Consider the following 144,179-nt stretch of genomic DNA (forward strand, 5'->3'; position numbering starts at 1 on the left):
ATTAGGGAAACTGATCTATAGTTTTCTTTTTCTGCTGTTACTCTCTGACATTTAGGTATCAAAAATCTGTGTTATACAATGCATTTGGTAGGACTTTTATATTTTTGATAGTTCATGTAATATTAGCATCTTTCAAAGTTCTTTCAATGTTTTGTAGAATTCACTTTTAATACTTCTGATCCTTGGGATTTTTTCTTAGACAACACCTTTCCACCTTATAATTGTGAAGGTACCTAGATAGGAACCTAGATACCTTGTGACTCCAAATGTTCCTTTCCTAACTAGGAACTACGCCCCAGTATTGGATAATAGGCAATTGTGTTGCTTAATGTAGCCAAGTCCTATCCCCAGTGCTAGCCCTGTAATCTCTTTCTAACCAGGAGTTCAATATCTTTTAGTGTTTCTAGGCACGGAGCAAATCTGGTCTCTCTGCTTCAGATGTTTATGTTTATGCTTCTCCTGCTTCTGTCTGCAAAAATCCATAGTTGGTGTCACTTGCACAGCATTGTCCTCCAAGCCAACCCTATCCCCAATGTTTAAGACCTCTCTTTCAGTCCTCCTAAACTGACTCATTCTAACTTCTTGTTTAGTATGCCCCATAGAATTTGACAAAATTTTTAAAGATCAAGGGGAGTTTTGAGAAAACTCAACAAACATCATTTTGGCTTTGTCTTTCTATCTCAAAGATATAAAAGTCCTCTCCTGGTTATATAGAACTGATCATTCTCACATGAAATGAGCAGAGCTTGCCAGCCCTAGCCAAAGTCAGAGTGCATGAAAGATCTCTACCCCTGCTTTTCACCCTATTTTACCTCAAACTGCAAGTAAATTTACCTGGGGAGCCATTTTTCTTAAAGGGATTTAACCTGTCTGAAATTGAAGAAGATAACAGCAGTCACAGAACACCCTCCGGGTCTTTTATATTGTCTCTCCTTATCCATCATTAAGGTTCTGCTTTTCTTTGATCCCGACTGACCTCTTTTTTGTCTTGGTATAATTTTATTATTTTCATTGTTTTTACTGTATTAAGATTGCCCTTAGACAATTTCTAGGGCTGAAAGATTGCCTTTAGCAGTTGAAGATTGCCTTTCCTGAACTCTCTTTACCTTTTCAAACAGATTTTAGTGTCCCTAGATTGGTTTCAGTATTTTAAGGAACTCTGATAATAGGATTGAAATTGTATCATTTTAGTTACTTTATTGCTTGAAGATTGCCATTAGTACTGTAAAATAATGAGTTCATATATGTTCAATGGACTTATTCATTTCAACACACATTTATCAAGCACCTGATGGGTGGAAGGTGACTTGCTAAATGAGAAGAAGAGACAAATGGGATGAACACAAAGGCCCCTGCCCTCAACTAGCTAACTATCTTATGGGGGGAGGGGCCTGGAGGATGAGGAGTGGGGAGATTTGTACATAAAAATCTAGTATACAGATTAGAATATAGAATTCATGTTTGCCTTAGGAAGGCCAAAGAAAATGACATGAGGTAATCAAGAATGAAGACTTCCATCATTTTTATCTAGGAAGAGATAACTTTCTTGAAGGAAACTAATGAATGAGTAAGTTAATGAGTGAATAAATAATTATTTATACTGATACACACACAAATAGATGAATATGTAAATAAGTGAACCAATAAATACATAACTAAATGGATAGGGGTGTGTGTGTATGTGTGTGAGTGTGCATGCACACATGTGTTTGTGTGTGTGTGAGAGATAGAGAGATAAAGAGATGGATGGATGTAAGGGTCACATATATTGGCATATTAGCTATGGGAATTGAGTGGACAAATGTACTGAACTGAGCTAAGAAAGTGGAGGAAGGAAAGAGATAGAAGGAATTAAATTTACATTCTACTCTATCCCAGGTACCATGCATTACCTTAATAATATTATCTCATTTGTTCCTCACAACAACCCTATAGGGTAGGTGCTCTTATTCTCATTTTACCATTTAGAAAACTGAGGTAAAGCAAGTTGCCTTGGTTTACACAGCTGGTAAATGTTTAAGGTTGAATTTCAACTCTGATCTTCCTTACTACGCAGCCCAGAATTCTATCTAGTATGTACCTACCTTCCTCACTGGGCAGAACATGATGGAGAATAGTAAGTATTCAAGTTCTCTCTTGATTATAGACTAAGTGAAAGAGGTTAGAGTCAAATAAGTGTGGGAAAGATAGATTGGCAGCACATTTAGTAACACAATGCAGTTTTCACTGTCTCTTACTTTCCTGGGTAAAGAAAACAATAAGGGACTATGGTAATAAGGTACTCTAATCAAATGACATGTATCTAGGTCTGTAACATTTGCTAGCTCTTCAAGTCAAATATCTCATTTGATCCTCACTTGAGGTCTGTAATTTTGGTAACAATGTCAATACTATTAATCCTATGTTCCAGATCAGAATAATAATGCTCAGAAAGGTGAAGTTAAATGTCTCAGATCCCATAGGGAGCAAATGGAAGTAGGAACAGAACTCTAGTCTTTGTACTCCAAGGCCTATAATCTTTTATCAGTTTGTCCAATGTACCTGGAATGCCTTCCCTCATCCTCAGCCTCATGGTCCTTCCCAACATTAAGAAATCCCTTAAGTACCATATTCTCCATGAAATCTCTGTTGATCTTAGCAACAACCCTAACTTCTAAACTATCATGGATGTGTTTACAGAAGCTAAATATGTTTGTCTGTCCCTTCCCTCATGTCTGTATCTGTAGTCCTCTCTACAGCATTATTTCAAGCTTGATTATGTTTTCACTAATCAATACATTGACTTCCATTCTTCTGGGAAGAATTTTTCTTTCAAATGTGTCTTCATATAAAGAGATTTTTCATGAGTTTGAGGGGCACTTTTTTTCTCTATGGTAGCTGTGAAGAGTGATATCCACAGTCCATGCAAAACATGTTCTAATTATGGCCTAAGTGGTTTCTACACTTGGCCATCAACTCCCTATCTTTATATTTCCTTGAAAAGCCATATCTTATTATTGTAATTAACTATTCCAAAGTGTTCTATGATTTCATTAATCTTGGAATCCTTCTGCCAATTCTTATCAGAACCCATCTGTGAAAGTCTATCCTATGTGACTCTGGTTCAGATTTTCACATGAATTTAGTAAAGGGAATTCAATTAATACTGAGAGCCTTCTTTGCTTTCTCTTGCCACTTAAATGCTAATGATACACACAAGCTGTCCAGCAGCCATCCCACTTTAATATATATCCAGATTATCTTCTTTTTTATCATTAATTTTTACAACACCTTTTATTCCAGTTCTCCTTTATTTTTTTTAATTTTAAAACAACTTTGAGATATCATCTCATACCTAGATTGCTTAAAATAATAAATAGGACCTGATCACCACAAGGTGATGTAGACAAAACACCTGACTGACTAAATTTTTGACTTCATAGCTGGATATTTTGGTGATTTAAGTCAGTTGAGAAGATTTCTATGTTAGAGGAAGATTTAGGAAATTGCAAGCATTATTTTTATTTTATTTTCATCTAAGAACATCTTATTTAATATGATATCAACATATTTAAAAAAAAAAAAAACTTTTCATTCCAAAGAGGAAGAGGCTGGTGTGAGGCATTAACACTCCATTTCATTTTGAGATGTTTTCTTCTATCTGGGAAAGAGGGAATGGCTTTAAGTTGTTCACAGAGGATTTTAAGACAGATTGAAGATAGCACTGGACCATGGCAAGAACCATGGACTACTAGTAGAAAATTCTGGGTCTTCAGTTCTGCCACAAACTTTTTTCTTTTACATGACCTTAGATAAATCACTTCCCTTCTCTGAAATTTACTTTTATTATCTGAAAAATAAGTCACTTGGCCTAAATGATACATGAACTCAAATACAGTTTCGATATTTTGTGTTATATAAAGAACTTATTGCTTACTTATGAGAAATACGTAGGCTTCTATTTAAAATCATGGTAACCTTTTCCTCTGAGGTTTTTCTAAAATGGACAGATGGAAGGTTTTTTGGAATATTTTAAAGACAATCTTTCATTCAGTTAAAGAAATGAGTTAACTGACAAATCAGGCATCAAGAAGGAGTAAAATAGTGAACATGGAATAGGCCAATGGCTTCAAATGGAAATAGAAACCATAAGACTGTAGTAAGGATCCCTATGGGCCCACATATTGGCTTAGAAAATCACATATTACCATTGCCAATGTTCTATTATAGTTTCATTTATTTCGTTAAAAATGTCCAAATTGGTGTTACACCTGGGAGGGTGGCCAGTCCTACATCAGAAACTGATGTAGTAATCCATAATTTCTTCATTCCAAACCTAGATCCACTCAACAAAACATTTAATTGAAGTGCATTCATTCATTCATTCACTCATTAATTTTTTAATAGGTTTTAAATATTTTTGAGTAGCAGTGTTTTGTGTTAGACATTCAGGAATATGCAAATAAATATAAGTTGACTCTTTCTCTCATGAAATGGGAGTCCATACACCATACTACTTCAAGACAGTGTGCTCTAATAAAGGGAAGTGAGATGTGATAGTCAACACTACTTTATAAAATGATGAATGGGAACTTAGATACAGAAAATAGGAAAGATAGTCTGACCAAGTGAGGGCACCGAAGATAAGCTATGTTTATTTCCTAAAATTAATTTTGGTTTGTTTGGACTGAACTTTTTATTTAGGCAGCTGGGTGGTGAATTGGATAGTGTAAAGGGTCTAAAATCAAACAAGCCTGAGGTCAAATCTAGCTTCAGCCACTCACTAGCTGGGTGATCCTGACCAAATCACTTAACCTCTGTCTTCCTCAATTTCATCAACTATAAAATGGAGATAATAGTAGTACTTAACTCCCAGAACTGTTGTGAAAATCAAATGAGATAATATTTAACTTGTAAAGTTTATAGCACATGGTAGACACATGATGAATGCTTATTTCTTTTCATATTGTGTTTCACATAATAAAAATAGTATATTACCTGGCCCCCAAAATTATAATTAGTTTTTGAAGTACTATGACAAAATATGATGAATGTGTTCCTTAGCATTTTATTTTTTGCAATATTATATTGCTGCTTCTCAACACAAGTCCTCCTCCAATGCCTCATGATTTTTTTTATTTGTTTGTATGTGTGTATGTTTGTTTTGTTCTCTTTTGTTATGCTAGGTTCACAACAGTTACCCTACCAAAGTTTAAATACTTGCAAATCCTGACTATAGGTAGCTCTCATTAGGAACCTGGTTAGTGTGAAATATTGAAAGTCTTAGGATCATAAATTCAGAACTGGAAGGGATATTAGAGGCCATCTATTCCAATGGTCTTACTTTACAGATGAGGAAAGAATTGAAATATAGAATAGTTATGTGACATGTGCAATGACAAATAAATTGTTGGCAATAGACTCAGGGATTTGATCCCAAGTCCCTGGATTCAAAATACAGTATTATTTCTACTTCATCATTTTCTGCCTTCAAATATGAACCTAGTGATGCACTGCTTGTATATTTGTATTTCAAGATACATGTAACTAATTCAATGATACTCATGACCAGATAGTCTACAGGGTTAATGTTTTGCAGTGACAGAAATTTTCAGCAACTGTTTATTCAAGATGCTAAGAGGCTGCATTTAAATGTCATTGGAGTGAATACTTCTGTGATATCTATGAAGCCCTGATTTAGATATGAATATAACCTTAAATTTCATTTATTCAAACCTCTCATTTTACAGATGAAGAAACCAAGGACTAGAGAGTATATATGACTTGTCCAAAGTCACAAAGGTAGTAAGTGGCAGAGCAAATTGACCCCTCTATTACTCCTGCTCTCTCACTAATCTCCAATTCCTCTCTTTCCACTAGCAGATTTCATATTATCAACAAACATGCCTAGATCTCCCATTCATCCTCTAAAAAATGAATTTGAACTGGAGTCTGTGTTCCCTTTTTGGCTAAATTCCTTCAGGAGGTTGTTTAAAATTGGTGCCTCCATTCACTCTCATGTCTTTCATTTTTACGTTTCTGCCGTCTGGATTCCAGCCCCATCATTTAACTAAACTTCTTTCTTCAAAACTATGAATAGATATCTCTTAACTGCCATATCTCATGCCTTTTACTCAATTCTTTTCCTTGACTTCTTCGCAGGCTTCGACACTGTTGATCACTGTCCTCACCTTAATTATCAATAATTTCTTGGTTTTTCCTGATACTCTTCTCTTTTGTTTCTCCTTCAACCTGTCTGACCACTCATTTTCAGTTTCTTGTTGGATATTTATCCAGTGGCATCTGCTAAATGTGGCTCTCCCTCAAGGATCTATTCTATTCTCTTTTTTTTCACTCTATATACAATTTCCTTTGGTGATCTCAAAGGTTCCCATTGTTCAGTCATCATCTCTGATCTCTGTTGGTGATTTGCATGTATAGATATCCAATCCTAATGTCTCTCCTCACTGCAAATCTTGTATATCCAACATCCCATAGACATCTCAAAATAGATGTTCTACAGACATTTAAAATGTAATATGACTGAAAAGGAGCACATTTTCTTTCCCTCTAAGCTTTAGCTTTCTCCTAATCTCCCTCCCATTCTTAAGGGCTCAGCCATCCTGCTAGTTACCCCCAGGTTCATAACCTGGATATTCTCTTTGACTCTTCACATTTTATTTTTCCTCTCCCATATCCAATCTCTTGTCAAGACTAATCAGTTCTACCTTTGTAACGTCTCTCATATAAGCTCTTTTATCATCCTTTGACACTGCCACCACCACCACCAAGGCTTTCCTTATCTCACAGCTAGACTATGGGAATAGTCTGCTGGATAGTATCACTGACTTGAAGTCTTTTTACTCCATTCCATGTTCAGTTTATTTGTCTGACTGATCTTCCTAAAGTACATATCTGACCATATTCCCCCAACTTGTGACTATTCAGTAAACTTCAGGGGCTCCCTATCACCACCAGGAACAAATATGAAATTCTCTGTCATTCACAACACTTCAGAGCTTACTTTACTCCGAACCTTTCTAGTCTTCTTTAACCTGATTCTAATCTATTTACTGATGATATACTTACAATGGTTAATGGTTTTCTTACTGTTCTTCACTCAACATACTCCCTCTCCCTACTCCACATATTTTTATTAACTTTCCTCCATGCCTGGAATTCTCTTCTCTCCTCCTCCTGGCTTCTTTGCTTTCTAACAAGTCCCAGCTAAAAATCCCACCTTCTTAATTTCTTTTTTTGTCCCTAAAGACTACTGCCTTCCTTCCTTTGCTTATTTTTGATGAACCCTTTTGTCTCCCTCTTTAGGCTTTGAACTCCTTGTTGTTGTTTTCATTTTCTTTTTACCTTCAGAGTTTACACAAATACCTAGAATTTTAAAAAAATGCTTTTGAATGACCAAGTGACTGACATCAGATATTATGTTCTTTCCATTGTGTATATAGTCTTCACTGGTAGAATACTAAATATCAAAGTGTTAATGTATAGTTTTAAGGAATACCTCTATAGGCCTGATGACACTTGGACTGAACGATGGCATTGGAATGAATTGGAACTAGTTTTGCAGAAGTTAAAATGAAACAATAAAAGCATTCAAGTCTGCTGTGGGATCATTACACATCAATGGTCAAGCTCTGAGATATAAGATGCGGTAACTTGAAGTAGCAGCCACATAATATAACAAAAGCAGAGGCAAGGCTTCTCTCATAATGGAACCTGAGTTCCCTGTGGGCTATTACCACCCAGAAGTTTGAAGTATCTCTTCATTAACTAAGTAAGGAAGATACGTATTCAACAACTATGAGGTTTGTTGCTCTATTAGTTGCCTTTGATAAAACACTATTAAGACACTGAGGCTCTGAGTCTCATTGAGGTATCTTTCTGGGGATGACCTAGTTCAATAGCCAATGCTATAATGATCTTGAATAGTCTGGGAGTAAAAAAAAAGATGTCTTGAAGACCTTCTTATCCCTTTCCTCATACTGATATTGATGACTACATGTGGTATACACCACTACATGAAGATGGTAGACAGGAAACTCTAAACTGAACTGGCATTGGCTTACCTTTATCAATTCTTTCCTAATTAATTTATGATAGAAGTGAATTCAACTAAATATCTACCTAATATCAGTAATAATCAGGCAATGCTTCTGTGACATTAGCATTTGGGGAACAGATCTTGAATTACTTTATTCCAAAGGAAACGAAAATGGATCACATAAAATTTTCAATTTTCTGTTCTTCCATATTTACCAAAAAGCAGGAGATAGTGACTTTCATCCTCAGAAAACACAGACTTGTAGAGAATTTTTAAAAAATTTTTTAATTTAAAATTTGTTTATTTATTTTTAGTTTCAACATTCACTTCCACAAGATTTTGAGTTCGAAATTTTCTCCCCATCTCTCTCTCCCCTCTGCCCACCCCAAGACAGCATACATTCTGGTTAACCCTTTGCCCAATCTGTCCTGCCTTCTATCACACCTCTCCCTTCCCTAATCTCCCTCCCCTCTCTTTTCTTGTAGTGCAAGATAGATTTCTATACCCTGTTGCCTGTATATCGTATTTCCCAGTTGCATGTAAAAACAATTTTCTTACATTCGTTTTAAAACTTTGAGTTCCATTTTCCCTCCCTTCCTCCCTCCCCACCCATCCCCACTGAAGAGACAAGTAATTCTACACATGTGGTTATGCAAAACACTTCCTTAAAAGGCATATTGTGAAAGACTAACTATATTTACCTCCATCCTATCCTGTCCCCCCTTTATTCTACTCTCTTTTGACCCTATCCCTCCTCAAAAGTGTTTACTTCTAATTACTCCCTCCTCCCATTTTCTCTCCCTTCTATCATCCCCCACATCCTGCTTGACCCCTTCCCCTGTACTTTCTTATAGTGTAAGATAGATTTTCATACCAAATAGAACGTGCATGTTATTCCTTCCTTAAACCAAATGCAATAAGAATGAGGTTTACTCCTTCCCTCTTACCATCCCCATCTTTCCTTCCACTGAAAAAACTTTTTCTTGCCTCTATTATATGAGATAATTTGTCCCATTCTATTTCCTCCTTTCTCTTCTCAATATATTCCTCTCACCCCTTAATTTTGCACTTTTATATAGCACCCCTACCTTTTCAATTCATCCTGTGTCCTCTGTCTATATGTATATAATCCCTCCAACTACCTTAATATTGAGAAAAGTCTCAAGAGTCGTAAATATTATCTTTCCATGTAGGAATATAAACAGTTCAACTTTTGTAAGTCCCTTATGACTTCTCTTTCCTGTTTACTTTTCCATTCTTCTCTTGATTCTCAAGTTTGAAAGTTTAATTTTCTATTCATCTCTTCTTGTTTCATCAAGAATGCTTGAAATTTCTCTATTATGTTGAATGATCATTTTTTCCCCTGAAGCATTATACTCAATTTTGCTGGGAAGGTGATTCTTGGTTTTAATCCTAGCTCCATTGACCTCTGGAATATCATATTCCAAGCCCTTCAATCCCTTAATGTAGAAGCTGCTAGATTTTGTGCTGTCCTGACTGTATTTCCACAATACTCAAATTGTTTCTTTCTGGCTGCTTGCAACATTTTCTCTTTGACCTAGAAACTCTGGAATTTGGTTACCATATTCCTAGGAGTTTTCCTTTTGGAATCTCTTTAAGGAGGCATTCAATGGATTCTTTCAATATTTATTTTACCCTTTGGTTCTAGAATATCAGGGCTGTTTCACTTGATCATTTCTTGAAAGATGATATTTAACTTCTTTTTTTCTGATCATGGCTTTCAGGTAGTCCAATAATTATTAAATTGTCTCTCCTGGATCTATTTTCCAAGTTAGTTGTTTTTCCAATGAGATATTTCACATTGTCTGCTATTATTTTTATTCCTTTGATCTTGTTTTATAATTATTTTTCATAAGGTCATTAGCTTCCTTCTGCTCGATTCCAGTCTTTAAGGAAGTATTTTCTTCAGTGAAATTTTGGACCTCCTCTTCCATTTGGTCAATTCTGCTTCTTAGGGTATTCTTCTCTTCATTGGCTTTTTGGATCTCTTTTGTCATTTGGATTAGTCTATTTTTGGTTATTTTCTTCAGCATTTTAATGTGTATCCTTGAGCAAGCAATTGACCTGTTTTCCAAAATTTGATTTCATTACTCCAGTTTCTTTTCCCAATTTTTGCTCTACTTCTCTTCCTTGATTTTCAAAGTCCTTTTTGAGATCTTCCATAGATTGAGATCAATTCATATTTTTCTTGGAGGCTTTGGATGTAGGAACTTTGGCTTTGTTGTGTCCTTCTGGTTTTATGTTTTGTTTTGTTTTGTTTTTTATCTTCCTTGTCACTAAAGTAAGATTCTATAGTCTGATTCTTTTTCCAGTTTTTGCTCATTTTCCCAGCTATTTACTTGACTTTTGAACTCTTTGTCAAGGTAGTTCTCTGCTTCCAGTGGGAGTGGGGGGTTGTACTGTCAGCTCAATCTACTCCCGCACAATCTGTGGCCCTAAAACTCCAGAAACAGTCCCTGCCTCTGCCCCTGCTGCTGCTGCCATGAGTTCCTCCACCACCTCTACTGCCCTGGGGCTGGGGCCTGACCACTCTCCTCTTTCACACAGGTCCCACAGGTTTTATCCACTGAACTTCCGATTTGTCCTCAACATTTTGGGGTCATGAAGTCTGGAAACCACAACAGGTATCAGAGATTCAGTAACCCTGAGCACTGTTCAAGTCCTGTCTGTACTGGGGTGGCCCACACTGGATTGCACTCTGCTCCCAGCATGATGTGATAGATGCTTCCCATCAATCTTGCAGTCTCTCTCTGGCTGGAGATTTGCTTTACTCTGTCATTCTGTGGGTTCTGCAGCTACAGAATTTATTTAGAATAATTTTATAAGTATTTGGCTTTTTCGGGGGGGGGGGGGGGAGAGCTCTAGCAAATCTGTGTTGATTACTGCCATTGGTGAATGGTTCAAAATCTTGGCAGAGATTTCAAAAATCTCTGACAATCTTGACACAGGCAGCTCAAAGTGGAGCTTGGCCAACAATGGTCACAAAGAATTCAAAGAAAAAAAGATGTGCTGATGGGAGGGAAGGAATGAGTGAAGTGATAGTATCTTAATTACTCCTTGTCAAAAATAAAGACCACAGTACAGTTGAGTTTAGAAGCAACCAGAAAACTGAGCAGATTCAGTTATAATTAGAGCTACTCAAAGAGTCTGGGAAGATTTATTTTATGTCTTACTCCTCATAATATTATTTATGTAATTTGATTATTTTTCTCATAAGCCCAGAAAAAGCACAATGCTTTCTTAAACATGTTGAATAAAATAAGGTAGGCAAATAGGGATCAAAGTATTTGAAAGTGATTGCAATTGGAATGAAATGGAATCACTTATTAGCAATATCTCTGTCTTTATAGAAAGATGGCTGAAAAGGGAGATCGACAGATGAATGGATAGATAGATAGCAAGACAGACAATTATTCAAATTCCTTGAGAAAGGTAGCCCAACAGTTAGTAAATAAATGATTAACTAGGGAATTAATAAGACTTTTACTCAATTTCCATCTTTAACACACATGATCTATGTGATCTTGGGCAACTCACAAATCTAGCCAATGCTATCAGGAACATTTTTAATACTATTGTAAACTGTAGAGATTTCATTTTCTGCATTTTTAGAGGAAACTTCTTTTCCAGGAATTCTTAATTCCAGTGACATCAAAGTAAGTTATAATGATCATGATCATGATAATAATGGATTAAAGAGTAATTGCACAAACAGGTCAGGAGGCAGAAATGAAACTATTTTGAGTCCATAGAAATTATCTGGAACACTTCAACACAAGGCAGTATTTTAGGCATCTTTTTGTTAATTTATTTTTCCTTTTAAGACAAATCCATTTTTGATCTGATTCATTGTGATTTGAGGAGATAGCAATGAAAGACTCCTTCCATCTTCATTTGGGTCTGATCTTAGAATTAAACTAATACTTGAATCTTAAGTTAGTCTTAGAATCTAACATTTTTTTTAACTAATCCTTTGAACTGAGTGCTGGTCAAAAAAATGAACTGCCTGATCATAAAGTGGGCTCCAAACAAAACTGCAGCTATTATGACCAGTGTTTGAGTGAAAAGAGCCTCTCTTCTATAAGATGTTCCTTGATTTGAGCCTTTGACAACAGCACTGAAATGCTTTTCATTTTAATTCATTTTAAATTAATTTTCAATAACTATCCGATGGCATTTGGGGCCAAGGAATCTGAAGATTTCATTTCCAATGGTCTGTCCAAAAAGTCCTCTATAATTGATTGCATTAATGTTTATCCATTCTACATTGCATATAAAAGCCCTCTGTAATAAAGCTACTGTTGTATCAATGCTTGGCAACCTCACCTTGCATGCTGTAGCAAATATAATGAAAATCTTTCTGGAATAAAACTGAGCCGCTGGAGCTAATGAGACTCCTATTTAGGTTTCACTCTACTCAAGCATTGCTTTTCAACATCGTTTATTCTCAGAATCGGTTGATAATAGATTTTTTCTTAAGAAAAAAAAAAACCATAAAATACCTAAAAGTTGACAGAACAGCAGCTATAATGGTATGATGAATAATGCAAAACCAGATATCATTGAATGTTCCACCGTATAGATTGCTTTAAAATGTCAGACTTGTAGAAGAGTAGATTATTGATCTAATAGACACTAACATATCACCAAGGCTCGGGAGTTATATATAAATACATATTAAGAGATTGTTTAAAATTCATATCATTGATCTAATTGACTGTAATAACTCCAAGGGAGCAATTGAGCTTTTTGTAAATAATACATCTGGTAGAGACCGGGCAAGCTGTTCAGAAATTCATATAGATATTTTGTTTAAATTCTGAAGGTAATGATAATTTTACAAGGAGAGAAAAAAAGAAAGTCAGAGCCGTGCTGTAGCAAAAAAAGACCATATTCTACTTAACAAAATACTTTCCCACATCACCACTCTGGGAATGATTTTTACTTCCTAGTACTGAATACTTATAAATTTAACTGGAATGAATGTAAAGTATTGTGTTTGGGTTCAAAAAATCAGCACTAGTATATAGGAGGGAGCAAATATAACTATGGAAAATACTTGAGATATTAAACAGCCTAAGAAGCCCTAAACAATTCATTAACATTACATGGAAGTCAAAAGTGCTAATAGAATCTTAGGCACACATTATGTTGAATAATTAATAGAGTTCCTTTTCTGTAGTTAGGAAAAGTTCAAGTTCCATCACTGACATTTTACTAGTTTTATGACCCTAAGCTAATCACTTATCACATCAGTGCTTCAGGTAACTGCTTAGTAACTATTTTATAATTCCAGTGTCTGTACACTATTCCAGAGATCTAAATCAGTCAAAGTCGTTATTTTACATACATGGAACTGAGAACTCATGTACACATGGCACCCACATATATATACACACATCTATGTATGTATACACATGAGGAGGTTTTTGTGTGATATATGTATCTATAGACATGCACAGATGTGCACACACATATATATGCACACATCTATGTATGTATGCATGAGTTTATGTGTGATATACATATGTGTATACACACATTTTTTAAATGCAAACTTGATTTTTAAAATGCAAAATAAATAAATAAATAAAATCTTAGCTCTTGACCATTACAAAAATACATGCATGCCAGATTTGTCCCTCAGGCAGTAGTTTACTCTTCTGTGTTCTAAATGATATGTGAATTGTATATTTCTGTAGGTATTTGGAGTTCATCACACTTTGGGAATAACATGTCCTTTGGGTATTGGCATATTAGAGGCATAATGATCATGGAATGCAGAAAGTGATAATATAACTGAATTTTGTCTGATGTTGGCCATATATGAAATATTAGTTCTCAGCAACATATTTTACGGTGTTGGACAGAGAGATGGTATAACATACAAAGAAAAAACGAATTAGGAAATTTAAACCATATGAACTTTATATTGGTAGCACCTGGGATGTTTAACCTGGGTGACAGAAGAAAAAAGATAAGAAACATTGTGTAGGCAACAGAAAACTCTCCTCAGAATCAGGGAGAGCTGGCTTGAAGTTCCGTCTCATATTTCTGCACATACAAATACATATGTGAACACACATATGTGCAGGTATATATGTGTATATGTACAAATATACATATATGATAAATAACATTAAATAAACCTCATGACAATCCTGTCATTGAGAAAACTAAGACCTTTTATTTTTTTTTACAACAAATTATTATCTATATCAGTAGAAGGAATTGTCTTCCTCAGTGAGAGTTCACTGTGCCCAAGAAACCCCAGGTCCAGTTGGGAGAGGTGGAATAAAATATTTAGGGAGATCATGATAGCTAAGTTCAAGTTGTCATGTAAAAGAGGCAGTAGAATTTTTCTTTCTGGCATCTATGGGATGAAATAGAAACAATAGCTAAAAGTTGCAGAAAAGCTGGTGCAGTACAGTGATCCTCAGGGTCTTATTCTCCCAACTCTCATTGGATTAACCCATTAGGTTCCCAGAGAGGACAATTGCTTGTGAAACCACCACCGCTGAGAATCTTAGTAAATATCAGCAAGAATGGATTAGATTTTAGAAAATAGTTTATATTATGGTGTTATATAATAAGAAATTAGGTACAAAAAACTTCTTCCCCTCAAAAGAAAAAGGAATTTGGAGATTTTCCCCTTATAGTTATACCTGGAGTCCAAGAGAAGAGTAGGATTAAACATTGAATATAACTTCAGTGAAACACATTGAAAAGAGTATCTGTGGTCAAAGCGTAAAATCATGACTTTTGGTTACTAAAAGTCCTTTTTTATTTGAATCTATCCAGCATTATATTTTGGCTGCAGGGGTTAGAGGCCTTGAAAGTTCTCCCCTTTCTCATTTGACTATCTTTCTGTAGTTGTTCATGTCTTGGTCTTTATATATCTCTGCCTCATCTTGAACACATTATCCTTTACTGACCTTTTCTCTCTGATAAAATTAAGGAGGCAGGAAGGAGAAAGAGAAATTCACTGCCACCTAGGAAGATTTCTTCCTTCTCATGGGCTTGACTCAAAATGGAATCCTATCCTGCAGAAATGAAATCTTCCGCAGCTGTTCAGATCCCTCCAAACTGAACTCACTCATGGAGTGGCTGGTATTTTATACACAACCCCAAAAGAAGTGAGTGATCTTCTCAGACAGAAAGACTGATGAATTATTACTTCAAAGGAAGATCGTATTACTATTATCATTATTTTTATATTATAAAGAAAATCTTCGTACACTTATGGGTCAGACTAGATTATTTGTCAGGTGATATTATTCAATTGCATTTAAAATTATTTCCTTAACAAACTAGGCTAAATATAAATATTGTTACAAACTTAGAACACCATTAAATTCTAGCCTACTCATTAGAAAAGTGTCTGGACATGAAAGGAGTGAAATCATGCTTGAATATAATAATGAAAGTAATGTAATTTTTTTAAATGAAGTAAAAAAACTTTTAAAAAATCACTATCAGCATAAACAATATATTTATATAATACTTGATGATCACTATATATTTTGTAGCCCTTATTTTGCTGAAAGAAACTAGAAAAATCCTGTGCAATTGGCAGCTTAATAATAGTAGTGATGGGAGAGCCAGGACAGTGCAGTAAGCAGTAAATCACTGTAACTCTCCCATATTCACCTCCAAACAACCATAAAATAGCACCGGCATAATAAATCCTGGAGAAGCAGAACTAGTAAAAAAGATAGCGAAGCAATCTTTGAGCCCAAGAAACTTGGGGGATTGGCAGGAAAGGTCTGTCTACTCCAGTAAAAGGAAAGTGCAGACCAGGACAGCCAGTCTCCCACCAAGCCAACAGCAAGCCCCACCAGGTCCTGAGCCCCAAGGTAGTTGAGTAGGCAAACACCAACACCAGAACCCCCATATGTCTCAGCATAGACAGGGGGATGGGCAGGCTACAGCTCTGAGAACCACCACTTGCTTCAGCATAGCTCTGTACAAACAGGAAGCCTCTAGAGGTCAGACCTCCACATGCTTCAGTGTAACCCCAGGGAAATGCAAAAACACCCCACCAGCCTTAGCACACTCCAAACACCAGCACTTGGACCCTTGCTTAGCAACAAATAAGCTGCTTCCAGCAGAGTAAGCAATACCTACCCCAACCCCTCAACACACAAGAGTCCCCTGTGGGCCTCAGGGCAACATCAGTATAGTACAGGGTAAACAGCCAGGGCCTTTAGCCTTTTCGCAACAAGCCTTAGAAAATGCCCCTTCCACTGCAGGAGCAGAGCTCAGAATGAAAAGAAAGGAAAAAGACCAAAAATGATGAGGAAAAATCACCAGCAAAAAAAGAATCTGACCAGAGAAAGTTATTATGGTGACAGAGAAGATAAAGAAACACACTCAAAGGACAAAAATGTCATAACACATATGAGGAAACAAAAAACAAGGAAAAATGAAAAATGGTGCTAAGCCAGAAATAACACATGGAACAGTTCAAAAAGGAATATAAATACCATATGATAAACATAGAAGAAAAAACAGGAAAAGAAATAAGAGTGATTCAAGAGAACTATGAAGAAAAAAAAGAATCAACAGCTTGGAAAAGAAAACAACTACTTAAAAGAAGAATTGGTCAAATGGAAAGAGAGATACAAAAAAACCCACTGGGGTGGAGAAGAGGAAGGAGATAACTCTTCAAAAAATGGAAAAGAAAGTACAAAAGCTAATTGAGGAAATAATTTCTTAAAAATTAGAATTAGACAACTGGAACCTTAATGACTCCATGAGACATCAAGAATCAATCCAACAAAATCAAAAGAATGAAAAATGGAAGAAAATATAAAATACCTCATAGGAAAAACAACTGATGTAGAAAACAGATTCAAGAAAGACAACCTCAAAATCAATCAAAAGGAGTACCTGGAGAGCATCTTTCAAGAAATCAAGGAAAACTGCCCTAACATTCAAGAATCAGAAGACAAAGTAGACATTGAAATAATCTACCCATCACCTCAGGAAAGAAATCCAAAATAAGAACTGCAAGGAACATTATAGTCAAATTTCAGAACTACCAGGCCAAGGAAAAAAATATTGCAAGTGGCCAGAAAGAAACATATCAGATATCAGGGAGCAACAATCAAGATTACACATGGTTGAACAATTGCAATATTAAAAGATTAGAGATCATGTAAAATGATATTCTTGAAAGCAAAAGAGCTAGGACAACAACCAGTTAAATTCAGTGTAATACATCAAGGGGAAAAATGATAGTTTGATAAAATAGAAGGCTCTCAAGTTTTCATAAGGAGAAGATGAAAATTAAATGGAGTCTTGATCTACAATATCAAGACCCAAGAGAAGCATAATCAATTGAAAAATGGAAAAGAAAACTTAAGGGATTCAACAGAGCTAAAATTGTACTTGTAATTCTTAAAAATTGTATTACCAATAGTTGGTTGGTTAGTTGTTGTCCTTTGTTTCCAAAGAGAACCAAAATGACATCACTATGATGAAGTGAAATGTCAGTATGTCTGACTGTGGCTGATCAGACCAATAGGAGCTTGGAATGCACTATCATAGATTGGGCACAGATAGTCTATGTGAATATTTGGGGTGGTTATTCCAAATTTGTGCATCCTACATTTCCTTTGTGCTGTCTCAATTCTGCTTTGCTCATAGACCACAGCAACCTTTCTGATGTGGGCATGTCATGCTAAATGGTACTGTTGCCAGTGTCTTCCATGTCCCACAATCAATTCCAAAGTTCTTGAGAGAGACCTTGAGTGTGTCCTTGTATCCCTTCTTCTGACCACCGTGTGATCACCTACTCCATGTGAGTTCTCTATAAAATAGTCATTTTGGCAAGTATACATTTTGCATTTGAACAACATGCCAACCCATCAAAGTTGTGCTCTCTGAAGCATAGTTTGAATGCTTAGCAATTCATCCCAAGCAAAGACTTTCGTGTCTGGTATCTTATCCTGCCAAGTGATCTTCAAAATCTTTCTAAAACAGTTCAGATGGAAGTGATTCATTTTCCTGATATGGTGCTGGTAGAATGTCCATGTTTCACAGGCATACAACAATGAGGGTCAGCACACTGACTTCATAAATCTTCAGTTTGGTAATCAGTCTAATACCTCTTCTCTCCTAAACTTTTCTTCATGGGACCTCCAAACACTGAGCTAGCTCTGGCAATGGATATGTCAACCTCATTTTCAAAGTCTACTTCATTGAAAAGTACACTACCAAGGTAAGAGAACTTATTTTCAACATTCAAAACTTCTCCATTTGTTGTGACTGATAGTTCCATGTATGGATGGCATGGTGGTGGCTGATGGAGCACCTGTGTTTTCTTGGTGTTAATTATTAAGCCAAAATTAGCACAGATGGCAGAGAATTGATCCATACTTTGTTTCGTCTTAGCTTCAGAGGCTGCATTGAGTTCACAATCATCTGTAAATAGAATATCATGCACCAACACTCCCTCCACTTTGATCTTGGCTTGTAGTCTTTTCAAATCAAAGAACTTACTATTTGTACAGTAGTTGACCTTGATGCCATGTTCATCCTCACTGAAAGCATTTGACAACATGGCTGAAAACATCATGCTAAAAAAACATGGGAGCAAGCACACAGACTGGTTCCACTCCATTGACCACCAATAGTATACCTAGAAGGACAGACAGAAGGTGGGGGTATAAGGTAAATTTGAGGAAATGACAAAGAAAATAGGAGATGAGAAAGAAGAGTATACTGGGTTCAGAAGGAAGGGAGAGATAGAATGGGTTAAATTATTTCACATAAAGAGGTGCAAAAATCTATCATTGGGGAGAAGACTGATGATCATTGCTTGAACCTTTCAACAATATTGGCTCAAAATGGATTAATATACACAATCAATTACATATAGAAATCTATCTTACCCAACAGGGCACTTAGGTCGTATGAGATGAAGTAAAGGGGAGAGGGCACTTACAGAAGAGAAGGCAAATAAGAGCAGGTGGTAGACAGAAGCAAAACAGTGATGAGAAGGGAAAGAGTGAAATGAGAGAGACAACAAACAGAAGGAAGAATAAGATGGAGGGGAAAACAGAGTTAATATTCATAACTGTGAATGTGAATGGTATGGACTCTCCCATGAAATGAAAGAGAATAGCAGAGATCAAAAATCAGAATCCAACAATATGTTGTTTACAAGAAACACAGTTGAATCAGAGAGACACACCCAGATTAAAGGTAAATGTCTGGAACTGAGCCTTTTATGCTTCTGCTGAAAGAAAGAAAGGGAGAAAAAAGAAAGAAAGGAAAGAAGGAAGGAAGGAAGGAAGGAAGGAAGGAAGGAAGGAAGGAAGGAAGGAAGGAAGGAAGGAAGGAAGGAAGGAAGGAAGATAGAAAGAAAGAAAGGAAAAGAAAACAAGGAAGAAAACAAGGAGCAATCTTGATTTCAGACAAAGTAAAAGCAAAAATAGATGTAATTAAAAGAGATAAGAAAGGAAACTACATCTTACTAAAAGGAACCATAAACAATGATAGATTATCAATACTAGATAAATAGGCACCAAGTAGTATAGCATACACATTCTTAAAGGAAAAGTTAAGTGAGTTCATCATAAGCAAATTCAAAGAGCAAGGAATAATCTACTTGTCATATCTATGGGGGAAGGGAAGAATTCATAACCAAATAAGATCTAGAGAACATTATGAAACACAAAATAGACAATTTTTATCATATTAAGTGAAAAACTTCTATACAAACAAAACCAATGTGACCAAAATTAAAAGGAAAACAGAAAGCTGGGAAACAATCTCTACAGAATGTATCTCTGATAAAGGCCAAGTTTCTCAAATATATAGAGAAGTGAGACAAAATTTGATAAATGGTTAATGAATATGATCAGGCAGTTTTCGGATGAAAAATCAACACTATCTATAGGCTTAGCAAGAAGTGCCCCAAATCACATTTGACTAGAGAAATACAAATTAAAACAATTCTGTGGTACCATCTTATATTTATTAGATTGCTAATATGACAAAAAAAAAATGATGAATGTTGGATAAGATGTGGGAAAATTCAACACTAATGCAATGATGGTGGAGTTGTGAATTGATCCACCCATTCTGGAAAGCAATTTGAAACAATGCCTAAAGGGCAACCAAACTGTGCCTACCCTTTGGCCCAGCAATATTACTACTAGGTCTTATCCCAAAGAGATCATTATAAAGGCAGAGGGAAGGAAGGATCTGCATGTGCAAAACTATTTTGCAGCCCTTGCTGTGGTAGCAAAACTTTGGAAACTGAGGAGATATACATCAATTGGGAAATGGCTGAACAACTGTTGTATATGAATGCAATGGAATACTATTTTGCAACAATAAAAAATGAACAGAAAAATTCCAGAAAAACTTGGAAAGATTTGAATGAACTGTTACAAACTGAAATGAGCAAAACCAGGAAAACACTGCACACAGTAACAGCAACACTATGTGATGACCAACTTGAATGATTCAGCCCTTCTCAGCAACACAATAATCCAAGACAAATAAGAGACTCATGAAGGAAAATGCTATCCACATCCAGATAAAGAACTGATGGAGTGTGAATGCAGATTGAAGCATATTTTTTCCCTTACTTTATTCATTTTTATGTTATTTTTTCCTTTTGATCTGTTTCTTCTTTCACAACTGTGACTAATATAGAAATATGCTTTGCATATTAGTACATGTATAGCCTATATCAAATTGCCTACAACTTTTGGAAAACAGGAAGGGAGAGAGGAAGAGAGAAAAAAATTGGAACTCAAAATCTTGTAAAAATGAATGCTAAAATTTGTCTTGACTTATAATGGGGAAAAAATGAAATACCAATTAAAACAAAGGACATGGATGTGGGTGGGGGTGCAAAACCAAGATAACGGGGTAACAGTGTGGATTTGCTAGCACTATCCCCCCTAAACCCAGCCAAATATCTGTAAAAAAATGACTCTAAACAAATTCTGGAGCTGCAGAACCCACAGAATGAAGAATGAAGCAAACGTCCAGTCCAAGACAGCCTGATAGGTCTCTGGGAAGTATCTATCAAGTTATGCTGGGAACAGAGTACAGCCTAGTGTGGACCACCCTGGCACAGATGGAACCTGAGCAGGCCTTGTGGGGATTGAATCTTGGGCATCTGTGACAGTTTCCAGACTTCACAACCCCAAAATATTGAGGACAAATTGGAAAGTCAGTGGAAAACACCTGTGGGACTTGTGTGAGAGAGGAGAGTGGTGGGGGCCTCAGCCCCAGGGCAGTGAAAGTGGTGGAGGAGCTCATAGCAGCAACAGCAAAGGCAGAGGTGGCGACTGCTACTGGAGCTCTAGGCCCAAAGATTGTGGGGAAATCAAGGGTTGACAGTATACTCCCACCCCTACTGGCAGCACAGAACTACCTTGACAAAGAGCTCAAACGTCAAGTAAATAGCTAAGGAAATGAGCAAAAACAGGAAAAAGAAACAGACTATAGAATTTTACCTTGGTGATAAAGAACATTAAACAAAAACAAAACAAAATAAAACATGCAACCAGAAGGAGATAACATAGTCAAAGTTGCTATATAGAAAACCTCCAAGAAAAAATATGAATTGGTCTCAGGCCATGGAAGATCTCAAAAAGGACTTTGAAGGGTTACAAAAATGTACATACCCTTTGGCCCAGCAATATCATTTCTGGGAATCTATCCCAAAGAGATCATAGAAATGAGAAAGGGTCCCACATGTACAAAAATATTTGTAGCAGCTCTCTTTGTGGTGGCAAAAATCTGGAGATCAAGGAGATGCCAATCCATTGGGGAATGCCTGAACAAGTTGTGGTATATGAACGTAATAGAATTCTGTTGTGCTATGAAAAAAAAGATGAATAGAAGACTTCAGAGAAATCTGGCAAGACTTATATGAACTTATGCTGAGTGAAAGGAGCAGAACCAGGAGAACTTTGAACACAGCAACAACCACAGTGTGCGAGGAATTTTCCTGGTAGGCTTAGTACTTCATTTAAATGCATGGACTTCAAAAATTTCCAGTGGATTCTGGAGGCAAAATTCCTTCCAGAAAAAGAACTATAGAGTTGGATTGCAAACAGAAACAGACCATTTTCTTTTGTGTTATGTTTTGTTCTGTTTTGTTTTATGATTTCTCCTATTCATTTAAATTCTTCTATGCAACACACATTTAATAGGAATATATGTGTAGAACCTATATAAGATTGTATGCCATCTCAGGGAGAGAGTACGGAGGGAGGAGGGAAAGAGGGGGAGAAAGTGGAAACAAACTAAGATATTATGGAAGTGATTGTTGAACACTGAAAAGAAATAAAATAATTCAGTTTTTAAAAAAGAAGTTTGAAAATCAATTAAGAGAAGTAGAACAAAAATTGGGAACAGAAATAAGAGTGATGCAAGAAAATCATGAAAAAGGAGTTAACTGCTTTCTAAAGGAGACACATACAAAAAATGCTGATGAAAATAACACTTTAAAAAAATAAACTAACCAAAATGACAAGAGATTCAAAAAGCCGATGAGGAGAAGAATGTCTGAAAAAGCAGAAGTGACCAGAAGGAAGAGGAGGTCCAAAATTTCCCTGAATAAAATAATTCCTTAAAATTAGAATGGAGCATAAGGAAGCTAATGACTCTATAAAAAATAATGAGATTATAAAACAAATCGAAGGAATGAAGCAATAGTAGACTGTGTGAAATATTTCAGTGGAAAAACAACGGACCTGGAAAATAGAGCCATGAGAGACAATTAAAAAATTACTGTACTATCTGAAAGCCATGATCAAAAAAAGAGGTTACACATTATCTTTCAAGAAATTATCATGGAAAACTGCCCTGATATTCTAGAACCAAAGGATAAAATAGATATTGAAAGAATCCACTGATCACCTCCTGATAGAGATCCCCAAATGACAATTCCTAGGAAGGTTGTAGCCAAATTCCAGAGCTCCCAGGTGAAGCACAACATATTGTAAGCAGCCAGAAAGAAACAATTTGAGTATTGTGGAAATACAATCAAGTTACCACAAGATCTAGCACCTTTTACATTAAGGGATCAAGGGCTTGGAATATGATATTCCAGAGGCCAGAGGAGCTAGGATTAAAGCCAAGAATCACCTACCTAAAAAAATTGAGAATAATACTTCATGGGGAAAAATAGTCATTTAATGAAATAGAATACTTTTAAACATTCTTGTTGGAACAACCAGTGCTGAATAGAAAATTGTACTTTCAAATATAAGAATCAACAGAAGCATGAAAAGGTAAGCAGGAAAGAGAAATCATAAGAGACTTACTAAAGTTGAACTGTTTCCATTTCTACATGGCAAGATCATATTTGTAACTCTTGAGACTTTCTCAGTATGAAGGCATTTGAAGGGATTATAAACATATAGACAGAGGGCACAGTCTGAGTTGAATAGGTAAGGATGATATCTAAAAAAGTAAAATTAAGGAGTGAGAGAATAATATATTGGGAGGAGAAAGGAGGAAACCGAATGTGGCAAATTATCTCACATAAAAGAAACAAGAAAAAGCTTTATCACTGAAGGGAAAGGGGCTGGGGGTAGTGGTGAGAGGGAAAGCATGAACCTTAATCTCATCACATTTGGTTTAAGAAGAAAATAACATGAACACTCAATTTAGTATGAAAATCTGTTTTATACTGCAGGAAAGTAGGGGGTGAAAGGGGATAACTGGACATGGGGGCAATGATGGAAGGGAGAGAAAATGAGAGGAGTGAGAAATTAGAAGTAAACACTTGTGGAGGAATAGGGTCAAAAGAGAGAATAGAATAAATGTGGGGCAGGATAGGATTAGGGTAGAGCGAAATATAGTTAGTCTTTCACAATAGGACTGTTATGGAAGTGATTTGCATAACTATACACGTATAAGCTATATTGAATTGTTTGCCTTCTTAGTGGGGATGGGTGGGAAGGAATAAAAGGCCAGTAGTTGGATGGAACTCAAAGTTTTAAAAATGAAGGTAAAAAATTGTTTTTACATGCAACTGGGAAATGCCATATACAGGCCATAGGGCATAGAAATCTACACATAGGGCAAGAGCCCTACAAGAAAGTAGAGGAAATGGGGATAAGAGAAAAGAGGCATATGATAGAAGGGAGGACAGATTTGGGGAGGTAGTAGTCAGAATGTACATTGTCCAGGGTGGATGGAGGGGAAAGATAGGAAGAAAATTTGAAGCTCAACATATTGTGGAGTATCTGTTGAAAACTAAAAATAAATAAACAATTTTTAAAATGACACCTATTATTATAAACTTACTCTGTACTAATTCTATCTCTAAGTCACGTTACTCTTTGCTTTCCATTATCTAACCCTTTCCCTCAGTGGTTGAAAAATAAAGCATTTTCTTTAATGCCAATAAATGTTAAAATTTCAGAACAATACAAATGATGACAGCTTACATTTATTTAAAGCTTTAAGGCATATGTGTGTGTTTGTGTGTGTCTATCTGTAAAATAAGGTTTATTAATATATGTACATATTTACATGTAAACACATATGTGTATATGTAATTTGATCAATCCTCACAAAGTTTCTATAAAATCCATGCTGTCTATTTTTCTCCTTTTTATCGATGAGGAAGCTGAGTTTAAAAGAGATTAAGTTACTAGGCTAGGGTTAAATAGCTAGGCAGAATTTAAATTTCAATCTCACTCTAAAGTTGAGCCACTATCCACCAGAACATGCAGTCGTTGCAACTTACAAACAGTGCTTGAGAATAAACCAGAACAGAGAACTGAGGGAAGTCAAAGGAGTTGATGTTTTTGGCATCAGAATTGAGCATGTTGCCCTATTTGGGTAATTATTTGGTTCTAAATATTCTGGTACCTTACAGTAAAAGAGAAAAAAAAAACACTGAAATAAATGGTTTTAAATTTATTACTAGATTCCATGGAAATGAATAGTCATAGAGGTAAAACAGCAAAAACACAAACAAAGAAAGTTGTCAAGGAGTAGCCTCAAGTGCCAGCATAAAATATGTATTCCTGTATAATGTCTAGGAAAAATAATTATCTAACATTTGTATAATGCTTAAAGAGTGAAAAAATTCTGTATAACTATGATCTCATTTTATCTTCACAATTACTTTGAAATAGGTCTTGCAATTACTAACCCTATTTGACATTTGAAGAAACTGGAGCAAACAAAGGTTAAGTGTAATTGTCCAGTTACTAAGAGACCTGCATTTGACCTCAGATCTTCCAGATTCTACTCAATTATTCTACCCACCCAGCCGTCTGAACACCTAATAAAATATTGGATGATGGCCTCAGTCATTATTTTAACTTGGGGTTTATCAGGAAAGTCCTTGTTGAATTAGATAAAGCTTTAATCAACTTGCTGGAGTTCTAGGATTTGGAACTTTGAAGTTAGAGGTGGACTTTCACTTGTGCTCTTTGTTGAGAGAGGACACAGGGACATCAAATCACCAAGCATTTATTATATTTTTATATCTGGAATTCCTCAGACTCAGAGAAAAATCAGTTTAGTTTCCTAAAGTGAGAATTCTTCTGCACCTGTTCCTTTGAGAATAAAGAGGCTCCTTAATTCAACAACTGCTTTGCAGTTGCTAGACTAAAGTCATGCCACGGAGGCTAAAACTCATGTTTAGAGATGGTAAGCTTGCCCAGGCTGCTGTTTTAATTAGGTGCTTGGATAGTATAATTCGGAGGTGCATGGGGAATATTTGTTCAACATTTCCATGAAAGTGTCTTTACTTCCCAGGCCAGTGACTAAGGCTCTGACTATTTTACATGTCTGTTATTTGTTTATAGGCTGCTGTTTTTCCTTTGGTCATGCATTCCATGTGGCAAGTGAGGCAAAGGCCATCCCATACTCAGCGTTCATATTGTTCAGTGCATGGAGTATCTGTGTAGGTGTAGGGAACCCAGACATGAGCTACTCTTTATTTTGGACATTTCCACAAGCTATAATCCCTGAACAGAGACAAAATAACAGAAAGAAAACATACTTTATTTTGGTATCAGGACTCTAGTATTTCATCTAGCTGATATGTTTCCAGAATCTTTTTGAAAGGGATGAGGGAGGCTAAGTAATTAGGAGATAACAAGACAGTAAAAATACTGTCATGTGGAAAATTTTTGCATTGATTGTAGTGTTAAATTGTGTTTTCTCACCATAATCTAGAACCATAAAATTGTGTAACTAGAAAAATCCTTACATATCAGATTGCCAACCTTTTTTTTCTTTCTATAGCTTAAGAAATCAATTCCCAGAAAACACAGACTGCTAAGAATCACAGTTAGTCATAGATGTAGGCATAAATATCTAGGCCAAAAGAAACAAATCCAGATGTCCCATTCAGTATTGTCCTATAAGACCTTACTGCCTCCAGCTTCACGATGTCCGGTCTTCAACTGTGAGGACTTATATTTTTAGTAATAACTCATGTCTTAAAGAGATGTCAGAATGACTAAGGTGACAATGTATTTAATAGGAATGTATGTGTAGAACCTATATAAAACTGTATGCTGTCTCAGGGAGGGAGTGGAGAGGTAGGGAAGAAGGGAGGGGGAAGGGGAAAAATCTAAGATATATGGAAGTGATTGAAGAACACCAAAAACAAATCAAATAATTAAAAAAAAATAAAATACAGAGATGTTGGAGAAAGGAAAAAAATAGCTCCCGTAGAATGATAGTATTGTCCTATTATTTCACTGAGGTTTTTTTTTAGTTTTAGTTATTTATATATCCTCAGTCCTAGCGAAGTATCCTGCACATAGTGGGCACTTAATAAATGCATACTGTTGATGGTAGTGCATATCTCAGTCTTCCAGATTCTATGTTATTAAATCCCAGTTCATTAGAGAACCTATTAATATATACTTTCTTGATTATTCCTAATCTATTAAAATATTTGCATTTAAATGAATTTTCTTTTCAGTACTTTAACAAATCTGTGTTTTCCTCAATGAAGATATCACCTCCATTGATACAGTTCATACTCCTACCCTTTTCTCATTCTAAGTGTTTCATCAAACATCTTTTATAAAGTATGTCATCAACAAGTACGAGTTATTCCTTAGGTTTCTTCAGTATCTCAGAGTCAACAATGTGCCATTCAAGTTTCCTATTTGCCCTTTCTTTTGCCGTGGTCAAGTTGTCCCCATTTCAAGCCATGTATATTCTTGCAATCTGCATCAGGGATTCTGAACCTGAGTCTATGACCTTTTAAGAACGTCTTTGATCAATGTATTTCAATAACATTGGTTTGTGCTGTAATATGCATTTTATTTTTTGCATTTAAAAACTTTCTGAGAAGGAGTCCATAGGATTCACCACACTGCTAAAGAATGATGATAATGAGGAGGATTAATCATATTTAAAAATGGTTAATTTCATGAATCTGTGGTTTTTATTACTATCACTATCATTACAGCATTTATATAGCACTTTACAATTTAGTAAATGTGTAATAATTATGATCTCATTCAGTCCTCATAACACTCCTGGGAGGTAGGTGTGATTATTATACTTATTTTACAGATGAGGAAACTAAGGCATACAGAGGCTAAGTTCCTTGCCCATGGGCACAAAGACAGCAAGTGTCTGAGACTAGATTTGAACTTAGGGCTTCATGACACCAGGTATGGCACTCTATCCATTGAACCACCTACAAAGATACACAACCCTAGAGTAAAGAATGCGAAAATATACCTGAATGGAGTAGTATTACAAGCCATACTGTGACTAATGAATGGTATTTCAAAAAACAGAGATGAAATGATGGAGAACCTTCCAAGGAGGAAATGAAGGATGGTGAAGTATCTCAAGTCCATGGCATGTGAAGATAAGCTGAAAGAATTGTGGGGATGTAGACTAAAGAAGAGACAACTTAGAAGAAAAGTGATAGTTGTATTTTTTCTTTTAGACATTTAAAAGACTACTATGAGAAAGAGAGATGAGAAATATTCTGAATGACCTCAAAAGACAAAAATGTGAGCTGATTGTAAGAAATGACTAAGTTAGGTTTGAAATAAGAACAAGTTTTTTTAACAGTTGTAACTGCCTCAACACAGAATGAATTAGAAATAGGTATATTTGGGGGGGGGGTGGATTTTTGTTCAGGTATGGATCAGATTGGATGTATATTCAAGTATCATTCAAATTTTATTTTTTATTATTGGAACCAGGGCTGGAATAGGAAAAAAAAAAACTGACATAAGCAAAAGAACAGATGCAGGAAAGTAATGGGCAAGAGCCATCAACTCTTTGCTCCTAAATAAAAGAGGATTTCTCATCCCTCCCACCCCACTTCCCATGACTGGTTACATTCTTTAGCTCTGGGTCTAAATGAAGACAAACCAAACCTCATTCACATCTATAATAACAACAGCTTTCAATCTTCTCTGTGTGTTGTAACATAACTGCTCAATATGACTGCTGGCATTTAAAGTATTCAGGATTGACTGAAAATGTTCAGGAAGGCTAAGAGCTTAGTGAAATAATTCAGGACAAATCATATTTATCTGAGTCAATTTCTGTAGCTTGACATTTTGCAATTTACTTCTAAGCTGTTAAAATAGTTTAAGAAACCTTCTCCTTTTGGTTTGTCTGATTTGTTCCTTGTATTCTACCTAATCCTGCCTGAAATTGGTGCAATTAATATCGAAACATGCATCAATGCCACAACAGTGATCACCAAGGATTTATGCCAGATTAGAAAAGAGTTTTCTGCTTAACATATCTGTTAGCTCCATGATGACTGAATCAGATAAGTTTTAGAAACCAGAACTGCTAGTAGGTTTTTGTTTTTTTTTTTTTTTTTTTTTGAAAGGGAGTATGGTGAGACAGCATAGGTCCATGATTCTGTCAGGGTAGGTTATCTAACACTGCAGAATCTCCTTTCACCAATTTAAAGCTGCTACTACAATGCAACTTGCAGTCATAAAGTATTGCCAGGAAATTATAAAAATTGCTAACAGAGTTTGGAATTCTTGGAAATAAAGAAATGAATACAGAAGGTTATAGTAGCCCTCAAGAAAATCTGCTAGCTCTTTGAAAGGAGAAAAGAAGATAGAAAAGTGGGGAGGGTTCTAACTGTATCTCTTTAGAAGACAATTTTAGAAAGATGTTATTGTTCAGTGATTATACTGAGAAAAAAGGAGAACTGGTGTTGTGTGCCCTGAAAAATTATTTTAATCATTTCTGAAACCTCTTGGAAAACTGCCCTTATAAATGGTGTTTCAGCAGGAAATGTGAACTAGGTATAATGATTAAGGTGAAACTCCAAAGAGCTCTTTTCCCTCCAGCTGCCTTGCAATAGATTTACAAGTAAACAATGAAATTCAAATCGTCTCATGAATTTTACAATTTCTCTTTTGCCCCTTTAAAACTGTACCTGGTTACACTTATATGTTCTTTTATGCTTACTGAAAGTTTTAGCTTTCAGCTTTACCAGTGTGAAACCTGGCTTTGATGGCATTTAGAGCTTCCTGGGATACCATCCTGACCTTCCTACATTCTCCAGGTGTATAATTAGGGCAGCAAGCCTAGGTCTTTCGGAAAAAACAGAGACAATTCATTCTTGTGCATCATTGCTTGAAAACATCAAGGCTCTCTAATTTGATCTTTATGGGCCCTCATTCACCAGCAGCATCCATAATGCCTCCATCTCTTGTTGGAACATCTTCATGATTTGCTATTGGCAAAATCAAAACAATTATTTGTTCAATCAATCAGTCATGGAGACGGACCTATGAATAAGGATCCTCTCCTCATTTAGCTAGGCTAATCTTTGGACAATTGTCTGTTGACAAATAAAACCACCTCAAATCTATCATATGCAAAAGACAAACAATGATTTAATGAAAGACTTTGGACTAGAACCCTGTCCAGTTGTATTTCCATCACACAATACCATATCACTTAAAATAAACAAAAGACTCATCCATTGACCATGCCAGTATATAAACTAGGCATATATCTTCCTGTGTTTTCCTATGCTCTCATATGACTTTCTGGCCATAGTCAAGCACATGGCTTTGAAAATGGTATAGTATAAAGAACATTAGAATGAAATTAAAGGGACTGAATTTAAATCCAAACTGTATTATTTATTACTAGTAAGACCTTGGATAAGACTGTAGCCCTTAGTTTCCACATCTGGGAAAAGAAGGTTAGTGGTGAGAACTTTAAACTATAAATTCTATGTTTGTACAATCATCTTCAGAGGAGCTAAGTAATACAGTGGATAGATTGCCGGACCTAAAGTCAAGAGGATTCATCTTCCTGAGTTCAAATGTGACCTCAAACACTTACTATCTGTGTAATCCTGGGCAAGTCACTTAACCCTGTTTGCCCTAGTATCCCTATCTATAAAATGAACTAGAGAAGTAAATGACAAGCCACTCCAATATTTTTGCCAAGAAAACTCCATATGAGGTCACAAAGAGTCAAATATGACTGAAAATGACTGAACAATGGAAAAAAAATTATCTTTTTTCAAGTGTGGTTTGACTCTTTGGAATTAGATCCGGGCTTCATTCACTGAACTTCCATGCTGACTATACTTTCTCACCTCTTGGAATTTGACCTTTACACTGTATGCCTCATAATCCATCGGCCCCGCTGCTGACCTGAATGAAGATCCCAGCATTGTCCCTTGGTTTTTATAACATCTTAAGTACACATATTCTTCGGTGTACCTCCCCAATAATCCAATGCTGCCATCAGAGAAGTGAAGAGGATAGGAAAGAATGAGAGCTGCCAATAAGTTTTGGAATGAGGTGAGGAAACATGCTAGTGGTTGTGGTATAAATGTTATTTGGTGGGTGGGTACTTTTGAGAGGCATGGAGGATGATGTGGGTGGTTAATACAGACTTTACAGGCTTTAATGACATTTTGGAAGCAAAATAGTTTTCCCAAAACTATTTGTAAGACTGATATAAAGCAATTTTTCACTCACTTGTCAGAAGTATATAATATCCCTAAAGTACTAAGGAGAAGAGGTAGCTTTTTAAATTTTTTTTAAGAAAAATAAACTAGCAAGATATGCTGCCTTCACATAAAACATATATTTTATCTAGGTTAAGGATAATTAATGGGTTGGCTTAACTAACATTAGCATAACATTGCAAATCAATAAAATGCCATGATCTTGGAGAAAATTTAAATTATGAATAACTTACAGGGCAATGGAATGATGCATAGTGGGTGGATTAGCTGGGAAGGAATCTAGAAATTATTTTATTCTATCCCTTCATTATAATAACAGGATGTTAGGAATGATACCAGTTTTAAGAAGGTACATGTTGACCAGGAGTTCTTAACTTTGAGACAGCCCTGAGATCTTAGAACAACTTAAAGATTCTTATTAGAATGTTTTCAAATTATTGAAATGCCAAATTTCATGTAAAATTAGCAAAAATAAAGATGAATTTGTTTTTCTCTTTCATATTTCACAGATACCCTGATATTTATTCACAGACTCCTTGGTTAAAAACTCCTGTAACAATGGAGGCCAAGTCAATAACTCCTGCCATAATTGAGAATTATCTACTCTTGCTCATAAACCCACCTATGAATTCACACACTATCAGTGTTATAGCTATCCTCACCACCACCACCACCATCACCATCACCACCACCACCATCACCATCACCACCATCACCACCACCACTACCACCATCACCATCACCACCACCACCATCATCATCACCACCACCACCATCATCATCATAAAGAGCAGTAGCAACTGCAACTAGAAATATTTATTATGTATCTTCTGTTTCAGTCCATATAAAACACTGAAGATACAAATGCAATCCCTTATGCTCTTTTAATATTTTGCATTCTTTTTCACATGTGTGTATACATATGTGTGTTTCTCTGTGTATTTGTGTATGCATTTGTGGGCAAAGGTCAGATCTATGCTTTTCATTGGTATGGGGAACTCGCTGATGTGAAAAGTATCCTTTACCAACATAAGCTGTCATTTCTTCTACGATTTATAGTTTTACATAGTAAGGAGAATGACAGTTAAAATTATATATCAATTGGTATAAAGCTAAGTAGTGTCAGAGGTTAGACTTGAACTCAGATCTTCCTGATTTCAAGGTAAACCTGCTATTCATTATGCCATGCGGTCTTTCTGTACTACAGCTACTGGACAGTTATTTTTTCATTATTATATATTGTCATAGCATACTTCCATTGCCTTCATTTAGAGCACTGCCCTAATGATCTTTCAATCTCCTTTAGCACTTTAGCCTAATGACTGATAATTATCTAATTTGTATTCTTTGAATTTATGAATGAGGAAATAAATGAACATCTCTCAGGAAGGTTGACTTACTAAAACCTTCATTTATTTTAACTGATGTTCCTAGGATACAACAGTAACCAAATTATAAACTCAAATTTGGGAGAACCAGGAGTTGAAAATATCTCAGATGGTGGCACAGTGGTAGTCACTTGGTACTCATTAGAGGGATATTGTCATTTCTGGATTCATATATGTAAGACCCACTAATGAAAAGACGTTCAATATAGATATTGGAATGGAAGACTGATATGTAAGCCTATAGCTTGTGGTGAAAAGATATCTTCAACATTTAAAAAAAATGAAGATATGCTTTTTTAAAGCTTTCATAATTGTCAAAGAGACACTGATTTCAGTATGATGATCTCCAAATGCTAAATTTGAAAATAATGAATAAATTCCAACTAGTGATATGTTTTCAATATAATTCCAAGAATTTGTCAGGGCCATTGCAGTGTCACTTAATGTTGGAAAGTCAAAGAATCAAGCATTTTCAGGGAAAGCAAGTAAAAACCTCCCACTGTGGATCTTGCCCCCATTTTAATGTTAAAAGATGAAATATCACATTGAGGTATTTTATGAGGATAATTGTCACATCCCTTATACAATGGCATGCCCTCTCTGTTTATATTTCTGGCAGAGACTTCTATTTATAAAGAAGAAAATAAAAACCTTGTTTACTTTTACAAATAAAAATAAAGTGCCATTTTTTGCTCAGTGCTTGTAAGAGTTGAACAAATGATCCTCTTTTTTTTCTTTTTAAGCAAGCAGCTGGTGGCTTATTCCAGGGGTAACTTACAACTTCAGTGACATGCTTAATAAATTATCATTTGGTTTTTACGATTATCTGTGTTCACTTTTGTTATACTACATTAGCACAATTAATATCAAAAGTAACATGGGACAATTAGGTGAATACTTCTTCCTGAGGAAGAATTAAGGGGAAAGTCCAAAATGGATAAGTGTTATTTAATTGGTTTCCTTACTTCAATTTTTAATCTGTTGAGTGAAAAACACAATAGATTTATAGTTGTAGGATGGCATTCCCAACTTTTTTTGCTGCCAAAAGAACCACTACTTACTGATATCCTGGTTCACAATCTCAATATCATTCTCAACTTCTCAATCATGTTCACTCGACATGACATTTCTATGTCAATAGCTCTACTATTTGCTTCCTTCTCTCCCATCACACAGTCGCAGTAGACGAAGGAGAATTAGAATACTCCTCATGTACATCCTGGACTTCTCATGATCTCTCACTCCTCCCTCCTTGTCTAATCAGTTGCTAAGGCCTATTGATTTTACCTTTGCAACATTTCTCAAATATGCCTCCTTTTCTCCTCTGATACTGCGATCATTCTAATAGGCCCTTATCACTCCATGCCTGGATTGTTACAATAACTCATCATTGGTGGATCTAATTTCGTAAGTCTCATTCCAGCTCCAATGCACCCTCCATTCAGCCACCAAATGATTTTCCTAAAGTACAGTTTCAATACATGGATAGTATATATATATATATGTGTGTGTGTGTGTGTGTGTGTGTGTATATAAATATATATAATATGTATATATACACATATTTATGTATGTATATACATAGAGAGAGAGAGAGGAAGTATAAAATTATTCATATCTCCTTCTTACTCAAAAAACTGTCTCCTCTTGTTGCTTCCAGGATCAAATACAAAATTTTCTGTTTAGCATTCAAAACCCTCCAAAACCTAGACATTCCTACGTTTTCTTTCTTCTTGTACCTTAAAACCCAGCATGTGTTCTTAATCCAGTGACACTGGCCTCCTGACAATTCCATAAACAAGTCACACCTCTCAATTCTGGAAATTTTCTCTGGCTGTCCTCTATGCCTGGAATGTTCTCCCTCCTCTTATCCTCCTACAGATCTCCCTAATTTCCTTTAAATCCCAACAAAATTCTTTTCTTTTAATGGATGCCTTTCCAAATCACTCAATGCCAATGCCTTCCCTCTGTTAATTATTTTCAGTTTATTCTGTATATAGTTTGCTTTGAACATATTTGTTTGCATATTGTCTCCCCATTAAATCTAAGCTCCTTGAGAGCAGTCTATTTTCTGCAGCTTTTTGTATCCCCAGCAGCATTTAGCACAGTTGCTTACATAGAGTAGTCACTTAATAAATGTTTGCTAATTGATTGATAAAATAGTAAAAGTTATATGTCAACTAGAGGGCATTACTAGCAACATTACACACACACACACACACACACACACACGCGCACATGCACACACACACACACACACACACACACACATGCATATTCATTTGTTAGAAGGTCCTAAGGAAAATATAATACAAAGAAAGGCCTGCAGTACTTCCATAGGTGCTGACAAAAGTCAAGTTGAGTGAGAGATATAAAATCACAAACTACAATTAAGTGCCTATGGACTGGAGAGTGGAATTTTCTGGAAAAGCAATAGAGAAATTCCGACAACTGCAACAACAACTATGCTATTCAAAGGTGTACATCTTTGTGTCCATTCCTTTTTGTGTGTGCTGAACTTGACCTGTATTACAACTAGCTCTGCACTTTACTCATCCTATGGTATATTCAGGAGGCTGGTTCTAACACAATCTTTGAACTCTCACAAACCATCATAAAGATTGAAGAAGAAATACTCCAGATTATAGACTAAAATTTCAGAGACTAAACGGCATTCAAAGATTATCCAGTTCACCTCACTTTCATTTTATGAAGAAGCTCATAGAAGTGGCATTGTTTGTTAGGGTCATGAACTCAAATTCAAACAATTTTCTTTTTAATTCTGAGCTAGTACGCAGCACCTCTTTCAGTGTTAACGGTTTATAATTCTATGTTGTCTTCCAGTTAAGTTATCTTCCAACTTCTAACAAAATAATCTAAGCTGAACAAAGAGTTGACATCCACTATCACTCCTTTCTCAACTTGTTATTCAGTCCACTTTATATTTATTTGCTTCATCAAGTTATGACATCATATTTCATGGAGAAGATTGTTTGGGGGCTCTAACCTAATAGTTTACTCAGGAGAAATTCAAAGAGATATATGCTACATGGAAGCTACGAAGGAGATGTTGGTTTAGGGGCATAATGATTCTAGGGTGATGATTAGTGGTGCTTTAAAAAGCAGTATCGATGATTTAATGGAAACTGGAATTTTTTTACAAACTTCACGGTTTTCAGTTTCAGTATATGAATAGCTTTCCCTAAAGCATTTCTCAAGGTAAAATCTGCTTGTATTCTTATTATTTTTTGGCCCATCTTGTTAAAGCAAGAAAGCAAATATTATTGAATTGGAAAGAGTGATTGAAAATAAACAGTGCAAAGACATTTCTTTCTCCAGATGTTTCTGAAACGCAACTTTCTCCCATATTTTTCTCTAGAGTGTTCTAAAAATGCCAGGTTTTAAGACAACAAATGTCTGACATGAATTAAAAAAAATAAACAGAAAGAAATATATCTCTGATGTGAATTGATCAAAATAATAAATGATCTCAGTGCTGTAGTGTGGGGCAGCAGGAGAGCAAATATATGTTTACAATGCCTCCCTACAAATGTCTTGTTTCCCCTTCTTTTCTCTTGTCATTGTGTTTATAATCTCACACCATCATTAAAACTACTCCTATTGAAGTAAGATAAAGAATGATTTCTGAAAACCTTTTTCTATTTATACATATATGAAGAGTTGTGACATCATGCTCTTCTCAGTCTCCAACCTGAGGGGGCTTGTGAGTAAAACCTAGCAGGCACAATTAACTATGTACGTTCTATTTTTAAACTTCAATCCACGATATCTTTCTGAAGTTCATCCTAATCCTCTCTGTGACTTTCAATTTTCCACTGTGGAATAAAAATCACAGCTCCCCTTGCTTTTTTCCAACACATCTTGCCAATTACAGGAACAAGCTCAGTAGATAATTGATTGTATTTTGACCTTTGAGAACTAATTTGGATGATAAAATGGCTGCCCATTAAGAGATCAAGCCTAAACAATCCTTGTATAAAAGTTTCATTAACTCCTCTATTTCACAAAGTCTAAAAACTCTTCCTTATAATTATTGGGGACATGTTTTTGCTTCTTGATGTTGTAATTTTATCTTTTAATGCTGCATTCATTTCACAATTTTTAATGTAAAATACAAGGTAACAGATAAAGGAGGACTATTCTGAACAATGAAATAGAATAAAATAAAATAAAATGAAATGTTGGGTTTGTCCAAATGCCTCTGAATCTAAGGCAAAAAATAATCCCCAATTTTCTCTTATCTTCAAACATAATTTGTAGTTGATAAGGTAATGTTCTCCTGAGCAAACTTTCTTTCAAAAGATGGGTTTTGGTGAGAGAATGGCATTTACAAAGTGGCAATGAGACTGGGTCTATGTAAACAAAACAATTTGAAAAGTATATTAAATTTCATCTACACTGGGTGCTTGATGTTAATTTAAAAGCTAAGAATCAGATAGCCCATTGTGAAGTAGGAATCCTTAATTATATTTCTTACCTGTTTCGTAAATGTTGTGTTCATATGACATCAATCCAGTTTGGGGAAGAATGATAATGACTGTCTGAATGAATTAATGAATGAATATTATAGGAGTGACCTGAGAAATTCCCTCATCTGCTGAACCGGGGAACCACTGCATAGCTAGTCATTTTGGCTATATGGAATGGGATGAATTCTCTGGCACTTTCTTAAAAGTCATGTATAAGCAATGGTTAGCTGATCTTAGCATGTCTCTGTGACCAGGAAATTTCTCAAAGAAGACTGACTTAACCAGGAAAGAGTCATCTGGTTTTAGATTATAAAAAGTAAGGAAAAACCACTTCTAATCTCCTTTTAAGGTGTTGTTTTTGTTGAATCACAGCCAAGGCTTATTCTCCCTTGGACATTCATTAAGTGAAAAGTACCTTCCTTTTGTAGCAATGGTTATTGTATGAGTATGGAAGCAGGAAAATGTAATTGCCAAGGAAAGACAGAGATTATAACTCAAGTTCCTGGCTGCTTCCTATGCTTCATGTTTTCATTCCCTCAACACAAGTAACCAAGCAACCATCATGAAATAGACATTTCTGGCATTAGAAACTGCCTTCTGAGTTTAAGAAATTGGGTATTCCTCGAGTTGATTTAGGTACTGGTTTCCCAACATAAGGTGATTTCTTAAAAGAAAAAAAAATCTACTCAAAGAAAATAACAAGAGGATGTTGCAACTGAAATATCAGTAAGTTCTCTTGATTAGTCATGCTACATTAAAGAATAAATATTATCATTCAAACATCTATAGAGATGGAGGTAGCATAATATGAAATTATCATTTGCCCTGGTGGTTTTTTACATAAAATATGTGTTTTGGTGCTATACTGAATGTCAATTTGATTTATTAGTTCCATCTTAGGATGGATGTTCTATGCATATTTTAAGCAAGTAGAACCAATAAATTACCAGTGTTCCTTCCCTTCTCTATTATCTCTTCCAACTGGGTTGCTGGTGATAGCTACATTATGAGATTATAGTTAAATAGTGAAAACTTCAGCTTAAAATAATCCACCATTTCATTCACCTGGAATAGGAATATTAACCTCCACTGAAGCTTTGTAATCCCATGGAGGCAAATCTGGCTTCTTAAAGACTGTGCCAGCTCTGTGAATGTTCTTATAGGTCTTACCAGGATGGAATTATATAGAGTGTAGACTTTATAATGAACTTTTACATTAAGTCTAAAAATTATTCTAGTTAAATTGGAGATGTATTAATATAAGGTTGAAGTCAACTCTTTTATACCTTAATATGTGGTCAAACAATCAACTAACTTGTGATATAATTGGAAAAATATTTTAAACATATAATAAAGCATAGATAATATTACAATATGGTTTTCTAGGTTAATATGTGACCAGTAGGGATCCTTAGTGGCATCCATTTCTATTTACATTTGATGACACTGTCGTAGGCAAATGAAAACAACTGCAAATGTGATTGCTAATTTATTATCATTGGTCTTGGAAAAACTTGGAGAATGAACAATACGTTGTAAGACTTTTCAAAGAAAGGTAAATATTGTCTCAATAGGAAAGAGAGAAAGTAGTGAAATCTCAGAACTGCATAGTGAGTTCAGCTCCCATTTCTGGCAACATTTTTAGGCAAATTTATAAAATTATAATCTGTAAGCATTTGGAAAGGTAACCATAGATTCCTAGAAGCCATCCTGGCTTCTTCAAGAATAGGTCATGCCACAGTAAATTCACTTACTTTTTGACAGGGTATCTAGTCTCATAGATCACAGGAATGCTCAAGACTTAGGCAGAGTATACCTAGAAGCACTGTTAAACAAATTTTCTTATGCTGTGCTTGTGGATACAATGAAGTGACACTTGCTAGGTGATAGTAAATTAGGTAGGCTGTGAAATGATTGTATTACCAGAACCCCAAAATAGCTATTAATGGGTTGCCAATGTCAACCTGGAGGAAGTAATCTAGTATAGAGCCCCAGGGATCTTGACTTGGCCCTGCATTGTTCAACATTTTTGTCAGTGACTTGAATAAAGATAGAGATGACATGCTTGTCAATTTTACCAATGACACGAAGCTTAGAGGAATAGCTAATATTCTGGATGACAGAGTCAAGATCCACAAAAGATCTTGACAGGTTAAAAGAATAAATGAATTGCATAAGATAAAATTTAATTGGATAAATATAAATTTCTATAAGATTCTAAAGTAATTTCACAAATGCAGCATCAGGGAGGAATGGCTAGAAAACTATTTATTTAAAAAAATGGGTTTCTTAATATAACACTACTTTGAAAAGAGTCAGCAATATAACATGGCAGCCAAAAATGTTAACTCTATTCTAAGCTTCAGTGAGAAGCTGAATTCAGAAGAAAGATCATTATATTTCAGCTAAAACACTAGGTACTATAAGAAGGGTATTAATAACCTGGAGAGCATCCAGATGAGAGAACTAGAAGAGTGAAGGTATAAGATACTTTTCTGTACCATAATTGATTGAAGGGACTTCTTTATTCAGGAGACTGGGTTAGAGGGATGGGGTGACAGAGGTCATATTGAAGAGGGATTAGACTTTTTTCCCTTTGCTCTAGAGGTCACAACTTGGAATAAATGGGCAGAAATTGCAGAGAAACAAATTTGTCTCCGTGTAGATGTATGAGAGAAATTGGATATTCGGAGTATATCAATATGTTTTTGGCTGATCCAGTGTGGAAGGACCTGAAGCACTTGCTTCTATGATGGTCAAGATGACATTCAATTGAAGTGACTTGAAGAAATATTGAAGCATGTGTAGATATTCTATAACTAGTTCTGTTATGCTGAACTTGCAATTAGAAGAAGCCATTTCAACTGACTACCTATCCAGACCTTGGGGCAATAGCTTCAAAAGGCACTAACTAATGAGAGGTTTGGCTATCTTCTCTTTTGGTAGATCTCTATTCTTAGTTAAACTCCTTTTCTTAAAGTATCTGGTGAGAGAGAACTTACGACATCCTCCCCTCTGAAGCTAATATGGTCCATGAAAAGAAGGCTTGGTTCTTTGCCCCAACTTTGAATTTTTTATTTTAGGTCAAAGATATTAATGAGGTTTTGACCTTATGAGTTTAGAAACGTCAGGAGAGTAAACTTTCAGGAAATACTCAAGGTCTGTGATTCCCAGAGTCCAAGTCATCTAGGCCTTTAATCTGCCTAGCATCAATGGTCCATGGAACAAAGAGCAACCTTTTAAATCCAACTGAACAGTTCCAAAAACAAGGATTCATCTAATCTGACAGTCATGTCATAATTGATGGGATACATGTTTTGTTGAAACTGTGCTAATTTTCTCAGAGACATAGGTGGTATAACAGAAAGTGTAGCCTTGAGGTTGGTTGAGGGAGATATTTGTACTTTTGTTATTGCATACCTTGAAAGAAAATATTCCTTAGTAAAAGCTTAATGGTATTAAGTAGTTAAATGAAATTGGGGCTCTAGTCACAGGATGCAAAAAATTTAGGGAAAGCACAACTGGTCAAGGAATTGGAGAAATGTTACCAAGAGGTACCCTAAATTCCTTGATATACTTTGAAAGAGCTGAAGGGGAATTGTACCTGGCCTTGAGCTGTGAGAGCAAAGTAGAATTTTGCAAGATCAAATTACAGTGATTAATTAATTTCCAAAAATGTTATAGGTTGCTTCGGGGGTAGAATTTGTTCCCTTTAGAAAAACTTTTAAATGGGAGTGAGGATGAAAAATCAGTTACCTGTTAGGTTTGTAGTAAAGAAAAGTCTTGTCAATTCATGTATTGAACTACATTTTTGCATCTGTCCTTTGTTCTTAAAGAAGACCATGACATCAGGAAGATGACATGATTTGCAGTTGACTTTGATTTGAGTGAGGGAAGGCTGTGTAAGGTCACCAACTTCACTTTCTTCTCCTGAGCCATCTGGATTCAGTGGATTGAACTAGATAACCTCAAGAAGGAAACTAAAGTCCAGGAAGCTGAACCTACCTGGTCAAGATACATAGCCAATTAAGGGCAAGTATAGGACTGGAATCCAGTTTGATCTCTGAGTTTTTGTTTTTGCCATTTTTGTTTGCTGAGATAAGGGCTATATCTTCTATTTGACTTTTAAAGTATCTTATAACCTGACCCCTTCCTCTCTTTCCAGTTTTCTTATGCTTTATTCCCTTTCATGTGTTCTGCAATTCAGTGACACTAGCTTCCCTGCTGCTTCTCATTCAAGATATTCCATCTCCTGACTCCCTATTTTCAAGAAACTGTCTCTTATACTTGGAATTTTCTCTCTTCCTTCTGTCTCATTTACTTTTCATCCTGATTTCCCTGGATTCTCTGACTTTCTTTAATTATCCTGTAAAGTTCCACATACTGGAAAAAAAAAAAAAACTTTCCTGGTTCTCCTTCATGGTAGTGCTTTTCCTTTGAGCTTACCTGTAATTTTTCCTGTGTGTGCATCTTGTTTGTCCAAAGTTGTTTGCATGTTGTCTCCCCAGGGGAGTGATAGCAAATATTTAGCAACTAGGCTATCTGGGAATAATAAATAAAATATATGCACACATTTAATATGCATTATTAATGCTTTTGTAAATCTAAACAATCAACAAAACAATAAACCATGCTTTATACAGCCAATTTCTGAGTTATAAACATTCAAACAAAAACAAAGGAAAAATTAGAGCGTGCTCCAGCGTATCCCCATATCTGTCCAATAAACATGAGGTCCTTGAGAACACGGAATCTTTTTCACTTTTCTTTTTATGCCTAGCACTTAGCACATTGCCTGGCACATGAAAGATATTTAATAAACTCTTGCTGACTTGACTTGATTCAGTCATAGCAGATTCTATAGCTGATGCTTACTTAAGAAAGTCTTCCCCTCTTTAATTGGGATAGGACAAGGATATCTTGCCAATTATGATTAATTGACAGTTACCATATCCTTTCTGAGCCCTAACAGAAAAGAAATTAGAACCAACCAAAAATCTACATAAGGTCCACAATGCAAGTTTTTTAAAAGAATATTACCCTCTACCAGATGAAAGGACATCACTATTTGAGTCCTGTGACACTTTATCGTGGCATCAGCTTGTCTTGTGCTCTTGAAGACTGCCAGCCAAGCTCTAAGATTATCTGAGGACCAGCCTAGCTAACAGTAGAGAGACTAATTAAAAAACATAGTGTAGGCTATAGAGTAATGAATTCTTTTGACCAACAAAAATTCCCAAAGACCAAATGCAAAACCCTAAGAAGGACTGCAATACATGTCCTAGGAGGGATTAACCATGACTTTGAAATCTTAGATCCTAGAGTTTTTTTTGATGTAGGAACTAAGCGAGAAGTTACATAAACATCCTCAGGGCATCCTTTAAGGCCCAACTTAAAGCTCACTTCCTTTAAAAATCTTTCCTTGATTGATCCCACACCCATCCATTAGCTCATATCCACCCAACAGTTTTACATATGTTATATATATTATTTTGCATGAATTTATTTTTAAAATTAAGTGACTCATATCTATGTGAAACTTGAAACATTTGTATAATCTCATTTAATATTCATAATAGCCCTTCATGATAGATAATAGTAGTTGTTCATATCCAAATGACACTGGTAACCTTACTCATCCTGACATATGACACTCTCTTGAATTTATGCTCTTGTACTCCCCCACCCCATTCCAGAAACACCCTCTTTCCTTGTTCTCTGATATTTGGATTCTCTCCATTCCTTTAATGCTACTCAAATTTTAAAATTCTAAGACCTAAGAGGTCTTTCTTAGTCCCTTTAGCCTGTGCTTTCCCTCATATTACCTCCAATTAGCCTTTTATCTTTCCTTTTATGTATATAATTGCCTGCATGATGTCTCAGTTAATTAGCATTTAGGAAGTACTTATTATGTGTCAGGCACTTTAATAAGAAATATAGTTATAAAGAAAGGCAAAACCAGTTTGTGTTCTCAAGAAGCTCACATTTTTCTGGGGGGGACAATGTGTAAACAATGCTGACATAAGATAGATATGGGTTAGGCTGACAGTAAACAGAGGGAAAGCACTAGCATAGAAAGGAGAATAGGAATGAATTTTTTCAGGAAATAAGATTTTATCTGGGATTTGAAGGAATCCAGGAAGAAGAAGTGAAGAGGGAAAGCCTTCCAGGTATGGAAAAGAACAAATGAAAATGTCCAGGAGTTGGGAGATAGGATGTATCTCCCATTAGAACATTAGCTCCTTTAGAGCAATGATTGCTTTTGCCTTTCCAGGTATCTAGTGTTTGGTGCAATGTGTGGATTATGAGTACTATAAATAGAGTTTCTTGTGATTATTAATTCATACAGTTCTTTAAAGTTTACAAAATGATTTCTTCACAGAAAACCTGTGAGGTTAGTAGGTCAAATTTTAAGATCTTTTTTAATTTCTTCTATGAATTATTTTTGAGCAGATGACCATTTGATGTTACTGTAGAAGAATATCTTTGCTTCAATATCCTCCTCTGAAGATCAACCCTGGTCTTTTCTACTCTCATCAAAACTTTCTGTGGTTGAATTCTTTCTCTGACTGTGAATTTTTTTTTGGTAGTAATAGCTTAATTTTTGTAATTACCTCTAGCATTGGAGGATAGGAAATAGTGTCTGTTGCCCCAGATCTTCAGTTGTCTCCTTTGGCCTGGAACCAAAGCCAAACCTCCAGTATCCTTTAAGTGCCCACAGCCAGGGGCTTTCTGCCCCACTGCTGCTGTACGCACCTGGCCTGTGCTGGTTCCTTCTTGCTGCTGCCACTCCTAGTTCACAGCTCAGCTGGGTCTGGCATTCCTTGTTAGCAGAGGATCCCTCCATCTTCCCCAGCTCAGATGTCCAACTCCCCTCACTATCCTAGGGGTAAAAATTTCTGTGGCTGGGACCAAGCAGCTTCCCAAATCCACTAACCCTAGGGCATACAGCTTATTGTTTAAGAGGCTTGTGACTTGTTACAGCAGACCTTAGCCTGGATGTTTACTCTTCCTTAGGACCAAACCTCCTCCTGAGATTTTTCTTCATATCTTCTCTAACTGTCCCTTTTTCACAGGCATACAACAATGAGATCAGAACAACAGTTCTGTAGACCTTCAGTTTGATAATTAGTCTAATACCTCTTCTCTCATAAACTTTCCTTTGGAGTCTCCTAAACACTGAGCTAGCTCTGGCAATGTGTGTATCAACTTCATCTTCTATGTGGGCATCCCTAAAAAATACACTGCCAAGTTAAGTTAACCTATCCATAACATTCAAAACTTCTCCATTTGTTTTAACTGATGGTTCCAAGTATGGATGGTGTGGTGATGACTGATTGAGTACCTGTCTTTTCTTAGTGTTACTTATTAGGCCAAAATTAGCACAGGCAGTAGAGAATTGATGGATACTTTTTTGCATCTTTGTTATATGCCTGTGAAACATGTACAGTCTATACAGTCTACCAGTACTATACCAGAAAAATTATTCACTTCCATTTGAACTGTTTAAGGAAGATTCTGAGGATCACCTGACAGGATAAGTTACCAGACACTGAAGTCCTTGCCCAAGTTGAACTGCCAAGCATTCAAACTATGCTTCAGAGAGCATAACTCTGAGGGGCTGGCCATGTTGTTCGAATGCAAAATGTAGACTTGCCAAAAAGACTGTTTTATGCAGAACTCATATAGGGCAAGCAATCACATGGCGTCAGAAGAAGAGATACAAGGACACTCTCAAGGTCTCTCTCAAGAATTTTGAATTTGACTGTGCAACATGAGAGACATTGGCACAGGACCACCCACTCAGTATGGCATGCCCACATCAGAAAGGGTGCTGTGCTCTATGAGCAAAGCAGAATTGAGACAGCACAAAGTAACAGTAGGAAGAGCAAATTTGAAGTATCTACCCCAAATGTTTACATGGACTATGTGTGCCCAACCTGTGGTAGAGCATTCTGAACACACATTGGTCTGATCAGCCACAGCTGGACACACAGAAGCTTCACTTTATCATGGTCACACCATTTTGGTCCTCTTTGAAAATGAAGAACAACCAATTGTCCCTGGAAGACCCTGTTGTGTCCCTATTATTATTTAGTTTTATCTGCACTTTTTTTGTCCTAACCTGTTCTTTTATCTCTTTTGTGGGGGAAAATCTTGGGACCCTGGAATTTTCTGACCTACTCTGCCATCATCCCAGAATCCTCTCCTAGTTCAAGTTTTAGCATCACCATTTCATAGTGGCAGAAATTGAGGCATAAAGAAGGGATATCACTTGTCAAAGGTCACTTGGGTTTTAGCAAAGATCTTGGACTTACTGGAACATTGTATATCTCCAGTTCCAGGACTGTTTATACTATATCAAATTGCCTCTTGAAATGTTACTACATCTCTGCATGCAAATTTTCTCTAAATAAATGAAACGTAAGTTCTTCATCACCAGAAGAACTCACTTCTTATGGATTCTCCCATAATTGATAGCATTTTATTAGGCACAGAGCAAATGTTCGCTCACCATGGTAACTTGATGACAGAAGGGAGGGCCTTGCTATGCAGAACACAGAGCTAATACAAAGGCAAATGGGTTCAATAAGGATCAAAGATATCTTTGTTTATATCTGTATCGATATGTAATTCCACCATTTTGAATAAAGATTTCAGCTTTATTAAAACAACAGCAAATGCAGTTGATCAATTTGACTTAGATGTCCTGTCAGTTTAAGCTAAAGTCTTGGCATTTGAGCCTAGAGGCCATATGGAAAAGGAATTAATTATTCTTCTTGACCTCAGGTGGACAAAATCAGGGTGGAAATCATTGAGGCACGTTTAAACTTGACATAAGTAGGGAAGGGAAAAGCCGCCCTAATAGTAGCCTTCCTATTCTTTCTAGAATGGAATGAGTTTCCACATGGTAATAGGTTTCCCCTCATTAGAAGTCATCAGAAAAAGTTGAAGGACTATTTTTCATCTAGATTATAGAAGTCTGACTGAATAACCTGGAGGAATACAGAGAGAAGCCACCAGTAACCTCACAAAAGCTCTTCCTCAGTAAGACTTAGGTACAGTATTTCCTTGACTCTCCAATTGTTTTAGACACATCTCAGAGTATAGAGCCCTCCCCTGCTTTTGTACTGACACATAATCTGCCTCCCTGTAAACTTCTACAATAATTTGTAGTTCTTTCACTCTAACCTAGGGCCAATGAGAGTACGTTAAATCTGTCATATGCCACAGTTTGATTGAATTATTTGAAGAAAACTGTCAAGTTCTAGTTAGTCTTCACTATTCTACACTTCCAGTTCTTCCTTGAAACACGTCAGACACCCCATTTCACCACTGGCTGAATTCTGTATGACATAGATTGTGAATTCTTAGAGCAAATGGACATTATCTGCAAAGCAATATCTATAAAGCAATACAGCAATCCCCTAACTTTAAAATGGCCATCCTTATCCTATGCTCTGTTCCCCCTCCCCAGTACCTCCTGTCTCTGTCTTGCTAGGATAATAGCCCTTATCATGGCCTATGCTTACCCAAATAATTAAGGAAATTATCAAATTTGAAAAATAGCAAAAGAAAAAATGAGAAAGTATAAAACATTGCTTTTCCTTTCTCTCATGTGAGTTTCCTAATAGCAGCTGGGCAGTTGGGTTTGCCTAGAAGGCTCCCTTTAATCTTCAAGTGTAAACAAAAATTGTAGGAAAAATTGTTCCAATGGATACTTTCAGTATGTAAGTGAATCCTTAATTTCTACCAGTGTATCTCTTGCTAACATGTGGAATGATCTATGTTTATCCTAAACTGTCTTGTTTATGAGAGATGGACATTTCCAAACTTGGTGGTCCACATGCAATATCAAGAGTTTGGGAAATTCTGAACTAAATATCCATTTGACACCTTAAATTCAATATATCCAAAAATGAGCTATTATCTTTCACCCTAGACCCTGACCCATAACTTCCCTATTAATGTAGAGGGTACCACCATCCTTCCAGTCCCTGAGTCTGGTAACCTACATTTCATCCTGTACTACTCACTATCTCTCACTCTCCTTATTCATTCAAATGCCAGGCACTATTGATTTCACCTCTGAAACATGTCTTGAATACCCTCCCTTCTTTTTGACATTTATCACCACTCTGGTTCAGGCCTTCATCATCTCACTCCTGGATTTTTACAATAGCCTGCTTGTGTGTCTGCCTATCTCAAGTCTCTCCCAACTCTAATCCATCCTCCATTCAAACACCAACTATCTATTTTTTTTTTCCCTGAAATATGTAGGACATCCAGTTTTACCAGTAGATTACCATAAAATCATGGGTAATTCAACATGTAGGTCCAAACTCACCTGATAATTAGATATGAAAGTTAATTCAAAAAGAAATAATCTAAAACCAGATGTTCCTGAACAATTCTAAGGCTCTTAAAGTTCATGTGTGATAATGGCACACTGCCACACCACTTATTAAATGCCAGTGCCTTTCTATTGCCTCAAAGATCAAAAACAAAATGTTCCCTTTGACATTCAAAGTCTTCACAACCTAGCCATCTTTTTCCTTTTCCAGTCTACTTACAGTGTACTCCCAATATGCACTATTAGATAAAGTGACACTGGCTTTCCTCCTGTTCCGTAACCCACAATGCACCACATCTCTCAGCTCCAGGTAACTTCTCTGGCTATTATTCCTCATGCCTAAAATACTCTCCCTCTTCAACTATACTTACTAACTAACCTGGCTTTCTTTAAGATTCAACTAAAGTCCTATCTTTTCCAAGAAGTCTTTTTCAATACCTATTAATTCTAGTTCCTTCCTTCTGTTGACTGCTTCCTATTCATCCTGTATATATCTTGGCTGTATACATTCATTTTCATGTTGCCTCCTCCATTAGATTGTAAGCTTCTTAAGTACATGAACCATCTTTTGCCTTTTTTGTAACCCTAACACAAAACACAGTGCTTCTATTTTTGTACATTTTACTCAATTCTCTATATATTTTAGAAGAGGCCTTTATCATAGACAATAGTTGCAAAAACTCATTCTCAGTTTTCTGCTTCCCTCCTAGTCTTGGTGGCATTGGATTTGTTTGTTCAAAAACTCTTCAATTTAATGTAATCAAAATTATCCATTTTACACTTCATAATGTTCTCTATCTCTTGTTTGGTCACAAATTTCTCTATTCTGCATAAATCTGACAAATACACTATTCCTTGCTCATCTAATTTGTTTACAGCATCAGTCTCCATACCTAGATCATGTATCCATTTGGACTTTTTTCTCATGTATGGTGTCAGGCATTGGTCTGTGTCCAGTTTCCACCACACTATTATCCAGGTTTCCCAGCAATTTTTGTCAGGGAGTTCTTATCCCAGAAGCTGAGGTCCTTAGGTTTATTAAAAAGTAGATTGCTATACTCACTGACTACTGTGTCTTGAGTACCTAACTATTCAACTGGTCTACCCTTCTTTTTCTTAGCCAATACCAAGTGGAACAATTGGGGAATGGTTGAACAAGTTGTGGTATATGAATGTAATGGAATAATATTGTCTGATAAAAAATGACTAACAGGAAGACTTCAGAGAGGCCTGAAAGGACTTGTATGAACTGATGCTGAGTGAAAGGAGCAGATCCAGGAGATCATTGTACTCAGTAACAACCATAGTGTGCAAGGAATTTTTGTGGTAGACTTAGCCCTTTACACCTATGGACCTAAAACATTTCCAAAGGACTCTTGAGGCAAAATGTTATCTACATTCAGAGAAAAAAACTATGGAATTGGAACACAGAATCAAGCAGAATATTTTCTCTTGTGTTATGTTTTGTTTTGTTTGGGTTTTTCTCATGGTTTCTCCCATTTATTTTAATTCTTCCATGAAACATGACTAATGTGAAAATAAGTTTAATAAGAATGTATGTGTAGAATCCATATAAGGCTGAATGCTGTTTAGGAGAGGGAGGGGAGAAGGAGGGGGAGAAAATTTAAGATTTATGGAAGTGATCGTAGAAAACTGAAAACAAACAAATTAATAAAAAAACAGTGTTTGGAAAACAGTAGACACTTAACAAACATCAACTGATTGAAATCATTGTTCTGACTAGCTTCAGGCAAGGAAATACAAAACAGAAGAGACAACTAGAAATGTAAGTTTCAGTTAGAGACAGAGAGACATAGAAACAAAAATAGAGACAAAGACAGGTAGCAGAGAGGTAGAGAGAAAAAGACAGAATGCATACAGAGACACAGGGACGAAAACAGAAAGAGAGTGGAATTGTGGAAAGGGAGGGAGTCAGGAGATAGAGTATCATGAGTGAGGAACATCTAGGAGGTGAGTTTCACTGTAATGCAAAGTACATGGAAGGGAATAAATTATTAGAATTTGAAAAGATAGGAAGACATGAGAGTATGAAGGGTTTTAGGACACAAACAGAGGATTCTATATTTCATACTGAAAGTACTAGGGAGCCACTGGAGTTAAATGAATGGAGAAATGGTAAGATCCAACCTTCCAAAAGAAACATCAATTTGACAACTTACTGAAAGGTTAACTGGAGTGCGATGATAGAAATCAGCCTGACCAATCAGTAAACTATTGCAATACTTCAGGTGTGAGGCAAGGAGAGGCTAAACCAAGGGGATGACAGTATCAGAAAAGAGATATTACAAAGAGTGAATTATTCTTTCCCTTGTACTTAACTCTTTTTTGGAGAAGTTGTACAGGTGACTCATATATCAATGAGAGGACTGAATCACTTCCAAGTTTCTTTCTAATATTAAAATATTATCAGTCCATAGAAATGGCAAGGAATAGTTGCAGAGGTAGGGGGGGTGAGATAACTGAATTTGGAGTCAAATTCATGAAATCTAGGTCTCCTTTTTAACCACCGATATGACCTTAAATAAATAACTTTTGTCTAGGTATCAGCTTTCTCATCTACATTATGAAGTCCCTTGGTTTTGATGATCTAAGTCGCAGGATCTTGTTGATTGAGTCTTTATCTTTAGGCTAAAAGCTTTACTTTTTCTTGGAGAGCTACACTGAAAAAGGTTTCCATTTTCTAGACCTGACAGAATTGTAGCCTTATTACTTCTGACAAACAAATCCTATGACCTATGCTCCATTCATAATCTTCTACATATGTAGAAGATATCTATAGTATCCTCCTACCTACAGGTATCCTCCTATACCCCTCCCTGCTCCCAATATGTATCAAACAGATGCCCATTTCTGTGTCACAGCTGCTTATCAGAAGAAAGGACTTATCCCTTTCCTTTGGATAGGGAGATCTTTGGATGACTCTTTGTACAAAGACATAAACCAAACAGGATTCTTATATGCATGGTATATCCACAATTGCTCATCCCAGTTTTATTTTTAATACAGTAAACATCTATTAATTTGATTTTTTTTCCCAAAAATTTCAGAGTTCTTGGGAACTGAAATTATACTGCTTCAATAGATGATTTTAAAATTTCTCACTAACCAGCTCTTTCCAGCTATTCATGCTTATGAATCATGAAAGTTTATAGAGCTCTGAATCTAAAGACACCATGGTTATTTCACAAAGTTAATTCAAATACATCTACATAGTATGTTGTCTAATTCCTACAAATAATGTGAAAACAGTTGAAGAGGCATTAACAAGCTCTTTAGAGGAGTGAGTACAGGAAAGTGAAATGTTTGAAGATTTTGTCATAGAAGGAATTAGGGGTATTTATTAGGGGTATTATGACACATAATAGGAACTTAGCAAATTCTTATTTACAAGTTGAGAAGTAAAGAGCATATTGGAACATTTTGACCAATACTTGAAGGTCCATGATATAGAATAAAGATTATACTGGTTCTGCTTGGCTCTAGAGGGAAGAATTTTTAATAATGAGGAACAATTACAGAAAGATGGATTTAACTTAGATGTAAAGAAAAAAATTTTCCTAATAATTAAAGCTTTCTAAATATAGAGTAGACTGTATTGGTCAGTATTGGTTTCTCAGTCTCTGGTAGTCTTCAACTAGAGGTAGTTGGCTAATTATCAGGGATGAAGCTATTCATGCTTTAGGTAAGTGCTAGATTAGATCACCTTTGAAATCCTGTCTAAACTCACAATTCTAGAGTTCTATGCCTTAGACAGGATGCCCCAAAAATCTTAGTGTGAAATTTTAACCTTTTAAAAACTTAAAGGGAACCTTATCCTCTTCCTCTGAATTGAGGGGACTTATTAAAATATCATATGAAAACTTTTGGAACACACTATATATGAATCACTCAATCAGTAAATATATTTAAGCCCTATTACAAACAAGTTTTAAGTTCCAAATAGGTTGAACCAACAAAGGATGTTCACTGGAACTACAATTTGATTTCAATATACTTACCATTTCCTGGTAATAAAGGCAACTTACAAAATGACCAGTAGATGCATTTTCAACACAAAACTTTTTATTTTCAAGGCCCAAGTTTTATCATTTTGGGGACAGATACATATAACAAATATATGTATTACATATTTTGTCGGATAGGCATATATATAATAATAGTTCCTATTTATAAATGTTTTACCATGTTATCTGGTGCTTTCCTAAGATTAACTTTCAGGATATTCATGTGAGAATTATTATCTCTAGCTTACAGATTAAAAACTAGGATAAGAAAAGTCATTTTGCCCTCATATTTACATTCTGTTTTATAGTTTCCAGTGTACTTTCCCACACAACAGCCATCAGAGCTGTGGATAGTATAAATATTTTATACATGAGAAATCAAATGGTACAGCTGATAGAACACTCAGTATGGAGTCAGGAAGTGTTGAGTAAAAAACTAATCTGACATTTTCTAGTTGTATGACCCAGGGATATTTTTTTTAATCTTTATGGCCTCTGTTTTCTCACCTGTTAAATGGGGATAATAGTACCTTCACCTAAGACAGTTGGGAGGATCAAATGAGTGAATACACTTTTAAAGCATTTGGCACAGTGCCTGGCAAATAATGGGTATTTGATATATTCTCTTTTGATACAAAAGTCTGTCTATATGGGACCATATGTTCCTTGGTGGAAATCAACATGTGAGGAGTAGGGCAGAGTTGATGAAAGCAGGAAAAAGATCTGCTCTCTTCAGCCTGTTTGGCCTCTCTGGTCTCTTTGGGCATTTCTGCCTTCCAGTTTTGATAGAGAAGATAAGCATTGGCAACCCCCTTTAGGTTGCTGAAGGTAGAAAAAGACTAAGGGGAAAAACCAACATGAGAGGAGATGGCAAAGTCCATCATATCATAATCCCGAGAATACTATACTAGAGACTTTGAGGAATTTCCCCTTTTGGGTGAGATTTGGGAGTATCTCTTGGTTTAGCTGAGTTACCTCACTCTCAATGAGAGAGAACTTTTAGTTTGTGTTATATGGCATATGTTCTCCTGTGTATTAGTTCTCTGATTTCTGTGTGGTTATTAGCTTAGATAAATGTGTTTCTCTGCTATTTGCTACAAGTATTCATTATGAATTTGGTATTTGGTTGGAAGTCATCTTGAATATAAAAATTGGGGCATCTTGTTCCTTTTTTAAGAATGGTAATCAAAAGTTTATCTGGAACCTATAAACTACCTCCCAGTGACTAACAATATTTTAGGAAGTAGGTAGATATAAGTCTAACCCCACACCACATCTTTCTTGGGAAAATAAAACACCCAGACTTTGCTCCCAATCTGCTGCTTCTCCCCCTGCAGGAATTAAAGTCTTCCAGGGAAAAGGGTGGAGGGAGATGCTAGAGATGCCTATTCCTACCTCCCTTCTCACCATAATCAACACCAATTGATAGATGTTGGGAAAACCTTAACATGTTTGTTATCTCCCGGCCATCTCTACTCCGTGACTAACTGCCTTAACACTGGACAAGTTATATAAAGTCTCTGTCTATCAGTTTTCTTATTGAAAGCAGGTAAGAGTTGACCAGATACTAATTCCACTTCCAGTATGAATCTATGATTCTAAAAGACATCACAGGAAAAATTCTCAGAGGATATTTAGTACTTTAGAAAGCACTAAATGCTACATATTCTGGAAGATACTAAAATAAATATGAGTGGGAAGGGCCTGGAAGCTCATGGAGAAGATATGATTTGTCATGGATTTCAAAGGATCTATAGGATATGGAAAAACAGACAACAGGGAAACCAATGTTTTACATGAGTTTGATTCCCTCTTTCTTTCTTCCTGTTAAAAACTGCATTTAAATGGAAAAAAACAAAACACTGAACAGTTTTAAAGGGTGTAGGGAGAAGGGAACATTTATATTGTGCAAATTTTATTTTTAAGTTTGAACAAAGAATAAAAAATAATTTTGATTCATACAAATTACAATGATCACTTACACATACTTAAAAAAAACTTTATTTAAAAATTGCTCATATTAAAACCCAACTGTAGAAACTACTTTTCCATTTTTTTCTCCTTTCATGTTCACATATAAGTTAAGATCACTCTCATACTGTATGTTGAACACATACAGTTACAAGTACAGATCATTTAAAAGAAGACAGTCTCTGCAAAATACGTGGAGTAGGGAAAGGACTCACTTGATTGTCTGTTAAATAAAAATTTTCTCCATCCACTATCAAATGATAGTTTGTCCTTGTCCCAATCTGCTGTACTGTATTAGTTTTCAGCAGTGGTAGCTTATCATTATAGACAAAACAGTCAACTTAATTGAATTTGAAAAGTACAAAAATTGTACTGACTTACCAAAAAGTGTGTTGTAGCTTTTTAAAGGATAAACAAAATAGCAAGAATTGGTTTTATTGCATCTCCTTTCCCACTTATGATCTGGAACTATACAAGGTGCAATGTAATTAAAAATAGAAGTCAATAAATCTGAGCCAAAATACACATGGCATAATATCATGATAATGAATTTGAACTTGGAGATTCTCACAGTCATCAACTCTGAATTTAATTTATGCCAAGTCCTAAAAAAAATGTAGTTCTACCCTGGAATTCAGTGCCTTCCTCTCTAGAAATAGATCATTTTTGTCAATAGTTTTCCTTGTAAAACGAATCCAAAGGGCCAAATGGAGTTGAAAATGATAAAGCACATAAAGTTCATCTTCTTTTCAGTTGGATTCCCCTTTGACCTGTACTCTCCTTTAGAAGTAGCTAGGTAGAACTATGCATAGAGTGTTGTCTCTAGAATCAGAAAGACCTAAATATAAATCCAGCCTCAAACACTTACTAGCTATGTGACCCTGAGTAAGTTACTGAACTGTTGCCTGCCTGAGTTTCCTCAAATGTAAAATAGGGATAACAATTGAACTTTCTTCCTGGAGTTATGAGAATGAAATGAAAATATTGGTAAAATGCACAGCACAATGCGTGGCACACTTAAATGCTCATTCACTTACTCTTTTGGTGAGGGTAACTGAACTCTGAATATGCAGAGCAGACACAGCTTGTTGGAGTCATTTAAAGGAGCAAGATCTTACAAGCAAGGATCAAACCAGAGTTGAGGATTCAAGTGAAGTTCAAGGTAAAGTTGGAGCCCAGTGATCAGGAAGGCTCATAGAAGTGGGACTCTACTCAGTTCTCAAAGTCAGTGCAAGTTATGTATTAAAAACCAGGGCAGATAGAAACCAGGACAAAAATATGGAAGGATGAAACAATTCAATTCCATTTAATTTAACACACAAGGTGTGCCTTAAAGCCCTGTTTATGGTCATACTAGCCACATCTGTAGATGAAGGATGGCAAGAGGGTAGGTAACCAAAGAGACAAAGGCCTGGATTTTGTCCCAGCTTAGTCATATCTGTGCACTTTTGTCTTTTTTTCTCCTTCTCAAACATCAGTGTGGGAGAATGCAGGATCCTTAGGGTAAGAAAATGGGATAATTCCATGCTCCAAAGTTATTTAGTAGTTACTTGGCACATAGTTTTCATTCTAATTTTCATATTTTAAATTTGAGAGTGATATGGAATGCTCAAGGTAAACTCAAGTGGGGCTGTTCATGGATACCCTAAAACCAGGGACCAGGAGGTTTAGTCCAAAATAGATTAAGCCTAAAGACTTTAGACAGCTGGGAGACTCTTTGATCTAAAAAGCTTCATGCCTGGGGCTTAAAGTTTCCTGCTGGGAAAATAAAAGCCTTTTTAACCAAGACTGAGAAAACAAGAGAACAGGAGGGGAGGCTTTTTGCTGGTCCTAGAAAAAGTTTCTTGTCTTTCTTTAAAAAGAGAGGACTTGGGGGAGACACTTGTGAGCTTTAAGTTAAAGGAACATATCAGGCATTACTCATCCCATAAAAAAAAAAAAAGGTAGCCAAGGATTTCAACTGAGGCAGAAGTTGGAGGCTAGAGAGCTAAGAGTAAGAGAGTAAGCTAAGCAGGGAACAACTGAACATCACTAGCTAAGCTGCACCTGAGACTGTGGACACAGGAGTAATATCAAGTAACAATATGTGGACAGCAGAGCCATGTCCATGGGAACAGGGTCAAGCAGAACATCATTCAGAAACAACTATAAGATTAAGGGGGAATGAGATGAGTCAACAAAAGGTTCTTAGGAAATATCATCAGAAAACATCTAGAGGGCTGAATTTCACTTCAACAGTGAACCATGACATAGAAGTTCCTTTTGTATACATCCCTCCAGGTATGAGCCATGGCCACAAATGATCCGTGTGTGTGTGTGTGTGTGTGTGTGTGTGTGTGTGTTCTCTGCTGAAAGTTATACTGTCTTAGTAACCAACTCATTGTGTTCTCAGTTCTGCTTATCAATCAGTGTTGGGGAAGGCATCACTCTGATGGGATACAGGCTCAAGCCAAGACCTTTTCCCCTTGGTTCAGGAGAGGTTTTGTCACATTTGTCTGAAGGGCCCTGGAAAGTCTGACCTTGGGTCTGCTTGGATTCCCCTTCCATTTTTCCCAGGCCAGATACTCCCTATCTTCTATTTAGCATTCTTTTGATATTCCTCCTTTTTATCCAGCCACTCCCACCAAGATCCTCCCCAGAGTCTATCTGTATTTACCCCAGGGTACAGGTCATGCCCATACTGCCTAGTCAAGACCACTCCTGGGACCCCAGAGTAGTTAGATGGTGGCACCTGGATTCTTCCCTTAGTCTTTTTCTGGATTTAAGAAATCTTGCCTCCATGAACGTGTTCAGATTCAATCCAGCTCAGACTTTGTCTTGCTGAGATTCTGTCTGGCCCACTTGTGAATACAAGCATTACAAATGGTTAGGCTCCTCAAGAGTCAACCCAAGGTGGTAAATCTTTAATATACTTTGGCTTTTTGGTTTAAAGAAATCTTGAGTTGAATTCATTCAAGCAGGACCCAGCATGTCGGTATTTCGGGGTCCCCAGCACCCCTAAACCTCAACAACCCCATCTGCAGCTTTTGTATTACCTGCTATTCATCACATAGCAAGTCACCCCTTACCTGTTGGTACCTGATAATTTACTGGCAATTGGGGAGGAATTGAGTTGCGACGGCCCATTCCCTTTTGCTGACCTACACCTATCCAGATTGTCTTTATCTCATTATGAAAGTTATCAATAAAATGCTGGCTCCATCTTGAGCCCTTTGCTGATCTCCAGTGATCAGCCCATCAAAGTGTGGCTAACTTGACATATTTAATAAGCTTCTTTTAATTTTCTTTGTCCTGTGTTTTGCCTCATTAATCAAGGCAAAAGCCTGAACAAGGAACTTTCCTTTTAGCACCTCCATTTATGTTCTATACTTGTGACTACTCTCTCCAACACTGTTGTGGGAATTTGCAAGAGTGTGCCCTAGGGATATTGAAGAAATGTTCTGTTGTACTTTTTTTTTAACTGTGCTATTTCATTCTGCCACTACTTTGACCTAATTATGCCCCTGGCAAACCATTAAGAGTAAAGATCATGGGATCATTGATTTAGAAGTGGAGAGGACCATAGAGATCATAAGTCCAAACCTCTCATTTCATAAATACTCATGGGAGCTTATGTGCTGTGGCTTTAGGGCCTGTGAACTCAAAAGGTAACCTCAGCATAGTTTGAATATTTGGGGGAGCTGTTCACCCCATGAACTTGAGGTAGGCTATAATACCAAATTGTGCATGGCGCACATCAACAAGCACATACTATGTGTAAATCACTTTAGTCACCAAAGCAGCGAGCATATCACTATGGAAACACATGATCTCAAATTTGGTTCTTCATATTTCAATTACATCAACTCATCTAATAACAACAGCATTTATGTATCAATTTAGTATTTACAAATTGCAGAGTATTTTGAAAAGCCAGCTATTTGTGCTGAGTCATTCTGGGTGATTTTATTTTAAAACCTTGTTTTTTAACAGTGAATATATGGCAGGTAGCCTGCATAAAAGGTATTGGTGAATGCTTACTAACTCCATCTCCCTCTTATACTGTAATAAGAGAGGAGTTGAGGTCACCCTAGTTCCACCTCCTTGTGATTACATGATCCAGTCAAAATACCTTTAACTTTATATGGAAGGAGCTCAATCCTGTCTATAAAAAGCAGGGCACAGATTGAATCAAGGCTGGCTCAACAGCATGTTGTTCACTTTAACTTGAGTTTGCCTCTTTAATCAGGGTCCAAATGAGGATTTCTTATGAAAGTATTATCTCATTTTATCCTCAAAAAAATCTTGAAAGGTTGATATTATTATTATCCTTATTTTATTGATGAGGAAACTGAAACTGATAGAGTTAGGTTATTAGACCAAGGTCATGCAGCTAGTAAGTGTTAAGAGACTGGATCTGAGCACTGATCTTCTTTTTGCCATTTCCAAAGCAATATATTCTGTATCACTTTGCTGTCTAAAGCACTTAGCACAGTGCCTGACATATAGTAGTGATGTACATACAAACAGTACCCTAAGGGTCAGTAAGGGTCACTTTCCCAGACTCTCTGAAGGGTTTTGAGGTTCATTCTATAACTCATCCTATAACTTGAAGGTACGCTAATGCCCTTTACCCCTTATCTTGAAACACCATGCAACTTGTACCAAAAGAATTGCTTTTGTCCCCCTTATCCTGTGTTCCCTGTCCTGCCATTCATCTTCCTCATCCTTTGTCATGACAACTTTTCCTCATCTTGCAAGCAACCACCTTCCTCACCTTGTTTATACTTACTCTGTCCCTAGATCCCCAAGCCCCTTAGAAACACTAAAATTATATCATCATCCTATAGGCTTTGTAGCTTTTTGCCTGTGTAAGTCTGGTTCTTTTCCATTTTAGTTCCTTGCTAAATCTCGGATCCAAAAGCTTTTGGGTCAATAAAGCTCCCAATGACTACAGAGAAGGTCTTCATTGAATTCTTTCACCCCTGAACCAGCTCTAATTATCCTAAGCCTCACCAGTAGGCACAAATATTTATTCCCATTCCTCCTCTTCCTAAAATGTCACTTCCAGGTAATCAACTAGCTATCACCTACTTGAAGAGCTCCAGTAATAGAGAACTTCCCACAGCAGTCATTTTCCAGTTCCATTGGGACAATTCAAATTGTTAGAATATTTTTCTTCCTTTTAGCTGCATTGTAAACAATCATATGAGAATTAAATAATCCAATCCTATACTTAAACCAAAGAGCTTTTTAACCTGGAATCAGTACCCATTGTCCAGTTGTGTGTAGTACAGCGTTTGTGGGAAATTCATTAAGAACTCTGTGATTTTGTTCATACTTTAATTTTCCAAACTTTGAAAACTTTCCATATTCTCCATCTATGCTTATCCAATTTTATCAGTTCTTCAGTTCCCACCTCCTCAATGTAGTCTTCTTTGATCCTCACAAATTAAATATGTTTGTGACCATTTAAAGTTATTATTTATGGGCTATGCTACCCTTTTGCAGGTGCTCCTGTTGCATCACCTCATTATAAAATTTTCCATTACAACTTAATTTTCAACATTTATACATCTTGTGTTTTAAGTTAGATTGTAAACCAGTTAAGAAGGTCTGTTTCTGAGGCAGCTTTGCCTCACAAAGACTTTCTATCCATATATATATTAAAAAAAAATAATAATCAGCTCTAAGTCAGCTCTTTTGGGGCACCTTTTGGAAGCTGTATTGGCTCTGTGTTTTACACTTCTGCCTTAAAACATTTCTTCTATGCTGATCTCAAATACTCAAATGGATCTTTGGTATCATTGATGTGGATGTTGACTCCAAAAGTTTCAGACCACAACCAACCTTAGTATGCATACACTGTGCAACTCTTGTCTATCCCATTGCCTTCAATATTTTCTCCACAGGGATAAACGCAAAAATTCCTCAATTTCTTCTGACATTGCAAAGATATGAGGAGCAAGTAGGTCATTTTTTTCTCACCTTTTCATCACCTGACCAGTTCTTTTTCCATAAATTTGGGGGATGGAAGCTTGATTTCTGACTCTTCTTTTTAATTCCTTATTTGTTTCATATTTCATCCTGCTCACAACCATGATTTGCCTCTCCATTGCACTCAAAGTGATCAGTTTAATTATTCAGAAGATATGAATAGCCATTGCTCTTTAAGCACCCTCCCTCTCTTTATTCCATTCTACTTTCAAGCATATTCGGTCACCATTACTGGTGAATAAGTGAAAGCTTAAAGGGAGTAAGGGTAGATTTCTTTCATGAATGTTTCATTGCTAGATTAAATCCTCATAAAAGATTTCAGAACCAGAACTTTGTAGATATACAAAAATCTTTCTGTAAGATCTCCGTCTTCTGGTTGGCTTAAAAAGTTGAGGATAAAAGTGTCTAGAGGATCAAATGGAAGGAACACTCCTTGCCTGCCTCACCACTTCACCAAATTACTACCAGTGAATACATGTTTTGCCTAGATAATGGATGCCTGGGGTAAAGGCACCTTGTCTTTTTTATCCCCCCTCTGTCTTCTTTCATTTGGTACATACAAGACCTTGTGAGATCTTGAAAGGCTCAGGTATCTCCCAAATGATAATTCTCATAACTATGAATGACAAGATTCTGTTCTAATTCATCTGTAATGTATGGTCTAATATTTTTCTCCCTTGCATCCCCTTTCATGTATGAGAATAAATGATATGTTCTACCCTTAATTCATATTTGTACATTGGGCATTTTTTTAACTTCCCCATTTTTGGGGGGTAGAACTTTAGACTAATGCCAATAGTAGAAATTTTTCTGTAGAAGCCATGGTGATAGTGAGAATTGTGGATCCTACTTCCCCTGTTGATTGCCCAGTGATAGAGCATGTAATACAACTGCAAGGCTAGGTGAGGAACAGAGGTGTAGATACTCAGAGACCCTTTGAGTGCCAATAGTGGATGTCTCTGTCATTTCTGTTAGAGGAGAATTTGGCACAGTTCAGAGAGATAGGAAAATATGGGAGAACATTGGTTTTGCTTTTAATGATAGCACCTTTTCTTTCCCAAAATGTTTCTTGTCATTCAAAGTCTTTTTGTATTTTCCTTAAGAAATTTAAGTTCATTCTCCTTCTATTTAATCCTAGAGGCAACTTATCTTTTGCACCGAAATAATATTTGTAAAGCACTTAGCACAATGTCTGACAAATAGTAGATAATAAATTCTTGTTCCCTTCCCCGCTTTGTGTCCCTTTCTAAAATGAATATGCTGGGACTAGCTCTGAAAGCTGCATCTCTAACGTTATGCCATAAACGGGACAATATTTTTTGTTTTACAATTGTTTGTTTTCTGGATAGATAGTTAGATCAAACTCTGTTACAAGGAGTAGACATCTTGCAAGAATCTCTGCAGTGTTCTAGGGTTTGATGAAACCAGAACAATATCATCCACAATTAAAAATACATATATTTTTTAAATCCTCAAGCATCTGGAGGACCAGGAAGGAAAACATAGTTACCTTGGAATCTGTGCTGGATCTTCTCCATGATTATAGTGGACACTTTCAGCAAACGCATGTCTCCTTATTTTATGACTCTGCTGATATGAATGATCAACAGCTATTGAAAAAGATCATCCCTATTGTCAGAGATTTCATGTAATCATTAATAATTTTGATGGATGGGTGGATGGAGGGGAATACCATAGGGAAAGAGAATTCCTAAAATTGATGCTTGTTTTACTTATTCAAAACATTACTAATATTGCTGTTTTGGCTGCTGCTATTTTTTATTAATATTAAGTACAAATGTTAAGCACAGTCTTCTTTTGAATTTTATACATTTTTTCAATGTCATGTGATGAAAAAGGTGACATCATCTATAAAATATCACTTTTGACATGAGGCAGGTAGTGGCACAGTGGTTAGAGCATTGGAGTTGGATTCAGGAATGAATGAGGTCAAATATGAAATCAGATATTTGCTAAGCTATATAACCCTGCATAAGCCACTTAACCTCTGCATTGGTTTCCTCAAAGGCAAACTGGGAATTGTAGTAGCACCTACCTGGACAGGCTCTTGTAAAGATCGTATTAAATAATGTTTGTAAAATGATTTAGCACAGTGCTTGGCATATGAAGTGTTACATAAATGTTTACTCTCTTTCTCTTCCTTTTCTTGTTAAACCTTGCCTGTTTTTACCAATGTGTTCAGTGAAGATGCCCTTGATATATATTTTTAGATTATTCTCATTAAGAAAAAGAAGATAAATAATTGGGAATGTAGGTCTATCCTATAGGCTAGTAATTGTTGATGTTCTAACAAACATACTCTTTTCCCATATTAATAAGGTCCATTTTTTTTTCTTTCTTCCTACCCTAGCTTTAGGTATATTGTGAATTAATCCATTAGCAGTCTTGCAATTATGTTGTATCCAGCATGGAACACTTATTTTTATATGCTTGTATTCATGCTTACTTTATTACATCTGCTCTTCCAATTTTTGTTCTCTTTTGGTACATTTCTACATCTTCATTATGCATATTTGAGTATTTAATGTTAAAGTCCATATTCAATTGCATTACTGTAGTTCATAGCATAAAATATATGGGGAAAAAAACTTTGTTACAAAAATATTTGTAAAACTTTTCTATTTTTCTTCCTTTTATTGTCCTCTGTACATTTTTATATTTATATGCCCTCAGGATACATTTGCCATTTCTTCTTTATGCATGTCTTACCCTGTGCTATCCCTCCAGGCTTTACAATATGCTGTTTGTAATCTACCAAATTCCTTCTCCAGAAAATTTTGCAAATGGCTATATTCTCAACCAGGAGAACCTTTGGCTATTAGTTCTCTCTGCTTGACAATAAGACATGAGTTTACAAGTAAAGGGTGGGTTTTAGGCTCTTTTAATCTTCAACTTTGATTACTAATTTATTTAAACTTCAATATGGAATTATTGCAAATTGCATGTTTTCTTCCATCCATATTCTGTTTTCATTATCAATCAAATAATATTTCATCAGTCACTTGTTTAAAGAGGTCAAAAAGGAGTTGTGGTAATCATATGTCATCTTTTTTATTTATTTATGTGTTTTTGCTTATTTTGATCTTTGCTCTAACAAGTCTATAGCATGAATGAGTACAAACAGCTAATTCAAGATTAATTCCTACATTAGTAAAAAGTCATTGCCTGTCTAATAAATTTGTTTTGTGATGATGTTGGGTGCTTGTCATATTCAGGACCATCTATTTATTTTATTGAAGATAATAGGGCCAGGAACTAAACCCTTGATTTCACTGGATTCACTGGAAACTCTCAGATTAGGAAATTGCCCTGTTTTGTGCAAGTCAGTATATTCTCTGTTTTTTTTTATTGTTTTATAGGGTTACCTAAAATGCTGAAAAATTAAGTCACAAATCTAGAACGGTCAGAGGTAAGGCTTGGACCCAGGTCTTTCTGTCTCTGATAAATATTTATCTACAATGTAAAGGTACCTGTTTCTCAAAAAAGGTATTTATGGTACATATGTTGGCATGTAACTATGTACTCTTAAATTGACTCTCTTTATTCTTTTTCATTATTCCCTGACATTTATCTTTGTCCTTACTTATTCTTAAGCTTGTGTTGATTTATTTGGAGGGCGTTAACAATTTCTTCGCAGAATAATAGCTTATTTATTGTCTGTAACACATGATGCTTAAGCTACAATTATGTTCATGATGAACTTTTTGCATATTCTTACCAAAATTAGACCTATGTAAGATGACCAAAGACTTATAAGTGGTGTTACTTATTTTCTTTGGACATACTGTTGAGGTTTAGGGCTTCTGGGACCCAAAAATGGTGACATATGGTTCCTGCCCAAATGAATTCTACCCGAATCTTTCAGTCAAAGAAAAATAAAGTTTATTAAAGATCCAGCATATTGGATAAACTTTTAAGGAATCTGAGCCTTTGTAATGCTAATGTAAGGAGGCCAGAATGAATCTGAGGAGGCAAGGTGGATCTTTTATACAGACAGATTGTGGGAGTGCTCTAAGGGTGGCCAAGTAGTCTGGGGTAACTGGAGGAGGGGTTGGGGAGGATCTTGATGGGAGTGGCCAGTAGGCTGGGCTAAGGTGACTATAGAGGTTGGACTCCAGGAACCAAGAGAATGGAATTCTGATAGGATCAAGGGTAGGAAATAGCCAAGCAATCTGGAGGTAACAGAGATTTGGGCATAGTGACAATGAAAGGCTTATGGCCTCAAGAAAATGCCAGATCAAGTGGGAATATTCTAGGAGAACACAAGGAAGTTCCCAGAGCTTATACACCATCAAAACTATAGAAATAAATAAACACATAAATTAAAAAAATAAAATTCTTCCAGTCCCTTTATTAGCCTCTGCTAGGAAAACTTTGCATCATTTAGCTGCCATACATAGGTCACCAATGAAAATATATGGCAGTTTATTTGTACCCACCATATGTAATTCTATTCCCTTTTCATTCATTTGAATTTTGATTTTGAAGAAGTTGTGATATTCCAAGTTTAACATCTATATGATATCATTAGCAAACATTTTTTAAAATTTGTTCTTTGCACTAGGAAATAAGTTAGTATCATTCAAAATCTTACATTTTCTCACAAGCAATATCAACCATTGTCTTCATCATTTTTCATGCCATACCCATTATTTATATCTCCAATGCTGCTCCAAGATGATACTACTGAGAGAATCATGGATATCTAAAATTTTACCTAGCATAATTCAATTATCAGATAGGTTGAGTAAAGACCAATTTGTTGGGAAGGGGTGCTAGCCTTGCCAGTCATCAACAAGTATTAATTAAACACGATGTGTCAAGCCCAAAGCTAAGTGCAGGAGGACTAAACAAAACAGGGGAGAGGAGGAATGTTCCTGTCCTTAGGGATCTCACATTATAATAATGGGAGAGATATACCTTGAAAATAATTATACAAACAAGATTTATGCAATGCAAATGAAAGGGAAAGATAGCCAATGGGGGAGAAAACTAATTTGAAAGTGTTGTGTGCAAGGAAAGGCAAGGACAGTATATTTGAATCTTAGAATAATGCATGGAGCCAGCCAAAGGATTGTCAGTGAGGAAACAGATTTTTCATTAGTCTAACAGAGAACAGTAGCTGAAGAAGTCAGTGGTCTCTCATGACAAGAGAAAGGGAGGGAGAGTTGCATTATTAAAGCCTCTAAATGATTGTCACTTGACTACGGTAGCAGAAGAGAGTAGTGCGGCCCACGTCTATCAGTGTTTGAAGGGAGGGAGAATAGGAACGCTTCTTCTCCAAGAGAGACTTTTATCCTGTCAGCAGAGAAAGAAGGAAGTTGGGTCCAGAGACCACTCTATTCTCCTTAGAAAGTAGAACTATTGGGCTCAAAGTATATTTTCTACTCTCTTAAATATTGTTTGTCTTGAGGATATGACTGAGTTCCACTTAACTTCTGATCACTTTGTCATTTCTTTGGAAAAAGACCTTAAGCTCCATATCCAAGGCTTGATCCTTTTACCCCCAAAATTTAATGCCATAATGAATACAACCTAGAAAATAGTAAAGAAACCCATTTAACCCAAATCATAACAAAACAGAAAAATATATATATATTATACAGACTATATATGTATATATAACACAGTTTACATATACATGCAATACATATACATACAACACATACACATATAAAACATGTATACATATGCATATATGTATATGCATACACACTACATGTGTGAATATGAAAACATATAACAGACAGTATGGTATGAAAGCATTCTCCTATTAGAAGTGAGGTATATCAGCTGAATGAAGAAAGATATAGAAGATATTGTGACTGGATTCTTTCCATATCCAGATCATCTAATTATTTTATTGAAAATAATAGGGATAGAGACTAGACACCTGATTTCATTGGTATAGGGCACTCTCAGATGAAGAAAATGTTCTGGTTTATACAAGTTGGCACCTTCTTTGCATTTAATTGTCTTATAGACTTGTATAGAACATTGAGAGATTAAGTGACAACCAGTTTGACAAAGACATTGTGTGTCAGAGGTGAGATTTGAATCCATGCATTCCTGTTTTTAAGGTCAGCTCTAGATCACAACCAAGGAGAAACTCCCCCAAGTTTCCAGTGGGAGAGGAATGATGGAGACTGCTAGCTCCTCCCATGTCTTCCCAGAGTCTATTTATTCAGCAGTCTAAGGTAGGGTTGGTCTCTTCCATCTTTCTTGAAGTTGGAAGCCAGAAGCACATGAAGAGACTTAACAGTTGACTCCAGCTTGAAGATTTCCACATGGGGACTGCTCTGAAGAGTCCCCAAGGGGGACTGACAAAGACGGGAATTCTCTTGACTCTCACCAACTCTGTTCTTCTCCTCATGTAGGGAAGAACATTCATTTCCACCTATAAGGAGTGAATCCCATACTAATGAGCGTTGGGACAGGCATTACAGTAGCTTAATTTAAGTGGTTACTATGTGCCAGGCTCTGTACTAAGCTTTAGGGAACAGGAAAGGCAAAATACAAAAAATAAAACAAAATCAGAACAAAACATATATGCAAATATGGTCTCTGACTTCTAAGAACTCACAGTTTAATGTAAGAGGACCTTTGAGGAAGTCATTCTGAGGATTTATGGAAGAAGGTCCCTTCCCTCTCAAATTGAAACCTTGCATTATGCTAAGACCTCAAAATCGATGCATTCCCTTAGCAGACTAATCCATAAAATGGGCATAGTGGTCTCAACTCACTCCTTCACAGAGTTATTGTGAGAGGACTAGTAAGGATAAAGTGACAGTGAGAAACCATAGTGCAGTGAAGAGAGGTCTGTATATGTAGCCAAGTGCCAGAGTTCCATTTTCTGCTTGGCTCCTAACTACCTGCTACCCTCAGGCAAGCAACTAGTCCTCAGTGTTCTCATCTAAAAATCAAAGTGGTTAAATTCAATGCTCTCTAAAAATCCTTTCTGCTCTAAATGTGGTATATGTGTGATTTATTATTGTGATTGGAATCATCTGACCAGGCTGGCAAATGTGTAAGGCAACAGAAAAGCACATTGTGACATATGTTTTCTGTTACAAAGGAAACTATGTAAATACCCCCCTAGTGAGGCAAAATATTCACCTTCTGCATTCAATATATGGTGAATTAATTCTGCAAACTGTGAATGATTTAACACCTCTCAGAGAACAGATTCACAGAATATGACTTAAGGCCTGGGAAAGAGCTACATGCTGCCCTCAGTGCATTTTTATACAAAGTTCCTCAGTGTCTGACTATTTATCATACTTGTTTACTTTATGGTAATGATGACAAACATAGAGTCTGTGAAATACATCTCTGGAGTTTTCAACAGGTTCCTAAAAATCATTGAACTGTGTTTTATTTTGAAATTGTATGCCTGCTCATTAAACTAGATTATGGCCATACAGTGCCCCAATCCATCAATCACACAATCAGCAAGAACAACTCGGAATTTAAAATATCACCTAATTCATTTTTTGATTAATTTTACCAATTGCTTCACTGAACTGACCAGTTTGTTAATTCAGTCAAAGCAATTAATACATGTAGACATAGCCTGAGAAACAGTGTGATATAGCAATCAGATGAGATTATACACATGTGACTCTATAAGTATACATACATAGATCACATGCACACATATTTACATGCATACATGTATGTTTCTTTGTTTAATTTACACAAATATACATACTCATGTATTATTTGGTCATTTAGTTGTGTCTGACTCGTTATGACCCGGTCAACCACATTTTTCAGTAAGTGTTTTTTAGCAAAGACCTGGTAATGGTTTGTCATTTTCTGCTCCAATGGATTAAGGCAAACAGAGGTTAAGTGACTTGACCAGCTAATAAGTTTCTGAAGCTCAATTTAAACTCAGGTTTTCCTTACTCCAGGCCCAGCATTCTATCCACTGAATCATCTAACTTTCCCTAGCCACATATATGCATACATACATACATATTTGTATGTGTAAGTATATATATATATGTATATATATATATACATATACATATATACACATATATACATCTGTATAAATGCCAGGTAGTTATGAGAGGAAAGAATATTTAAATTAGAATCAAATAGATTGAGTTCTAATTAGTGATATGCTAAAGTAAGCTAAACCCACTAGTGACATCCCATTGTTAAATTTTCAAAGCTTAGCAAATTCTAAGAATCAGGGATTGATTGGTTTGTTGTTTGTCCAGACAATGAAAAAAAAAACAATAGTGTATATTAAACTAAAAATGTTTTGTGGGTACTCTTTTTTTTTGAAACCTGGTTTTTAGACATTTATCAACAGACCACCAATTCCAATCCTGACTGAGACTCAGTTATGTCAGTTATGTCAGTCTTAGGCAAATTTAGAACTCAACTTTTTCTTCTGACTGATGTCTAAGTTCCTTTTCATCTCTAATTACTACAATCTTATGAACTCCTTTATGGGATCAAACTCTCCTAAGTACTGTTGTTATATGTGCTACAGTATGTGTGTGTATTGTGTTGTGTTGGAGCAGGAGGCAGGTAAAGGAATATGAGTGCATTGTTAGAAGTTATTTGTATTTGAAAACCAATTATGAGAGTTTTGAGCTCCTGTAATTTAGGGCTAAACTACTTTTGACTTCTCTATCATGTCCACAGAACAAATAAGCCTTTGTATTCATACCTCATCTTTACCCTCCATTCAGGAACCCCTCTGAATGAATGGTGGATCAAAGAGCTCCTCCCACAGCCTTCATTTATAGAGAGCTCCCAGCCCAGTTATCTCTCAGTGTTCCAGATGGCTGTACAATTGTTGATTTCTTCATACTCCAAGAGAGGTAACTTCCCTTCCCCTTTCCCGTTAATCTTCCTTTTGTGTATTGTTTTCCCCCATTAGACTATTAACATCCTTAAGGTCAGAGAATGTCTCTTTTTTCCAATTTGCATCTCTAGAGCTTAGATCTGTGTATAACAAGTAGTAGGCAATTAATAAGTGCTTATTAACTGACTGATTCCAATGACTTTTAGAGAGGAATTTAGCCAAGAGTAGTTTTTTTGGTAGAAATAAAGCATAATCCTATAGTAAGTCAGCTCCTCCCTCTCCTGCCATATCAGATCTGAGAAGTGTTAAATCTGATGGTGGATTTGGCTTTTTAATTCATATTATTTGATATCTGCTAGGAAATTGGATAAATGCAGGTCCGAAGTTCTCAAACATGTAGCATTAGGACTTCTTTACAGTCTTTAAAATTATTGAAGACATGTCCTCCCCTACCCACTGCATTTGTCTCTATGAGTTATTTCTATTGATGGTTGCTGTATTTTAAATTAAAATATCTTAGTATTTTCATGAAAATTATTTTGACCTCAGGACCACTTGAAAGGATTTTAGTGAGTCTCAGAGTTCCTTAGAACACTCTTTGAGAACCACTGCTAGTTTATGAAATATACAGACCTCATAAGAATCATTTGGAATGGTAGGCTCATGAGTAATGCCAAATGGTATGGCCATTCTAATAATCAATTCCCAATTTTCTTGTTTCTGTCAATGATTCCTTAATCATTGCAGTCATCTTGACTCAAAGCACTACTGGTTTGTTTTTGTTTCATTTATTGCTCATCTTTCCCCCATCTTCAATGAGGTACAGATTCTTATTGCTTTTCTCTTAATCTCAGTTCTCATGTCTGTTTCTTCCTCTCTACTCATATTGCCAACACTTAGTTCAAGCATTCATCAATCCTCTTGCCAAGACTGCTATAATAGTTTTATCACACCTCTCCCTTTCTTCAATCTCTTCCCCCTCCAATTCATCTTTAATTGAGCTATTGGCATACAATCCTTTGGACACCATTCAGAAATTTTCAGCAGTTTACCAAATTAAAAACAAAAGCAAACAAAAAACATGAACACCTGATTCATTCATTTAATGACCTTGACAATATGGCCAACCTCATATGTATGCTATATTCCAGGCAAATTTCTATTCATTCTTATTGCACACATTGATATTAATTGGTTCTTTCTTACCTCATGACTTTGTTTATGACTCCCCACCATATGTGGAAAAGATTTCCTTTATCTGCCTCAATACTCTCCCTCTGTTAAGAACCTTCCCAATCCAGAGGTATTGCATGAAGTAATCCACCTTCTGGTCATGATCATTTTCTCCTCAAACTTTATCATGGGACTTTTTATGTATTTCTCCTTTGAATTGTCTTAGGCATTTTCAGATTATGGGCTTGATGGATGAGACTACCTTTTTAGCTGTTGCTGTTGTTCTTGTTTACCTGGTCATTTTTTCTCTCTTTCCAGTACTCAGTTTATGTTCCCATACCTAGTGGGTGCCTGGTAAGTGTTTGTTGATTTAAAATTCATTGAAATTTCCAGATCAAGCAAATTCAAGAGCTAGATTGTCTGGATATTTCAATGCACATAAGAATATAGTCTACGCTAATGAATTATTTGCATTATATTTTAAGTTTTATAATGTATTTTTTAATCAGAATAATTAAATATGAGAGATGGCATGGTCCCTAGAATAATGGACTTGGAATCAGGGAGCTCTGAATTAGAATTCAAGCTATATGACTTTCTGCAAATATAAGCTCTCTCCACCTCACTTTCTTCATATATAAAATGGGGATACACAGACACACATGTATACACACACAAATATTAAATATGTACAGATATGTATATGATCTTGCACATGTATACATATGTAATTGTATACCTGTATGCATATATGTACAGAAATATTTGTTTTGTATACTAAATTGATTTTATTCAGTCAAAATAATGATTCTTGTTGTATGATATTAGGTTTGGTCTATAATATCCATTAAGTGTGTACTGAATGCTGTGAGAAAAGAGTCATCATTTGATGATGCAAGAGCCACTGTTAGTTTCATAGGCAAAAAAAAAAAGAATCAGAAAACTTTAGATTTAGAAGACCTTAGAGATTTAGTCCAATTCACTTCTCCAGCTGAGTCATAGGACTTGCACATGATCATGTGCAAGATCATACAGTTAGTAAACTTGACAACTCGGACATACTAAGATATTTTCAGATCCATATAGTTTTGTGCATTTTGTTTACTCTCTAACTTTACTCGCACTTTTAACAGATTTTAAAACTGTACTTTTGGAGCTGCCATAATTCAGTCTAGTTTTAAAAATGAACATTGTCTAATAACAGGAAACACATTTTTATTTTCACCTACCCTTTCTATGGTGAAGTGGATCCAACTGGTTTATGTATTTCTGGGAGATTAAGCCAGAAGAGATAGCTGTTGTGTCATAGATTTTATATGCATAAGGAGTCCACATACCTCTACCCTATTGTTTATGGATACTTCTTCAAGTTAATCAGGAATTAAGCTGTTTATTCAATGAGAGTTCAGCTTATATCCCCTCTACACCTACATAGTTCATTTCATCTCTTTACTTTCCTGCCAGTGTCTTATGACACAAAATTGTTACATCTAATTCAATCAGTACATGACAGAAATTAGATTCATTCTAAGAGTCTTGGTGAAAGATACCATGGTGTAGTATAAAGTATGCTGGATGTATAAATAGGCGACTTTGGTTCATATCCGATCTCAATCAGGTATTACACCTGAAGCATGTCATAAGCAAGATATAACCTCTTTAAATCTCAGACTTCTCTTCTATAAAATACTTATAACACAATACTGTCTATATCCCAGACTTATAAAGAAAGTATTTTATTCTTAAAATGTTATGTAAATGTCATTTATCTAGTTCAAACTCTTAATTTTAATATATGATAAAACTCATCAAGAGATTTTTAGGTTGAGAGATGCTTAATAACGAGTCTGTAGTTTTCAAAATAATAAATGAAAGAGCTGAATTGGAACACAATCAATGTGTGTATGTGAGGGACTATGTGTGTATATGTGTGTATGTGCATATGAGCATGTGTGTGTGTGCATGTGCCAGTGTGTCCTGCTATACCACTGTACATGGAAAGCAGCTCTACAGTATCCCTTGAGCATAGTCATTTACTCCTCACTAGGGACTTCTGGGAAGTGGAGATAAGATGAAAAAAGAGATAAAAACTCCACTGATGAAAATAACTCTTTAAAACAAACATAATTGACCAAATGAGAAAAAAAAACTGCAAAAGCTCACTGAACAAAATAATTTCTTAAAAATTAAAATTGGACAAGTGGAAGTTCATGACTCCAGGAGGCATCAAAAAACAACAAAGTCAAAAGAATGAAAAAAAAAGAAGCAAATATGAAATAATCAGGAAAAAAGATTTGGAAAAAATAGATCAAGGAGAGATAATTTAAGAATTGTTGGATGACCTGAAAGCTATGATCACAGAAAAAGATATCATATTTCAATAAATTATAAATTACAAATGAAAAATGCCCCAATATCCCACAAAAAGTATAAAATAGAAATTGAAAGAATTTAATTATCATCAACTAAAAGAAATTTTCAATTGAAAACTCCCAGGAATGTTACATCCAAATTTCAGATCTCCCAGATCAAAGAGAACACAAACATCCAGAAAGGAACAAGTTGTCTATCATAGATAAAGAGTCAGGATTAGACAAGATTTAGCAGCTACCATGTTAAAGGAGTGGAGGGCTTAGAATATAATGTTCTGGAAGGCAAAACTGCTAGGATTATAACCAAACTAATTATAATACTTAGCGAAACTAAGTATAATACTTCGAGGGAAAAATAGATATTTAATGAAATAAAGGGCTTTCAAACATTCCTGATAAAAAGGCAAGAGCTGAATAGAAAATTTGGCCTATAAGACTCAAGAGGAGCATAAAAAGGTAAAAATGAAAGAGAAATCAGAAGGGACTCAATAAGTTTAAACTCCGGATGTCTGTATGGGAAGAAGAATATATCTATACTGGAAGGAGACACATTTAGTTTCTAAGAATTTTATCAATATTGAGGCAATTTGAAGGATTCTGTGTTGATAGAGGGTGCAGAACTGTTATGTTGGGATGATGTAAAAAATAATAGGGAGTGAGAAATAGGTATGCACTGGGAGAAGGGAGAAAAGAGAAGGATGAAGAAAATTATCTCACATAAAAAAAGGCATGTAAAGAAGTTTAAACAGTAGAAGAGGAAAAAGTGGAAGGTAGTCAGTATTTGAACTTTACTCTCATTGTAATCATTTCAAGGAAATGCACACACACACACACACACACACACACACAATCAAGTATAGAAATCTACTTTACCTATTAAGAAGTAAGAGGTGAAAGGTATAAGAGAAAAAGGGGAAGGGGATCAATAAAAGGAGTTTAGAAAAAGGAGATTCGTGATCAGAAGTAAAATAGATTTTAGAGGAAGTTCAAGATAAAAAATGGGGCAGCTAGTAGTGTAGTAGATAAACAGTCCCAGAAACAGAAGATTGATCCTTGTAAGTTCAAATCTGACCTCAGAAACCTACAGAACACTTTTCACACAAATAAAAGATCTAAATACTCCCATATATCTTAGTTGCTCATGGGTAGACCAAACTTACTTTTTCAGTGCCATACTAAACAAAATACCAAATAGCTATTTTATAGAGCTTGAAAACATAACAGTACTCATCTGGAAGAACAAAAAGTCAAGAATATCAAGAGAATAAATGAAATTTACAGACATGAAGGAAAGCAGTCTAGCAGTATCAGATTTCAAATTATTTCACAAAGTGGTAAGCATCAAAAAATTTGATACTGCCTAAAAAATAGAGTGGTAGATAAGTGGAATAGATTAGGTACACAACACACAGTACCAATTGACTATAGTTATCTAGTGTTTGAAAAAATCGAAGATCCAAGTTTTGGGGATAGGAACTCAGCATTTCATTAAAAAAAATGCTAGGAAAACTGGAGAGTAGTTTGATAGAAACAAGGCATAGGCTAACATTTCAAATCATTTACTAAGATAAAGTCAAAATGGACACACTATTTAGACATAAAGGATGACATTATATGCAAATTAGAGGAGCATAGAAAAATTTACTTATCAAGTCTATGGAAAAGAGAAGGATTTATGACCATATAAATGACAGAGAGGATCACAAGAAATCAAGTGGATAATCTTGACTACATAAATTAAAAAGGTTTTGCACAAACCAACCCAATGAAACAAAAATTAGAACAAGTAAAAGGGAGGAAAAAATTGCAGTAAGTTTCTCCAGTAAAGAGCTAAATTTATTTTAAAAAAAATGAGCCATTCCTACATTTATATATGGTTAAAGTTTACAAACACAGTTTCAGAAGAAGAAATCAAAGTTTTCTACAATCATCTGAAAAAAAAAACTGTTTTCAATTACTATTTATTAGAGAAATGAAAATTAAGGCAACTCTGAGATGCCACCTCTCACCCTTGGCTAACAAGAAAATGACTAATACTGGAGGGGGTGTGGAAAAATTGGAACACTAATGCATTGTTAGTAGAGTTGTGAATTAGTTGAACCATTCTGGAGAACATTTTGGAACTACGGCCAAAGAACAATAAAACTATGCATACCCTTTAACCTAGCACTGTCATTACTAGGTCTCTATCCCAACAAGATCTAAGAAAAGGGAAAAAAAAACCTATTTGTACAAAAATATTTATAGCAGTTACTTTTGTGACATCAAATTATTGGAAATTGAGGGATTACTCTTCAATTAGGGAATGGCTGAACAAGTTATAGATGGAATACTATTGTGTAAGAAATGACAGCGGATGGTTTCAGAATACCCTGGCAAGATTTGCATGAGTTCATGCAAAGTGAAATTAGGAGAACATTATACACAGTAATAGCATTATAGCTGTAATCAATAGTGAAAAGTTTTGCTACTCTAATCACAATGATCCTAACAATTCCAGAGGACTCATGATAAAAAATGCTTTCCATCTCCAGAGAGAGAACTGATGAATTAACAAAGTTGATCTAAGACATACATTTTTGTTTTTTTTTTTTCACGAAGGTTGCTTCTATAATATGGCTAATATGGGAATGTTTTGCATGACTTCACAAGTGTAGTCAATATCATATTTCTTGCCTTCTCAAAGAATTGGATAGGGCCAGGAGGGAGATAATGAATTTGAAACTCAAAATTTTAGAAAGTGAATTTTAAAAATATTTACATATAATTTATCTGTGTATATGTATGTATATTTATATGTATATGTATATATGTGTGTATAGATGTATGTGTATATATGTGTATATGTATATATGTATGTATGTGTGTGTATATAATTTTCTCTCATAAAGAACTGGTAGTACACATTTAGAAAAGTCTAAATATTGGATAAGTTTTTCCTTACAGTGAATCCAAATGTACTTGACTGCAACTTTGATCAGATGAGATCCCTCTTCTACTTAACAATTATCATCTCTATACAGCTCACTGTCAGATCTATTTATATAGTTGTTTCCATGTTTTATCCCTCCTTAGTTCATTAGACACTTTTAGGGCAGGAATAATTTTTGTTTTCCTTTCTTTGTATTCCTAGGGCTTAGTAATCTATGTCTGGAATATAGTAGGTATTTAACAAATGATTATTGGTTAGCTGACAAGTGGAGGTAATGATGATGTGCTGATGAACTTGAGCTAAAAGGTCTGTCCAAAAAACAAAAAAGTCACCTCCCTTATTTACTGCCTGTACCCTCTTGAACAGGTCAATGAACCTCTACAGACTTCCATTTCTGCATTCATCAAATGAGGGGGTTAGACTAGGTCATTGGGTCCTTAAGTTTTTTCTGTCATGGGTCCTTTTGCTAGCATGGCAAAGTCTATGGACCCCTTGTGAGAAGCATATTTTTGGTGCACAACATCAAGTGCATAGGTTGAAAAAGGAAACTAGTTATATTCTGTACAGGTATAAAAATATTAGGAAAGCAAATTCGTGGACCCCAGGTTAAGAACTAGGAGACCAGAAGAACTAAAGTTCCATTACAGCTCTAAATCCTATCATTTTATGAAAAATAATGAATCTCTTCTTCCTTAATCCCATATTCCTATGAAACAATTTACAATCACAGCAACATTCTAGTTTTCCTAATTTTGGATGATACAAAGAGAAGAGATGTTTACTATAAATAGCAGGAGGGGGAAAGCAAGGGAGGAGGAAAATACTCCCAAATATTACACTACAATAAACAAAGAGAGGATGGTACAAATCTCTCTACTCTATTATATGGGGGAATATCTGCTTTGTTTTTGTATGTATACCAAGAGTCGCTCTATTCTTTCATTATACAGACTCCTGGGAACCTCTTTTCTTCCTGTGGCTTTCTTGTCTCTGATGATATTAGTCAGAAGAATTGTTTACTGAATGTATAGGTGGAGAAAGGAATGTTAGGGTTTCAGCTAAGGCAGTGTCATCCCAGATGTGAAGATTCTCTACTGAATTTCCTAACTCACATTTATTTCCATTATTTATTCTGTTTACTGACTGTGTAGTTCTCCTTTGCCATTGTCCAGGGGCTAAGGGAGAGACACTGAGAATCTTGGAAGGCTCCAGGGGACCTGACTCACTAAAGCTGGGAAATAACTCTCACAGAGAAAGTAGGGTTTGTACATAGTGTGTCAGGTACCAGAGGATTTTTTTCTTTTCTTATTGGAAATACACCAAAAAGAGATTTTTATTTTTGCAGTGCTCAAGTAATTTCCTACAAATAGGGATACAGTTATGTTGACAGAGATGGCAATTTTCTGATTGTTATTATTGTATAATCTTGACTTAAGGGGAAAAACCTAAGAAAGACCATTTCTGTATATTAAGGGAGTTGCTTTCCACCTAGAATACTTAAGGAAAGCAAAAGCACCAATCATTTATTAGGGGAGCAAAGAATAGTCCATCTTTTTGTTTTCTGAATATTTTTAGGATTTGAGCATAATTCGTGAAAGTCAGTTAAAGTGCAAATTGCTTTCAAAGAACAAATATTCTAGAGAAAACTACAACTTAGGCATGCTTGTATTATTATAGGAATATGCTACATAAGCATCCCAAGAAATGAATATTCTAAAACAGGGTGGGGAACCTATTCAGTCAAAAACCCACACTTGAAGACCTAGAGGGACACATATGGCCTTGAGACTTCACGTTCCTCACCCATGTATCTAAAACTTAAATCTGATAGGATCACAAAACAATCAAACAGGAGCACAGGATAGGAAACAGAAAAGGGAAGAGAGGGGGAAACTTTCAAACAATATCATCACTTTGGGTATAGTCTAATTTTTTCCTTAGTTTTTATCTGTAGGGATTTCAACTTTCTACAATCCTTATATGCAAAGCTTCAGTGAATATTGGATCTGGAAAGAATGCTAAAAATGTAATAATAATGATTTCCAAATTTTGGAACCCAGGGATCTCATTTCAAATTCTGACTGTACTCTTTTATATTTGTGTGACCTGAATCACCTTCCTTTCTCATATCTCCTGTTAAAATCTTTCTTTTTCTTCACATATCAGTTTAGGCATATCCTCCTGCAAGAAGTCTTCCTTTATTCCTCCCAGAAGTGTTCTGGTATGCTGGGGATGGAAGCTCAATTCCATGTGGACAGTCTCTAGTGGGTAAAGGTGGGAACTTCTAAATCTTAGAGTTCTCACGAGGCCCCCCCAGGAAACGACTGGGAATTGAGGTGAACCGAGCTATCTCGTGTATTTCCTCCTCTTCCCGTGAGAAACGTGATGGGAGAGAGCTCTCCCCGCCCTCGAGATTGTCCCGGATCTGGGCACACCTAGTTACCTAACAGGCACGGTATTCAGATGCAAACTATGCAGCTGGAGAGCTTAAGTAGGATCAGGAAAGCCTGAAAGTTCTCTTGGGCGGAGGGGCCACGTGTGAGGACACAAGGCTCCGCTTTTTCTCTCTCCTCTCTCCCCTCCCCCTCTCTCCCCACTTATACTTCTACTTCCAATCTCTTATTGTAAGATCTTTGCCTCCTTGGGAGATTCTTCGCTCCCTCCTAAGGAAGAATTCCCCTGCACTTGTAACTAGACCCTGAAATAAAGCTCAACCCTTGTTCGACTCTGGAATGTCCTTTCTCTCATACGAGCATCCGGTTTGGCCAACCGAAGACCTCCGATAGAGGTAAGGGAAGACTCGGGTAGCCCTCAGGCCTCTAGGCCTGGCACTGGTAAATGTTTAACAACTACCTAGGAACTAGAAGAGGGACAGAGGACACACTTTCAATTTCAGTTGATATTATTCATATTTTATCTATCACTTTCTTAAATCTATATGATCAAAAGTCTATAAAGCCAGATTTATTTCTGGATTTCTGATGTATAAATGCTCATGTTAAACATCTAATGATTGGCTCTCCTGAATGTATTAGAGCTAGCTACACACTCCCAAGTCCCTTTTCTTCCCTTCCCAGAAAGAAAATGTTTTCTTCTTCTTTTTCTAATTACTACTCTTATTTGCCCCATAGCATTCTGCCATGCATAAGACTTACTGTGTCTTGGTCTGGAATCCAATTTAAAGTACGTTCCATTACGGTCCATACTGCACATCATTTTTTCTTGTCTAGCACAATACCTTATACACTGTAAGCACTAAATAAATTTCTTTTGAAATTTAACTGAATTGAACTTACTTTAATTTAATTATAACTTTTAGTGGCAATTACTCCACAGAAACTTATTTGTTCCATGTTCGATTTTATAATGGTCATTGAAGACCTGCAAGGACATTCATTCTGAGTTGGCAGGAAGTAAATGTCAGCTAGGTGGCACCATACCTGCAGTCAGGAAAGCCCCAGTTGAGCCTCAAACACTTATTAGTTATGTGACTCTAAACAAGTCACTTAACCCTATTTGCCTCAGTTTCCTCATCTGTAAAATGAGCTGGTAAAGGAAATGTCAAGCTACTTCAGTGTCTTTGCCAAGAAAACTTCAAATGGGATCTCAAAGAATCAGATATAACTGAAATGAGTGAACAGCAACAACAATAAATATCAGAAAAAAAGATAAACATATTATTTTAAAGTGTACAGTTCATTGTGTATGTATTTATAATGGTATGCTTACTACTACTCTGTGCAATAGCTGTTACTATTTTCGCCATTTTTCCCTATTGGTCAATTGCGGCAAAGAGTTTTTAAGTGACTTGTTTATTCAAGTTCATACACCGAGTATCTGAAACAGATTTAGAACTCAGGTCATCCTGACTCCAAGATCAACTGTCTATCCACTACATCACCTATGCTACCTGATACAACCAGCACTTTTAGTGCAACACGGAGTAAGAGTCATAACATGTACTCAATAAGATAAATCCAATTAGGGAAGAAGGTGAAAGGAAAATTTTCAGGCCACAGAACAGAAGGCCCCCATAAGACTACCACTAGCAAAGTTTCTACAGAGGACGCTACTTGCCAGGGATGGGGAATGAATCCTTACCTAAGAAGAGGAAGGAGAAACTCTGGTGTCTTTCATAATACATTACACATTAATTGAGATTTATCTTTTTTTAATATACTCTCAAGTGACATGTCACATTCCTAGGAATTCATAGGGATCGTAGAACTAGAAGTAAACTCAAAAAATATTTTGTCTAAACCTTTTATTTTCAGGTGATGAAAATGAGATCCAAGGTGGTTAAATGACTTGTTCACTGTGACCTAGTAAGAGTGATAAGTAGAATTTCAACACAGGTCTTCCGATTCCAGAATCTGTGTTCTTGCTACTGTTCTTCATTTTACTTGAGTTCAACAAATGCTTATTAACCATTTCATATGTGCAAGGCCCTGTGCTAGGCCTTAGAGATAAAATTATGCAAAAATAACAATGTCTATATCTTTAATTTGTTTACAATCAAATAGATAAACTTTGCATATAAGAAAGTAGTGATGAATTAAATTCAACAATCATTTCCAACGCACCATGCTTAACACATACCTAAAACTAAGTTTAACTCATGTAAGTATGGCACACTAAATAGGACACTCTTATTACTTGTTAGTAAGTCTCTTACTTTTCAGTTTTTTATGTCTGTAATGTATTAGAACCAACAATAAAAAGTTTTCAGCAATATATTTTTATTCCTTTAAAGAGAAACAGACCCTTGAGGTCTTCTTTAACATTGAATGTTTTGATACTCTGTGCTGTGAACAGGAGAGAGGATTTCATTGAAGAGGTTACTTATAGATAGAAACAAAGGGTTGAAGGGCCTTCCCTTTTGGGGAAGTAAAGAGGTAGGATGGAAGGGGAGATGAGGCTTCAAATACTGTAATGGAAGTCTATTCTGCTCTGAGTTCTCCTATAGGAATTGTCCAGAATGATCTTCAATTCTTTGAGAGAGCTGACAATTCCTCCAGGAAATGTTGCTGGACTTGTATATCTTTTCTACCATGACAAGGATTGAAACAAAGGTAGAGAGGGGTGAGAAGAGAAAGGTTCTTCTCAGTCCTCAATAGGGTTTGAAGATATTTCTCTATCCTTTGATTTCTGTTATAGAATGTATGAATTTATACACAAAGACAGCATCTCATTGAAGCCTATAACTAATGCCCAGTTTAAAATGGTTCTGTCATTTCCATTTCTATTATTTGCATTGTTTTTCCTGCTTTTTTTCCTCTTAACTCCCACTTTATTTTCTTGGATTTTGTGCAATATAATACAAAGTAAATGACAAAAGGAAATTTTATCTATTTTTTTAGTATTGAATTCTAAGTCAACTATAACTTCTCTCTCTCTTCCTCCACAACCAACCTGTGAAGTTCAGCTAATTGAGAGAAATGATTATTAATAATCAGTGACCTGGAAAAATCCAGAGATCTCAGCTTCTTCTATAGTCCTGATGTTAAAGTTCATTTTCTTGAAGACTTTGCTGATAATAAGATTGGATTAACTCTGTTAAAGATCCTATACTGGTGGAATTGCCATTGTTTTGCTTAGTCTTGGGTAGGGGCATAAATTCTTTGAATAGATTGCCCAAGGCTGAGGGTGGGCTGAATATAAAGACATTTTTTTCTGTCTAAGGGTGTTACTATGTCACTCTCAGCACCTCATTGTAATGATTAACCAATTGATTGTTTGATTAATCATTGATTAACCCATCAGAATTGATTGCCACTTTTCTTCCAAAAGAGCATAAAAGCCCTGAGCCTGCTGATATGATTGTCATTGGTCTAAGAGAAATGGTCAAATGACTATCCTTTTATTAAGCTGGCCTTATTAATAAAATGATTAAATTATCCAGAAACTAGGTCTCTTGAACCTTTGTAATTGTCACACAATTCCTTGTGCTCAATGTCTCTCACATACAACCCATATTCTTCATGAACACTCTTGATTTCCTAGAAGGCCCTAGAGAAGGTCATCATTACTTCCACAGAAAATATATATTTCATAATCTTTTATTATAGCCTCCCTAGCTCTTGGATTTCTCCATTTTTATCACAAAACAAAATATCTTTTCCCTAATATTCAAGTTTGACAAGATTTTCTCCCTTATAAAATATGTAATACCTTTCTACTTAATTTTAGGGTCTTGGAGAGCACAAAGTGTACCATGTTTCATTTTTCCCTGGCAAAATATCTTGGACTCATCAGTTCCTTTATAAATATATGTTGAATTAAAAAAGATGTTTTCTTCTGAAAGCATTCCAAACAGGACACACTGATGGTTTTTAGCATCAGTTCCATTGTTGAGCACCCGGCTGACCATAGCAACTTAGGTGTTTCTGAGATTCTTCTTTCCTTTTTTAGATGTTAATATTCTTTTAAATTACAGTAGCAATATCCAGAATTCCAACTTTCCATATGTTAGTCTTTGCTATAGAAATACATGGATCTTTTTTTAAAAATCAGTTGAATTCGTGTCCAAACTGGGACCTTTGTAGGCGACAACATTTCTGGTGGCAACATAAAATCCTTTATCTCTGAGATCCTAAATGAAGCAAAACATTCTCACTTCATTGAACAATGTTTTCTAGAGACCAGCTAAAATATTAAAACATTGAACTGTGATTCAAACATACTTTTTTTCCCTTTCAAAATGGCAAAAAAAAAGGAAATTCATTTATGTAAATCAAAACATTAGGATGAAATAATTATTTCAATAAATACATGATAATTTTTAAAAGATATAAAAGAATGGATATGCATGTATATATGTGTGTGTATGTATATGTTTGCATATATAACTATACACATATAAAACTACATATGGAAAACTATATACAAGTATATATATGCATATGTGTGTGTATGTAAATATTTATTGAATAGAATTCAGTCTAACTGAATTGGACTTCATCACACCTTTCCAATCAATTTGTTCCAATGGGTTTCCTCTTAGATTACAAGAACAGTGAGAGTAATTAAGGTCTTTTTATCATAAGTCCCATTTGTTCTTCATTAAACAGACATTTATTAAGCATGTGACATATACTGGGGGAGCTGTAACGTATTTAGGACATGATCCAGAGCCTTATGGAAGTTACAAGGGGGGCTAAAATATAAACATTGGTGACAACAATAAATGTGTGATAAGTATGTATGTGATAGAGTATTAGAGATAGGGAATGGACTTGCTGTTTCCTTGGTATAGAGAATTGGATGAGGAAATTCCCTCTATCAATGCAAGTCAATAATTTCTCTATAACTTATGATATTAAAAATTCAACTCAATCACTTAGAATTTAAGTTATTTTACAAGGGTCATATAGCTGGTATATTCCAGTGGAAAGAGTGAATCCAGTTCTTCATGGCTCTGAGGCTTTCTTTCTATTCCCTACCAGGCCATCTATCTCAGGGCATTGTAAAGTTCAAACTAAAGGTCTGTAAGTGATCTGAAGAGAATGTCAGTAGTGATCTAAATGTTGAGGGAAGTCTCCAGACGTAGATTTGATAATTAGCTCACAGAGGAAATAGATGAATCCATGACAAGTCATAAATGGCCCAACAGTAGAAGTGAAAGCAACCACATAAAAGGGTCAGACCTAGAGCTTTCTCTAATGGTTCTTGTTAATAAGGTCATGATAAGACTTCTATCACTATTCTAGCTTTCAGACAAAATCTCTCTGATATATGACTTATAATTCTCAATTTTCATATATCTGGATGAATATATATTTATTTTGGGGGAGTCTTTTGCAATATATTCAATGGAATTTAACAACCTCCTAGTTATTCAAACATTGATCATGCAGTTAATGGATTGTCCAGTCTAATAGTTTATCCTCTTCTGTACTCTCATGCTGTATACCTTTATTAATGACATACATTTTAAGCTTGACTAAAGGGCAGGAAGTAGATATTATTGTCCAATTCCACTTAGTGAATTATTGTACTATCAAGAATTCTGGAATAAACCTGGGGAATGTAGAGGTTATAGGAGGAAAGTAAAAAACAAAGGGAAGGAAGCATAATATTGCTTTATGCTGTGCATAAACCACCACATTTCATTGTGGATGGGAGGAAAGATGAAGCACAGAGAAGGATTCCTCTACAACAGTTAATATTAAAAACACTACATTGGAAAAAAATGAATAATTCTGTCTACATTGGAATTCCAGTCACAACAGAGCAAGGCAGTCTATTGTGAATATGCTAACCTATGTTCAATAAACATCCAGAACCAAAGGTTTTTAGTGTTTAAAGGGATTTTATAGATCAACTATCCCTGTGACTTTCCACAGTTGTAGATCCATGTCTGGAATGCCCTTGTGCCTCATCATCTGTTAGAATGGGAGGGAGGGGCTCAGCATTTATTAAGCATTTACTACATGTCAAGCACTAAACTGAGTGCTTTACAAATATCTCATTTGAGGTTCACCACAATTTTGTGAGGAAGATGGTATCATTATGCACCATTCTGCTAATGAGAAAACTACAGGTGACTTAACTGAGGGTTACACAGCAAGTAAGTATCTGACTTTGGATTCGGAATTCAGATCTTTTTGACTCCAGGCCCAGCAATCTATCTACTTTGCCACCTAGAACACCATCATCATCATCATCTTCTTCATCACCATCATCATCATCTTCTTCATCACCATCATCATTACTTACCACCACCAACACCACAACCACAACTAGAATTTTAAGACTGGCAAGGCACTTTATATATGTTACATATGTTATTGTTTCTCGTCTTCTCTACAATGTTATAAGGTAGGTACTGTCATTATCTTCATTTTATAGATGAGGAAACTGAATCACAAGGAGATTAAGTGACTTGTCTAGGATCACACAGCCAGCAGGTATCTGAGACATCATTCATATTTGGGTTTTGTCTAGCACTACACCCACTGTGCCACCTAGCTACCTTAAAATCATAGTTCATGGGAAACCTCCCATAATACACTGTTTCTGAGGCCAACTGTTTGTCATTTCCTATCTCTTTTAAAATTATTTCTACAATTTTTCATGAATATTGTAATTATTTATCTCATGTAATCATATGTAGAAAAATAGAAGAGATCTCCGAATGCATCTAGTTTAAATTCTTCACTTTATTGATGAGAACAGCTAGAAGCAGGGACTTTAAGTGATTTCACAAGGTGACAAAGCTAACATGTCTCAGTTGTATCCAGAGAGGCAGGAAGGGAAAGAGGAAGGAGTAAGCATTTATTAATTGTGTGCGACATGTCAGGCACTAAATTAAATGCTTTTTAACATCAGTTCCTTAGAGGAAGAGGTTGGTTTCTTTTTTTAATGTCTTTCTATCCCTTGAACCCTGCCCTTAATAAAATGTTTTACAGGATTTAATTGGTTCTAGATTTTTTCAACTCTTTTTTTCAGAAAAAAACATAGTTAAAGGTCAAGATGTGTTAGATAATACGAATTGCCCAAGGTCATTCGGCTACAAAATGGCAGACAATGTATTAGAATCTAGGTCTTCTGACTCCCAGTACAATTCACTTTGTATTCACCATGTTGCCTAAATATTCCTGAAACAAATTTTGAACCATCTGTCTCTGCCCTACCAGGAATGATTTCTGAATTATCTCACAATAAATATCTTCCTGAAATTCTGTGGTTCTCTGATAGAGAACTCACAAAAAGAAAAGAAAGATTTACCAAGTGAACCAGATGGTTGGTTAGTGGCCAGGGATTGTTTTCCAATGATAGAAGTTGAACAACAGACCACCAAGATTATGTTTGGTAAACTAGAGCAGGCGTTCTCTTTGGATTATTAGAACAAATGAAAAGCCAACTGTTTCCTTGTGTACCACAATTCTAAAACACATCAACAAATTCTTTGAGGGTAGTTGGCTAGTTCCATAATACAAAACATGAACAACTTTAATGGAATGCTTGGGGAAATAATCAGAATAGAAGACAAGCAATAATCTCAAGTCCAAATCTGACAAGTCGTAAATAGTACAGTATCTCCTGTCATATCATTATTGCTGGGATTTTATTAAAAATGATAGCGGTCTCTACTAGCCGACTTACATAATAGAGTAATCCCAATACAATAGCATTTTTATTAAAGCTTTTTTTTTGTTTTTTAAATCTACAGCAATTCTTATGATGTGTTATTAATCTAATTGCTAGTTCAGTAGTAGCAACAAGGTTTTCAGTGGAAATTTGCAATAATTTACCCCTCCCATACATATGTACCTACATTCATTTCACCTATTAAAATAAATCTTCATGGAGCTTTGTTTTAATTTTTTCCACTTTTGTGTTACCCTGGCATCTTTTCATGTTTCCGTTCAACTGAAGCACAAAAGATGGCATCAGCATGATTCACCTGATCCTATCCTTGGCTTGAGTATAAAGGACAAAAGGCATAATGGAGTCTGGTGAAAAGTCATATGACTTCCTGGAGATTTAGCTCAAGAATTGTGTCTCACAGGAGTCCTTCGTTGGTCCTTCCAGTTGGTAATGATATTCTCTCTGAGGATATGTTGCACCTAATTATTTTTATTTCATATGTACCAATTTATGTATATGTTGGCTCTCCCATTAGATTGAAAGCTCCTTTGAAAGCAAGAACTATTTTTTTTTCTTGTTGTCCTAGTACTTGTTTAGAGACAGTTAGATGGTACAGTGGAGAGAATACCAGACCTGAAATCAGAAAGACCTGAGCTCAAATTCAACTTCAGACGCTTACTAGCTAGATGAACCCCGACAAGTCATTAAACCCTCTTTGCCTCAGTTTTTTCATCTGTAAAATGAGTTGGAGAAGGAAATGGCAAACCACCCCACTATCTCTGCCAAGAAAATCCCAAAACAGGGTCATGAAGGATTGGAAATGACTAAAACAATTGAACAGCAATAATGTTTTTTTATCACTGTACCTGGCACAGAGTAAATACTTAATGATGTATATTGATTGAATGAATGAACTAATTATAGAATGCTGGTATCTGCATCAGGAAAACTTACATCTGAATCCCAGCTCAGAGATTTCATATTTTAAAGTAATAACTGGAAGGGACTTTGGAGTCTATCTAATTTAGCTTCCTAAACTGAGGCTCAGAAAGCTTAAGTGATTTATCCAAGGTTTCAGAGAAACTTAATAACAGAATTTAGGGCTTTTGATTCCATACTGAACAGAATTTGAAACTTGAATGTCCCCCAGAAGTAATTTAATTCAATCATTTCATTTATTTTTTATAATAATTAAAATTTCATTGATTTTTAAATATTAGTAAATATTTAATTCTCTCTCTTCTAGCACCCCCACATTGAAAAGTACAAGAGAGAAACACAGAGACAGAAATTGAACATTTGAAACAAATATGCATAATCAAGTCAAACAAAATCCTACCTCAATGATTTCTAAAAATGTATTTTGAATTCTGTCCATTGCATTCATCAACCGTCCATCAGGAGATATATATGCTTCATTTTCAATCTTCTGGAATCACAGTTGGTTATTACAGTGATCAGTGTTCAGAAGTTCTTCAAAGTCGTTCACTTTTTACAATGTTATCATATACACTGGTTTTTTTCATTCTACCTATACAAGCTATTTTCAATTTCATATAAATCTTTCCACATTTCTCTTATAATCACATACATTTTTCTCCCTGTGGTAGAATTTGACCAGATTCCAATCCAGAGTCGGTTCTCTTTCCATTGTTAGAGGCATCTACGTATTGCAATGGATGGAGTACCGGGCCTCTTGTCAGGAAGATCTTAGTCCAAATCCAGCCTGTAGACACTTACTAGCTGTGTTACCCTAGGCAAATCCCTTACCTTCTATCTACCTCAGTTTTCTGAACTGTAAAATGGAAAATAATAGCACTTACCTCCCAAGGTTATTGGGATAAAATGAAGTGATATTTGTAAATTGCTTAGCACAATGCCTGGCACATAGTCAGCACTACATAAATATTTGTTCTCCTTCCCTAGTCCCATACCACTTCCCTAAATGCCAGTTTCCTCGCCCATAAATTGGGGATGATCATAGCCTTTACCTCATACGGTTGTTGTGAGACAAATGTAAGGATATGTGTAAATGTTTTGCAAATCTTAAAAGTGCTATATCTGTGAGGTATTAGTATTTTGTCCTTGAGAAGATGGTGAAGCTCACTTGAGCTTAGTCATTGGAGTTGTATTAATGAGGGGAAAAAAAGGGGGAGAGTAATTCCCAAGAGCATAATGATTACCATCATCAAAGCTCATATTTATGTAGCATTTCACAGTGTACAAAGTACTTTACATATATTATTTCCTTTCATACTCACAATAATCCTGTGAAAGTGAAAGTATTATTATCCCCATTTTCATATAATCATAATATGTTAGAGGTGAAAAGAACTTCAAAGATCATATAGTCCAATCTCCTGGCCATTTTTTTTTAAAAGAAGAGGATACTACATCTTCAAGAAGCCATATGTCTTGCCCTGAGCTCACACAATTAGGAGAGCCATGACTAAAACTAAATTTAAAACCAAGATACATGCTAAGGGTTCTTTCCATCACACCTTAATAAACAGACTAATATTTAATGAGATCCTATTAGGTAAATTCTAAACACTGCTCTTGGGTTAAATGAGAATGGAGGAAGTGGCATAAACCGTGGTTCCTTCTCTCTTAGTATGTGTAATCTAATGAAGACAAAGAAAAACAACACTCACAGCACACAATTACAGGGCACATTTTATTTGGTGCAAACTTGAATTACTATTGGAGTTCTAGAGGAGAGGGAAATCAATGCACATTGGAAATAATTAGTAAAGACTTCCTGGCGGATGTGGGAGAAAAGCTGGGGCTTTAAGAGTGGGTCAGAGTTGGAAATGTAGAGGAAAGAAAGTCATTTAAAAGAATAGGAAGAACTTTTTGTTGTGTTTCTTCCTGACTTTTAGGACTTTCTATCTCCTCTCCCTTCAGATATTTTATTCCTCTCTACTGAGCAAAGATGGCAATTTGGAATGACTTTATTTAGTGACCAGAGAAAAGTCATATCTATGTAGTCCAACTTCATTGTCAACATGAAGCACAGATATTTATTGGAATTTTATCTTAACTCTCTATATTTCATAGGTCACAGAAACTGGATTGGAGATGTCCCAACAAGATAATTGTAGGCAGACTTCCCATTAGCTACTATTTTCTTCTCAATTATTACCCTATCATATTGAGTGAGTTAAATACTTCATTGGAACCTATGAAATATAATCCTTCATCACAAGCAGTTCTCTAAATAAGGACTCCAGACTGTCTTCTAGTCTGCTCCTGGATTGTACAGACAGATCCAACTGGTTGGGAATCTCCCTGAAAACCTAAGTATCCGGAGATGAATGAATGAGTGAATTAATGGGGCAAAATTTTAAGAAGCAATTGCTATGTACAATATAGGATGCAAACAACAAAAAACAGCAAAAAACAAAAAAAAACAAAATAAAACATCTAATGATACCTGCTGCCTCCATAGGGAGCCTCAGAAGTCACAGAGAGAGTTGAAAAAGGCATGCAACCTGCTACCACTGTAGGCTATATTCACAAATTCACATTTTTATCATGGTCCCAAGTCATTGTTCCTAAAATCAGTGCACAGATGCTCTACTACGTTTTCTCAGAAGAAGACCTATGGCCCATTTAGTGAACTATGTGCCAGGCAGTGCACCACTTGTTAAAAGATTTAAATAAAAGGGACAGGCAAAGCCAACAAACCAACAGCAACAACAATGGTAGCTGTGGCAAAGGAACAAAACAGTTACCGCTTTGAAAGAGCTCACAATCTAATAAGGAGGACAACATACAAACAACTCTGTAGTAACAGTCTACAAGGGATAAATTGGGGGTTGGTCTCAGAAGGAAGGAATTAGCAATAAGGGGGACTGGGAAAGACTTATTGAAAAGGTGGGACATTAGTTGAGACTCAACTAGAGATAGAGATGTGGAAAGAGAGCATTGGAGGCATAGCAGATAGACAATAAAAGCAAATAGTGAGGAGACAGGAGAAACTTCAGTGAGAAACATCTGGGACACCACTTTCAGTGGATTCCAGATTATAGAGAAGGGAGTAAGATGTACAACTGCAAAGATAGGAAAGAGGCAGGTTTATGAAGAGAATGAAAAACCAAACAGAGGATTTCATATTTGATCTTGGAGGTAATAGAGAGTCATTCTACCAATAATCAATTCAAACTGAGTCTGAAAAAAATATACATTTTACATCATATCATTAGTTCCAACCCTATTCAAAACTTCCTCTCCAGTTGTGGATAACCCCAGATGACAATATGTGTTTCCCATAGCTACATGACAGTCACTTACACAAACTTCCACTGATGACTGTCTCAAGCTCATCCACCAGGCAAGTGCTGCCCAGACTCCAAGCGGATCTATTTACTCTTGACAATTTCAGTTCTGTAACCAACACAATAAAATAAAAGCCATTCCTAGAGGTCTCCTGAAATAGATGTCAAAAGGAGACTCTAAAACAGTAAGGCAGTGAGGACCTACATGAACTACTTCACCAGCTCTCACAAGGCAAAGTAAATATGCATCAGTGCTGTTGTTTGTGCCCTCACTCAGATATTAAAAATGGAAAAAAACCTATTAACTCATCACATCCAACCCCCGCAAGTTCAGGAAAAATGGTTCTTAACACACACTCTGCTTGTCACTTGTCAGTAACATGTCAGCTTGTTGTGTCTGGAGAATGCTTTATAAAGCCCAAGGCTGCTTGCTTTCCTCAAAATGTTGTAGTTGGTGAACTATTAAAAAATCACCTTTGGATGTGGCACTCTTAATGAGAGGAGAGGGGTTTCTGCAGTGAAAATGGATAAAACAAACATTTAGGGCCTGACGTGTTCTTTTCCATAGGTACAGATGAGGAAAACATCTGTCCTACCCCCAATCCAAGTCCCTCATACACACACTATATATGTATATGCGCCTATCTAATGTGTATATACATATATACATGTGTATAAAATTATGCTTTACATGTATGTATATATACATGCATGTATATGTTCATAATACATATATCGTTTGTTTGGTCATGTTCAACCCTTCATGACCTCATTTGGGGTTTTCTTGGCAAAGATACTATAGGGCTTTGCCATTTCCTTTTCCAGATCATTTCATAGATGAGGAAATTGAAATAAACAGGATTAAGTGACTTGGAAGTGTCTAAGGTCAGATTTGAACTCATAGAAAGAATTCTCTTCTTTATTTTGGGACCAACACTTTATCCACTGTACCACCTAGCTGGTTATATAGACACAGGGGTGTACATGCACATGTGCATACATCCACATCCACATTCATATATAATATGCACATGCATATGTATTATTGTAATGGCAATCAAATTAAGATCTTTTGCTGTTTTTATTTTACTAAAAATGCCTCTGATTGAATAATGTGATTATGGAAGGTCTTTCCCACCCATTGATGGTCCTGCCCATTGAGGGAATCTTGATTAGGGGAAGTTGTTCTCTAGGAAGGTCCTAAGTTTCTTTTGTTTTTCTATTGAGGCACTGGGTCAAAGGGTCATGCCCTCTGGCTCTGAAAAGTGTATAAATACTCTGAACCGGTGAGGTTTTACTTTGGAGCTTACTGGCTACAAGTATTTGACCAGAGAAGAACTCTGGGAAGGCACTAAGGAGTATGCTGCCCACCTCAGGGTTTGAGAAACTCAGATGTTCCCTCTATGGTAAAAATGTATGTATGTTAATGGTCATACATTTTGGAAGTGTGCCTGTTGACTTGATTTGTCTGTATTTTCTCTGAATTTCAGGGGCTGACTTTTTCCCCTGAACTAATTGAATGTGATTTTTATTTTACATGTGCTTGATTAAAATGATTGTTAACCCCTCAAAAGCTGCCTTTCCTTTTATGAATGCAGATCTAAGAAGCTGTGATAGCAGGCCTCCCTGTGTAGGTTGGGGTGCTTACTGTTACAGTTATATATGTATATATACCACATATATATATGCATATATATGTTTAAAATATATACATGTATGTATATGCATATGAAAAATACCTGTGTGCTGATAATTTTGTTTCTGGACACTTTCAAGATTATTTATTGAAATTCACTTTATTTTCAGAATTAAAATGGTTACTAGAAAAAGAACATTGTTGCCACAGAGAGGATGTATTTGATGATTTATTTCAGATGTCAAAAAAAATATTTCATATTAGGGACTCAGTCTATAGAACACTGGACCTGCAGGCAGGATGAACTGAATTTATGTATATTCACAAAGACTTGCTAAGTGTACTGGGCTTTAACTTAGCCTTTATCTGCCTCAGTTTCCATAGCCATAAAATGGAGGCAGTTATAGCACCTATCTCCAAGAGCTGATATGAGAATTAAATGAGATGATACTTGGAAGCTTTATTTGCAAACCTTAGATTGATGTGAGTATCTGCATGTGTGTGTGCATACAACACAATATACATATATGTTTATATGTGTATATATGTATATATGTACATACATTCACTATTTCTACTCCTACTATTTCTGTTGTCAGCCAAAAAGTACTTGCCATCTAATTTGCGCCTGATACTGTGCTGCCTTGCCTTGGGGAAGATCACTGTCTAATGGGGAAGAAAGCAAGGAAAGAAATACATAAAAATAAGCTATATGCAAGGAAAATAGAAAATAATCATGGAGTGAAGGGACTAGAATTAAAAAAGAATTGAGTCATTATTGGATTCCTTAAAAAAAATCTGTCATTTAGTCTATAGGTAACTGACTCCACTAACAGAAATTCCAACTCCTTCACATTTTACTAGTAAGTTCATGAGTTGCTATAGCCAAACAAATCTCCTTCCTAAAATGGATCTAGTACTTTCAAAGAACTAGATCATTTTGGTAGAGGAAGACTAGACACTAAAGTATCCAGGAAAGGCACCAGTTCATTAATCAACTAGCATGTACTTACTGTATACCATAGATCAAATAGGAGGTGGTATTTCTGGTGATCTCCCAAGAGCCAACACTTCAGAAATTGGTGCTTATATAATTTGTCTTGTTCTTGTGTAGTACATGGGATGTTGGGGCAGCTAAGTGGTGCAGTGAATACAGCAGCAGTGCACGAGTCAGGAGGACCTAAGTTTAAATCTCACCTGAGACACTTGACACTCACTAGCTGTGTGACCTTAGGCAAGTCACTTAACCTCAATTGCCTCATCCTGGGTCATCTCCAGTCATCCTGATGAATATCTGGTCACTGGATTCAGATGATTCTGGAGGAGAAATGAGGCTGGTAACCTTCACAGCCCTCCCTCACTCAAAACAAAGTCAAGTGTAAGTCGTCATTATTTCTCTGACGGTATGGTCTTCTTCAGCAATGAAGAATGGACACATACATGTAAAATCAATCACTGAAACTGCTCAAAGACTTTTTGACTTGATATAAGCTGTACTCTGTTGTGACAGTCTTAAAGACAGCAAGTTAAATAGTATTTTATACTGTAGAATCACAAAAACACAGAAGTTCAATAGTATATGGGACTTTGAGGTCATTCATTTTTAACTATATTTGAACTGTAATTCTTTCAAGGACAATGGTCCTTAACTTAAGATCCATTGACCCCCAAGAGAACTAGAGATGTATTTCAGGGGATTTAAGAGCCTGAATGGGAAAAAAAATACATCTTTATTTTTACTAACCTCTAAGTGAAACTCAGAATTTATTTTAAATATTATTTTAAAAATATTCTAAGAAGGGCTCCATAGGCATCATTGGATTGTTAAACAAAAACATGATGCACAAAAAAAAAAATTAAAAGCTGCTGCTCTAAATTGATTCCAACAAAGAGATATGAAGCTTTCAATTAATGACCACCAGCCGCAGAGATACTCCATACTAGTTTAGGTTATCTCTAACTATCAGTAAGTTTTGTTGTGCAGATAATCTGAAATGTTCTTCCCTGAACATTTAATAAGTGATCCTAGTTATATCCTTTGGAGTTAAGCAAAAAAAGAAGTCCGTTCTTTCTTTATAATAACTCATTAAACACTTGGAAGCATCTGTCAAGTTCCTCACAAATGTTGTAACAACTCTTTAAATATTTGACAACATCTATCAAGTTCTTCATTAATTTGTACTTGTCCAGACTAAATATACCCAGTTACCTCAATTGATCCTCATATGGCCTGGTCTCCAGTTCCCTTACCATCCTTATTTCCTTCTAGGCCCAGTTCAGCTTGTAAGTCTTCATTCTAAAAGCAATCATTCAAAAAGTGTCTACTCAATGGCTCAGGAGAAGTAGATGAGACTGGGGACCTTGCACAGCCCTCCCTCACTCAAATAAAGGTCAACTGCAAGTCTTGTGATTATCTTGATGTCATGGTCCTCTTCGAGAACGAAGTACAAACACAACAACACACCAACTTGATGGCTACTAAGTGGTGGATCAAGAAAGGTTTCAAAAGCTGAGTTTATATTTTATTCAGGAAACAGTAAGGAACCACTCATAGAAGTGCTATGATTGGATTTGAGTTTTGGGAATATGTATTTTGGGAGCAGTTAGGTGGTGCTGTGAATAGAGTGCTGGGCCTTGAGTTAGGAAGATAAGTTCAAATATGGTCTCAGATACTCCCTGCATGACTGAGCAAGTCACTTAATGCTATTTACTTCAGTTAATTCATCTGAAAATAAACTAGAGAAGGAAATAGCAAATAGCTCCAAACTTACCAAGAAGACCCTAAATAAGATCATGAAGAATCAGACAGGACTGAAAAACAACCACACACACACACATACACACACACACACACACACACACATAATTTATTAAGTGTTGTGTGGATGATATATTCGAATGAAGAAAGACTCGTTATAGGAAGACTAACTAGGTGGAATGTCTTAGTGTAGAGAAATGGACAAATACGAAAGATAATGGGGAGTAAAATTAACAAGACTAGGCAGATGACTGAACATGAGAAAGAGAAGTCAAGTTTAAAGGATGAATCCTATATTGAGAAGGCTAGAAAGACAGTAAGACACTGTTAGTAGAAATAGGAAAGACACCCTTGGTAGAAATAAGAAAGTTAGAAATAAGGGTACGTTTTTGGGAAAAGAAGAGATTTTTAGTTTTAGGTATGTTAAGCTTGAGATGTAGATGCAGTTGGAAACGTCTAAAAGACAATTAGTGAGAACTTGACATCAGGGCTGTGTGTGTAAATTTGGAAGGCACCACATTTAGAAAGATCAGGAAAGGCTTCATGAAGATAAGACTCTAATAATATTTTTAAGTCACATTTCTCTGGTGCCTTAAGGTTTACCAAATACTTTCTTCCCAACACCCCTCTGAGACTAGTAGGTCAGGTGGTATTATTCCTTTTTTATAGATGAAGAATCTAAGATTCAGAGAGGGGAAGTGACCTGTACAAAGTGTCAGAAATATCCACTAGGCCTCTCATCTCCAATTTGCTAAGGTAAAGTAACTGGAAAATAAATAAATTCAGAGAATCCTTGACTAGTATTAAATGTATTCTTTTGACTTCTTTCTTTTCTCACTGCTTAGTTTCCTTATCTTTAATCTCAAATTCATTTCAAGCGTGTTAAATTCATTTCCAGGGTGAATGACTTCTTTATTACAAATTTCTAAGCATTTCCATATACCTAGAAGGTCACATTTATGCTACAACAAATAGACAATTTGCAATTATATACGATAAGCTCGGACCCTTGTTCACAAGTTGAGCAAATAACTTTGTCATCAGCCACCACAGTAGCTGATGCCTCAAAATTAATGGAAAGAAGCCCAGAGCCTCTGCTAACTCTTGCATTCTTTTTTGACCAGTTGGGAGTACCAATGAACATAGAGAATATAGTGCTGGGCCATGAAGTTTGTACGACTCATCTTTGAAAGTTCAAATCTGACCTCAGACTCTTACTACCTATGTGACCCTAGACAAGTCACTTAGGCATATTTGCCTCAGTTTCCCCATCTATAAAATGAACTGGAGAAGGAAATGGCTAATGCACTCCATATTTTTGCCAAGAAACCTCATGTGGGGTCACCAAGAGTGAAAAACAAATAACCAACAGTAACAACTTTTAAAGTAGAAAACATATTAGACTAATTTCACTTCCCTGGATTGGAGTTCGGGGGGGGGGGGGAGGTGAGGAAGAACAGTTAGACATAAGGAAAACAAACACTTCCTATGATAGATTTTATATTAATTAAGGCTTTTCCCAATAAATTGGCAAATGACTCCACAGAATGCATTCCTTGAAAGTATTTAAATAAAATTATGTAATAGTATGATCGCAACTGAGAGTATATGAGAGTTTCCACTTCTGATGTTTTTTAAATCCTTACTGAAAAGAAAAACCACATGCTTCAAATTTAGCAGTATATTAACACTGACCACTGAATTTTACCAGGATTCTATACCCTCTGGTGTTGACTTTATTACACTGTTTTAGTCACTGTATAGGTCAATCTCTTGTCTCTGCTTTCTTTACTTCTAATCAATTCATTCAAGTCCTCAGAATATAATTTTAAAATTCAGAGGAGGGCTTGGAAAGGGTAGCAATATATAAACCTTGTTTAAATTCTACAGATGCTTTATCTTGGGACTGTTTAGTATGAGTCACATCTTTATCTGTGATAGATTTTGACTCCAACAAATACAAGCATGTTGACTAGAAATGAAGCCCAATACATAACTGTTTTTTTGTTCTGTTTTTCTTCCTACTCTTTTTTGGCTACTCTGCCAGGATGTTAAAATATAAATGAAAAATATGCTGTTTCAGCCTCCAGAGAAGACTCACTTAAAGAACCACTCTTACCTTTTGTAAATCTGAAGACTATGTCCTGCATTCTACTAAGGCTTCAAGTTAAAGATATATTACATCTGCATTTAATCAATTCTAAGGAGCCCTACCTACTTCTAATAAACCCTTCCACTATTCCATATTTTTAAAAGTTCATGGTCAATAAGTATTTATTGTGTACTCCAGAGTGCAAGGAATGGTGAGAGGGCTTTGGTAGTATGATATATAATAAAAATAAATAAATAAACAGAAATGGCTGGTCTATAGTAAAATTGTGAAGTTGGCCAAGTTCAGTGACTTGACTTCTTTGTAACTGACAGAAAGAAATGCCTGGGGTGCTGGATCATAGAAACCTATAGGAGATAAAGTCTTCAATTCAATCTAACAAATGTGTATTAAGTAGCTGTGGTGAAAAGAATTCTGTGGAAGGCACTGTAGAAGTGCTAAGATTTTTTAAGACTTGGCTTCTATATTCACTCATGGACCTCATAGTACAACAGCTGGGTGGGTGAAGGGGAAAAAGAAAATAGTAAGATCTGATAAACAGACTATGCCAGTAAAATAAGCAAATGACAATGGATGGTGGTGTTGAGGTTTAGGGGTGCTGGTTCTCCAAAATAGCTACACATATGTCAAATTCCTGCCTGACGGAATTCAAGTCTTCTTTCAGCCAAAGACGAGGTTTATTAAAACGCTGATAGAGGGTGAGCAAGGTTCTAAAAATCTTCTATATTGACCTGACTCTTAAGGAGTCTGAGCATGTGTGATACTTGTATTGACAAGCAGGCCAGATTGAATCTGAGCACTTTAATGGCGGCAAGATGGATGATTTATACAGAAGACTAAGGGAATAGCAAAGGGTCTAGATAGAATTAAGGAAGTGGTGGTCTAGGGTGGGGCCAGGTGTAGACAATGAAAGGACAGTTAATTGACTGGGAAGGCCTGATTGCCCCAGGCCGATGCCAGGGACTTGAGCCACTTGCAGAAAGTCATGAAACATTTTCTTTATGGAAAATCCCCAGAACATGGTCTTTTCCTTTTCAGGATGCAGATCCCATCCCCATCATTGGCAGAGACTAGATTAGAGAGAAGGGATGTGATAGATATTGTTGAGGAAAAATTGCCAGGACTTGGCTACTGAGCACCCTGAAATTTTCCAGGCTATATGGCAAGACAAGGTTATCCCCTAGGAGTTCAGGGATGCCTCCATCTCTATAAAGGTAAAAGGAATAGATTGTCCTGTGACAATCACAGGGGCTTCTCCCTCTTAGTCATTGATGGTAAGATTCTTCCTAGAGTCCTCTTTAATAGGCTGATCCTTCATCCATAAGATGGTCCTATACTTAGGAACCAGTGTGACTTCAGAAAGGGTTGAGGAACAGTTGATATGGTGTTTGCTGCCCAACAACTGCAGGAAAAACACCAGGAACAGAGCAGAGGTCTGCACACAATGTTTGTAGATGTGAGAAGGACTTTGACAGTGTTAGTTGTGAGGACTAATGGAAAATTTTGTAAAAATTTGGTTGCCCAGAGAAGTTCATCAGTATTGTATGTCAACTTCATGAAGGCATGTTTGCCCGAGTTCTGAATAGTGAACAATGTTCTCATGCTTTCCCAGTCACCAGTGGAGTAAAACAGGGCTGTGTGCTTGCTCCCATGCTTTTCGGCATGATATTTTCAGCCATGTTGCCAAATGATTTCAATGAGGATGAACATGGCATCAAGGACAATTACCCTTGGTAAGGGTACTTACCTGATGTAAGTTCTTCTTACTGATGGTAAGTTCTTCAATTTGAAAAGGCTATAAGCCTAGAACAAAGTGGAGGGAGTGTTGGTGCATGATTTTCTGTTTGCAGATGATTGTGTACTCAATGCAGCCTCAGAAGCTGAGATCCAACAAAGTATGGATCAATTCTCTGCTGCTTGTGCAAATTTTGGCTAATAATTAACATCAAGAAAACACAGAGGCTCTATCAGCCACCACCACACCATCCTTATGTGGAAGCATCAATTACAGCAAACGGAGAAGTTTTGAGTGCTGTGGACAAGTTCACTTAACCTGGTAGTGTACTTTCCAGGGATGTACACATTGACAATGAAGTTGATGCACGTATTGCCAGAGGTACCTCAGTGTTTGGGAGGCTCAGAAGAAAAGTTTAGGAGAGAAGGCGTATTAAACTAACCACCAAACTGAAGGTCTACAGAGCCATTGTGCTGACCTCATTGTTATATGCCTGTGAAACATGGACAGTCTACCAGAGCCATGCCAGAAAACTAAACCATTTCCATTTGAACTGTCTTACAAAGATTCTGAGGATCATCTGGCAAGATAAGGTACCAGACACTGAAGCCCTTGCTCAAACTAAACTTCTAAGCATTCAAACTATGTTTCAGAGAGCACAACTCCAATGGGCTGGCCACATTTTTAGAATGCAAAATATGTGCTTGCCAAAAAGACTATTTTATGGAGAACTCACATGGAGCAGGTGATCACATAGTGGTCAGAAGAAGCCATACAAGGACACTCTCAAGGTCTCTCTCAAGAACTTTGGATTTGATTGTGTGACATGGGAGACACTGGCACAGTACCACTCAGCACAGTATGCCCACATCAGAAAAGGTTCTGTGCTCTATGAGCAAAGCAGAATTGAACAGCACAAAAGAAACATAGGATGTACAAATTTAGAGTAACCACTCCAAATGTTCACACAGATTGTCTGCACTCAATCTAGAGGATTTTGAGCTCATATTGGTCTGATCAGCCACAGTCATACATACTGAAACTTCACTTTATCATGGTGATGTCATTTTGGTCCTCTTTGAGAATGAAGGACAACAACCAACCAAGTAATCTGCATAAGGAGGGAATGTAGGGAAATAAGGTAAGAAATTTGAGGTATTTGAACTAACCCTAACTCTAACAGAAGGACAGAACTATGTAACCCTACTTCTGCTTCTCTTTCAGTGTGGGTGTTCCTAGTGAGTACCACACCCACTTCCTCTGGAGAAGAGTAAAGGGCACTGTGGGAAAGGAAGCCATGGGCAGTGGCAACTCATACCAGGCTAACTCCCTAACCTCCCCTGAAAAGTCCTGTTTTCTCCCCAACTGTTTTTCTCACAATATGAAGATCCTACCTTAGATTTGATTATAGTTAGTTTTCCAAACTTCATTTTAATGAAAGTCATAGAGGATATTGTAAATTAAACTCAAACTTTACATAGTTTCTGTGTGATACTTTGAGTAAATTTCCTGATTTGGATTTCAGTTGGTCACAGGATCCACACAAGCATTTTGTAGACATACATCACATTTTTATCCCTAAAAATGAGAAGTGTCTGAAATCACAGTCTTGAAATCTACACTAAAAAAGTAACATTTAAAGGATTAGATGTTAGTCTCAGTTACTATTGCCCATATTGTTTTCCCTTAGAAAGGTATGATTATTCATAAAGTTCTCCTCCAAGACTGAAGAGCCCTATCTTTGTCAGGGAGAAGCTCTTTATTCACTGTACGTTAGCAAACAGGGGCTGAGTGACTGACAACACTCATGTCCTTTCACCTCCTATATCCTAGATTCCTCATCTATAAAAATGAATTAATAGTATCTGCAAAACTATAATCACAGGCATGTTGGTAAGAAGAAAATTTGAAAGGAAGACAGAGTTGATGCCAACTTGTAACAGCTTAAAAACACAGATTATTGAATTTTCACTATGACAATTATACACTTAGGAAATCAACAAATCCTACAAGTCAGTACTTGATCCATATCAGTCATTCAATAAGCATTTATACTTAAAAATCTATACATAAGAGGATAGGAGACTGTATCCTCCTTGACAACAAGGAAATGTATCATTTCTATCTTTGTTTCACAAGAGCACTACAGAATACCTAATACAAAGAGAACTGGGCCATTGTTTCACTTTGGTTTAGCCATGTTCCTGGCCCTTTCATATGCAGAAAGATGTTTTAACTTTACATTCAATTCAATAAAAAATGGATGAAAGCTCATGCATGTTGGGGAGCCAAAAAATGCCGGGGGGGGGGGGAAGGAAAAGAAGAGAGAAAAATCCTAGAGTGCTGCCAGATGGTAATAAAGAGATGGCTGACCTAAGGCTTCTCCTAAAATGGAGGTTTTGAAATTTGTGGCTTCATCATCTGTATCAGAGGAGCAGAAGGTACTGAAGAGGTGGGTATGTGTTCAAAGAGTGACTGGAGATTTCAGAATGATGAGAATTCCCAGTGTTGAGATTCCTGGGACATGATGGCATTTTTGAGAAGTCCAAAAATTTCCAAAAGAATGAAGTCAGGTGGGAAACATGGAAAATCAGCAAATGCTAGAAATCTGGTCTTGATTGTTGATTGTCTGACTTGTAAAAGTGATGAAGAAAATTTTAATAAATCAAATTAAATTTTTAAATGTGTCATGTTTGAAATCTGATTGTTAAGCATTTGCTGGCACAGCTCTGTTCCTGAGTCTTTAATCATTACAGAAAATGTGACCTTTTTATTAAAATCTCTTCTATAAGAAGCCTTTTCTGATCCCTTTGGATGCTGATATCTCCCTGAAAATCTTACCTAGTCTTTATTTTGTACATACTTCTTACGGACATGAGAATGTGATCTCCTTGAGAGCAAGGAGTGGATCATTTGTATCTTTGCAGCCCTAAGGCCCAACCCAAAGTCTAACATTTAGAGGATTGGGACACTGATTAGTCTACTAGTGTAGCCAAATTTTGGAGAAAGAAATGACAAACCACTCCAATATCTTCACCAAGAAAACTGCAAATGAGAACTAAAAAAAACCAGAGTAATAATCAGTCACATTCTTGGCCCTTTCATATGTTTGTCCTTCATTTTGAGAGGACCAAGAACATGAGGGAGGAGGTCGGATGATGTCTTGATTTTCTGGTGAATCGAATTTAAGACAGAGTTACACAAAGATGTCGGCTTCACACTTTCTTCTTGAGTGAAAGACATCCAGTGGAAAGATAAAACTCAGGACAACTGGTAATGTTCCAGAACGCAATCGATGACCTTGATGTATTCATAGATGGACCAAGCCCTAAGTGCTTTCAGTCACCTTCATAACCATTGGAACAAATCATTCTCCTTCCTCTGTTCCTCTTGGGGAGGTCTTTATGTGCTTGGGATAGAAATCCTCCTAACTGCCTATCAGTTACACTCAACGTGGTTTAGCTTGTCTGTTGAACCAAAGTGTGGCTATTGTGTGTGCTACAGCTTCTTGGAGTCACAGGGGAGAGTTAAGTGACAGGTAGACACCAAATGTGAAAGAACAGCCCTCACACCAGAGATATTAGTCCTTCTTGAACACCTCATACACCCCTATGCAGAAACCACCAGATTAAAGCTGTTTTGTGTAACAACCTTACGTCCTTTATTAATAGATCTGATTTTAAGAACTCTGTGAAGGAGGCAACATAAGTATTATTTTTTTCTATTTTAGATATGGGGAAACTAGGTCTCTCAAATGAGGTTACCTAAAATAATAGAAAAGGGAGGAAAGTATTTATGTAGTATTAACTATATGCTGGCCATTGTGCTAAGTATTTTTTTATTTAAATCTAGAAGCAATATTGTTGTTTTTCAGTCATTTCAATCACGTTCAGCTCTTTGTGACTGCATTTGGTTTTAGCAAGGCTATTAGAATGGTTTGCGATTTCCTTTTCCAACCCATTTTATAGATGAGGGAACTGAGGTAAAGAAGGATAAGTGACTTGGGCAGCTTTACACAGTTAGTAAATGTTTGAGACTGGATTTGAACTCAGGTCTTCCTGACTCCAGGATGGATGGTCTATCCACTGTTCCACCTCGTTGCCTCAGAAAAGACATCAAAGGTTATCTAATCCAAGCTCAGAGGTATTATTTGAGACATTTCTGAAAATGTTCCTCATGCCTGATATATAAAGCTGGACACGAAGTCAAATATAAAAACCTCAGAAATGGCCATTCCACCAATTATATTCAATATCAGGGGAATAAATTGAAGGTCTACATGCTTCTAGAGAGGCTAAAAATTTAGGGTTTTTAAATAATATCATTTTTATCAAAGATTTTGCATAATTTTTTAAACCCAGATGTTTCTATTTATTGATAGCCTGCCTTCATTCACTAAGATTCATATTTAACAAAAGGAAAAATGGGATTGTGAAATTATTGGTAGTTTTAAACTGTCCTTGAGATCCAATTTTATATATATATATATATATTCTCAAGTCTTGCATATATAACAAATGGATTTCAATGTGGGTGGACTATTTGACTTCCTTTGGTGCTCTCCAAACAGGTAGATAAGGGACAGAGTCTGATCCCTTACAGGTTTTTTTTCTTTCTCTTCTCAAGGGAGAATGGAGGGTATGGTAAAAGGAGGGTTTAGGATCACATTTTCTTTCAGGTCATTATCCTCTTTTATCTACCCACTTTCTCTCTAGACATTTAATCAGTCACACACTCATCCCCTCCCTTATAACAATTAGATCATTTTCTGCCCCAAGGGTAGTAAATGGCTTTAAGATCAATGTGGCTCCTTTCTTTAGTTTATGAAATTCATATCAGATATAAAGTTATTAATATAACAACAATAGCTCAGAGTCCTAACTTTTTGACAATGTCTCACCCTTTGCACTAATTTAAATTTTCATTTATCTCTAACTTCATGACCTCTTCCTGTGTGAGGAAAAATCAGGATATTGGAGAAAAACTAAATAAGAGTAGAATCGAAATTGAAGTTGAAAGAACTGATTTTAAATCCTGACTATGTACTGACAAACTTGCATAACTCTAGGCAAATTCCATAAACTTCCTGGGCCTCAATTTTCTTCTTTCTTGAAAATAATGGGTTTTGGGGGAGGGGGGCAGAACCAAGAGGATGAAGTTTAAGGATGCACCTGTAGAAGCCCTACTCCCACAACCCACAAAATACCTGTAAAAAATGACTCTAAACAAATTCTAGAATAGCAGAAGCCAAAAAAACAACAGAGTGGAAGAGATTTCTAGCCCAAGACAGCCTGGAATGCTGACAGGAAAGAGCTATCACAAGGGGCTCAGAGTAGAGCACAGTCCATGAAGCACAGCACAGCCTCGGCAGTACAGCACAGCATGGGCAGGATTGCAGCAAGCTTCAGCAGTTAAGGTTCCCAGATTTCACAACCCACCAATGCCAAAGACAGTTTCAAAGGTCAGTGAGATACTCTTTCATCTGGGTGAGAAGGGAGCAGCATCCTGCCCTAGCCCCAGACCCAGGCAGTGACTACAGCATCCATTGTTGGAGGCTTCAACCTAAAGACTCTGGAGGAATTGAGCCATTGATCTGAATTTCAGTGTCCAAGGGTAAAGAGGAGCATTGGCTGATAGAGATAGTGGAAGCTATGGAGAGGGAATTCTACTCACAGATCCTGGGAAGAAAAGCTTGTGATTGCTCTCAGACAAGAGTGCAGACCAGGAGAGGAGTTTCCCTGGATTGTGCCACCTTGGAGGAACTGAGAACTTACAGGTCACCAAAGCATACCCTCCTCTTGAGAAAGGACTCAAAAATCAAGAAAATGGCCAGGAAAATGCCCAAAAAAGGAAAAAAGAATAAGTCTATAGATGGTTACTTTCTTGGTGAACAGGTATTTTTTTCCATCCATTCAGATGAGGAATAACAATGCATAGCAAACAGAGGAAGATATAAAAGTTAAAGCTTCTGCATCCCAAACCTCCAAAATAAATATGCAATGGTCTCAGGTAATGGAAGAACTCCGAAAGAATTTTGAAAATCAAGTAAGAGTGGTGGAGAAAAAATTGGGAAGAAAAATGAGAGGGATGCAAGAAAATCATGAAAAGCAAATCAGCAGCTTGATAAATGAGACCCCAAAAATACTATAGAAAATAAAACCTTCAAAAATAGACTAACTGAAAGCCAATGAGGAGAAGAATGATTTAGATGCAGAATTAGCCAAGTAGAAAAGGAGGCTCAAAAGCTGACTGAAGAAAATAGTTCTTTAAAAGTTAGAATGGAACAGATGGGAACTAATGACTGGAAGATAAACAAAGAAATTACAAAACAACATGAAAAGAATGAAAAAAATGATAATAATGTGAAATATAGCATTGGAAAAATAATTGACCTGGAAAATAGATCCAGGGGAGACAATTTAAAAATTATGGGATGCTCTGAAAGCCATGATAAAAAAAAAAGAGCCTAGACAACATCTTTCATGAAGTTATCAAGGAAAACTGCCCTGATATTCTAGAAACAGAGGGTAAAATAAATATTGAAAGAATCCACCAATCACCTCCTGAAAGAGATGAAAAAAAAAAACTCCTAAGAATATTGTAGTCAAATTCCAGAGTCCCCAGGAGAAAATATTGCAAGCAGCCAGAAAGAAATAATTTGAGTATTGTGGAAATACAATCAGGATAGCACAAAATCTAGCAGCTTCTACCTTACTGAATCCAAGGTCTTGGAATATAATATTCCATAAGTCAAAGGAAGTAGGATTAAAACCAAGAGTCACCTATCCAGCAAAACTGAATACTTCCTGGGAAAAAATGGTCATTCAGTGAAATAGAAGACTTTCAAACATTCTTGACGAAAAGATTAGAGCTGAACAGAAAATTTGACTTTCAAACACAAGAATCAAGAGAAGCATGAGAAAGTAAATGGGGAGGAGGGTGGTGGATCCCAGATGGCAGAGTAGAAAGATGCATGTACTCTAGTGCTTCCCCCAAAACCCACAAAATACCTGTAAAAAATGACTCTCAAAATATTCTAGAGCATCAGAAACCACAGAACAACAGAGTGAAAGAGATTTCTGGCCAAAGGTAACCTGGAAGGCCAACAGGAAAGTCATCTCCCAAGGGGCACTCAGCACAGCAGAGCCCAGTCCTGGCCACACAGCATGGGGAGGAACAGGCCTGTAGGGTAGAATCTCCAGCAGGGAGGGTCCCAGATCTCTCAACCCATAAGCAACAAAGAAAGCTTCAAAGGGAGAGCTTTCCCAGCTGCGTGAGATGGAAGCAGGTCCCCCCAGCACTGGCCCCAGGCAGTGGCAGAGGTGGAAGCAGCAGCAGCAGCAGGCAGCCCATGGCTATGGTTGGTGGTAGAAGAATCCTGGGTCATTTTACTTTCAAACACAAGACTCAAGAGAGCCATGAAAAGGTAAACAGGAAAGAATAATCATGAAGAAATTTCTAAAGCTGAACTGTTTACATTCCTACTTGGAAAGATAACATTTGTAATTCTTGAGACTTTTCTCAGTATTTGGGTAGGTGGAGGGGTTATACACACACACACACACACACACACACACACACACAGAGGACAGGATGAGTTGAATCAGAAGAGATGATATACATAAAAAAATAAAATTAAGTGGTGAGAGAGGAAAATATTGGGAGAAGAAAGGGAGAAATGGAATGGGGCAGACTAACACCAGGAAGTTTAACACTCATAAAAGATAAGTAAAATTGTGTTCAGTGGAGGAGAAAAGGGAGGAGGTAACAGGAAAAAGTGAAGCTTGCTCTCTTCACATATAGCTTAAAGAGGGAATAACATGCTCACTAAATTGGGCATGAAAATTTATCTTACACTATAGAAAAGTAGGGGAGAAGGGGAAAAATGGGGTGAGGGGATGATAGAAGGGAAGGCAAATGGGAGAAGAGAGTAACTAGAAGTAAATACTTTTGGGAAAGGACAAGGTCAAATGAGAAAATAAAACAAGGGAGGACAGGATAGGATGGAAGACAATATAGTTAGTCTTACCCAATATGACCACTATGGAAGTGTCTTGCAAAAGGACACATTTATAGCCTGTATTGAATTGTTTGCCTTCTCAGTGGTGATAGGTGGGGAGGGAGGGAGGGAGGTAGAGAAATTGGAATTCAAAGTATTAGAAATAGATGTTGAGAATTGTTATTGCGTGTAACTGGGAAATTAGAAATACAGATAGCAGGGTATAGAAATTTATCTTGCCTTACAAGAAAAGAGAGAAGATGGGGATAAAGGAAGGGTGGGGTGTGATAGAAGGGGGGGCACATTGAGGGAAGAGGTAATCAGAATACAAAGTGTAATGGAGTGGGGGAGGTGAGAGATGGGGAGAAAAATAGGAACTCAAACTTTTGAATGTCGAGATCTAAAAATAAATAAATAAAACTATAAAAAGAAGAAAGTAAACAGGAAAAAAAATTGTAAGGGACTTACTAAAGTTGAACTGTTTACATTCGTACATGGAAAGATAATATTCATAACTCTTGAAACTTTTGTCACTATTTGGGTAGTTGGAGGGATTATACACACACACACACATACACACACACATACACACACACAGGGCATAGGATGAGTAGAATAGGAAGGGATGATATCTACAAAAATAAAATTAAGGGGTGAAAGAGTAATATATTGGGAAGAGAAAGGGAGAAATGGAATGGGGCAAATTATCTCTCATAAAGGAGTCAAGAAAAAGCTTTTTCATTGGAAGGAAAAAGTGGGGAGGTGAGAGAGAAAAAGCTTACTCTCATCATGTTTTACTTAAAGAGGGAATAACATGCAGACTCAATGTGATATGAGAATCTGTCTTACACTATGGGAAAGTGGGGGAGAAGGTGATACATGAGCTGGGGGGATGATAGGAGGGAGGGAAAATGACGGGAGAGAGTAATTAGAAGTAAACACTTTAGGGGAGGGACAAAGTCGAAAGAGAGAATAGAATACATGTGGGACATGATAAGATGGAAGGAAATATAGTTAGCCTTACACAAAATGACTATTATGAAAGTCTTTAGCAAAACTATACATATATAACCAATATTGAATTGTTTGTCTTCTCAGTTGGGGTAGTTGGGGAGGGAGGAAGGGAGAGAAGTTGGAACTCAAGCTTTTAGGAATGATTGTTGAGAATTGTTTTTGCATGCAATTAAGAAATAAGAAATACAGGTAATGGGGTATAGAAATCTATCTTGCCCTACAAGAAAAAGAGAGAAGATGGAGGTAAGGGATGGGAGGGCTGTGACAGAAGGGAGCAAATATTGGGGGAAGGGGTAATCAAAATGCAAGGTGTTTTGGGGTTGTGGGAGGGAAGAAATGGGGAGAAGATGTGGAACTCAAAATCTTTTTGAAATGAATGTTGAAAACTAAAAATAAGTAAATTTTTAAGAAAAGAAAATAATGGATTTCAGCTCCGTGGCTACTATGGTCCTTTCCAGTTCTAAATGCAGGATCTTATAATTCTATAAGCTCAGGGGGTTCAGAGTAAATATGAATAATAACATCTCAGTTTGTGGAGCATTTTACGTATAGTATCTCACTGTTCATTAAACCTATTTTACAGATAAGGAAACTGAGGCTTATAGAGATCAATCAAGTGACTTGGCCAGGGCCAAAACTCTAGTGAATTTTGAGGCTATTTTGAACTCAGTTATTCCTGATTTCAACTTCAGTTTTCTATTGTCTGTTGGGCCACCTAGCTGCCTGACCCTTAAGCAGAACTGAATTATCCCTTTTCAAGTATGCTTTAGAAAGGATTCCTGTATAGATACACAGTTTATATTATATTGTGTCAAGGATTCCATCTGATGTTTCAGTTTCTGTAATTCTTGGACATCTTTTGCCATTTAGGTTAGTTTTTAAGATCTTTTTTAAGATGCTATTTTCTTTAATATTTTTGGGTCTCCTTTGGCAAGTCATTGAATCATTTTTCATGATTTTCTTGAATCACTTTCATTTCTCTTCACATATTTTCCTCTGCTTCTCCTGATTTTCAAAACCCTTTTTGAGCTCTTCCATGGCCTGAGATGAATTCATATTTTTCTTGGAGGCTTTGGATGTAGGAGCTTTGGCTTTGTTATTTTTTGGTTGTATGTTTTGATCTTCCTTTTTACGAAAATAAGATTCTATAGTCTGATATTTTCTCATTTTCCTAGTTAATTACTTGACTTTGAAGCTCATTATTAAGGTAGGATTCTGCTGCCAGTGTAGAGGGTATACTGTCCCAAGCTTCAGGTGTTCTATGCAGTTGTTTTCAAAGTTATTTCTAGGGACCTACAAATTTTCAGCTATGTCAAAGTGGTATGATCAAAGGAAAGGTGTTTATTCCTTTCCTGGCCTGTGTTCTGGTCTGTGAGTTACCACAAGCATTCTTTTCTCCCTTGGAACTGTGAGGAGGATTCCCTTGTCACTTCTGCCACAAGCTCTTTTAAGCTAGTGCTCCTCCTCACCCCAGGATTGTCACTTAGGACAGTGACCCAGATCCAAACAGGTCAAAGTAAGAGAATCCCACTTCAGTGCCAGCAAAGAGATCCCTGAAATACAATTTTGATCAGCCATTCAGTCCCCTCCCTCCCCCATCCATGGGCCAAGAGCTCCAGAAGCAGCCAATGCAGCCACCACCTCCACCACCCCAGGGCGGAGGCCAGATCAAGCTCCTCTCTCACCCAGCTCCTGACAATCATTTCCTAGTGACATAAGTTGTCTTTGGCATTTGTGGGTTGAGAAGTCTGGAAACCACCATAGCCGCCAGTGATTCAGTGCTCTGGCCTCACCTATGCTAGCACAGTCAATGCTAGACTGTGTTCCTCTCCCAACTTGGTGCAACTAACTTCTTCTATTGACTTTTCAGGTTGTCTTAGGCTGGACATTTGTTTCATTCTGTCATTTTGTGGGTTCTGCTATTCTAGAATTTGTTTAAAGTCAGTATTACAGGTATTTAGAGGGGTTTGAGGGAGAGTTCATGCAAGTCCCTGTTTTTGCTCTGCCATTTTGACTCTACCATCCCACCCCACAGTTTCTGTAATTCTAATGCATAAAATATTCCATAGTCCCATCACCTTGGCTAATTAACCGTACCATATTAGATTTAAATATAAGTATCTTGTCACATGTCTAGTTTTATTTTGTTCAGGAATCAGGTTCATAGGATAAAAAAGATCTGGAAGGAGTTTTAGAGAGATCATTTCATAAAATCCACTGAGGTGGCAGAAACCAAAACTGAGACCTAATCAGAAAAAATAACTTTAATCAGGTTCACATCTGAATAGGTGAAGCCAGGATACGAACCCAGGTTCTTTGATTTGAAATCCAGAACATTCTTCCTTATACATTAGTGTCCTTTCCCACTTTACACTATTTTCTAGCTGGATAATGCATGCTTAGCTCCCCAAACCAAAGTGGACTGATGCCCCCAAAATTTTTTTTCTCTATTAGAATGCCAGTTCAGTCCATCATCAGGAAAATGCAAAACATTTTCTTCTTTCTCAAGTAACCTTACAACCTACTCCTGATATGTAGTCATATTTTGGTTTCTTTTTGTCTTCTTAGAAAACATCAGGATGTTGATGCCCATTTGAATTCTCACTGCCTTCTCTCTCTCCTTCCTCCAATGTTAATAAGTCTTGGATTCATTAATGAATAAGTAAAATGATATATAGCTTCTTAACAAATGGAGAATGTCAAACTGATTGCCTCTGAAATTCAGGAAGGAATTGCTTCTCACATTCAATTAGCCAGGTGCTTTATTTTATTATTTATTTATTTATTAAGTATTCGAAATGGGGCCTATGGCTTCAAAAGCCTCAAAATGCAGCTGCTTTAATTTAAAGAAGTGAAGAGACAAGAGGTAGAAGCATTAGCACAGTATTAAAAATGCCACTTACTTTTCCCTATGGTAATGAATAAAGAGCTTTCTGGACCTGATGAACTGAAGATTTAAATGCTTATTGAGACAATAAACGGATGAATCCCCTTATAAACTGATATGAAGATTTAGTCAACCTAAAACTCCCACTGTGAACTCCCCATCCCAAGGTTAATCACTCCATTTTTGCTTTTTTTGGTTCTATCCTCATATGATATCGTTCATTTTTAAATTCTTTCCAATTACTTTTGCTTCTTTGTTTCACTTCTCTCATAAACAAATGTTTTCATTATTTTCACTTTGGCAAATGCTTTTGGTCTTTTATAGACACACCTCAGATCTTGATTGCTCTAAGCATAATATTGACCAAAAATATTAACTTGTCTCTCATTTTCTGATCTTCATTTAATATTTGAACAACAAAAATTAAAATATGTGTGTAAATTACTATTAGTATTATTATTAATTAGGGAAGAACTGTAGGAGGAAAATACAACTTGCTAGATTGAAAGCACTGAGGAAGGTGATTATTGCTGGAAATAATCTCCCCAAGGGAGAAAACAAACAAGCAAACAAAAAAAACCTATCTTAATCATAAAGTTTGTCATCAGTTCTGGATTTTTATCTATAATTCCTATCATTCCCTTAAGTTTTACGGAATAGATTTGCATTAACCTTTTTTTCATTGCAAACAACAAAACCAGCACATTTTTATGTATAGTATCATATTGTGTCAGATGGATTAGACTTCCATACATTTATTGTCACATGTGCTTTTAAATTTGTGTAGATATCAAAACAAAGGATAAACTAAACAAATTAAAAACTGCAAAGGATTCAATTATGAAGGTAACTTTACCCTAATCGTAAATAAGGTTGTCTTAGAATGTGAATCTTCAATTTCCCCCACGATTGTATGTGTAGTGATTTCTAAGGGAACCTCTACACTTTAAAATATACTGAATACCCTCAATAAGCTTTCTTTTTAAAAAGTAGCTTATATTAATCAATATTTACCATAATAGAAATTAATATTTCTTAGTATAATTTTAAACATAATTTTAATGTTATAGATACCCTTCAAGAACATAGGGAATCCCTGATATCCTTTGACTAGGGACCACCAGATAATGGATAAAGGTTCTTAAAGTTAGGAAGACACTGATACTTAGTTTGGACATATGATGACTGTATGACCATACACATTTCTCTTAACCTCTCAGTGTCCCCAGTTATTCCCTAAGAAAATAAATTATAGAGAAATTTCTACCGATCGGTATAGAGAAAAGGTACTTGCTCATTATATTGATAATCACAGGTCTAGATCACTTCTTTCCCCTAAAATGGAACCTGTTAGTTTACTTGAAATCCCTTCTCAACCTAAAACATATTTTGTGTTTACGTAAGGATCATTAAAAAAAAAATCCCGTTGGTATTTTAGCTGTAATTTTTTTTTTTACATATTCTAGAGCAAAAGGATAATATCACGTTTATAGCTGGAAGGGACCTTAGAGTCCATTTCAATTCAACCTGCAATCTCCCATATCACAGATGAAGAAACTGAAACCCAATTTCTTTAAACCACTACCAAGTTTTCATAGCTAGCATGTAGCAGAATTGGGGTTCTAATTCAGAGTCTTTAATTAAAGATCGAAAACAGTTGGAAGCCAAATATAATTCCACATCTAACATGCTTTCCACTCTATCTCACTGTTTCTAGGAAATGAAGTCATGGCTCTTCACAAAACAGTTGGCAATTCATCCAGAAGATAAACAAATCCCAATGAGTTGGAGGTTGGCAAAGGGTTACAATAAGCTTGAGGATATGTGGTACAATTTGATAATAAAATTTATCAAATTCACAGGCAATCTTTTGATTCAGATGAGGGAATTGAAAATGAGATGCAATAAGTGGTCAGTGTTGGAATGATATCGCCAGAAAGAAATGAATGGAATCTTTATACTTAAAAATGATCACTTTAACTATAATGAAAATGCACAAAAATGTCACAATTTGTCAAGGACATATTAGGAACCTGGTTCTTCAGGTTGACATCTTCCTTAAGCTATTTATGCATATTTACATGTTGACAGGCATGTGTGGGAAAAGCAAGGACATTTCAAGGAAATACCTATTACACTAAATAACATAATTGATCCAGGAAGAAGAAATAGCTTAGTGTCATTATCATATTTTATCAGAAAAATCTATATTGTTGCAAGAATCATTTTGATCAGTACTAATTTTATCTTTAGTCTGGGATATGCTCCAAATTAGTACGCTCTTCACTGACATGAAAATGGAAGATTCACTGAGTATTCCCATTTGTTTAAGGGGTTTGTCAAATAGTGGGCATTCAAACAGAAACCAATGTGAATTTACTGTAGTTACTTCAGAGGGTGGCAGTGATTCAAATAAGCAAGGATCTTTAAATATTCTGATGAGTTTTTGTAGCAGCAAGACTTTTTGCAATGCAATTAGATACAGTGAGTTGAATATCTGGGGTTTTTTTCTTAAATTTTGTTTTCCTGATAAAGGCAAAATATATTCTGGGAAGCTGGGTCACAGAATTATCTTACAGACTTATGGGGTGAGGATGTATGATGCTAGGCTATAAATGAACAGTGTACTCTGGTACAAACATACCAACCCCTTTCAATCATATCTAATTCTTCCTGACCCCATTTGTATTTTTCTTGACAAAGATACTAGAGTAGTTTGCCATTTCCCTCCCCAATTCATCTGACAGATGAGGAACTGAGGCAAGCTGGTTTAATTGAATTACCCAGAGTCAAATAGCTAGTAAGTGTCTGAGGCCACATTTGAACTCAGGAAGAAGCTTCCTAACTCCAGGTCCAGCATTCTGTCCACTGTACCACGTAACTAGCAGTCATTTTCTCTCTTACTAGATTAAAAGGCAGTCAAATGAGTGTCATCTTTAATATGATGAGAAAATACAAAATTTACAAAAACTCTATCTCTAGTGATATTATTCCACAACTCAGATTAAATAGGGAAGGGGGGAATCTTTTTTTCTTGTTGGAGAATAATTGTTCTCTTTCAACCTCAAACCCTAAATTGATATGTTTGTGTGTATGTGTGCATGCCTGCATGTGAGTATGTGTATGTATGTATGGTTAATGGACATTCCATTTACTGGCCTTGATTTTTGTGTTACTAGCACAGTGCCTAGTAATGTGAAGGACATAAGTACACAGAAGGTGCTTAATAAATGTTGATTAATTGATCAATGTGCAACAACGATGGAAAATGCAGTGCTTCTTCATGTTGTTAACAACATTAAATGATACACATAGGATTTGATAATATTTCTAGAGGTAATCGGAAACAATTGTAGTTAATGAAATGGAAGTGGAGTGGGAAGAGTAAAGGTTAGGGGTACGTATTGGGACAAAACACTTCTCTGACTTCAAGGAGGATGAATTGAAATAGGGAGACACTGGAAGTCTTTCAATTTCCCTCCATTGTTTCTTTTTCCCTGTAGGATAAGATGAATGAAAACAGTGACAAATTCATACAACTCTTAAAATCCTTGAAGAAAGGAACTTGCACAGTGGGAAGAGAATTAAATCTAAAATTCTAGAAGTTGAGTTCAGATTCTAGCTTTGATATTTTCTACTTGAGTAACCTTGGACAAGTTAAGTAGTTTCTCCCAGACTTAGAATTACTGGTTTGTAGAATTAAGGGGTTGTATTAGATGGACATCTGGAGGGCAGCTAGGTGATGCAATGGATAGAGCAAGCACCTAGCCTGGAGTTAGGAAAACTCATCTTCCTGAGTTCAAATCTTCCCTCAGACCACTTGGTAGCTGTATGACCCTGTTTGCCTTAGTTCCTCATCTGTCCAATGAGATAGAGAAGGAAATGGCAAGCTAGTCCAGTATCTTTGCCAAGAAAACTCCAAATGGGGTCATGAAATGTCTGACCTGATTGAACAACAACAAAAATTTTTGTTTTTTTTCGTTTTGTTTTGTTTTGTTTTTGTTTTTTTTTTATGTTTTTGTCTTTGATTAAGTATCCTCATTTCCTTCACATGTACTAATATGGTGTAGTCTATAGTTTTCTTATAATACTGGTCAAAAGCATACTTGAAGGTAAATATATTCATTATCTTTTCAGTGTGTTCTACTTACCCATTGGAACAGATGCTAATCTATTTGTGGTTTCTCTATGTTGCTAAATACTACACGTTGGCACTGATATGTATTCCTAAAGGAACAACTGGAGTTAATCTAATGGCAGTAGGGTAGGGGGAGACAAAGTTCATGTTTTTGGTATTCAATATTTCCACATTTTTTGCTTCTTGGAATTTCTTGTTTTATTAAAGACAAAGATTAAACAATTCCTTCTACATACCTTCCCTTAAACCAGGGGAGGGGACCTGCAACCTCCAGGCTACATGTGATCTTCTAGGTACTTGGATGGAGCCTTTCGACTGAGTCCAAGTTTTATAGAACAAATCCTTTTATTAAAAGGATTTGTTCAGTGAAGTTTTATTCAGTCAAAGGACCTCACTTGAGCACCTAGAGAGCCACATGTGACACTGAGGCTTTAGGTTCCCTACCCCTCAGACACTGTGATAAACGATATACAAATATTATCTCATTTTTTCCCAACTATTATTATTCCCATTTTCAGATAAGGAAACTTAGGATAATAAATGTCAAGTGACTTGTCCAAGGTCATACAAAACTTAGATCTTCTTGACTCTAGGCTTAGACTTCTATCCACTGTGCCATCTAACTGGCTTCCATGAAGAGTGAAATTCACACCCCCACCACTACTTTGATCCTTCTCCATCACTAATCACATTCTAGGAAATGACCTTATTACACTTTGATCTATAGAATTAGTCTTCAAGTTATCAAGCACGAATGTCTTCGTATGACTTATGACTTTCCCACCCTTTCTTAGGCTAAATCCCTTGAACATTATCTGTGGGAAAATTATCTATTTTGAATAACATTTCTTATACAAAATATATTAAACTATTGCCCATTCTCTAAGATTAACACCAGGAGTTTTGTAGGGCCCCATCAAATGATTAGAATGGAAGCTCAGTGTCAGAGTGGATAGAGTTGGAGAGCTGGAGTCACAAAGTCCTGAATTCAAATTCTGCCTTAGGTATTTACTAGCTGTGTGACCCTGGGCAAATCACTTAACCTTTTTTGCCCTCATTTTTTTCATCTATAAAACGGAGTTAATAATATCACCTCCCTCCCAGAGTTGTTGTTGAGGATAAAATGAGATGATGTTTTTAAAGTGTTTCATGAACTTTAAATTGTTACCTTAATACTATCATCAACTTCATTTTTATTATTACTGTTTTTATTGCTATTTGCTCCTCAGTACAGGAACAGTCACTTTCCTATTATAAATACCTCATTCCAGGACTTCATTCGCATTTTGATCAAGACTCATTCTGCATTTGTAGCACAAATCAGTTATAAGAACAAGTCAGAAATCTTTTAAGGGTATGGTTAATGAATATTAGGTTCTACATCAGAATTCCTTATGCTTCCCCTGATACTCAAAGGTCACATGAGAGGGAGAGCTAGGTAAAGATGATTTGTTAGATTGAATGTATCTGCTGAATTGAATTCTGGACACTGCATTTACAAAATGAAATATGTTTGGGAAAAGGAGACCAGGATTTTGAGAGAAATGGGATTATGCTGTATGAGGAATAATTTAAGGAGCTAAGGAGGTTTAGCTATCAGAAGTAAGGTGAACATGTTAATTCTGTTTAAATATCTGTTGAAGAAATAAGGGCCTTTCTATGTCAGCAGAGAGAGCTAAATAAGAACCAATGAAAAGAAATACCTTATTGGATTTGGGTTTAATTTTAGGGGGATTGTGACGAAAACTTGGGTGAGGTTCCAAGAAGGTACCCAAGTGCTTATAGGATCAGAAACAAGAAAATTTATTATCCACAGATCTGTGAACTTGTAACTCTCCGGGTCTTCAGAATGCTGTGGACAAGTTCACTTACCTTTCTAGTTTACTTTCCAGGGATATACACATTGACAACGAGGTTGATGCACTCATTGCCAGAGCTAGTTGAGTGTTTGGGAAACTCCAAAGAAAAGTTTGAGAGAGAAGAGGTATTAGACTGACTACCAAACTGAAGGACTACAGAGCCATTTGGCTGACCTCATTTTTGTATGCCTGAAAAACATGGACAGTCTACCAGCACCATGCCAGGAAACTGAATCGCTTCTGTCTGAACTGTGTTAGGAAGATTCTGAGGATCACTTGGCAGGATAAGGTACCAGACACTGAAGTCCATGCTCAAGCTGAACTGCCAAGTATTCAACTATGCTTCAGAGAACGCAACTTTGATGGGCTGGCCACGTTGTTTGAATGCAAAATGTACGCTCTCCAAAAAGACTATTTTATGGAGAATTTGCATGGGGCGAGCAATCATGACTCCCAGAGGAAGTGATACAAGGACACCCTCAAGGTCTCTCCCAAGAACTTTGGATTTGATTGTGCAAAATGGGAGACGCTGACACAGTATCTCTCAGCATGGCATTCCCACATTAGAAAAGGTTCTGTTCAGGTTGTCCATTATCACCATTATTATTCAATATGGTACTAGAAATGTTAGCTGTAGCAATTAGACAAGATAAAGATATTCAAGGAATAAGAATAGCCAAAGAAGAAACTAAGTTATCACTCTTTGCAGATGATATGATGATCTACTTAGAGAATCCCAGAGATTCAAGTAAAAAATTACTTGAATTAATAAACAACTTTGGCAAAGTTGTAGGTTACAAAATAAACCCACACAAATCTTCTGCATTCCTATATATTAGCAACAAAGTCCAACAGCAAGAGATAGAAAGAGAAATCCCATTTAAAGCTAGGGTAGACAGTATAAAATACTTAGGAGTCTACCTGCCAAAACAAACCCAGGGATTATATGAACACAATTACAAGACACTTTTTGCACAAATAAAGTCAGATTTAAGTAAGTGGAAAAACATTAGTTGCTCATGGATAGGCCGTGCTAATATAATAAAAATGATAATTCTACCTAAATTAATATACTTATTTAGTGCCATACCAATTAAACTATCAGACAATTATTTTCTAGAGCTGGATAAAATAACATCAAAATTCATTTGGAAAAACAAAAGGTCCAGAATAGCAAAGAGATTAATGAAAAGAAATGCTTGGGAAGGTGGCCTAGCGCTACCAGACCTCAAACTGTACTATAAAGCAGCAATTATCAAAACCACTTGGTATTGGCTAAGAAACAGAGAGGTAGACAAGTGAAATAGACTTGGCACTCAAGATGCAGTAGGCAAGGAATATAGCAACCTTCTGTTTGATAAACCCAAGGACCCCAGCTTCTGGGATAAGAACTCATTGTTTGACAAAAATTGCTGGGAAAACTGGATAACAGTGTGGCAGAAATTAGGCATAGACCCATACCTGACACCGTACACAAGAATAAAGTCCAAATGGGTACATGATTTAGGTATAAAGATTGATACCATGAATAAACTGGAGAAGCAAGGAATAGTGTATTTATCAGATCTATGGAGAAGGGAAGAATTCTTTACTAAAGGAGAGATAGAAAGCATTATGAAATGCAAAATGGATAACTTTGATTACATTAAACTGAGAAGTATTTGCACAACCAAACCCAATGCAACCAAAATCTGAAGGGATATAGTAAATTGGGAAAGAATTTTTACAGCTAAGCTCGGGGATAAAGGCCTCATTTCTAGAATATATAGAGAACTGACTCAAATGTATAATCATACAAGTCATTCCCCAATTGATAAATGGTCAAAGGATATGAACAGGCAATTTTCAGAGGAAGAAATTAAAGATATCTATAATCATATGAAAAAATGCTCTAAATCACTGTTGATTAGAGAGATGCAAATCAAAACAACTCTGAGGTACCACATCACACCTATAAGATTGGCAAACATGACAGAAGAAGAAAATGATAAATGCTGGAGAGGATATGGATGAGTTGGAACACTAATTCATTGTTGGTGGAGCTGCGAGTGCATCCAACCATTCTGGAGAGCAATTTGGAACTATGCCCAAAGGGCTACAAAAATGTGCATACCCTTTGACCCAGCAATATCGCTACTAGGACTATATCCCCAAGAGATCATAAAAATGGGAAAGGGTCCCACATGTACAAAAATATTTATAGCAGCACTCTATGTAGTTGCCAAAAACTGGAAGTCAAGGGGATGTCCATCAATTGGGGAATGGCTGAATAAATTATGGTATATGAATGTAATGGAGTACTATTGTGCCATAAGAAATGATGAACAAGAAGACTTCAGAGAGGCCTGGAAGGACTTATATGACCTGATGCTGAGTGAAAGGAGCAGAACCAGGAGAACTTTGTACACAGCAACGACCACAGTGTGTGAGAGTTTTTTCTGGTAGACTTGGAATTTTGTAATAACGCAAGAACTTCTTATTAAAAAAAAAAAAATCCCAAAGGTGGTTCTCAAGGCAAAATGCCTTGCACACTCAGAGAAAGAAATATGGAAGTCATTCACAAAATGTAGCAGATCATGTTTGTGTATGTGTATGTGTTTGTGTATCATGTTTTGATTTGTTATATGATTTCTTTCATTTATTTTAGTCTGACTACATAGCATGACTATAGTGAAAATTTACTCAATAGGAAAGTATATGTAGAACCTATACAGAATTGTATACAGTCGTGGGGAGGGAGGGGGGTAGTGGGGGGTAGGTGTGGGGGGGATAAAACCTCAATTGTATGGCAGTGATTGTTAAACATTAAAAAATAATAAAAAAAAAAAAGAAAAGGTTCTGTTCTCTATAAACAAAGCAGAACTGAGACAGCACAAAAGAAACATAGGATGTGCAAATTTGGAGTAATCACCCCAAATGTTCACTCGGACTATCTGTGGTAGAGCATTCCAAGCTCATATTGGTCTGATTAGCCAAAGTCATACACATTGAAACTTCACTTTATCACGGTGGTATCATTTTGGTCCTCTTCAAGAATGAAGGACAACAACCATATGTGAGGAAGACCAGTTTAGAAACCAAATTCTGAGTCCTTGCCCTTTTATCTCCCTATTGGATATAGCTTGCTTTGCATGTAGCTTGTTTTGAGTATATTTGTCTGCATGTTGTCTCCCCCATGAGAAAATAAACTCCTTGAGAGCTGGAATTGTTTTACCTCTTTCCATATCTTTGATGATTAGGACTGTGCCTACCACTTAGCAGGCACTTAATTGACTGATTATTGTGGTTGGATATGTTAAGTAGGACTGAGTAGGTGAGGGAACTAAGGGGAGTTGATTGGCATCTGACCTGAATTACCTCTGTTCCATCTAATGGGCATTGTGATTAGTAAACTTTGTTAACCTTGCAATACCTTTAGTAGAAACTTTCCTAATTTTATGTACCTGGATTAGAGAATTTTGATAAATGATTTATGATAAATAGATCCTTGCTTAAATGAAACTGACTAAAAAAACATTGGATACAAAAGAATTTCCTGATACTTAGAAGGATCAGTCAGTTGTCAAACTTGGAGTCATTTATGTTAATAAGGTCCTAACAATAGACCATTTTTCACAAGTATCTTAACGATGAGAGCTGGTTTTTATTTTATCTGAGGATCAATAGAGAACTACTAAGATTTTTGAGGAAGAAAGTGATATGGTTAGACACCTTAAGAAGATTATCTTCTATTGTCAATATTACAGAGGGTGTGCCCGAATTGAGTAGAGATTGAACAAAAGAAAGAGCCTTCTTTGGAGTATATCTAATCCATGAACTTGTAGTTCAATTTAGATATTTTTATTAAAAGTTCGGAAAGTCAACACAGCAGGAAACTATGTTCTGTTTTGTTTTTCTGTCTCAGATTATACTTAAATGACTGCATTATTAATTCTGTTTCATTCCAAATTTATGGATGTTTTAAAGGATATAATCAAAATTCATTTTCGTGAAATGCTATTTTGAGTCTGTTTAAGGTTTGTGCTATTTGATCAATAAGACTTTTGCTCATAGGGCTTTTTTTAGTGAATTACTGAAAAACAATTAATTTCATAATATATCATTGGGAACTGCATCCTTCCAATTCAATTTACCTTCCATACAATAATTTTGGGTTTTTTTAAAATAAGTATCTATAAATATTAACTGTTAAAACAGATTGCTGAGTAAACTTCAAATAGAAACCATCAATAAAGATACTTTTGCTGTTAAAAATGTGTTTCATATGTAGTTAATTTCACACTTATTTGCACTGGAAAATTAAATTTTTACTTATCAACATACCACAGAAATAGGAGAAATTCTACTCTTCTGCATTGTACATTGGTTTTGGTAGTTGCTATAGGGAAACTATATGAGCATTAATTGATAATTAGGAAAGTCTGACAATTCAAGAAATGACCAATTATACTAAATATCAAGCCCAGCCTTCTACTTTTATAGTTTTACTGTGTGTGACGTAAATGCAATCCTAATTTTTTGTGAGATTTCTTCTTTTTGAAAGAAGGTTAATCAACATCTGCGTTAACTACCTTCTTATATTGTTTTGGTAATTAAAAAATAATGAATGACTGTAGAATTATGTAGGGAATAATTTGACTATGATAGTAGCCAAATTGTTAATTTTGTATTTATCATATTCAATATGTTTTATTTTTGTTTTGTAGTTCTAAAGTGTCCTATTTTGGTAGAAAATTAAAGAGATTTTTTTTAAATGGTGGTTTCTCCTCTCAAAATGTCTCCAAGTTCCTACTTTCTCTCTTTTTTCCTTTACAAGATAGAATATAAGAGTAAGTTAGCTGTATGTAATAGAGATTTATAAATCCACATGCAATCCTCATTTTCTGTTCTACTTTATATGTTGAAGTACTAATTTTATTGTGGACTGGTTAATTCTAGAATTTAAACAAAAAGTTATCTGGACTGTATCCATCAATTTTTATTTAACAATATGACAGATAAAATAAAAACCAGAATACAGATTTTTAAAAATATATATATTTTTAGTCAGCATCAAAATAGAGAAACTTTTCTTATAAAATTTGAAGTATGCTTTGAATTTTAATCATTTCTGACTGGAAGCTTATTTTACTTTAATTTTTAGATTTTTCTAATAATTCATGCCTGATAGCTATTAAATTATAAGTGAATTTTCTCTGGTAGAACCTGATGTTCAGGCTACAGATGAATTAGGCTTAAATATTGTTTACAATACTACAATTTGATTAAAATTTAAATATGTTTAACAACTTCTTATGTAGGTGTTTCTCCCCCCAAATGGCTGCAGTTTTGACATTTGCCTGCATAGTTTTCTCATGATTAGTCTAAATACTATGTTCACTTAAAATGACATGAGGAATGTAATTATGATTAAGTGCTTGAGGAATTGTCACTCAACAACCCCAGAGCCATCCTCTTTTTCCTAACCTACATAACATCTTATACCACAATGCCACTGAATCTTAATTAGGTTGAGTAGGATTTAAGGCACATTAATCAAGAAGGTCCAGTATTTTTGAATTGTAATTTGGTGGATATTCTATGTTTGCCAGTAACAAGGCAAAAGTCCTTTTCATCAAATCAATCTACATCTATTTCTCTCTCTCTCTCTCTCTCTCTCTCTCTCTCTCTCTCTCTCTCTCTCTCTCTCTCTCTCTCTCAGCCTCTCTTTCTCACTGTCTTCTTCTCTGTATAAAAATGTTAATGGATATTGTGGTGAATTTACTTGGTACTCACTTAAGTCATTCAAGTCCCACTTCCATGAAGTAATTGACTAATCCTGGGCATATCACTTAAGTTCTCAATAACCCAGTTCAAAACCCAGCATTTATATCTAGATACAAATGTGTTCTAATTATACATAAGCCTGATTGTAATTAGAGTTCACTCACTTTTATCCTCCAAAGATACTAGGGTATCTAGGGGTCCAGTGGATAGAGCATTGGAAAAAGAGTCAGGAAAACTCAACTTCATCAATTCAAATCTGACCTCAGACACTCAACTAGCTATGTGATCTTGGGGAAACCATTCAATCATGTTTGCCTCAGTTTCCTCATCTCAAAAATGAGCTGGAAAAATAAATGGCAAACCACTCCAGTATCTTTGTCAAGGAAACCCCAAGTAGGGTCACAAAGAGTTGGACATAATTGAAACGAATCACCATCACCATCACCACCAACACCACCACTACCACCACCACCAACAACAACAGGCAGTTAGATGGCTTAGTGGATAGAGAATTGAGCATGGGATCAGGATGATATGATTTCAAATCCTGCTTCAGACATTTACTTGCTGTGTGACCCTGGGTAAGATACGTAACTTCTGTTTGCCTCTGAAGAGAAAAATGGCAAACCACTCCAGCATCCTTGTTAAGAAAATACCATGGACGGTACTGGTGTCATATGATCCACAATGTCATGAAGAATTGGACAGGATTGAATTACAACAGCAAGGTAGATAAATGGATAACTATTCCTCATTGTCAAAATTCTTTAAAAAAATCTTCCCTACTTGCTCTTATATGTGCATGTTTGTGCTTGCGTGCATGAATACATATATGTATATCTATTAAATACACACATAAATATATACACATATACATGTATATTTTATATATACATATATTTATAGATACACAACAATAATATATGTATATGTCATACATATGGATAGGTAGATGGGTAAATAAATGGATGGATGGATGGACAGAGATAGATAGATAGATAGATAGATAGATAGATAGATAGATAGATAGATAGATAGATAGATAGATAGATGATAGATAGATGATTCTAGATGAAGAAGTGAAAGCTCAATCTGGAAATAGCTCAATCTATTCATTCCCTAAAGTAGCATTTTTTTTTTTTAATCACCAAGTGTTAGAGTTGAAAGGGACCCTAGAACATAGAATAACAAATGTTGGAAAGTAACAGGACTTTGGAAAATGGAGTGTTAGAGATGATATGGACTCTAGAAAAGATGATGCCAGAACTTATGATGTTGAAAATTAATGCCAGAAAGGGAGTTGGAACATTGGATTTTCAAGCAAAAATTTACAAAAAGTGAAATCAGAGTGTTGAATGTTACACACAGAATGTTGGACCAGAAAAGAATGTGAAAAGTATCATAGCTCAACTCCCCCATTTGTATTAGTGATGTAACTGGAGCTTAGGGAGGGAAAATTACTAATTCAAGGTCATATGTCTAGTTATAGCCTAGTTATAGTCTGTCTAATAAACCATAGTCTAGGAATAGTATTCTGATTTATGATTAGTCAATAATTGTGCTTAATGGACAGACAAAACCATTGCTCCTTTCCATTCGTTACTGATCACTTATTGCCTATGAGTTGCATTGGCGTGACTAGATTATGAAGGATAATCAATAGAAGTAGAAATTGCTAATGAATCAACAAGACAGCCTATTGGATATTTTGCTTATGCAACAATCTTAAAATCATACAGTTACAAACTCTTGCTTGCTTTTTTCTGAGCATAGAGATACCTGACCTAGAAATGATCCTTAACAGTTATTTTATTTTTCAAATATGATAGTGTCACAATGGTTTTATTTATGTTTTAAAAGGTACTATGAAATATTTCAGACTGATTGTTTTAAAAGTGAAGCAATAGAGAGAAATGGGCACAGCAATTACAAGTATAAATGAATTCTTACTATAATATCGAATGACTACTTTCAAAATTATGGATATTGTTACATATAAATATATTCTAATTGAGTCAAATTGTAAGTATAACCTAGTTGTCTCTGTGTTCTTCCCCAAATATTCTTAAAATATTCTTCCCTTGAGCAATAATGAATGATTGAGATGGGGTCATATATCAGGAATGAATTCTGTTTAACTTAAACTTGCTATCAATCATCTTGGCATTACCTCTTACCAAGTGTCTGACTTTGTGTGAGTAGCTTAATCTCTCTTGGGTACCTCAGTTTCTTCATCTATATAATTATGAGGTTTAATTAGACAACCTTCTAATTTTAAATTTATTATCATACGATCTATTGAACCTAGGCCTCAATCTGATGCTAGCAACTACCTTTCAGTAAAATGAAGGGTTAGTAGTAGGTTGGGAAGATAAGTGGGTTTCTTTCCTAAAGCAGAGGAATATATGGTTATAAAAAAACAAAAAGGTTTCTAAACCAGAGAGAAGCCAAGGCAATTGTTATGTTAACATATTTATTAATTCCAGAATCATGGTACATAGGATCAGAAGAATATTAAAAATATTAAAATCCTATGGCGCAGGGTTTGAGGAGTCCAAAGTGTACATTTTATCCAACCCTTCAATGCAATAAATAAGGAAAACAAAGCTAGAGGGGGAAAGGGAATTGGTTAAGGTCCCAAAGGTAGTAAATAGCAATCCCAGCTTTAAAGTTCAATTCTCTTAACACTGGTTTAAGTGCTCTTATAACTACATCATGATCCGTCCATTTGATGGAGTCTCAGCAAAGTTAAATAATTTTACTAAGTATTGTCAATGACATTTAGAAACTTGCCTCCTGGAAACTTAGTCATTTCCTTATTCATCAGGACTTGTCATACTTTTTTTTTTTTTTCCCCTCAGGGTTGCAGGAGGTATAGATGTGTGTCATCTGACTGGTGAAGCCTGTGAACTTCTTTTCAGAATAATATTTTGTTGCCTACATTGATAATGGAGGCTTGATAATATTCAGTGAAAGAATAGTGAAAAGAAGTATTTCTTCTTCCCCCCATCATATGATTTCCTGAAGTCTATCCATAGGTTTTTGGTCACCCATGAGCCTTACGCTTGAGATCCCCCACTACATAATAGGTACTCACCATCTCTGAAGATCTTAAATTAGAGCTCAAAATGTTTCCTTTTCAGGCTTACTATAAAAGGGATTTTTGCTTTGAGTAGGAGCTGAACTAGAAGACCTTCAGCATAACAGGGCTGAGTTTATGGAAATGAAGAGGTTTTGGGTGCTTAGGGGTACTGGGACCCCAAGAATGACATGGAAGGATCACCTGGAATGAAGTCACACACTCAAGCTTTTAGTGGAGATAGTTTATTGTTATGCCAATAGAAGCAGAAGAAGTTCTTTTTGAGAACTTGAAACCTAATGGGAATGCTTAGAATTTATATAGAAAAGAGGCATAGGAAAGGAACCACGGATACTAAATAGATAATCTAAGGATTCAGGTGTCTTTTGGAGCTATGGATGGGAAAGTGTAGGGAGTATACCAGACATTGAGGGAACTGTCAGAGTCATGGACCTTGAGGATTTGGCAGGAGGAAGAATCCTTGGGACAACCATAAATAAAATTCCTTGGGCCAGGCACCACTCTGTCTGTTCTGATAAGGGAAGTGCAGAGTCAAGCCTGCAACTAAGGACAATTTTCTCATAATAGGGTAGAGTAGGCCTGGGTTACTTCCAAAGACATGGTCTTAGGACTTTTTGGGGGTGCAGGTCCCACCACACCATCAGAAAGTCTTCTGGACTTGAAGTCCAAAGACTCTTACCTTAGGTGTTTAGCATGCATATGGCTATAGGAAATTGAGTTCCTTTCATTAAGCATCATTTTATTCATATGGTAATCATAAAAAAAAACAAAACAAAACTAGACTAATTACTTTATCAGGTTGTGATAAGGAAATGCCTTATAAATCTTACTGTGTCATGGAAACATGAGCTGTGACAACTACTACAACAAAGATGATCCAATTTATAACCATTGCAGAAGAACAAGAAGTCTGTGACTGTGGATAGAATGTGACACATAAAATCAGAAAGACTTTGGTTAAAATCTTAGCTTGTCACCTTCTAGGTGTGTGTCTGGGTAAGTCAGTTACCATCCTGAGCCTTAAGGATCTCTAATAGGATAAGTCACATTTGGGTTGTGATCAGGAGTCCCTGTGCTAATGGATTTATAGGTCCTTGATGGATTACATTATTCATAGTCAGTGTTGCTTAGAGCCAGAGAATGAAAAAGCAGTAGCTTGTCCCTAGATAGTTTGATTTGCCCCCAGTGCTTGCACAAAATTTTCTTTAAAAAGCAAAAATTCCCTTTGAATGGCTAGGCTACAACCGAAGGCTGACATCATGGTGGGTGTTCTGAAACAATTACAATAAAAGTATAATTAAGGATAATTTGTGCTTTTTCTCTGGATTTTTTCCATACTGAGGAACAAGCACACAAAAAGCATGATCAGCAACAGCTAATTCTGCCAAGGTGTAAAATATTCTTCCCAACATAGGCATCTGGTTCTTTGGCAGCATGAGAAAGCAGGTCCAATGCAAATCACACCAGAAAAACAGTGAAAAGACCTAGGGTTCAAGACTTAGTTTTTCTACCTATTAGGTATGTGACATTAAGTAAACTACTCCACCTTTCTGTACTTCAGTGTCCTTATCTGTTAAATACGCATAATAGTACTTGATTACTTACAGCCCAGTGTTTCCTACAAATGAGTGTAAAGTATGTAAATGGGAGCAATTATATTTAAAGACAGGAACTGAGATGGGGACTGGATCTATGATGTTGTTGACTACCTACAACCTGCTCTTCAATTCTTAGTCTTAGATAGTTGCTTACACAGTGTCATCCTGCCAGTATATAACAGAGGTGAGACTCGAATCCAGTTCTTACCAGTTATACTCACATCTCACTTTATCATGAAAGCATTATTGAATAACAATAACTCATATTGAAATGATGTTTTAAGAGTAATAAAGTTCTTTCCTCACAACAATTCCATAAGTAGATTATAGGTAATTATAATTATTATTAGAGTTGAGGAAACTAGCCCTGAGAGGTTAAATTATGTGTTCTGATAGACACAACTAATAAGTGTTGGAATGAGTATTTCAACCCAGGTCTCCTGAGTTCAAATCTGTTGATTTGATCAGTACATCAAAAGGAAAAACAAACAAAAAATATCCGGTAAATGTATATTCAATGTCTTTTGTGTGACGTAAGATATTGAACATCAAAGCATTCCTATCCAAGTTGTCAATTTGTTTGGTAGTCAAATATGTTTTTGCACATAAGGTTAGAAGGTCATGTCTGAATTTGACTTTGTAATAAGGAACGTCAAGGAAACTACTGGTAGCAAATTTCACAAGTTCATCTTTTGAGATTTGTGACAATTGAACATCTCAGGAGCTTCTATTATGTGAGATCATCAGCACATTCTTGTAAAGTTACTGGCTACATCACAGATGGACTAGTATTGCCACTTTCTGGCTGTGCATTAGATTGGATTTTAAGAATATTTAAGTAATATCCTCTCCAGGTGTTTCTTTTTGAGTAGAGATACTTCTGAAAGATTTAATACACAAGAAGATTAATGGCTATGAAGGAAAGCTTTCATCTCCTTTTTACCCAACAGGAGGTGACTAGAGAATTAGGGACACTCAGAAACCCAAAAAGTACAATGATCTCATAGAAAGAGCATTATATCAGGAGACACTGATCCACTAGATCTGGATTTGAGTACTGCTCTGCTATATTAAGAGAATTGGATTTGGAGTCTGAAGATGAAATTCTAATAATTCGCTCCACTTTTTGTCATTTCTGTGTCCATGAAGAAGAAACTAAACATCTTGAGATCTTTATTCTTCTCTCTGTAAAGTAAGGGGTAAGGAAAGAGGACCTTGATTGGACAGCTCCTGTTTTTAAATTTATCCGAGGTAAAGTATTTATTCATCAAATACCTACAGAAAATTTAGTTCATCCACCCTAAACTTTAGTTCCTAATTTGTAAAATGGGTATGATCAAACTTCCATGCTGTAGTTCACTGGATTGTGGGGAGAAAAGTTCACTGGAATGTTGGAAGAGAACTGGAAAGTACTATCAAGAGTGAATTATCATGAGAAACCTACTATGAGGAAGATGTGCTAGAACCAGTAGAAAATTTAAAAAGAAAAAAAAAATAAGAGGTGTGATTTCTTTCCTCAAGGAAGTTTAGCCATTTTGTTTTCATTTTCTTTAAAAAACAGAGAACATTTTGTTTTTCTTTAAGAGAACTTTAAAAGACAAATCATTGTTGTAGTGGGAGAGGCATGGAGAATGGAATATAAATTAAAATATAAAGTAGAAAATGAAAATATAAAATACAAGATATTTCTTGGGAACTAAAACTTTCTCAGATTAAGACAGAGTATCAGGAGCAGGAAGGAGGTCATACTGTATTGCCAGAAGTCAAAATATCTTTAGTGGAAAAGAACAAATCCTTTGTAAAGGTTGACAATCCTACCATACTTCAAAAGCCAATGTGATATTAAAGAAACTAGTGTCTTGCAGTTTAAAAAAGTCCAAGAAAGAAAAGAAAAAAACAATAACTTCTCATCTCCAGTTTGTTCTCTCATAACTCAGAACCCAGAACAAAGCTCACCTTTTTGCTAAGTAAATTATATTGTCTTTTTGAAGGGTAGAGTGGGGGAAAGCTTGAAAAAGACTCTGACTCCAGAAATGTCACCATCAGCACACTGAGCTGTAATATGAGGAAAAACATTTTTTCCCAAACTATAACATGATGGCCATTAGCTAAATTCTCCAGGGAGTGAGGATTTTCTTGTATCTATCTAAATGCATACTATGATATAATAACCAGTGTCATTCAATAATCTTTATTAATCTCAACATCTTCAGCTGCAAAATGGTCATAAAGTTTTTCACTATATACCCCATGAAGTTTATCTAAGGAAAGACTTTTAAACCTTTAAATAAATATGTAAATTATTGTTGTAGAACTAGGAAACCATGAGTTATGTCTAGAGAGTAATGTTTGACTGGGTCATTCAGCAAATGAAGAATACTAGGAAATCAATATGGAAAGGCTGATTTGGGCCAAATGGTGGAAGGTCTTAATTGCTGGTTTGGACAGTATTTATTAGGTCTATAATTGAAAGGAAACTGACGATGTGATGCAGCATCATGGTGTGGTAGAAAGGACCTTGGTTTATTACTTAGTGAATTTGAATGCATCACTTCTTTCTGCATCAGATTTTTTTATCTGTAACATTAAGAGTAGAAGACAAGACCATTCCCTTCTTAGCTCAAAAATATGGGTCCATTATTTTCTCTGGTAAAATAATCCGGACAATGAAAACTAAGTCACATGAGTCCTTCTATAGAAAATTAACGGAGAAATGTTCTCACACTTGGAAAACAGTACAAACACAGAGACATACATATAAGACCAGAGATGTGAGATTTTGGAGAAAAAAATAACATTTTTCCCTCAGAGTGGCAAGCTATATGTCAGCAACATACAGAAAAATCCAGATACTCCTTCTTTCCTAATTCTATTTTCTTTTTATCAGTTTTCTTTCCAAATTTCATCTTAGTTTTTCCAGTCCTGCCCCATTTCAGTTTGGGCATTGGGGTATTTTTATCACCTGGACATTGATATAAGGTCACAGATTTCAAGTTAAAAGGACTTTTAGAGATCAACTAATCCTTTTCTCATATTTTACTGCTGGGAAAACTGGTATTTTTTGAGGTGGAGTCATCTGTCTAGTTTCATAAAGGTAATCTGTTATAGACATAGCATTTGAAGTCAGGTACTCTGATTCAAACTCTAGCATTCTTTGCTCTGTACCACACCCTTCATTCCATTTCTAGAAATTGTCACGTCAAGAGGGAAGATGGACATTTGTCAAGGAAGTCATAGAGATTGTTCTTTAAAGCAGATGCTCTAACAGATGACCTTTGATATAATATTCTAATTATGAAGTTCCGTGACTCTACATTTTCTGGACAGAAGCAGGAACAGTATAGCTGAAGGACCACCAGATTTATAAACAAAGAAAAGAGTCTGCTCTCTGCTTTTTGCTGGTTGGGTTATATGTGCAAACCATTTCATTCTCTAAACTTCAGTTTTCTTATCTCTAAAATGGAGATCATTCTATTTGCCTTATTTAAAGTACTGTGAGAAAATTACTTTGTAAATAACAAAATGTTATAAAAAAAGTAAGCTATTATTATTGTCCTTACATTGAAAGTCAATTATTTCATTGCAATTTAATTCAATTTTGTTCTTATGATTTCAATAGATGTGTATTATGCCTCTTCTGTATGCAGGGTATTTTGTTAGGAAAAGGACTACAAATAGGAAAAATGACATTTTTCCTCAAAGGGCTGACATTCCTTTCTTTAAAAACTAATTTATTTATTTTTAGTTTTCAATGTTCACTTCCACAAGACTTTGAGTTCCAGATTTTCTCCCCATCTCTCCCCTTCCCCTACCCCAAGACAGCATGCATTCTCATTACCCCTTCCCCTAATCTGCACTCCCTTCTATCATACTCCTCCCCTCTCTTACCCCCATTCCCTCTATTTTCTTGTAGGGCAAGATAGATTTCTATACCCCATTAAAGGGCTGACATTCTAATCAAGAGATAGGGATGGCAGGTACACAAAGAGATATGATTTATGTTGGACTAGAGTAAGGGTTAAAGAAAAAGCTAGGGAAAAATATAGTATAAGGAGGGATAAAACACTATGATCTAGAGGTGTCAGACAATGTTTCATAGAGGAGATGTCAGCTCAGCTGAGCCTCACAGCAAAAGAAGTCTGAGAAACTGAGTCAAAATGAAAGTATATTCTTAGTAAATTGGACAGCTTATTTGAATGTTCAGGGGCAAAAAGAAAGTTTTATAGAACAGATTCTTTCACTAAGGGGATTTGTTCTGTGAAGTTTGGATTCAGTCAAAGGGCTTGAGGCTACAGGTTCCTCATCCCTTCTTTAGGATAATCAGATACAAATTTGCTGAGTACAACTCCTGCTTCAAATCAAGCTTTCTTTTGACTTTTCATTTATGTCCCACTTCTTAGGAGAATCAGCTTTTTGGAATAATATTAGCTGGTCATTATTTACAAAACACTATAAACAGAGGACACTGAGGCTCAGAAAGGTTGACAGTGACAGCCATGTAATTAATAAGTGTCTGAGGTTATTGTGGAACCCAGAACTTTCTCATTCCAAGTAGAGCACTCTAACTAGTATACAACAATGCTGGGCACACACACGTTTCCTTGGAAGACTCAGAAAGAAATTTGGATCAGAAGATGTGTGGTGATTAGGAGAATGTCACAAATGTCATAACGATGACTTATAAATCTATCAAGCTTCATGGTCCATCAATAGACCTACATCTAAGCACCATGGACTTCTGGTTTAGGGTCCATGTCAAGGTCTACTTCAGATGCTATCCCTGACATATGGAGGGTTTCACAATCATCATGTAGTCTTGTGAAAACCTAATGCCACCACTGTGAATAATTAGGGGAAATCAGATTTTGTCACTGGATTGAATTAAGCTTTATGATTGACTTGCAGTCTCCAATTACATAACAGGATAAATTTTGATAGATGGATTAGACATGCTATTTTTGAACCCAGAGTGTAAAAATGTAGGCGCAGCAGATGGATAAGAAAAGCTAAATTATGTCCCTAGAGTTAAAAATATTTTATTGATAGATTTGGGGGAAAAAATTTGAAATATATATGTAGATAGATATAGATATATTTTATTTTTCTGACAAATCTTAGAGTACCATTAGTACTAGTAGGCTATAAGAAAAGTTTCTTAATAATTAAAGATATACAAAAATTTAATAAACTACACTAGAAAGTCATGAGTTTCCTTTCTTTTGGAGTCTTCAATCAAAGCTTGTTGACAGACTGGAATTGTTAGAGAGGTGAATTCTTACGCATGTAGGGCCTGAATTTGATTTTCATATGAAATGCCTTTCAGTGTTGAGATTCTGTGATCTAAAGTGATTCAAGGCTAAATGCATATTCATTATTCAGGGCCTGTGACACATGTTACTTCTATTAAAACCTTCCTTGATGAGAATCAAATGCTCTCCCTTTTCTTATCTCAAAGCATCATCAGTTTATGACACTTTACTTTGCATTATATTTGCCTATATACGTATTTTACCAGTTTTTTAGGTTTTAAATCCATTGAGGACAAGTACCAGGGTAGAATATTAGTAGGAAAAGAACTGAGTTTATAAACAGAGGAGATGCGTTCAGATCCTTTCCTTGAAATTTACTACTTATTTGCCCTTGCTTAACTTATTTAACCTCTGTGGATCTTGTTTTTTGTCTCCATGAAATTGTGGATGAGAAGAAAATGTTCTGGGGGAATTTTTCAAGGTCTAAATCTAAGTAAACCTGCCTGTAAATTGAGAATGATAACACTTTCTTACTTAACTCATAGTTATATTTAGAGGACTAGCTGTATGATGTCTTGGAGGAAGGAGGGCTATGGTATGCAGTGACACTTGTTTCTAAGATAATTAGGAAAATGTGCCTTAAGTTCATGTCATTTTACAGTGATTTGACATAAATGTGAGTAATAAGATAATGCTATTTCCTTCTCTTACCCTCCCGTGATATTCCTGCCCCATTCTCCTATCCCTCACACTTTCTTCCTTGAGGAATTGTGATTAATATGATCTTTCTAAAGAATTTGATCATTAAATCATTAAACTAATGCCTATTATGTTGCCAAACATTTTTCTTTCTTAGTCAGCCAACAACATATAGGTAAACTTGCTCTCAAAATGATTGCACTTCATTGTCTGTCATTCACTCACTAAATATTAATTTTAATTCATCCCAATACATATTTTTTAAATGAAAGAATACTTACCAGGTTAAATTAAAATTGTTCTTTATGAAAATTTAAGTTATTTTGTTCAAATTATCTAAATGAATGAATAATTTGTTGCAATATTTATCAAAAATTATAATAATCAGAATTTTGAACAACCATATGAAATTTATAATAATTATCAATATTTCAAAGTGATTTTTCAAGGTATTCCATTTATAAAAAAAGCTATTTTAAGGCATGTATCTACATAGAGTTTAAACAATTATTTGGGGTAGATCACCTGCACTTGCTATGAATTAAAATTTCCAAAACTGTTAATGTTTTAAATGTGTGTATTTATGAGAGAGAGAGAGAGACAGAGACAGAGACAGAGAGAGAAAGACAGAGGGAGGGAGAGAGAGAGAGAGGGAGGCAGGGAGGGAGAGAGAGAGAGAGACAGAGAGAGAATTTTATTTCATAGGAAGCCTAGATAGCATTACTTTAATTATACTTTTTTCTCCTTTTTAATTCATTTTGTCATATTGTTAAAGCTAGAAGAAGCAAAAGACTGAGGTGGTGATTATAGTCGTCCAACACTTTCATTTTATGGATCTAGATCCTGAGATTGGGAGGGAATGAAGGAAGGAAGTGATAGATTGAGTTTTTGTGTTCATCCTTTGTTGCCAAGGAAGACCATGCCATCAGAGAAATGATGACATGACTTGCACTGGACTTTGTTTTAAGTGAGGGAGTGCTGTGCAAGGTTCCCAGCCTCACTTCTCCTCTAGAGGTATCTGAATCCAGTGACCAGATATTCATCAGGATGACTGGAGATGACCCAGGCCCTTTTAGGCCAAGGTTTATGCAGGTCCTCACTTAGGGTGAGGTAGTGCCCATTCATTGAATAGACCTGTTTAAGAGGCAGCCAGGGCATGGCCCCTTTAATGAGGCAAAGGAAAGAAAGACATCAGCCTGGGAGGGAGACAGCAATAGTTACTATTGATAATCACTCTTAAGCAAAAAAAGTTTTTTTAAGCACCTACTGTGTGCCAGACATTGTGCTAAACACTTCATATATATCTCCTTTGAAATAGCTAGAAGCATCATGGAGCTAGTTTTTAGTTGAACCAAAACAAAAATCCAAGTCTCCAGAATTTAAGATTCATTAAACTATGTCACAAAATCTTAATGAGACATTTCAATAATGAAATAATTCTTATAAATTATTATCAGTTTAGTTAAGAGTGGCCAGCCCACTGTTGACTATGGATTATTAACACTTGCTTTCCTGGAAATTCCCCTATACTAAGTGAAAACTTATTTATGTTTGGGAGAAGCATCTTGCCACTCTATGTGCAAGAACTCACAGGAGAAACTTTTAAAAACATACCAAAAATAATAATTTGGCAGGTATAAGTACAATGCAAGAAGGAAAGAAAGGAATAAGAGTCCTGATTCAGTGATTAATTCAGATGAAGTTATCACAGTTATTTGAAAAACCTTTCTGTCCAAAGCCCAAGCTCAAACCTAAAAAGAGATCTCCAAGGAAAAGAAAATATTTTAGATAACTACATAACTAAAGGAATAAGAAAAGAAGGACTGATAAAGATGGTAATAAGGTAAGGAGAGGAATAACCCTATATAAATGTGCAAAAATGGAATGGGAAGAGAAAGGCAAACTAGCTAGAGATGTCACATAAATTATGTGAATTTGTAATAACTGTAGTTCTGGTATATTTACAGTTTTACGCACTTTTTAATAAAATTTTATCAAAAAATAGAGAATTGTAAAAATGCAGATTCATACAAGTACATACAAGCTGTATGGATTCATACATACCTACACACACATACACATACACACATATACACACACACATTGCATCTTCATAGTATGGAGACTTGTTTTTAGCTATATTATAAAAGATAGAAATATTAAAATATTTATTTTTAGAATACCCATCCTGTGTCTTGCTAAGTATTAAATGATAACTATTAACATTTTATAACCTACAGAGGTATGTTGCACAGTTTCCTCATTTTCCTTGCATAATCTATAGTGATCATCACCTTAAGGATGAATTCACCACAGTTTTGCTGAAACTAGCATAAACTTATGCATTTTTGTAAATCAACTCACATGATTCAGCAATTCATTGGACTTTTCAGTAAAATATGATCAGAGGAGTTAATTTACATGTTAACTATGAGGAGTGTTTGGATTTTACTCTGGTTTTAGTCCTATCAGAGTCTCTGCTCAGTGTCAAACCACTTGCAGTTACAATCAATTTGAGTCATACACCTTTAGTGTTGCTAAGTGATATAATACCTGCTTGTTCAAAAAATATCACTATAAGCTTTTTACCTTACAGAATTCTAAGTACTTATAGCCATCATTTTCACATTTTTTGGACAAGTAAGTGTTACTCCATCTTTTATTGTGATCAATCATGAGTTTTACTAAATAACAAATTATTTTTACCCTTCAAAAATGTTAAGGAAAAGCATAATTAAGCATTATCTTATATATGGCACTGTGCTAAGTAACTTAGGTGAAAAGAAGTAAAGCAACATGCTACCTGCCCTCCAGGAGCTTTCCATAGAACAAAAGGATTCAATATATGAGTTTATTACTTTCTCCAGAAAGCACAATCAAAAGCACAATTTTCTGAATAACTCTAAAAGATGGGAAAAAAATAACTGTAAGTAGAATGCAAATAAGGCACCTACAATAACAACATCATTCTGAGGATAATGCTATTTCCATTAGAAAGTGTTGGAAGGAATGGAGATAATATGGTTGTGTTTACCAATACCAAACAGAGACAGTCTTTTAGTAGATGTCAAGACAAACACTTTTGAAACATTAACATAAGGGCAGTGAAAGATTGGAGGGGGGGGAAATACATACATACTTCTTTGTAATATTCACAAAAGTTTTTGAAGTGCCTGAAGCCAAGTTGATAATGTCAAGTCAAGAAGAGATGGGGTATTTTGCCTAAGATTGTGAAGCAAAGCAATTTGGCTGTCGAATCAGACAATCTCTTCCAACGGGGTATTTAGCAGAGCTCCTTGAAGGGGATTTAGAAGTTGCATTCTATTGCTTTTAAACAGAGCTTTTTACAGGTAATTGAGCCTTTAAAATTCTTTTTTTAGAGGATTATCCTGTTCAGTGCACTCAAATCTATCACAAGTGAAAAGTAAACTGGATGTGTAATGAGTATTTGAATCCATTGAAATTCAGTTGGAGGGAGGGGAAGGAGAGGAGACACCACAAGCCCTTTGCTCTTCCTTCCCCCAACACATAAAAAAATTACACACATTCACAACCATCACCCCCATCCCGGCACAACCTTGCCCCCATAAGCCATTAACGGCTTCAGACTTTAAAATATCTCCTTTAATGTAAATACCAAAGTTCACTACACAGGTCTCTGCATTTCTAGCTCATACTATTAGCTGTGCAATTAAGCATGGCTATTGCTTTTATTCTGCTATGACAGAAGAAACTATAGTTCACAATCAGTCTCCTACTAAATGACTTGACAGGAAGTACTGGGTCACTTTTACATTTCACTTTAAGATGATGAAAAGACTAGGAATCATATCATCTAGGTAGTATAGGGGAAAAATTCATAGATTGTGAGTTAGAAGTTGTACATGCAAATTCCTTCTTTTCTACTATATGATTCTGACCCAGTTATATAACCTTTCAAAGACTCAGTTTTCTCATCCATAAAATGAGAGTGTTGATTCCCTAACGTACATTCCAGTTGTAAATTCTATGATCCCATGGGATGATAGTTTTTAAAGAACTGGGTATGGTTAGCCTGGAAAAGAGAAGATTTAGAAGAGGATGTGATAGCTGTCTTCAGGTATTTGGAATCAGTATCATTTGGAAGCCAGATGGAACTCATTCTACTTGACCAAAGAATACCAAAGTAGGTACAATGGGTTGAAATTAGAGGAAGGTCAGTTTTAGTTTGAGGTAAAGAAAAATTTTCTAACATTAGAGCTGTCCAAATGTAGAATGAACTATCTCAGAAAACAGTAAGTTCTCAATCACTGTAGGTTTTCAAGGAGAGGGTCGATGCTGACATGTCAGTGATATTAATGTTTCATATGCATTCATATGCATAGGTTGGACCAGGAGTCAAGATGAAGTCTGTGAACATAAGAAAAAAACAAAATAAAGCTATATTTTAGTTTAATTGATTTCCTTTGGAATTGTATTTTTAATGTGTTTGAAAACATTCTTCTTCCAAAGGGTCAGTAGAATTCATTAGATTGCCAAGGGGGTCTATGACTCAATAAAGCATAAAATCTTTTGAAGTAGATGATCTGTAAGAAAGAACCTTTTGAAATCTTGGATTCTGGGATTCTAAGCCATATTTCTAAATTACTGTGTAGCAGCAGGTTTAGAATAAGCTAGGCACCAATTGTCTTTCTTTCCCAGAAAAAGATGAGTTGAGCCAAATGAATGTTTGGGTTTTGGTCCAACGTATGTGAGAACTTGATCCTATGCCCTGTGTCCTAGGGACAAATCCTAGCCATACTCTTGGGCTCCCTTGGCAATCATGAGCTCTGTGTCAGTAAGTCTTCCAAAATTATCATTCCAAAGTACATATAACCTATTCTTTGGGTTTCTGTCAGGATCTCAGTATCTGCCCAAAGGGAAATCAGGTTCTTTATCATTCCCAGAGGAAATGGCATGGAGAGAAGAGGATTAATGAATCGAACACCACTAACTAAATAACAACAATGAATAAACATAACTCTAAGAAAGAGAAGGTCAGAGCCCGAACTGGATGGCCTGCCTTGAAATCCTTGAACTTACCCCAGCAGTTTTCCAAGCTAAGCCCAAATCTGCCATATGGACCTAGTCCTGCTTACTAGAATGAAAACAGAAAATCCTACTGATAATTATAGATACTCACAGCCAAAAGCTAAGAACTACTCTAAACTAAGTAGTGTCCATTTAATGATTAAGGACTAGTAGCTCATGGTATGGAGGACAATAACTAAACACATTTCTGAAGCTGAGAGCAACCACCTCCCTCCCCATCCCTCTGACACCGAAATTAAAACAAGTGCTACCTTAAGCCCCTTCTTGTTGCCTAAATGATATTTATAATGGATAAGTAATCAATCCCTTGATAATATCTCAACTAATATTTTGATGGTAGCCCTTGGTGGCCTAAGGATAATAATCCTTAGGACTAGAAACATTGTAGAAAGCAAGAACCTAACTGCCATTCTCATTCATTTTCTGGGCACTCTTTTGCCAGGCCTAGAGGCCTGTGTGGGCTACCCGAGTCTTTCTTACCTCACCTCCGAGGTCTTCGGTTGACCAAAACCAGATGCTCATATGAGAGAAAGGACGTTCCAGAGTCGAACAAGGGTTGAGCTTTATTTCAGGGTCTAACAAGTGCAGGGGAGTCTTCCTTAGGAGGAAGAGGGGGATATTTCCTAAGGAGGCTAAGCTTAAGGGATTGGAAGTAGAAGTACAAGCGGGGAGAGAGGGGGAGGGGAGAGAGGAAAGAAAAGAAGCAGAGCCTACTGTCCTCTTGGCTCCTCACGTGCTAAGAGAGCTTTCAGGCTTCCTCAATCCTACTTAACCTTCAGCCACACAGTTTGCATCTAAATACCGTGCTGTTAGATAACAATAGTGTGCCCAGATCCGGGACGACCTCGAGGGCAGGGAGACTCCACCCATCACATATCTCCCGGGGAGAGGCGGAAATACCCGAGCTAGCCGAGCTAGCTCAGTCTGACCTTCTCGAATCCCCGCTGTTCATGGAGGGCCTCGTAAGACTCTAAGATTTAGAAGTCCCACTTTTACCCGCCCAAGACCATCCACACGGAATTGAGCTTCTAATCCTCACACTCTTTCATTGTACTAGCTCCAAACTGCTCAACTCTGCCTATTTTCTAGTCGCTTGTGCCTACCTTGAACCTAGCTGTTACAAAACTTCTCTATACTTTCACATTGTGACTAACAACAGATTGTCTAAACAACTGTGATCTACTCTTATAGATTTCCTCTAGCCTTAAAGAATGAAAAGGGCCAAATGCAAAAGAAAATGCAAAAACTAACTGAGGAAAATAGCATCTTCAGAGTGAGAATTGGGCAAGTGGAAGCCAATAGCTCCATGAGACATAAAGAATCAATTCAATAAATAAAAAAAAATGAAAAATTGGAAGAAAATGTAAAATACCTCATGGGAAAAACAATCAACCTAGAAAATAGATCCAGGAGAGACAATATCACAATCACTGGAACACCTGAAAGCCTTAATCAAAAAGAAGTCCTGGATAGCATCTTTTAAGAAATTATGAAGGAAAACCAACCTGATGTCCTGAAAACAGAGCACAAATTAGGCATTGAAAGAGTCAACTATTCTCAGGAAAGTCATCTCAGAGTATAAATTCCAAGGAGCATTATAACCAAATTTCAGAACTATCACATGAAGCAAAATAAAAACACTGCAAGTAGAGAGAAAAAAAATCATATCTCAAAGATCCATAATCAGCATTATAAAGGACTTGGCAGAAGCATAATTGAAGAATCATAGGTCATGGAAAATGATATCCCTGAAAGAAAAGGAGGTAGGACTACAACCAAGAATCACTTACACAACAAGATTAAACATAATTCATCAAAGGGAGAAAAATGGTCATCCAATGAAATAGAAAGATTTCAAGCTTTCATAAAGAAAAATCCAAAAAATTAAGAAAGTTAAAAGAGATAAGGAAGAAAAGTACATTTTGCTAAAATATGCCATAGACATTGAAATAATATAGCAAGTGATACAGCATCCGAATACTTAAAAGAGAAGTTAAATGACTTACAGGAAGAAATAGAGAGCAAAATTCTACTAGTGCGAGAACTCAATTGTTCCCTCTCAGAACTTGATAAATCCAACCAAAAATAAACAAGAAAGCAACTAGAGAGGTAAATAGAATAATAGAAAAGTTAGTAGTGACAGATCTTTGGCATGATATAGACATTTAAGGTGGTACCATAAGTAAATTAGTCTACCTGTCAGATCTATGGGGAGGGGAAGAATTCAAGATAAAAGAGGAGAGAACACTACAAAATTTAAAATAGATAATTATGATTATATTAAATTAAAAGGCTTTTGCACAAATAAAACTAATGCAACCAAGATTAGAAGGAAAGAAAAAAGCTGAAAAAAATTTTTATAACAATGTCTCTGATTAAGGACTCATTTCTCAACATATAGAGAACTGAATCAAATTTACAAGAATACAATCCATTCCATAATTGATAAATGGTTAAAGGATATGAACCAGCAGTTTTCAAATGAAGAGATCAAAGTTTTCTACAGGCATGTGAAGAAGTGCAGAAAACTGGGAAAGAATTTTTCAATTAGTGTCTGTGATGAAGTTTCATTTCTAAAATATATAGAGAACTGATTCAAATGTACAAGAATACAAGTCATTCCCCAATTGATGAATGGTTAAAGGATATGAACAGGCAGTTTTCAGAGGAAGTAATTAAATCTATCTATAGTCATATGAAAAAATGCTCTAAATCACTATTGATTAGAGAGATGCAAATCAAAACAACTCTGAGATATCACATCACACCTATCAGATTGGTTAACATGGCAAAACAAGAAGACAATAAATGTTGGAGAAGATGTGGGAGAGTTGGAACACTAATTCATTTTTGGTGGAGCTGTGAGCTGATCCAACCATTCTGGAGAGCAATTTTGAACTAGGCCCAAAGGGTTATAAAAATGTGTATACCCTTTTGACCCAGCAATATCACTTCTGGGACCGTATCCCCAAGAGATCATAAAAATGGGAAAGGGTCCCATATATACAAAAATATTTATAGCAACTCTCTTTGTGGTGGCCAAAAACTGGAAATCAAGGGGATGCCCATCAATTGAGGAATGGTTGAATAAATTATGGTATATGAATGCACTGGAATATTATTGTGCTATAAGAAATGATGAATAAAAAGACTTCAGAAAGGCCTGGAAAGGCTTATATGAACTGATGCTGAGTGAAAGGAGCAGAACCAGGAGAACTTTGTACACAGGAACAACCACAGTATGTGAGGAATTTTTCTAGTAGTCTTAGTACTTTGTTGCAATACAAGGATTTAAACAATTCCCAATGGTCTCTTAAGGCAAAATGCCTTCTACATCCACAGAATGAACTATGGAATTCAATCTCAGAATGAAGCACACCATTTTCTTTTGTATTATGTTTTGTTTTGTTTTATGATTTCTCCCATTCATTTTAATTCTTCTATGCAACATAACTAAGGTGAAAATGTATTTAATGGGTATGTATGTGTACAACCTATTTATTGTATGCTATCTCAGGAAGGGAGTAGGAAGGTAGTGGGGAAGGAGGGAGAGAGAGGGGAAAAAATCTGAGATATATGGAAGTGATTGTGTAACACTGAAAACAAATAACAGAAAAAAAAGATATAAAAAAGCATCAGGACCCACTGGATTTACAAGTGAATTCTGACATTTAAAGGTGAACTAATTCTAATACTAAATAAATGATTTAGAATAATAAAAAAATGAATGCTAACAAATTTCTTCACATGTAACTGGAAAAAATAAAATTCTATTAAAACAATGACATTTTTCATTGCTATTGAATTTTATGAAATCCAAAATATCTGTATCCACTCATTTTAGTCTCATAACATCATTGAAGGAGGTATTACTTCTCATCTGCTCTTTGCAAATGAAGGAACTGGAACCATGAGTTTTAATCAGAAGGACCTCAGGGCCTCAAGTGCTACTTGTGCCCAAAGAGGGACCTTTTCTTTAGCTTCTTTGATAAGCTATCTTGTAATCTTTGCTTAAAAGTATCCAAGGACAGGGAAAATAGTGCATTCAGTGTTTCATACTACTTATTCAAAGTCATATACCTAATAAGTCTCAAAAGAAAACTAGGAGGAAGGTCTCCTGACTCTAAGCTAGACATTGTGTATTCTCATTAGTCTATTACAATTATTAGGAAGGAAATTCTGAGTGTATGCCCTATGTAAAGAGTACCATAATCCTTAGGCATGAAGAATGACATTCTTCTGTTGTTTTTGCTTTAAAAAGTGGAGGTGGTACAATATTTGCAAGCCCAAATAATTGTTTCCTTAAATATTTGAAAATATAGTATTAATGCAGGTTTTGTACTAAGTATTTCTGAGCAGTTTGAAGTTGGTTTTCTTGGCTTTATATGTTATTTCACTCTTTTGTGGTTAATATGAGAATAACTTCCAGCTGGGATCAACTGTACTGAATTTAATTCCCTCTGATTTATGTACTTGCTGATGGCACCTACTGCTTTTCTCTGTTTCCACGTGATGTATTTACTGACTCCCTGTGAGCAGATGTGTCCAACAAATGGGAAGTCCCTTCTGCTACCCCATGGTCTCTCTTGGATGCTGAGTACATTTCTGAAGCTGAGAATCCCCCAGAAGTTAAAGCAGATGCTAAAGAAAAACCCTTCTGGTGGACTAAATGAGATTTATAATGGAGAAGTGATCCTTCATAACATTATTATCTCCATTAACATTTTGATGACAGATTCCAAAATTTGCTTGCCCAGAAAGTCCATCTCAGAGAGAAGCAGAAATTAACGCAGAATTAAACCACTCAGTGTCATCAGGGAAAACATGTCTTCCGTATTATTTTTAGAATCAAATATATTTTTTATCCTCAAACAGCATTATGAAGAATTCACACAATGCAAGATTTTCTTTTGGGAAGAGAGACACAGTGAGGAGGGAAGACTAAGGAAGTCACAGAGTCTCTGTAATTAACACTGCTCAGGCCCTGTCTGGCATATTGTGTTCAGTTCTGAGCATGACATTTTAGGCAAGACATTTATAAGACGGTATACTTCAGCGGGGTAAGTTCTTGGATTTTTATTAAGAGGACCTGGGGTCCAATTCTACCTCTCCCACTTACTATGTGTGTGACTTTAAAGAAATTACATACCATGCAGAGTTGCTCCAGGGACAAAGCAAGAAACAGCTAGTGGTCTTGAGATCAATTTTCTAATCCTCACCTTTCAACTGATCTTCGGTTTCTCGTCTTTGACTGCCTTTTAAATATCTTGAAACTAATGTCCCATGGACATCTTAAACTCAACATTTCCAAACATAACTCATTATCTTTATCCCTAACACGTTCCCCTTTTCTGGCTTCCCTGTTACAGAGGTTACCAATATCATCTTAATCACTTAGATTTGCAATTTAGGTATCATCCTCTACTCATCACTTTCTAATGCTCAATATCCATTTAGTGATCAACTTTTGTCATTTCTTTCTTAATAACATTACCTCTTCTCTTCTCTGATGCTGCAACTACTGTAGTGCACATCTTTATGTCTTATACCTGGTCTATGGTAATAAACTTCTGGTTGGTCTTCCTGCTTTGGGTTATTGTCTAATCCAATCTCTCCTCCACTCAGCTGTTAAATTGATCATCCTAAAATGCAAGTCTGACCATTTCAGTCTGCTAGTCAACATTTCTATGGGGCAGCTAGGTGGTGCCATGGATAGAGTACCAGTGCAGAAGTCAGGAGGACCTAAATTCAAATCTCACCTCAGACACTTGACACTCACTAACTGTGTGACCTTGGGCAAGTCACTTAACCCCAATTGCCTCATTCTGGGTCATCTCTAACGATCCTGATGAATATCTGGTCACTGGATTCAGATGGCTCTGCAGGAGAAGTGAAGCTGGTGACCTGCACAGCCCTCCCTCACTCAAAAACAAAGTCATGTTATTATTTCACTGATGGCATGATCTTCTTCAACATCGAAGGATGAGCACACACAACATTCCTAAGAGGATCCTTTACATTTAATCCTCTAAGATTTAATAAAAAATCCTTTGTTTGGCTGTCAAAACTCTACATAACTTTACCTTTTCTTTTCAGTCGTATGTCTTACTCCCTGTTGTATACTCCACCATCCTATAAAATGGCTATTTTTTTCCAGTTTGAGTAACTTTCTTTCTATTACTCCCACAAATTACTACATTCACCAATTCTAAGCATTTTTATTACTTCAACTCTTGCTTGGAACATTCTTCCTCCTCATCTCTGCCTCCTAGTTTCCCTGGATTCCTTCAAGCATCAGCCAGAATCTTTCTGCAAGAAACTTTTCCTGTTTCTACTTAATTTTAATGAATCTTCTATCTGGGATTACCCTCTAGTTTCAGTTTTGATATGCATATTTCAGTGACAAATCCAGTGACTCCAATTTGCTACCTGGTAAGTCCAAACTCTTTTCTTTGGCATTCAGTGTCACAATCTGGTACCAAGTCCCCTTTCTCAATGCATATATAAGTACTGGGATAGCTAGTCGGTGCAGTAGATGGAGTGCTGGGTCTGGAGTCAGGAAGACTCATCTTCCTTAGTTCAAGTCTGGGTTCAGACACTTATCTATGAAATGAGCTGGAGAGGGAAATGTCAAAAACCTTCAGTGTTTTTGCCAAGAAAAACCCTAAATGGAGTCACTGGAGTTGGACAAAACTAAACGACAAAACAACAACAAATATTCTTATTTCTCCCTTCTACATATTTAGTTTCCAATGAAAGTTGCCTTTCTTGGTCCAACAAATACATCCTTTGCTTTCCTAATGGTATGTCATCTTCATGTTTTGCCCTATGAGTAGGATATTCTCCTTCCTCCTCTTCTCTTGAACTCTTATTGATCCTTTGCAGTGCAATTCACATGTAACATTGTCCATAAAATTCCTCATCCCATTAATTCATTCATAAATCCCTTTCCCCATTAGATGTAATATAATAGTATATTTTATCCTCCTTAAATGTGGTTTTGCATTATTTTTCAATATACTCTATTTGCCACTGCCTCAGATGAGAAGCATGCTCCATGAGGGCAGGAATCAAGTTTTACCTAAAATCTATATTTTTTTATGAGCTTCTACCACCTTTTTCTTGAACAGCTGGATAGTTCAATGGACAGAGTGCTGGTCTGGCATGAGGAAGACTCATCTGTCTGAGTTCAAATCTGGGCTCAGGCACTTATTAGTTGTGTGACTTTAGGTAAGTCATTTAACTCAGCTTTCCCAAGTTTCCTCTTCTGTAAAAATTATCTAGCAAAGGAAATGATAAACCACTCCTGTATTTTGCCAATAAAACCTTAAATGGGGTCACAAAATCAAATGAAAATGAAATGATTGAATAATGACAATGACCACACTTTTCTATACATGGCAGCCCTTAATAATATTTGGAGAATTTAATTTTCCTCTGTGAAACATGTTTTCTTTGGTACAGTTTTTATATATCTGTGAGCATTTTCCTAATTGTGATTTTTAAGGAAAAATGGATGGCAACTGTTCCTACCACCAACATTAATATAGGGACCCCTGAGATCTCTTCCTGCCCAGCTATTCAGTTCTCTGACTGTCCTTTGGTTCTTGGCTGCTCCCCACAGCTGCTGCCACCCCACAGCCTATTGCCACT

The 144,179-nt window shown here is 36.0% G+C and overlaps 1 long non-coding RNA gene across 1 annotated transcript; it reads left to right on the forward strand.

Annotated features, from left to right (window-relative positions):
• Positions 1-30,605: 30,605 nt before the first annotated feature.
• On the forward strand, positions 30,606-110,872 carry LOC140528310 (uncharacterized). The gene is made up of 3 exons (XR_011975140.1): positions 30,606-30,840; positions 67,944-68,075; positions 110,765-110,872. It is a non-coding gene; the product is annotated as an uncharacterized lncRNA (long non-coding RNA).
• Positions 110,873-144,179: the final 33,307 nt, after the last annotated feature.

The sequence above is a fragment of the Notamacropus eugenii genome, chromosome 1 (assembly GCF_028372415.1).
Source record: "Notamacropus eugenii isolate mMacEug1 chromosome 1, mMacEug1.pri_v2, whole genome shotgun sequence".
Lineage (NCBI taxonomy): Eukaryota > Metazoa > Chordata > Mammalia > Diprotodontia > Macropodidae > Notamacropus > Notamacropus eugenii.